At 47.3% G+C, this 107,576-nt stretch overlaps 6 protein-coding genes, 2 long non-coding RNA genes and 1 other non-coding gene across 20 annotated transcripts in view; 4 read left to right on the top strand and 5 right to left on the bottom strand.

The window, feature by feature from the left end:
- The first annotated feature begins 6,309 nt into the window (after positions 1–6,309).
- On the top strand, positions 6,310–7,253 carry LOC116279911 (olfactory receptor 2H1). Its single transcript, XM_031676533.2, has one exon. The coding sequence runs from the start codon at positions 6,310–6,312 to the stop codon at positions 7,246–7,248; it is 939 nt and encodes a 312-aa protein (XP_031532393.2). The 3' UTR covers positions 7,249–7,253.
- Positions 7,254–11,849: 4,596 nt separating this feature from the next.
- On the bottom strand, positions 11,850–39,437 carry GABBR1 (gamma-aminobutyric acid type B receptor subunit 1). 5 transcript variants are annotated; one of them, XM_072945467.1, is made up of 23 exons: positions 39,117–39,437; positions 38,585–38,675; positions 37,693–37,896; positions 36,815–36,936; positions 35,357–35,377; positions 33,783–33,943; positions 30,299–30,433; positions 29,747–29,917; positions 28,619–28,720; positions 28,118–28,183; positions 27,483–27,674; positions 22,084–22,326; positions 21,398–21,461; positions 20,064–20,141; positions 18,576–18,726; positions 17,951–18,083; positions 16,581–16,697; positions 16,373–16,480; positions 15,877–15,970; positions 15,011–15,138; positions 14,324–14,452; positions 13,966–14,109; positions 11,850–13,321 (listed from the first exon to the last, which is right to left on the bottom strand). In XM_072945467.1, the coding sequence occupies exons 6-23, from the start codon at positions 33,906–33,908 to the stop codon at positions 13,148–13,150; spliced, it is 2,355 nt and encodes a 784-aa protein (XP_072801568.1). In that variant the 5' UTR covers positions 33,909–33,943; positions 35,357–35,377; positions 36,815–36,936; positions 37,693–37,896; positions 38,585–38,675; positions 39,117–39,437; the 3' UTR covers positions 11,850–13,147. The 5 variants fall into 5 exon arrangements, with proteins under 5 accessions (XP_072801568.1, XP_072801566.1, XP_072801565.1 ...); XM_072945465.1 differs by having other exon boundaries at positions 36,751–36,936; positions 39,117–39,342; XM_072945464.1 differs by lacking the exon at positions 36,815–36,936.
- An 18,854-nt stretch (positions 39,438–58,291) lies between these two features.
- On the bottom strand, positions 58,292–58,398 carry LOC140687879 (U6 spliceosomal RNA). The gene has a single exon (XR_012062532.1). It is a non-coding gene; the product is annotated as a U6 spliceosomal RNA (small nuclear RNA).
- A 324-nt stretch (positions 58,399–58,722) lies between these two features.
- On the bottom strand, positions 58,723–70,435 carry ZFP57 (ZFP57 zinc finger protein). Of its 5 annotated transcripts, XM_072945462.1 has the most exons (7): positions 70,375–70,435; positions 67,627–68,111; positions 67,076–67,202; positions 66,526–66,603; positions 65,023–65,846; positions 59,073–59,129; positions 58,758–58,930 (listed from the first exon to the last, which is right to left on the bottom strand). In XM_072945462.1, the coding sequence occupies exons 2-6, from the start codon at positions 67,879–67,881 to the stop codon at positions 59,097–59,099; spliced, it is 1,317 nt and encodes a 438-aa protein (XP_072801563.1). In that variant the 5' UTR covers positions 67,882–68,111; positions 70,375–70,435; the 3' UTR covers positions 58,758–58,930; positions 59,073–59,096. The 5 variants fall into 5 exon arrangements, with proteins under 5 accessions (XP_072801559.1, XP_072801563.1, XP_072801558.1 ...); XM_072945458.1 differs by lacking the exon at positions 59,073–59,129 and having other exon boundaries at positions 58,723–58,930; XM_072945457.1 differs by lacking the exons at positions 58,758–58,930; positions 59,073–59,129 and having other exon boundaries at positions 64,566–65,846.
- Positions 70,436–77,702: 7,267 nt separating this feature from the next.
- On the bottom strand, positions 77,703–79,973 carry LOC140687611 (uncharacterized). The gene is made up of 3 exons (XR_012062007.1): positions 79,612–79,973; positions 78,880–78,955; positions 77,703–78,487 (listed from the first exon to the last, which is right to left on the bottom strand). It is a non-coding gene; the product is annotated as an uncharacterized lncRNA (long non-coding RNA).
- A 2,629-nt stretch (positions 79,974–82,602) lies between these two features.
- On the top strand, positions 82,603–85,840 carry POLR1H (RNA polymerase I subunit H). The gene is made up of 5 exons (XM_031688320.2): positions 82,603–82,760; positions 82,892–83,047; positions 83,292–83,392; positions 83,593–83,702; positions 85,622–85,840. The coding sequence occupies exons 2-5, from the start codon at positions 82,912–82,914 to the stop codon at positions 85,644–85,646; spliced, it is 372 nt and encodes a 123-aa protein (XP_031544180.1). The 5' UTR covers positions 82,603–82,760; positions 82,892–82,911; the 3' UTR covers positions 85,647–85,840.
- Positions 85,841–87,695: 1,855 nt separating this feature from the next.
- On the top strand, positions 87,696–90,889 carry PPP1R11 (protein phosphatase 1 regulatory inhibitor subunit 11). 3 transcript variants are annotated; one of them, XM_072945455.1, is made up of 4 exons: positions 87,733–87,969; positions 89,073–89,181; positions 89,610–89,701; positions 90,697–90,889. In XM_072945455.1, the coding sequence occupies exons 1-4, from the start codon at positions 87,901–87,903 to the stop codon at positions 90,826–90,828; spliced, it is 402 nt and encodes a 133-aa protein (XP_072801556.1). In that variant the 5' UTR covers positions 87,733–87,900; the 3' UTR covers positions 90,829–90,889. The 3 variants fall into 3 exon arrangements, with proteins under 3 accessions (XP_006215335.1, XP_072801556.1, XP_072801557.1); XM_006215273.3 differs by lacking the exon at positions 90,697–90,889 and having other exon boundaries at positions 87,696–87,969; positions 89,610–89,831; XM_072945456.1 differs by lacking the exon at positions 90,697–90,889 and having other exon boundaries at positions 87,733–87,978; positions 89,610–89,831.
- Positions 90,817–96,260, bottom strand: RNF39 (ring finger protein 39). Of its 2 annotated transcripts, XM_072945453.1 has the most exons (5): positions 95,686–96,201; positions 93,962–93,984; positions 93,658–93,749; positions 91,979–92,253; positions 90,817–91,762 (listed from the first exon to the last, which is right to left on the bottom strand). In XM_072945453.1, the coding sequence occupies exons 1-5, from the start codon at positions 96,049–96,051 to the stop codon at positions 91,673–91,675; spliced, it is 846 nt and encodes a 281-aa protein (XP_072801554.1). In that variant the 5' UTR covers positions 96,052–96,201; the 3' UTR covers positions 90,817–91,672. The 2 variants fall into 2 exon arrangements, with proteins under 2 accessions (XP_072801554.1, XP_072801555.1); XM_072945454.1 differs by having other exon boundaries at positions 90,817–92,253; positions 95,686–96,260.
- A 7,887-nt stretch (positions 96,261–104,147) lies between these two features.
- LOC140687754 (uncharacterized) overlaps positions 104,148–107,576 on the top strand; it is a 6,142-nt gene continuing 2,713 nt past the window's right edge. The window contains exon 1 of the long non-coding RNA XR_012062279.1: positions 104,148–104,439. This is a non-coding gene — a long non-coding RNA (uncharacterized lncRNA). The remainder of the gene's footprint in view (positions 104,440–107,576) is intronic.

Raw genomic sequence — 107,576 nt, 5'->3', positions numbered from 1 at the left:
CGCAGGCTCCCGCTGGACTTCCAGGGTCTCAACACTTGGGCAAAGCAAAGACTAAGCACCCGAGGTCTCCACTTCCAAGCAGAATATATCAACCATGTCTATTGTTTTCTGTAACCTAATGGTGATATCTGGGGTCTTGTGGACACTGGAGGAAGTCCCTCCAGGAATAGCTTATTCCTAGGGATAGTAAACAGTTCATCCTGAGCATATTTGTTTCAAACACAAACCAACCAATTCAGAGCTCATACCCCAAGAACCCCCTTTATCAAGCCCTCACACTCCAGGCCACCATCCACCTGCTCTAACCTCCCCAGGGCCAGGTACCAGACAACTAGAAACAGCCCCGATGTCTTGAGTCCACTGAAATGCTATAAACTAGCCAATTCTAAACCTGCTTACTCTGTCCTGCTCATTTCTTTCTGCAGAAACCATGTGAAAGGCTCTTGTCCACAGCGCCCCCTCCTCTCTCTGCCTGGGACCAACTTTGGTGCTTTCTCACATGGCCTTTCATGGTGTGGTGTGCCACTTCCTCTTGGGATCTATGAAAAATAAACTATCTTTTCAAAGGCCATCATTTTCTAAACTGTTGGTGTTCAATTTGTTTCCATTAACATACTGTATTTTAAAACACAGGGACTGAGAAGTTGGTCGGTTACCCCTTCTGGTCAGTTAAGGTAAGCCTCCCTTATAAGCCTCACTAACCAGGAATAGAAATCCTCACCCACAAACTCACTGAACATCACATTGTTCCTGACTGGCCAGACCCTGGGGTGGTGACAGAGAACCTGCCTACTGGAGCTGCAGATTTCTAGCACGCAGCTACTGCCGGAGGAAACCTGAAATCCCCTATCTCAGGGGATTTCCCGTTCATCGAGGACCTGAGTTCAGAGAAATGGTGCCCTTTCAAGAAATGTAAACACAAATCTGGACTCTGGTCATCTCTCTTTTTTCCTCCTCTTCCCACTTGAAACCACCTCCCTCCAAGAGGCAGAACAGATCCCGACTCCCTGGATACTTTCATTTCTGACCAAAAATGATTTTTTTCTTAGGAGTTTCACACATCCTTGCTTCTGAATGCAGTACCAGAATGGACACACTTGCTTTGTGTCATAAAAAATTCTCTTAGAGACAGAATATTCTCACCTTATTTATTCTCTAGCAATATCAAAAAGAAATCAGACAAGGAGAAGAATTAGGCTCTGGGAATTTTTGAAAGGTTAAGGAGATGGAGTAAATGTCACAGAAGCCCAGGGAGTTGTTGTTGAGTGAAAAAAAAAAAAATCAGCTCCCTAAAGACTACTTAAAGTATGATTTTTTTTGATAAATTGTAAAAATAATCAATATAATAGATAAACAAACAGAGACAGGGTACTTTCAAATTCAGGGTATGTTTGTTTTTGAGGTAGAAGAAAGCTATAGGTCAGTGGTAAAGCTCAATCTAAATGCTGAGATAATCACTTACAGAAAATTTTTCAATAGGGGATGAGGCCCTAAGGACCCCCCTGGTATTGTCTCATCAAGTCGTAACCAAAACCTAAAATTCAACTATAAGAACCTAAATGTTTATACAAAACAATTTATTGAAGGAAACTGAGTTCCACGACTCAATAATTCATTACCACAAATGCTGTAACTTTATTTCTTAGTAAAGATAAAATTTGGTGTACTATTACTCACCAGCAACACATTGATTATAAAGGATAGAAAAACACTGGATGGTATGTTTTTTAGATATATCTATAAATATGCAATAAAACTGTTAAAATAAAAACCAAGGAAATGATAAACTCAAGATTCAGGGTAGTGAGCACCTGCAGCAGGAGGCAGTTGAGCGGGATGGAGAGGAGGACACAGGAAGATGAAAGTTAGTGGTGATATTCTAGTTCTTGGATTAGGGGGTCGGTTAATGAGTGTTTATTGAATTACTAATGTTGTCATTTACATCTGTGTAACATTTATCCTTTTCATGTATCAAATTTTGTTCAAAATATAATTTTTAAAGTATTCGTGCACATACACTGACCCAGCAATTATACTTGTAGAATTTTATCTCAATATATACATGCAGGTATAAAATAATATGTGAACAAAGATATTTATTGCAATATTTTTTTAATACAAAATGATTGGAAATAAGATAAAATTAATGAGGGACTGGTTGAATAATTGAAGGTCTATACAGAAGAATAATATGTAGCCTTTAAAAAAGGCAACTATACATATACTCATATGGGATGACCTAGCAAATGAACAAAATGAGGTGTGCAATGTGTAAATAACAGGCTGGCATTATGGTTAAGAGTAAGGACATTACACGTTTATATTTATTTACATTTTTATATATGTGCCAGTTACGAATACATTGGCTCTCAGCTTCAAATTCAACTTCAATCATTGCTCTGCATTAACAGACTGAATTTCTGTAAAGATGTCTCCTTTACAGTGAGTAGGACATGAAGCTTTCTCAGTAGTGAAGCGGCACTTCTCTTGCTGGGTCCACGGAGCCCATGTGAGGACATTCAGTGGTGCTCTGCCCCCAGCTATGGGCCCTGAATACACAGTCCCTCAGCAATCTCACAGCCCCAACCCAGCCTGATGCTTGCCTTCTCCCAGCCCTTCCAACATGGGTACCCCATACTCCAGATCTCCCACCCACTCGCATATCTCCTACTCCGCAGACCAGAGAACAATTGTGGGAATTCTGCCAACCACCGAGTACGTGCATTGCAATTATATACTCGGTGACCGCAGTAATGACTACTGGGCGTGTCCATGGACCTAATACAGCCATTGTGATCCAGACCTGGACCAGGATGCTGTTTATTAGCTGACCCCATGTGCCCCTCCTCTAATGGGGTAGAGGCATGATAGTGTTTCTGCTACATCACAGGAAGGTTACACTAAATGCCTTAAGTGCTCTTCCAACCCTAGGGTTTCACAATTCTGTGTTACTGCAGTGTGTTTCCACTCAGACAGAAGAATTAAATGGAAAGGGAAGAAGTTGAAAACTTTAAAAAGTGGGGTCCTGAACTGATGAATCAGAGGCTTGAGAGGAGTATCTGGGAGCCAGGGGACTGTCTGGAGGTGCCGGAAAGGAGAGACCACTTTGTTCTTCCTATTGACAGAAAGAAGCAGTGGATGACCGTTTGACCTGCCACTCTGATGACTGTTGCTGGCACATTTTCTCTAGATACTCCCCCACCCTCTCTACCACGATTAGTGTCTAATTGTCTGTGGCCTGCGGAACCCCCAGGGTCTTAGCAGAATTAATGAGCTCGACCTCTCCATAGGATGGGAGTCCTGGGACCCCTCCCTCCACCACCACACCGTGTCAACCTTTCTACCTCCTGTGCCACTAAAACAAGCCGACTTCTCCTGCAGACTGAGCGGAAGTGTGGTTTGCAAAGAGTTCAGTAGCACGGCAGCACCTCTGACCTCCGCCGGCCTCATCTTCCCTGCGGAGATGCCATGGGCTGTGGATGGGGCACAGCCTCTGCTGCCAGTCTACTCGGTTTCAAACATCAGCTCTGGCACTTAATAGCCATATAGTCTCGGTAAAGTTATTTAAACTTTCCTGACTTCAAGTCTATTTATGGTAAAAGGAAGATAGACAGTACATAGAGCTATTGTGAGGGGCAATCAGAGGTGTGCTGGGAAGTGTTTAACAACCAGCTTGGCTGGGGGTGACAGAGAGCAACTTTGAAATGTTTGCCAGTTTCCATGGTGTAAACACTGCTCCCACGGCTGAGTTAAGCTACCAATAGTTTAATACGTGTCTCACAAAACTCCTGAAAAGTTAACAATCAAGAGCTGGTATGAGCCAGCTCTAGCACATTACGTGTGCACGTGCTCAGAAAAGCGCCTGGTGGGAAGTATCAGCAGTCTGTATTGGACCAGAGACTTGTTGGCCACTCAAGGATGCCCATTCTTCTTTGCATTTTCCTCTTGATGGAGGCTAGGCACCAGTTAAGAGTTTTGTCATCACTGGCAGCAGAAGAGATTTTTATTTGATTGAGGGTAAGTAGAAAGTTTATTCTTCTATAAGACATCCGTTTCCACATATCCTCAGCAGCCTGGAAGTTAAACAGGGTCTAGGATCCTGGCCCTGAAACTTACTGGCTGCATGACCTTAGCCAAGTTACTTAACCTCTCTGAGGCTGTTCACTTTGGTAAGATTGGGATAATAACATTGTTTTTGCAGGATTGCTGTGAGAACCAATTGTTCAGAGACGTGCTTGGCACCATGCTTGGTACATAGGAAACACTCAATAAATGTTATGACTAAGAGTAAGAGCAGATAATAATCACTGGATTATCTTAAACTCCTTTGAGTGGACCCCCCCAGTCCCTGACCTGGCTCCTAGCATGATGTTGGCACTCTTGGGGCTCAAGAACTGAATAAATGCATAAATTGCAGAATGAATGTGTCAGAGGGAAAGAGACCAGGAGAAAAATAATAAACAAAAGAAAAAGTGGAAAAGATGGAAATTAAAAGTGAGAGAAGAGGGAGACTCACTAAGGAAGATGTCATCTACAGAGATTCAGAAATAAGGCAGAGAAACGGAGTGAAATTCCAGGAGAATGAGAAAGTTAGAAGTTCAGAAAAATTGGTTAGGGTGACAGTTGGTGGATGAATTTTTTTAATTTAGCTATTTTGTAAGGTTACAAATATTGTATATTAAAGAAAACAAAGGAGGGGGCACTGCTCACCATGAGATTTCTTTTTTGGGTGATGAAATGGTGTGGAAGTGAAAATATTGGTTGCAAAATTTGTGAATATACTAAAACCCACAAAGTTATACACTTTAAAAGGGTGAATTTTATGATCTGTGAAATATGTCTTCAAAAAAGAAAACAAAGTGATCGTTTAAAATTCAGAATGGTGGTTTCATCTTCAGGGGTAGGAAACTGAGCAGTCAGGGAAGAGCACACAAGGAGCCTCTAAGATGCTTGAAATCTGGATTCCATTCCTTAACCTGGTTGGTGGGCATACCAGGGTTGGTTTTATTATTCACCAACTATAGAGATTTATTTTACTCACACTTTCGTTTGAATATATAACAGTATGAATTTTTTTAGTATATCCTATAGGGGAGAAAAGAACAATGGGAAAAAAAGAAAGAACAAACCAAGAAAGACACAAAGGCAGAAATTTCTGGCAAAAAGAAGATTCAATAGAACTTAAAGACAGATGGGGACCTTGTGATGGGAGACATTCGTGTCATCCTGTAAGTCGCAGGGCATTGTTGTCAGGTCTCCCACCATCTCGTCTGCCATCACCTGCCACCCCTGCCTCTGTCCAGTGGACTTCCAAAGGTCTTCCAAGACCTGAGAACCTGGAGTCCTTGTCCCTCAACTGCCAGAGTGGCTGCAGCCTCTCACCCCATCTCTGAGTTGAGCTTCTACTCCCCAGTACTTCCCTATTTATAAAAAAAAAAAAAAATTCCATCACCTCCTCTAGGACGCTTTCCCTGATATATCCACCCAAGTCGGTCCTTCAACTTTTGACCTTTTCCTCTCATTCACTCAGTATGTTGGTATTACTGGCCTTTATCTTGGAGTCTTTGACAATGTTCCCGTGAACTCTTCCGTGCTTTTAGTGAGCCTAGGACCACCCTCACCTCCTGCCTGTAATCTTCTCATGGCAGGGACTGAGCACGTGGACCAAGTCCCCACCCAGGACTGCCGGTTCAGTGACTCAGGCAAATGAACTGCTCCATCTGCGCACAGGGTCGCTAGACCTAAAGGAAAGGTCTCTCTCATGGATAAAATATTCCCTCTCTGATAAGCTCCCTTGAAAATAAAGAAGCATACAATATGTGGAATGCAATAAGTAGCTCTAAAAATGCATCAGACCAATAGAGAAATGATCAAACCTGCAGAGATCATTTATAATCAGAAAGTTTATTCAAAATATATTACCTTCCTAGCTCACCCAACAAATACATAAGGGACAATACAACACTTAGTGCTCTGAACACAGCAGCACTCAATAAATGTGTCCTAGGTTAATTAGTTAATCCACACTTTACATCAGCCTCCTTTAAACTCACCGGGTAGGTCTGAGGAACTGGTGTGAGGCTCCGTCTGTTTCTGCACATTCACAGTTTCCTGACTCCCCCTGGACAACATCTGACCTAGAGGAACAGGGGAAGAGAAGGGGCTGCTGGATGCTGATGTGCCTGGAAACAGAGGCTGAGTGAGTGAAGGCAGAAGAGAAACGTCCACCTGGTATGACCTGACTAGTACCCAGGGTGAGTTGTTGTCATACACTGTGGACACACTGCTGACACCTCATCCCTCTAGGTCATGGTCAACCAGAGCTCCCCAGCGGACTTCCTCCTTCTGGGCTTCTCTGAACACCCAGGACTTGAAAGAATCCTCTTCGTGCTCGTCTTAGCTTCCTACCTCATGACTCTGGTGGGCAACACGCTCATCATCCTGTTGTCCATGCTGGAGCCCAGGCTCTACTCCCCAATGTACTTTTTCCTCTCCAACCTCTCCTTCTTGGACCTCTGTTTCACCACAAGTTGTGTCCCCCAGATGCTGGTCAACCTCTGGGGCCCAAACAAGACCATCAGCTTCCTAGGCTGCTCAGTCCAGCTCTTCACCTTCCTGTTCCTAGGGACCACCGAATGTGTCCTCTTGACAGTGATGGCCTTTGACCGCTACGTGGCTGTCTGCCAGCCCCTCCACTACACCACCATCATCCACCCTCGCCTCTGCCGGCAGCTGGCGGCCGTGGCCTGGGTCATTGGGCTGGTGGAGTCTGTGGTCCAGACACCACCCACCCTCCGCCTGCCTTTCTGCTCCCACCGGCAGGTGGATGATTTTGTGTGTGAGGTCCCGGCTCTAATTCGACTTTCCTGTGGGGACACCAGCTACAATGAGATCCAGATGGCTGTCGCCAGTATCTTCATCTTGGTCGTGCCCCTCAGCCTCATCCTGATTTCCTACGGAGCCATTGCTCGGGCAGTGCTCAGGATTAACTCTGCCACAGCCTGGAGGAAGGCTCTGGGAACCTGCTCCTCCCATCTCACGGTGGTCACCCTCTTCTACAGCTCAGCCATGGCTGTCTACCTCCAGCCCAAAAATCCCTATGCCCAGAAGAGGGGCAAGTTCTTTGGTCTCTTCTATGCAGTAGGCACCCCTTCACTTAACCCTCTCATATACACCCTGAGGAATAAGGAGATAAAGAGGGCATTCAGGAGGTTGCTGGGGAAGGACATGGACTCCAGGGAGAGCTGAGGGAGAGCTGCCTGATGTGCTTTGAAAGTGAGAAGACCTTCATGGTTTTGTCAGGACGTGTGTATTCCTCACACCTCTGCCTTCCTCACACCCATCATGTCACAGAAATGGCTGACAGCCACATGTGTGTGCATGCATTTGAGTGTGGGTGTGAGTATGAGAGAGACAGAGACATAGGAACAGAGACTGAAAATGTGGTAAGGGGAGGCACATATTTCTATAGGAAAGATAGGAATCAAATTTAATATTTCCTCTATTTTTAATGGTCTTCACCCCCATGATGATGGCCCTAACTTTGTCATTTCCATTTCAATCTCATCTCTCACATCATTGTTATTTCTTCACCTCCATTTCTAATTTCTACCATAGTTTCTTTGCTTCTCCCTTGAGTTTTTTCCCTCTTCCTTAAGTGTCTGTTTGGCATTCTCGTTCTGTTTCATTCCCCCAGAATGACAGCAAGGACCCAGAAGCTGGAGCCCAAGTAAGTTCAGAAACTCATCCAAGAACATGCACTATTAGAAGCAAAAGCCAGGCCCCATGACTTGCAGTCAGGCAACTTCTCAAACAGATGCTGTTACTTTCATACTGTCATCAAATATTTCAGTACCCTTAGGCTGGAAACCGGAACAGGGCCTTAGAGAGAAACTTAACTTCTTCAGTCCTAGTGTTTCTTCTTTTATGGCACTCATAAATCACAAACATCTCAAGACAGAGATGGAGAAAGAAAGCTTAATGTTTAGGCTGCCAGGACGATTTTGGCAATGTGGAGTTGGTGCCATCTACTGGCAAAATGTGGTATTGCACCCGGCATTCCAGATTCCTGACCTAAATCCCTCTCTACCGCCATCAGCCCTGCACTCTTGCTCAGAAAGATAACGATTGCACTGCTATTATTAGCTATTTATATAGTGATTATGATATCCCAGGTACCATTTAAAGTAAGTTACACATATTGACTATTTAATCTCTCTTACTATGAAGCAGATAATATCATTATCCTCTTTCAGATGCAGAGTTTAAGTAGCAGCTTAACAAGGTCAGAAATCTGGACCCAGGAGGATTGGTTCAAGTCTCCATGCTCTTAACCCTGCCTTTTGATACGAATAGTGTCTCCCCAGCCCTGGTGAGGTCTCAACCTCTCAGCAAACTTTAAGGAAATCAACCCAGTCTAAAAATATGTCAAATTTGATCCCCCAACTGAAGGAGGTTTGCTTCCCTGGAATAAGAAAGAGTTCACTGGTTGTTGCAAAGCATCTCGTGGGAACAAGAAACAATAACTTGCCTGGAGGAAGTTTTGGTACAGCTCCTGACGTGTTCCTGGCCTACTTTCCCCATGAGATTTCAGACTCCTAGAACCAAGGCCCAGAATGTTGCAGAAAATTTGCCCCCAATTAGTTCTATAAATGAATGAATGAGTGAATGAATAAATATCTCCAAAGAATGTGTAAAGGGTTCTGGGGTACTAATCTCACAAATGCTGTCTCCCAGCTTTCCCATGAAAATGGCAACAATATCAAATCCTCTTGGGTACCTGCTGATGAACTAAGAAAAATGAAAATCCTAGTTTTGTTCTAGTTTCAACACAAAATGGCTTTGATTCAACATTTACTCTGGCATCAGCCCAGAACAGCAGCATTAACTCTATTTTACTCCAAATCTTCGTTTTAGCCATCCATGTACTAATCTTCCTGTCTCCTTAGCCTCCTTATTAGATCGTATCCTAATCTCAATGTTAGAGCCCCCGTTTTATATTTAATAATCCTAATCTTAGCCCTGCAAGTAATGCTAACCCTAACTCCACTTTTCAAATCACTTATATAATGTCTTTTTCTCATCACCACCTCTATTCTCTTTCTCTCACTGGGACCTGGAAACCTCTACTCTTCGTGTCTGTTTATCAGCTCCCTAATGTTCAAATACAGTAAGCACCTTTCTAGACAGACTCTAGGGGAATATAATGGAGAATTAAATGCATCAGTCCAAAGGACTTTGTTTTAATGAAAGCTGATTTGTTGAATAAATGGTTTCACAGAGAGGTTTAGGACTAACATCTTACTTCAAATTTATTCAGTCTGTGTGGACAGTTATCTACTGGATACTCCAGGAGAAAATCCAACAGGAGTTTGCTCATTCACAACCCTCGAAGTGTCCAAAGAAGATTGAGATGGTCAGAGACATAATTCCAACATAAGTAACCATCACACGACGGAGTCGGGTGCAAAAGGCACACAGAATGAAAGAATCAGATGCGCAAGTGCTTGGGTGGTGTGGGCATCAGAGAATTCTTCGGAGGTTTGAAACATGGTGGAAGCAACAAAATTAATATGAAATATTTGCTTACTTACTGTGTGGGAAAAGTTAAGGTATTTTGTGTGTTAAGAAGGGAAGATGTGGGGAAAGAGTTACACCAGGGAGACAAATGATTAAAAATGAAAAGATAGATTCTTTTAAAATATATATAGAGGCCACCGAGTTGGATACAAATGGAAAAGGGGATCCCTTGCAGATGACCTAAGACTATAAGATTTAGGCCCTATGAGTGTGGGCACTTAGCCATCCAACACAAAGCATGAGTTGGAAGCACTTAAGGGATATTATCCAAGAAGCTCAGGGTATAACCACCAGTTCCCTTCTGAAGGGCTCACTGAATCAGGAACAGGTCGGGGAGCACAGTGCCCAGCTCCTGTTGCATCCCTCCGGCCCCCACCGAGCCAGCCTTCCTGGTTTCCCGTCTGCAGAATTAATCACGCACACCTGATGGGAACCAGAATATGCTACCCCAAAATACGTCTCCTTGGCGTATGGATTATTTTAAGCTAAAGGCCACTGAGAACGAGCAGCTGCAGGAAAAGCTCTAAAATGGGGCACACGTTTTCTTTCTGTAAATTTACATGTATAGAGAAGACTCCTAACAAGTCTTCTCCAAGGAGAAGGCACTGGCTTAAATCTACGTGACAAACCTCACTATAAACAACCCTTGTTTACCACACTTTTCCTGATCACTTTCGCATAAATTGCCTCCACCACCCAGAAGCCCCAAATCTCTTTTCCTTTAGTTTAGCCTAAATAGTATCTAAGCCCCAGTTCTAACCACCCCTTTGGGTTCCTCATCACTGAGTATTCTCATGTGTAGGCACAATGCATGTGTTAATAAACTTGTTTTTCTCTTGTTAGTCTGTCTTTCATTTGTCTCTCCTGAGCTAAATAGAGAATCTAAGATGGGTAGAGGAAAAGGACTATTCCTCCTCTCTGCCACCCCCTGAGAACACTCTGTGTGCTCCTTCGTGTTACTTGTACACGTCCCTCACCCCACTGTGTCACGGTCTGGGGCACAGTGCCTGGTTGGAGGAACCCTCAACGCATTGCTCCGCAGCAGCCCCAGGTCTCATTTTCCATGATAGTCTCCAGTGTTTCCTTCCTTGTTCTAGGAGCCAGGTGAGTCGATGCCACATTGTTTAAGTAGTTTGAATATCACCCCAGTTTGCAGGGAAGCTGTCACCTGACATGAAGGCCAGGGCTGGGATATAGCTCTTGCTGCTGCTTCAGAAGCCAACTCTTCATTTTCCACACTGCAGGCTTATCTACTGCATAGACTGCTTCCCCTCTCGAGAACATTCCATTGTGGGAAGAGGGAAAACGCAAATTAAATCCTATTGGTCCAAAGTGGATATGCAATGGTTTTCAAGTATTGGTCTAAGATTTAACCTACCCACGCTGTTGGGGAACTTCAGAAGCTGGCTCCTCTGAGCAGGAGGCTGAAATGACAAGGCCCATTCAGTTCTTGCAGATCGTTTGCAAAAATGTGAAAATTATTTTTAAAAAAAAATCAGTGCCACAGAGAAAGAGAAAAACCGAGCTTCAAAAAAGCAGTGATCCAAGGGCACAAAAAGAATCACAGAAGTCCTAGATGAGGTTTGGTTTTGTTTTCCACTGGCCATTCAATACTGTCTTTCATGTGGAGGGCAAGTTCCTCCCAAGATGCTCAGAGTTCTTAGACAAAGACTTTTAAGGCTGGAAGTACTCAGGGGCCATCTCATCTACTACCTCCTTGCAGTCATAATTTTTTTTGTTCTTCTTAATTCCTAGGAAGAAGAGTCCTCACATCCGTTCAGCCACATGCCACAGGTGCCCAATACATGTCCATCACTGCCAGAGAACCCACGAAATAGTAGTGACAGTGGCTAGTGTTTCCCCAACATACTGTATGAGCCAAGAACCGTAGTAAGCACCAGTCCTTGCCTCCACTTTGTGGCATCTACACTGTGGATGAATGAGTGATGAAGATGGTGATGATGATGATGACTGTTACCTTCACAAATGAGGACATGGGGAATGGAGACTGAGAACCACTTTTCTGCATGTGGTGGGATGTGATACGCTGGCCATTTGACTCCAGTGCCCGCACTTTCAATCACTAGTGTCATCCCTCACTAATCCCAGCCCAATCATGTTCTGCACTGCCCTGCTAAGCCCCTGATGGGTCAATAAAACCCCTCTCTCCACCCCTCCACTTCAATGCCTTTTCATGAATGAGGAGGACTGTGAGCCTCCTTCCTTGGACGGAAGCCCACTCTGTTCACAGTAAGGGACGAGGCGCTGAGTCACTCTGTTCACTGGTTTATTGAGATTTGGGGAGCTCCTTCCCCAAGAAATACCACAGTGCAAAAGGGATGCCACCTCCCGCCCCATAGGACCATCTGTCCATCTCAACAGTCAGGGGTGCCTTCCTTCCAACAGGATTCTCACCAACCGTCCACTGGAAGAAGCTCCCCAAACCTGCCCCCGTTTCTTCTCCCTCTTGCCCCAGAAAAACACAAAACCAAAGGAAGCACTCTTGGGAGAGGATGATTGTGCATGGGGGCCAAGGGTGGTCCACGAGTGGGAAGGAGAAGGGGGAGAGTGAGCAGAAACCGGGTGTGACAAGGAGAGGATGTGGATGGCTCCACTAAGTGTGAACTGGGGAAAAGTGCGTAACAATGTGCAGAGTCGGTGCATAGGGCTCCGTTGTTAGGATACAAAGCTTTTAAGGTGCAAAGGGAAGAGGGTAGACAAGGCAGCACAAGGGCACACAGGGAAAACCACAGGTAACCCTGGATGTGTGCACTAGGGAAGACATGCTAGACAAACAGCCCGCGTCTACCCAAACACTCCCTCACAAGGGCACAACCGTGACCGGAGATGGGCAGCGCAGTCACAAGTGAAGGAAATACAACAGAGCAGGCAGGGCCACAGGAAGGGTGAAGAAAGCACAGGTGAAACGCGTGCACGCACGTGAGCCACTGGAATGAGCTGGGAGGGGAGGACACACGCGCGATGCTAAGTGTGAGCCCGTGGAGCGTAGGAGCCTGTGAGCCTTGGCAAGAAAGAGTGCCCTGGAGAGGCAGAATTGAAAAAGGACAAAGCTTGTGAAAGAGTGGAGGGGCAAGTAGGTTGGAAGGAGACCAGGATGGTGAGAGACATGAGGAGGCCCTGTTGGGGCAGAAAGAGCACTTGGGAGAGATCCCTGCTGGACCAGCAGAGCACAAAGGCCAGGGAGCTGCAGGGTTGGGGTTGCCGTGGCAACGAGACAGAGGGTGTCGGAAAAGAAAAGGGACCCGTGTACATAGTGAGGCGGAGGAGCCAGTGAGTGAGAAGCTTCAAGCCGGGTACAAACTGGAGTATGAAGTAGGGATATAAAATTATATGAACGAATGAGAGCGAACAGGGTCTGGTTCCTGGAGAACTGGAGACCCGGACGACCCCCGGGGACTCACAGCGGGGCAGGTATTTACAAGAGATGGGACTGAGTAGAGACTTCTTCCCACCCGGGAGAGGGACCCCCTGCTTCCTCCCAACCCCCACCCTTCTCCTTCTCCCTCTCCCTCCCCCTACTGGCCTGTCCTCCCTCACACCCCCTTCCTCATTTGTAAAGCAGGTGGACTCGACTCCCATCACAGCTCAGCCGGTCGGGGGGCTCAGGGGGCCCCCTAGGCAGGCCCCCCGAGGGGTCTGGAGGTGTCGGAGGGTGGCGCCGGGAGCGGAGCTGCTGCCGAGACTGGAGCTGATGGCGCAGTTCAGAGACGCGCTCCTCTTTCTGGAGGAAGAAACCGATTGGGCGAGTGGGAGAAGAGGAAGTCAGGAAGGGGTGGGAGGAGGGAAAGGGAGGAAGGCAGAGAAATTGTGGGGGAGACGGAGGGGCAGACAGACAAAAGAAAGTAAAATGAGGCATCAGCAGAAGAACAAGGAGAGCCAAAAGAACACAGTGGGGCACGGGCTGAAGGAAAGAGATCAGGGAAATAAAGTGGGGGGGGGGGGGGGCGGCTTGCCCAGAGCTTCCGGTAACTGGGCACCCAGCTGGAACACCCCGCAGTCTGCCACCGCTCTGGGGCGCAGTGGACACCGTGGGGGCCTGCCCAGCTTCCTCTCACTGGAGAGCACCCTCAAGCCCCGCACCGGCCACCCCAGCCCAGGGCCACCCCCTCGCCTCCAGCAGGTAACAGCGCAGTTCGCCCTCCAGAGCCCCCTCCGCCTGCTGAGGCAACATTACCGTTTACAAAAGCCCGGATCCTGGTGAGTCCAGATCCTGGTTCTACCGTTCCCCTTCCCTATCCTCCTCCCCTCACTCCCCGGCAGCGTCCCCCTGGGTAAATCACATGCACCTGAACCCCAGTCTCAGGCTTGGCTCTCCCTCCCCACATGGGCCTCCTGGGCCGCCAGCACCCTGCCTTCGCCACACACCTCGGCAATGATCTTCTCCAGTTCCCGGTTCTCCTTCTCCAGCAGCCGGGACTTCTCCTCCTCGTTGTTGTTGGTTGAGGACCCTGTCTTCATGGTGTCCTGTGCCTCCGACTGCCACTCCCCTCGGGTGATCAGCCTGCGCATCTGTGGGCAGGGGTTTGGGGCATAGATGGCTGAGCAGGGACTGTGTCAGCGATTGGCTGATGGTGGGTTGGAGTCGGAAGGAATGAAAGTAAGGGGGACAAGCTGGGCTGGACAAGGGGTGAAGTGGGAAGAGGGGGCCAGGGAGCAGGGTCCTGCGAAGAAGGGATGGAGAGGACATGGGCAGGAGAGGGTGGGAGAACACCCAGCACCGCACCTTGGGCACGAAGAGCACAACCAGGGTGATGTAGGAGGAGAAAACTATGGCCAGAGAGGCAAAGGCGAAGGCGGCGTCCTGCTGGCTGGACAGGATCATGGTGACGGGGGCGGTGATGAGGCACAGGACCTGGGAGCAGAGCAGATCTGTGGGCTCAGACAAGAGCCAGGGTCTTCTTCCCCAGGAAGGAATCTATGAGGACAGTTTCCTGGGGGACTTTCCATTTGCAAAAGACCCAGTGTTGGGATCATCCTCAACTCTAGGTTGAGAAGAATCCCAAACAGTCCCAAACCAGCACCAGCTCTAGGTCAGCCCCTCCCTCAAGGCAGGAACTCCCAGCATCTCTATAGGCACATCAGAGTCCTCGAGCATCAGTCAGTCTCTGGGCCTCCCTGGCAGGAAATCTCCATTCAATTCTAGCCAGTGAACCTCAGACAAGGAATTTAACCAGTTTTTGCTTCCTCATTTATCTAGTGAGGATGCTATATCCACTTCTTTGGGTGATTGTGTGAAGATTAATGTGTGCTTATAGACTGGAAAGTGCTTTACAAATCTGAAGCATTAAAAATCATTTTAAGACTTCCACCCAACTGATCCCAGATCTAGCCCCTGATTCTTCCCAGGCTGCCCCATCTGGGTGGCTGTGGTCAGTCCCCGGGGTCAATGCCAGGTGTCCAGGGAGCTCACCGCCACATTGTAGATGGCCATGCCCACAGCCCGGTGGTCGTTGATCTTCTCGGTGGACACACTCTTGGTCTCATAAGCCAGAAAGATACCCAGCAGCAGCAGCAGCCCCTTGTAACCATAGAAAATGCCTAGGATGGCAGGAAAGGGTCACCTGGACCACAAGACCTCCATGCTCCATTCATTCCCCTCCTCTCTGCCCTTTGCCTGCTGCTGCTCCTTCTGATAGGTCCACAATGAAAAGGGGGCCTTCTCTCCAATCCGCCCCCTCTGACTTAGCCCACCCCTCTCTGTCCACTGCCCCCAGTGTCCTCCCAACTCGCCCAGACCTCACTGCTTCCTCCTGGGACTAGGAGCCACGTCACACAGGAAGATGATGGTTGTGAGCAGCTGTCAGTCAACAAGGGCCTGGGCCACACACAGTGCCTTACCCCTTTACCCTCCAGGAGGGAAGATGGCTTTCCACGCTGAAGGTAGGTTTGCCATTTGTGGTCATAGATCAGAGCTATGTTAAAAAGGCCAAAGAGGGCTAAACCTCACAGCCCCAGGCTCACTCGAGGTTGCTAACCAGACAGAGATGGTGTCAGGTCTGGAGATGAAGAAGAAGCCATCTCCACTGGTCCCTCTGCAGAATACAAGCCCTGTCTCATTTCTGCTTTAGACCCTAAGCTCCTCACAGCAAAAGACCAGATATTCCCCATTCTCAGAAAAAATTATCACAGTGACAAAGAGGAGGACGTTCAAACTAGGTTGACAGAGCCCTCTGCCTCTTTTTCCAAAGACCATTCTCTCTCCAAATCTACTGTCCTGGCCCTATTCCCCCAGCCTTTGTGGCATCACGCCCCTCCTCTCTGCCGCATCCCACACACCAAGCCACGTATTCATCTTCTTGGAGCTGCAGTGCTCCAGCTGAGGCAGAATAGACACGTCAATATCTTCCTTCGGTTCCTCCTTGGCAAAAGTCTAAGGGAGAGACAGGGCCACAGGAAAGATGGTTGCCATCGTACCCCCAACACCCACCTCTGCTCAGTCCCCGACTCCCAACTCTGCCCCCACTTTCCTATGAGACCTTCAGTTATGATGCCAAACCCCACTCTAGGTCCGGGAGCACTTTCTGGAACACCTTGAAAGTGCTTGTTCCCTGATTTTTTTGTTGTCTGAAAGTGTACATCCTTCTCAGATCCCCACCACTTCCTTTCTTTTGATGAATCCAGAGCTTTGAGGTAGATCTGCTGAGATGCAGGAGGTTGGAGAGCACCCACCACGGGCGCCTCTCCTCCTCTGGACCACACGCAGCTCCAGAGGCTCTTCTACCAATGAGCCCCGCTCGACCGCCTCACCGCAGGGCCTCCCAGCAAGCGGTACCTCAATGGTCCGGTGCAAGGGGTCCACAATCTGCCAGATGGCGAGGGTGACGACATCCATGCCCACCAGCAAGCCCACCGTGGCGTACAGCTTCCAGGGCTCCAGGGTCTGGGTAAGCACACAGAGCACAGGTGGGCCGGGGGATGGGGGATGTCCTCCTCGCCTCGAGAGCCAAGGCACTGGGGACCAAGGATCAGAAGCAGCTCACCTTCCTCCACTCCTTCTTCTCCTCCTTTTTTGTGAAGACTGTGTGAACCCACCAGATCTTGGTGAACATGGAGCCATAGCCCAGACTAAAGCCCAGACCCAGGAGCCAGAGGCGGGCCTAAGGAAAGAGAGAGGGCCAGAGAGGGTCGCACGGGCAGCAGATGGGACTGCAGCCAGGACGGGTCAGGGCTGTAGGAGGGAACAGGTGCCAGGAGGCAGGACGCAGCCAGGAGGGGACAGGGGGCAAAGGGGAGGGAAAAGTCTCCCTACCTTTCACAAATTTCCCCCACCCATCTCCTTTGCCACTAGAATGATCTTGCTCAAAAAACTCCAGGTTTTAATGGCCAGTCACTTCTGACTGTTCCCAGTGCCTACAGGTTGCAGCCCACATACCTCTGCATGTGGCACGAGACACGGTCCCACCCACGTTCCCAGGCTCATCTCCCACCAGGCCCTCACCCACCCTACGCTACAGCCATGCTGAACTGCTCACTCACCCTTGATCTACTCTTTTCCGTGTCTTTGCTACCCACATGATGTTCCATCTGCTCCAGGGGTAACCATTCTTTATTCCTCCAGCTGACAAAACCCCCTGCACACTTCAGTATTCAAATGCCACCTTTTGTGAGGCCCACACAATGACTCTGACTGGGAGCCACTTTCTCTTTGCTTCCATACCTGATCCCCACTTCGATACCTCTTATAGGTCACTGCAGTTAATTGTCTGCCTCTCCCTCTGCATTTGGCCTCACTGGGGTCAGAGAGCCTCTGAGGAACTGTAGGTGCATGTGTGTGCAAATGCCATGTGCATGGATGCTTGATGAGGACAGGCACAGGGCAGAGGAGGAAGGACTGAGGATGGGCAGGGCAAAGGCTGGGGTTCTCACCAGCAAAACAGAACCACACAAATATCGCTGCTGAAGCCAGCCTTTTTCTGCAGCCCCAGAACCTTCCATGTACCAAGAGTCCCACAGGGCCTCCTCTCTGTGTAACAGCGGTCCCTTCCCCACAACTCTCCCTGCTGTTGGTTCAGATCCCCGCCTCCGTCCTTCCAAACCACAACGCAGGCTCCCACGGGAAGTCCACAGTTCTTGCTCTCAGCCCCCACACCACAGACAAGCCACCATTGTCCAAGGGTTCTCTGGGCAGACCCCCTTCTTTCCTTCGATACCTCCCTCCTCTTCTCTGCAAGGCGTGCCATGGCAACCTTGGAACTGACAAGGGAGCTACAGGATGAAAAAGTCTGAAGGCACAGAAAAAAGGGAGGGAGCCAGACAGAGACCAGAGGGGTGATATCAGGAGAAGGAACGGGGACAAGGGTCAGAAAAGACAAGAAGGGAAGTCAGGGGGCTGCCCAACCCCCCCCCTCACCTGGCAGACGAAGGGGAACTGGCTCCTCCCGATGTGGTAACCATCCAGCCCCAGGGGGAAGACGGCAGCTAATGCCAGGGAGCAGCCCACAGCAGTCAGATTATTCAGGTTGGGCTGTGAGTTCTGGATATAACTAGGGCAGAGGCGGGAAGGGTGGGAGAAAGAGAGAACAGAATTACCCCTCCTCTCCAGGGAGGCTCAGCTCCCCAAACGGCCTGACCCCAACCTCAGGGCCGGAGACCAAGGCAAGCAGTCTGGGAGCAGACAGCAGGGCCTTGAGAGACAAGGCCAGCTGGGTCATGGGCCAGCCAGGGGGCTGCAGAGGGCTCCACAGGGCACAGGACCCTGCCAGCACACACTCTATTTAGAGCCCGCACTGCCTCACTCAGCCCCAAAGCCTTTTTTCAATTTTCCCATTAGCTGCTTTGGAGCAGGGATGAGAGTTATATCTGGTGTCCCGTTTTTGTTCCCAGTGGTCACTGGGAAAGCAATGGGTCAGAGTGGAAACCTCAAGGGTGCACAGCCTCTGGACCTACACAGGTTTTCTCCTTTCTCCCTTCAAGCAACATGCTCATTATCTTGGCGAAGCAGACAGGACAGGGAAAACGTCAGAAGAGAAACTTACCGGACGTGGGAGTTGTAGATGTTAAAGGACAGACAGACAACAGCTAGGACAATGCCCAGGCTGGAGAGAACGGAGACGGAGATAAAGAGCTTCTGCGACAGGAAGCGGAACGTCTTGATGACCAGGGTCTGGTCGGCTGGCGGAGACCCTCCTGCATGGCACGGGGAAGGGAGAGAGGAGGGGGAAGAGAAGGGAAGGAGGGCAAAGGAAAAAAGGTGGGACAGGAGAAGGGGAGAAGGACAAGCTGCTGAAGGACACTTGGGTCTTAGCTCGGAGGACAGGGGGCCCGCACTGCCCTGAACAGGGGCTGCTGCGCGGGCAATTCTCATTGATGCTGGGGCTCTTGGGACGCAATCAGAAATGAGACGAGAAGATGGAGCTAGAGGCTGAACTGTATCACCAAAGTTATAGGGGCTTTTTTGTTGTTGTTACTGGTTGCTCTTTCTGTTTTTTCTCTTTCTTGCAGCAAAGGAAAATGGAAGGGAAAGAAGCGGATACTGAGAAATAAATTTTACGAGGTCTCTTACAACTCAAATCAAAAGCTGCACAAGACAATCAAAGAATCATAAAGCTAATGTGCCTCAAAGTAGCTATTGGTCTCCTAACCTTAGGAGGCATTGAACAAAAAAAACTAACCTGTGATTTTAACCCTGGCAGGATGATACTCCCAAAGGTGTTTTGCAGTAATTATTAAAGAAAAGCTCAAACTTGCCAAAGAGTTTACAAAAAGAAAGAAAAAAATAAGACTAATTTCAATTTGCTTAGCTTTAAAAAAAAAAAAAAGTGTAATTTAGGCCACGCAGCATTTATAGCAGTACAGAACACTGTCCTAAATTCAAATTAGAAAAAAAATTCAAAACTCCAGCAGTGCGAGAACCACTCGATTTCAGCTGGGCAGGGCGGACAGCAGCTGGCTTCCATGGCTTCGCCTCCCCTCCATCCTTCAGATGCCAAGCCTTTGATCAATAGAATCTGCCTTTTGCCCACCTTGAGTATCCTTCCCATGTCCTATTATTTAGCCCATCAGGCACACAAAGAATATAATTGCTTCCTTTTTCTCTTTAAAAAGCACATTTTAGCAGAAGACAATTAAATGAGGTTTTGCATCTTCTCCTACAGTTTAAGCAACCCTTTTCCTGACAAAGATGAAGAGGCAACTCTAGGCGTGAAGTAGCTGGTTCAGACACATCAAGGCACCAGAACATCTGGGAAATCCAAATGGAGTTTCCACTTCCCACCCTCTGCCTCTAATCCCCAGTTGCCCCAGCAATGTACTATTTTTAAGAGAGCATTGCTACCACCCCGCCTATTCCCTCTCCAGTTACACCAGTCTCCCCTACCCACGACTCAGAGGTGTTGTTCCCTTTCTCTTAACCCCAGTCCCTGGCCCATCTCCCTGGCACATTTCAACCTAATGGCACCTGCCCCTCATTCAAACACCTGACCATTTTTCTTTATTGTTCAGGAGGGGTTGAAGGATCCACTTACCAATCCACTTATCCGTTTTGGACCAGGAAAGATCATCCTTGGTGCTGTCATAATAGCCGATCTTCTTGTAACTGCCACCTGGACGGAGAAGCATAGGAGTGACCACAGGTAGGTGAAAAGCTCATTTCAGGCATCCTCAACTTCCCACTGCCCTAAAGTATTCCCCATGGTTGTGTCGAATTCTCCCTTCACCTGAGCCCCTGAAGGATGCTTGGAAGGACCTGGGGGTGGGGAGGTCGCCTGAATCAACAATCTGACTTAAAAGCACTGTAAGGTGGATGCCAAGGCGACGCAAATAAATCAGAATATCTTATATGTTTAAAGCCCTTCAGTGAAGAAATCTCCGCAGTATGTCTGCCACCCATTCCACAGGCTCACACCTCTCTCAGCAAGACGTCTCTCACTGTGATTCTGGCTTCTAAATCTTTAAACATGTTTCAGCTTATTCTCCCTCTCAAGATAGACAGAATCACAGGATCTATTTTCCCAGAGGCTTTCATTTTAATTTTAGAAATTTCTCTTCCGTTGACTTGGCTTCTCATTCCTTAGACAAGTTGCATCCGCCTCTTAAAAAGCCACAAAGTGAAATTCAGTCACTGCTAAGATTTCTAGAGCTGCCCCAGTTACCATAACTTTTCCTTCTAAAGCCATTTCACACCCTCTTTGACCCTGGCTGAAGTCCATTCCCTCTCGTCCTGGTTACAAAGAAGATCTGAGAGGACGTGGGAGGTGGGGGAGAAGCAAAGAAAGAAACTTTTCACAGGAGGCCAAGAAGTGGTTCTTTTGGCCATGCTGTGAGAGGCTGAGAGTGGGGTGGAGTTGAAAAACTAATTCAGAAGTTTTGCAAACCCCTCAGTGTGCTAAGTTATAAGAAAATACCATTTGGAAAATCCAAACTATACGTACTGCAGAAAAGTCAGGAATACTTGCTTCCATGTCAAGGAAATGCAGTGGATCCCCTTTATAAACAGCACGTTTCCTAGATTTGGCTTTTCTGGACAAGCCATGAACCACACAACTCAAGCCATCAGAGGGAAATTTCTCAAATTAAAAGGGGGACCACTAGGGGAAGAGGGTGGCTGTTTTCAATCTGCATGCCCCTTTCAAGGGCACAGCCACTGCAACTCAAAGAAACCCACTCACAGCTAAGCTTTTTATAATCATCATTATTATTTAAAAGCTTGATGAACACAATGAGAAGAGAGGGCAGCAGGTGGGGAGGCACCAGGACAATCTTTTGATGTCTCCTGACGTTCCGCTCCCGGGGGTGTCTCAGCCCGGCCCCAGCCTGTCCCCTCCTGGCCTCCCCTGACCCCTCAAGGCCCTGCGCTCACCCTGCAGCTGCTCGATGAGTGTCCATGCCATCCGAGAGCCGCTGGCATCAAACACCACATGGCCCTGAGGGGGAGAAATATGTGGAGGAAGGTGAAGGGGATAAAAGCATAAGAGAAAAGAGAACATCAGGGACTCTTTGAATCCTTATGGTTTTGATGTAATTGAGCCTCTGAATGAGTTCTATTTATGGCATTTGCCTGCATATAGGACACACCCCAGATGCCCATACCCTAGATTTTAGAAACATCAATCTTTTGAAAAGAAGCCTCACCCAGGAGATTTGAATGGGAAAACTCCCCAGAGAGAGCACCAGGGGGCCTGGCTTCTGGCTGTGGGACAAGAGCAAATCATCAAATCCCTCCGGACGCCAGTCTCCCCACTTTATAAGGAATAAGATGATCATTCAGACTGCTTCCTCTTTTAAAATCCTGTGATTTTCATCTGACTCATAAATACCTGGAGTGAAACGAACTGAGAGGAGAGGTTGAAAGAAATGGAATGTACCACTTCCTTCTAGTCTTTTGTGGGGTTTTCTGATTTGGGGGTTCCTGCTTCCCTGGTCTGAGACTGCTTATTGCACAGAAGCAACTGAGAGAGACAGAATGCATGTTTCCAGGAGAAGGCGCCTCCGAGAGGGCTCCCTGGGTGGGAGGACACGGGCGTGCAGGGAGGGGCTGTAACTCACGGAGACACCCTCGAAGGACGAGGAGTTCATTGCCCGGTAGATCTGGTCAGTTATGGTCTGGTTGTTGTAGTTGAAGTCTTCCAGGCGCACACCCGAACGGCCACCCCCTCCGGACGTCTTGTTCAGGGCCAGTGCCAAGGCCCAGATGGCATCGTAGGCCAGCGGTGCCTCCTGGAAGCCTCCCGTCTCCTCAGGGTGTCTTTTTAGCCGCTTGGTCAGTTTCTCCACAAACTCCTGGGACGTCTGGGGAGGAAGAACAGGAGGAAAGGATTGGCGGGGGTGGGCATCTGATTCTGGCTCTGAGACTTGGACTTGAATGGATGGTGTGTGTTCATGTCATCACACTGAGCGTATGAACATTCAGAATCTTCAGCTGTGCCTGTGCGCCTGTCTTAGATCAGAAGCTACTAGACTGGAGCCGGGGTTGGCTGGGTCCAGCGGCCTTCGTGTGTCCGGCTGCTGGCTCAGAGCTGCACACGGAGGAGTTTAATGAACAGACGCTCCGCATAACGAATGGCAAAGGCTAGAAAGCAGAGAGAGGGCGAAGCAAAGATGTGGCTTCTCCAGGGAAGAGCTGCAGCACTGACGTTCTCGCAGTCGTCAGACCTTCTCAGTAGAGCTGACGAAGGAGCTGACAGCTCCTCCAGTTCTGAGAGAGCCCAGAAAAGGTGGCACCGCAGCCTTCCTCATGCTGCTCATCACCCGGGCAGCCTTTTCTTCAGGGCGCTAACTTCCTGCCATCCGCGTGTGAGCTCAGCTCACCGTCTACTGCAGGGTTTTCAGAAGACCAAGGACTGCAGCAATACCCTCACCTGCTTGAAGTCCATCATTCAGTCCCCATCCACACCCCTCCCAGCCCTCCGTCTTCTCTTTCCAAGAAAGCTAAAAAGAATAATGGCTCCTTTAACGGTGTCGTGAAATGGATCAAGAAACCCAAATTTCTATACCTAGCAGTAACAGTGTTTGGCTAAATAACTGTAAGTAAATTGCTTGAGTTTGGGGAAATGTCTCTGCCAACATAGAGAAAGTCACATCTGCCCTTTCTCACCTCCCAGAAACCATTCGAGGAAAGGCTCAGTGGCCACCGGTTGGCAAGGCACAGGTCATACACAGGGCACCACCCGACTTTGTTCAGATTCGGTGTGTATTGACCTACACATACTGTAATGAAGGAATGAACAATAAATAAAAATCTTTGTTCCCTGTACCCTGCTCACTTTTCTTTCTATTCAACTTTCTGGAGACAAGGGGGAGTGGGAAACGTAAGGACAGGCCATGTGGTGGCTGGAAACAGCCTGGGCTTTGAAGAGCGGCAGGCCTGGGCTCTGCTCCTTGACGACAGGACCAGGGTCTATTTCGCTCTTAGTCCTCAGCATCCAGCACTGTGCCCCAGGGTGGACAAACAGTAAGTGTCCACTGTCTTAGAGCAGTGAAAATACTCTGTATGATACTCCAGTGGTGCATACAAGTCATTATACATTTGTCCAAACCCACAAAATGTACAACACCAAGAGCGAGCCCTCGCCTAAACTAGGGACTTTGAGTGTTACTGATACGTCAACATAGGTTCATCAACTGTAATAACCACTCTGGTAGGGAGCGCTGATAAAGGGGGAAGCTAGGAATGAGTAGGGCAGGCGTCATAATGGGGAAGCTCTGTATCTTCCTCTCAATTTTGCTGTAAACTTATACTGCTCAAAAAAAAAATTATAGTAAGTCTTTAAGAAAAATGTTCATTGGTTGGATAAATGGAGGAATGGATTCTAATTCTAACTAATCCACCTACCTACTGTATAATCTCAAATGAGTTATTAATCTGCACGAGTTAGTTATTCAGCTTTAAAATGGGAATGATACTAACTACCTTGAAGAGTTAGTATAAGGATAAAATAACAGCATGTATAATATGCTGGGTATAAAGTAAGTTACATTTTTCCTTTGTGAATTTCTCTCTCTCTCACCTCATCCTTGCTATTAATATTCAGATCTATAATTCCAGACCAATATTTCAAATCCTGTATCTCCATCTTAAGGCATTTGTAACTATATAGGCAATAATCTAAAATTAAAAATATCTAAGACTAAGCTCTATTTTTCTTCACTCCCAACACTCCCCAGGACATGAGACTGAAACCTTAGAATCACATTAGACTCTTTAAATCACAAAGTCCTCTTAATACTTTTGTTGAAGTGTTTCATTAGTATCAACCCTCCTTACACAGAAAAATGTTATAATAATTATGATAACAATAACAATATCTAACATTTATATTGTCCCTACTATGTATCTTTTCTAAGGTACGTATATCAACTTATTTAATTCTCAAAGTATCCAATGAGGTAAACACTATTATATGCCCACTTTAGAGATACTAAAACTGAGGCACAGGAAAATTTCACTTGCCTGAAGTTATACTGCTAGTACATGACAGAGCTGGGATTCAATCCCATTCCAGGTCCACACTCTTCCCAACTACTTACTCCACACTGCCTCTGCTGGCTGAAAGGCCTCTCTCGGCAGAGCACCAGCTTGGCAGACAGCAGCTAGGCTGAGACCTTCTGAGTAATCCTTCAGCCTCCAAGTCCATCCAACCTTCAGTTCAGAGTAAGCACTGCGTCCAAAAATCACCCAGATGGGAAGGGAATCGTGTGCTCTGCATGGTGCTGTCCCCTGCCCAGATTCTCATCCTCCCCGCTGCCTCCAGGTCACCACCACTACCACTTGGCCACTGGGGGCACCACTGCCCCAATCCAAGACTAAAGTTACAAAAAAATCTTCCCCCTTTAGGTCAATAAAGATGTTTGTAAATTTTCAAATGGAAATGTCACTAGGCAGCTTGAGGAAAACTGAACAACAACAAAAATTCCACAGCCCAGAGAAATTAGTGAATTAACCAAGTGCAGATTTATGATCTTAATTTTTTATCAGCTGTCTCTATATGTGAGACTAAATGCTCGACAGTGATCTAAAATGTGTATCCTGAGTAGCTTCGTATTTTATCTTGTACTCAGGTTTGGTGGGACCTGTATTCCAATCAGAATTTATCCACAATCTTATCCCCAGGCAAGCTACCTCATACCTGAGCTCTCTTACAGCTCTAATCCAGAGCTATATTTCTCCAAAACCATTCTAACCCACTCTCCCATATCTGGCTCCTAAAAACTCTGTCTAAACCAAGGTTCCCCAGTGCCGCACCACTGACGTTTTGAGCAGGATTATCCTTTGTTGCGGGAGACTATCCTGTGCATTGTTGAGAAGCATTCGTGACCTAGGTACCAGTTAGCTACCAGCTGTGGACAACCACAACTGCCTCTACACATTGCAATCTCTGATTAAAAACCACTGTTCCTATGAAAATGAATGTATGTCCATGTATGACTGAAGCACTGTGCTGTACACCAGAAATTGACACAACATTGTCAATTGACTATACTTCAATTATAAAAAAAAACACACACCACTGTTCTAATAATCCTCGAAGTGTGGTCCCCAGACCAGTAGTACCAACATCCCCAGGGAACTTGTTGAAATGTAAATTCCCAGTCCCTACCCCAGACCCACTGAATCACAACTTCCAAGGAAAGAGCCCAGTCGTCTGTGTACTAACCAACCTTCCAGGTGGTTCACAGAAGCTTGAGAACCACTGATCTAAATGTAAGGCCATCCTTTCAGTGTGGAGGCTCTGGGCCATAGGCTCAACTCTTGCTTCTGATCCATTTGTCTTGCTCCTATTTGATTCATCTATAACCTCTTCTCTAGTCAATTGTTAAGACTGCTTCTACCCTCTGAAAAATCTTGGCCTCTTCTTCGAGCATTTTAGGCTACCAAACAGGCCTAGCGACACCCCTAGGCCTCAAAGGCAGGCACCATCTTTCTCCAGAGACCAAGAGCCAGAAAGAGACCCGTCAACTCATCCAGCTCCAGAAGTCCAGATGCCCCCTTACACCCCCAGCCAAATCCCTGTTTCCTATCAGAGGTTCCTCTAGTTCTCTGCTACGGGGTAGAAGCCACATTTGGCAGGTCCTAGACTCAGGGCAGCAACAAGCCTTTCTGGCTTTAGTTACTGGCTCCTCTGCTTCTCTGGGTTCTCAAGGTCAACTCACCAGTCAGGTGCTCTACAGAGAAGTGACCTTGCAGAATTTTTCCACTGTATTTCTCAACCAAGATGCCTTAAACATAGAGTCCCTTGGAAATGTCCCAAGACAGTGTCCACAATCAGAGTACACACGGCAACTGACCCATCACCATCCACTGCCAGAATAAACCTTCTGAATCTCCTTTCCCCATTGCTCAAAAACTGCCATCTGCTAAACAGTGTTAGCTGATAAAGTACAAGCTTCTTAGTGAGGCTTCAAGGTTTTCCATGGGAGGTGATAGGGCAGAGCAGTTTGGAGCTGGTTTCAACTAGGATTCAATTCCAGCTTCACCACTCAGTAGCTGGTGACCTGGGATAAATCACTTAACCTCTCTGAGCCTCAATTTCCGGGTATATAAAATGGAAATGAAAAATCTACATCAGAGTGTAGCTATGAAAATCACTGAATTCAAGTATCTAAGCTCCTGGTTTACCACCTAAAAGCAATTATCACTATAGCTTTTTAAAAATAAGATAGTCAGATGGCTTTACAACCATTCACTCGCCCTTAGCATGCTCTGCAAAGCAAGAATTTCAGACTTGGGGCTACACTTGGTATAATAAGCAGACACAAGTTTGCCCTCTCAAGCTCAGCCAAGGTTCCTGTACTCTCTGTGATGTAGTGCTGAGCAAGAGGAGTCTTCCCATCGCACCACCCCCTACTCCCTGTGCCCCCCTCACCTGGAGGCTGAGTCCCACATCAGAGAATGTGTCTTTTAACTTCAGGTCTGTCACTAACCAGCTGTCTGGGGCTAACTGATTTCAAAAGTCCCTTCTACATCTAAAATTCTGAAAGAGAATCATTTCAAAAGCATCAAGGGCCAAGCTAATTGAGTATCAATCAGGAGTGAATATTCAGCAACTCTAAAGTGCTCTGGAGTCACCAAGAAAATAAAATGCTTTTGTTTTTTCCAGGAACAGCGCTCCTGTAAAGGTATGCTTGCAGATACAGCATCTACATTATCATTAACGCCTCTCCCTCATTTGACTTCTTACCAACTGCTCCTTGTTTCCATGGTAACAGCCCTGCAACTCATCAGGGCCCACTGAACATACCACTCTTATTACTCCCCCTTTCCTGCCCAGGGAAGTCACAGCAGAGCTGGAATCCACAGGAAACACAAAGCAAACAAATTCAGGGTGGACAGAGGCCCCTTGCTCCCTCTGTATCTCCAAACTCCACACCTGCTCCCCTGTCCTGAGAGGCCCCCTCAGTCCCCTCCACTGGCCCAGGTGCCAGCTTCTAAGCCCTCACGTGCTCACCATGTTGGAAATGCTGCGGGTGTTGGCAGGGTTCAGCATGACGATCTCAGTGGTGATGTGGCCCTCCACTGCCTCCGTCATCTCGTCCACTGTGCAGTTGATGGACGGGTCATAAATCTTGAACCAATTGTCAGCGTACCACCCAATGAGGAACCAGACATATTTCTTCCCAAAGAGCCGCTCCTTGTACACCTGAATGCAGACGAAGAGGAGGGCTAGGTCTTTGTTTCATTTCTCTGTCGTTATCTTACTTGACACTATTTAGCCTCTTAAGATTCAAAGAAGGGCAGAGAATTGAAAAGAGAGATCTACATGTTTTGGGGGAAGTAGGAAAGTCTCCTCCTCCTTCTAAGTCCCCTCAACCCCGCCTCTACTTCTAAGCGGTCTTTTCCAGTCAGACAGGAAAGATAGGATTCACAGGCTCCTCCAGAAACACAAAGCGATAGGAAAATGAGGCCTGGAGCAAGAGTTCCATGTGTGAGAAGCCAGGATGTGGAGTCAGAGCCAATAGACAGGGATCTCATATTAATCCTCACCTCCAATCATTTGTTCAGAGAGGCAGAGAGGAGATCCCAGGAGACACCCAGGGCAAAGAGCCCACCCAGTGCCCCTCCCTCCTCATATTCCAACTCCACCTCACAAAAAACTTTCCGGGCTTCAGTCTCATAGAAAAGTCCCACGATGATTCGGGCATCCTGGCGCTACAGAACAGAGAGAGAACAGAGCTCCTGAGGGACGCTGGAAACGCCAGAGGGACTAAGCCAAGCGCTTTCACAGCTTTGATTTCCCGTCCCAAAGTGCTTAGTGCAGGGTTCTCTCAATGGGTAGTGGATAAATGTCAACTGGAAGATGGAGCTCAACTCCCCCAAGAGATGTTACTGTCTTGCAGAATCAAAATTATGTGACGTGATGCTGGTACTAGCTAACGCTCCGCTGGTAAGCAAATTGCAGTATGTAAATGCACCAAATCAACACATTGTATACCTTAAACTTGCACAACATTATATGTCAATTATATCTCAACACCAGAAAAAGCAAGCTTTCCCTACCTGACTCTCCTTTCCAAACCACCACATTTTCCCTTTCCCCAGCCCGGTCCCTTCGCAGGCTACGCCCACCACTCCCGGCCATCCCACCTTTAGGTTTTTGACAGGCACAGCTGGATCGGAGAAGAAACTCTGACGGAAAGTAATCTCGATTCCAGCTTCCTTCACTCGTTCCTCCAGGTCGTCCAGAGTCTTGGATGGAGATGAGGAACAAGTAGAAAAGGCACAGGGTGCACAATGGGGTGAAGACTAGAGGTGTTACTGTACATTCAGAGCAAAGGAAGAGCAATTCTGAACCTTCCTTCAACAGCTCTGTCCCCGGTGGGAAGCGTTCAAAGAAAAGCATCTGGAGTCTTAAGATGTGGCTTCTGACTGGGAAGGTGCTTAGTGAGCAACCCCTGAGGGTCTGTGTCCAGGGAAGTCACCCATTGACCCACTCCTACTCAACAGCAAAAACGGGGGAAAGGAAATCAGAGGAACCAGGAAAAGTTGAAGCAGAGTCTGGTACAGCCAGGATGATGTCAACCTCAAGAGGCAAGTGGGCAGACAGACAGAAGGATCAGAGAGTGTCCTGAGTCACTGAGAGAAGGTTGGGGGAGGATTAAAGGGCCGCTGAACATGACAGTGAATAGAGGACTCAAAGAGTAGAATAACAGAGAGCAGGTGGGCTTCTTTAGGTACAGAGCCAGGTATCTCCTTTCTACCCCCTGAAATCCCCCTCCCTGCCCCTTTGTAGGTGCGCATCTTGCTGGCAGAGTCAGTTACCAGACCATGTATGTGCACTTGTCTGCCTCCCTCTCTCCCCTCTCTCTCCTTCTCTCCTCCCTCTCTGTACCCTCTGTTCCCATCACACACACATCGCCCCCGTGAGTGCCCCTGGAGTCTACCTCTGCCCTAGGTTCTTATCTCATAGTCTTTCCCTTATTTTGCCTCAACTTTGGAGTGAACCTACTTTAACAGAACTGGATTATTTGGGGTCTATCTGTCTCGGGAACAGAGCATCAAAGCAGGAAAAAAAATCCTGAAACCAAAAAGCTGGAAAGGGTCCTGGAAACTCAACTCTTTCACTCCACTGGCTACAGGAAGAACATGCACGTATCCCACTCGGAATGTCTCTTTTAATAAAGAATCAAGGCTTTTGCCCCCAGATGAATTCCATGTCCCATCTCTCTGCCCTGGGATTTGAGCAAAGGCCCCCTTCACCCTGTCCCTGCTCACCGAGGTGAAGACCTCAGTGGTCTGCTGAATGGTGGCGATCTTCTTCCAGCCCCACTTTTCGAAGAGTTTCACCCGCGTGGGATTGTGGAGTGTGGCTGACGGATGAGTTCGGAAGAAGGTAGGAAAGCGTTGCCGGTTTGACAGGGCTGGTGAGCTGGAGCCATAGGAAAGCTAAGAGAGTGGGGACAGGCAGAGGGTGGTCATCACAGCCTCGCTAAGGGCTCCTTCAACCCTTCCCCACCTCTGGGCTCCTCTCCCTCAGCCTCTCCAGCTGCCCTACTTCTCTGCCCAGGGAAGAGTGAGCCTCAGAAGCCCACACACCCCCCACCAACACGGTTCTCTTTCACTGATGCAACTTCCGTTCCTTCCGATGGGGACCAAGGTCAGCTGCAGCCCCACCAGGCCACTGGTGCTCGGAGCCCAACTAGCTCGGGTCTGCAAAGGACTCTGCATCTTGGAAGCGGTCCTCTTAAATACAAGCCCGCAGTACACGCTCTGTTTAGGACAGCCCACCAGGGGCCAGCCCCACCTTCTGACCCCACGCACACTCACCACAATGAGGTTCCACATCCTGGCAGCCTCAGCCACGAGCGTGGAGACGGAGCTGCAGCCGGGCATGAGGATGATCTTGATAGGGTCGTTGTAGAGCAGCTCGTACAGGTACTTGGTGGCTTGGCCTGGGTCACACTGAACGAGGACGAGGATGGAGGGGATGGGGGTAAGCTCTCCCAGGGCTCCTCCCCTCCCTGCATGTCTTACTCTTTTCTTTTTCTCCAGCCACCTGGTTACTTCCCCAACTATCCATCCCTCTGCTGAAACCTTTTGTCATGATCACCATGTCTTCTTCCTGAGTCTCCTTCTCCTCATTTTTGAAACACCCTTCTCTGTCTTGCACCTGGCGCCTTACCCACCCCCTCCCCTGCATCCCCTCCATCAGTATGAATGCAAACACTACCTTCCCTCCTCTCAGTGTATCCTCAGACATCCCCTAGCCCACCTTCCCTCCACCACCCCTCCCCCGACCCCATGTTTCTATGCTCCAAACATCTGTGAGTAGCAAAGAGTCTGCAGGAATATGAATACATTTTCCCCAAGTCCCCAGGCAGCTTCCTTAAAGCCAGATTACGAAGAGTTCTCCCTCACCTCTGCACACTCCCTCTCCTCACCTGCCTTTTCTTCCTCCCTCTTCTCTTTTCAGGGCTAGAGATAAATAAACAGGAGAGAATAGGGACAAGGCCGCCAGGGGGTCCTGGTTCAGTGATCCATGCCCTCCTGCTGTGCCCTGACATTTGACAGGTCCATTAGGAAAAAAGACACTGGGGGCAGGCGGAAGGGGTGGGGGAGAAACAAGATGAGAGGAGAGCTGGAGAGAATAAATAGAATGGGACGCTCAAGAAATCAGATGCTTTTAGGGGTGCCTGAAAGAGAGGGAAAGTAAACAATGCAGACAGCTTGAGAGTGGAAAGGCTTAATGGGAGGAGGGGAGTTGGGGGAGGAAGAGCCAGCCACGGGGCCTCCACTGCCTTTTCCCCTCCTGCTGAAACATGACATTTCAGAAGCTGCTGGAGCCCCAGAGGAAGTGGGGAAGAAATGGAAGCCAGTGGGGAGCCCGGGCAGAGGAGCCAGACAGGAGACACAGGGGATTGGGGAGGGTGATAGGGGGGCACAAATCGAAGGAAATAAAGAAGGCCCCCTAGAGTCTGCTCGCTTCCCACTGAGGCCTGACATTTGGGACACGGTGGGAAGTTGGAGAAGAGGGAGCCAGGGGAGGCTGGACCAAAGAACCAGCTCTCGGCTGCCCACCCATCCCAATCCCTGCTGAGGGCAATGCTCAGTGTCTGCTTAACTGCATGGTTTGAAGGTTCTGCATCTCTCCCACTTGGGCATCTTTGTGTATCTTTACCATTCTCACGTCCCACCCTCCCGCTCTCTCCCTGCATCTATCACTTCAGATCCTGCCCCCAGCCTCTCCCATGGACCCTCAGTGCCCTCTTCCTTTCTTGTCTGAAGATAAGATTAATTGGAACAATGAGGACATATAAGAACATGTAAGATATGGACTGACAATGTACGCCACCACAGTGTCTCTTCTGTTTCTTCCTTCCTTCCCTGACTTCTCTTACATCCTTTTCCCCCTTCCACATCCTACTCAACACTGCATGTTCCCTCTGCCACGTGATTCTCACCCCCTCCCCAATAGACTTCCTCTGTCCTCCCTCTCCTCTGCTCTGCAAGGATCCGGAAACGACACATTCCAGTTCGTCTGCTTTTCCATCTCCCCTTCGCTGTCTCTGCTATTTTCTCCTCCATCTCCCTTCTCTCAGGTCCCCATCTGCTCCCCAACACCTCCAGGGAATCACCTGTCATGGTGGATGAGTTTGAGCTCACATACAGGGCTCCCTGACTCCCTGCGATCCCCTGTCATAAAGCCTGCACCCCTCCCTCCCTGCCTTTCTCCCCGGACGCCCACCCCCATAGCCAATTATTTCTCTTGTTCTCCTAAGCTTGACTCCTCCATCAGAACTGACCCTCTTTCTCTTCCTGCCTCTCCTAACATCTAATTTTTTCCCTGTGCCCTGTTGCTCTTCTTCCCATAGGCATCCTGGGTTTAGTGAAACAGGACTTTAATTGGTAAAGATGCAGATACTTGGGACTCATCCCTGAGTTAGAATCTGTATGTATTTTTAACACACTTCTGGTGATTCTTAGGAACACTGAAGTTTGATAATCACTGTGAAAGGGTCAAAAGGGATTTGAAGGTCCCTCTCTGAGTTCCTCAGAGTCCTTGTGCCTTCTTTTCCCCAAGCACCCTAATTTCAACCCCACTTCTGCCCCTTCTTCTCTCACATTCCTATTTCCAAGTGTAGAATTTTTCCACTGTTCTAAAGAGTGAACATAAAGCCCCAGTCCACCTTGGGTGTAAGATCACCAAGTCCTTGCCTCTGTACTAAACCTTCATGCTCCCCAATCCCTCAAGTCTGTAGGGCCACCTGTCAGAAGATAAATTTGAGGCCCCAAATGTCCTTCCTTCCTGTGCCACATCCTCCCCTATACTCCCAGGCATTCATGTAGGGGATGGGGTGGGAAAGGAATCTTGTAAGACTATCCCCTACTACCTCTGGACCCAAATTTTCTTACCTTTCCCCCCTCCCCCTTCCTTGCCTCCCTAACCCCACTTCCCTTTCCCTTCTCACGTTTTAGAGGCCACAAAAAAAGCCAAGTACCACAGTATAACCCTGGATCTCTCACTGTCCCCACCACTCCTTCTAGTCTCCCTCCCCTACTGCCATTCTTTCCTATTCTGTCTTCCCTGTATCCAGACTCCTCTCCATCCACATGCTCTTGTGGGGGCTCCTCTGTGGCCCTCACATCACATTCATTTTCCTAGTGCCTCTGCCCATCTCTTGACCGTTAGCCTTCTCCATCCACAGTATGCCTTATAGTCCCACATTCCAGGAATCCTCCACAGGGTTGGGGGTGAAGGGATGAGGAGTCAGGGAGGGCTCACAGCTACCCTGCTGTTTGTTGTGATGAATAAACTAGAGCTCTCAAGTCTCTCAAAATTTTCCTCACTGGGTCCCTCTTCCTTCCAGCTCCAACCTGCTGCCAAGATTTACCTTGTTACCCTGGTAAATGTAAACCCCTGATCCAGCTGCCCGCCTGGTTCCCTCCATCCCCCAACCCACCCATCCCAGGGTTAGTTTACTCCCTGAAAGAACAGGATCGTCTGGTACCCTAAGCCCATTAACAATTTCTCCAAACTTCCACTCCAACACCGGTGGTTTCAAGGATCTCCGGGAGCAGAAGGGTCTGCCTTGCAGCGTGATTAACCACCTTGAACCTCTAGACCCTCATCTTGAACCTCCAGCCCCTGCGACTCTTCCCCAAGACCCCCGCACCTCCAGCCTGTCTCCCGCTAGCCACACATGGGAGGGGTCAGCCTGGCAATCCCAGAGCGACTCAGACTAAGGCACGTGCAGCTGGCCCCCTGACCCGCAAGCCCTCACCTCCCACCCACTCCCGAGTCCGGGGCTACCTTGCTGTCGTGGTGGATGAGCTTGAGCTCATAGTCCGGCAGGATGTCCCTGCGGCTATTCACGTCCTCCAGCGCCATCTCGACCGCGGGCTGGCAGGCCTGGCCCCCCGGCCAGCCCCCGCTCATGGGAAACAGCGCCCCGATGTACACTGCGCGCCGTTCTGAGGAGGGGTGCGGGGGGACCCGCGGGTGAGGCCGCGGGAGATGAGGGGAGTGGGAGGCCCACACCGGAGCCACCCCCGCCGCCATCACCACCAGGAGCAGCTGGGGCCACCCCACCCGGGGAGAGGGGGCTCCCGGACCCATGGCAGGGGCGGGGGTAGCTGCTTGGGGAGGAGGAGGAGCTCAGGGGGGACACTTTTTCTGCGGAGGGTTGCTGAGGGGATGTCGGAGAGGCGCCTCCATCCCTGGTTTTGTGCGGAGGAGGGGAATAGGGCCTCGGGGAAGCAGGGAAGCCTGGCTTCCTACGGCCCCCACGGCTTTCGCTCCCGCCACCGCCACCGCCACCGCCACCGCGGACTCTCCTCGCGGACTGACTGACCGACCGAGGGGAGGAGGAGGAGGGAGATGCAGGGCTGGGAGGGGGCTCTGACGTCACGGGCGGCGCGCGGCAGCGGGGGTGGGGGGCAGCGTTAGGGAGGGAGGAAGGGGGCGGGGATGAAGGCCAGCGCTTCTGTGGGAACTACCCTCCGAGGGGAGGGGAGGAGAGGGAGGATGCGACCCCTAGGGTGAAAGGGATGGACGAGAAAGGGAGGGGTCCCACCTAAGGGGAATCTAGGGGAGGAGGAAAGAGGGGAAGGGGCGTGCCAGGAGGGCGGGGTGGGCGGAGGAAGGCCGAAGCAGTGAGCAGAGAGTGATGAAGGGAAAGACGAGAGTGGGACGCAAGAGAAAAGGGCTGGAGCCTGAGTGTCTTAATGGGGGTGTGAATAGATGGGGTGAGGGACTGAGGGTGCTGACGGAAAGGGTGAGGGGAACAGTTTTGGAGAGAGAGTTGGGTGGAGAAGATGCAGGGCTGAGCCAAAGTGGGGTGATGGGGAGAGAGACGGAAACACGGGGCTGGGAGGACAGAGGCTGAGAAGGAACTGAGATAAAGAGAAGGGAAAGGGCGCAGGGAAGGAAAGGATGTGGGGAGGATCTGAAGGAGGGAGAGTGAGGCCTGAGCTGATGGAGTCGACAGGTGAAATCCTAGGGCGAGGGCAGGCAGGAAAAGGTTCCAGAGAAGGTCGGAAGGAACCCCACAGGGGAAGACGGGGTGGAAGCTCAGGGTCTCCCAGCATCCTGCCGCCCCCTGCTGGGGCTCTGCCATTTGGCAGAAGCAGAGTCTGGGAGGAGGCGGAGCCGAGGAGAGTGCAGCCAAGCAGGGAGATGGGAGGGACCGCAGCCTCGCAGAAAACCGAGACTGGAGGCTGGAAACAGGTAGGGAATGAAAGGGCTGGCCGCGTACTGGGGTGGGGGTGCGAGGGAAGGCGGGGAGGACGAGAACCCATAGCCTGGGGACAGAATCCCTGGGGGAGGAGGGTGAAGAGTGAGGGGAAGGGGCTTGCAGTGCACGCGAGAAGGGTTTCCGATCTCACCTGAGTGTGGCGTTCGATTCACTGGCAGCAGGAAAGACGGGGATCAGAGAAGAGTTACCAGTGGCGCCCAGCTTCCCAGGCCTGATCCCCAGCCCCCTCCCACACCTGTCCATGCCGAAGAAGACGAGGGGGAGCGGAAGCCTGCGTTTCTGAGGGGAGGGTGCCTGGGGATAAGAGCAAGGTGGGGCTGTTGGTCAGGACTTGTTGGTTTTCTTCTTTGATTTTTCATAGGACAACAGAATTTGAGACAGGAGGGCCAACAGCTAAGACATGGGCAGAAATTGCTCTCATTGAATCTGGATAGTATAAAATCGGGGGTCTCTCTTTAAGAGAAAAAAACTGCAAAAGCGTTGGTTTTAAGCTGTTGAAATATCTTACTTTTGCAATGTTTACAAAAACCTATGAACATGTGAACACATTATTAGAACCCTCTATGTTATTAAGCACAGGAAGAGGCCTCTGTAAACAAAGAACATTGGGGCTTAAATTTCATTAGCTTCATAGTGAATCCCTCCCCTCTCACCGTGGGACTTACACTTTCCAGAATGGAATGGTAAACTACAAGCAGAATAATTAAGTGAAGTGAGGAAAGCCAGGTCCAGGGATCTTGAAAGAGTTTACAAGGGTAGAGGAAGCAGGAGCTATGCCTGCATCCCAGGAGAGAAGGCTGCAGAGGGAGAATGTGGGTGCCCAGGGGGAAGTCTGCAGAACTAGATGGTCAAAAAAGGTGGTGGACACATGTCAGATTCCCTTGGGGAATGATGGAGGTTTTCTGGGAAGTCTAGAAAAGGACTGTCCTTTTCCCACCCTATCCCTGGACTGTCCTTAATACTCTGATAGTTCTGCCTCCACTTTCATATCTTTTTACTTTTTACCCTGGTAATTTTCCATCCCGGATATTCTTTCCAGTCTTACCAATTTTTCTAAATGTGACATGTGATTTATTTCTGAGTCTTTACAATAATTCAAGTATATGATGAGTGGAGAGGAATCAATTTTAGGAGAGGGTTATGCACAGAAAATTCTAAGTTTAGACAAAGGAACTCAGGCTGGGGGAAACTGGAATATTCAAACCTTAAGAAGGGTGATGGAGGGTGAGATTCGTAAAGGAAAAGAGAAAACATGAGACCCAAGAATTGGGAGCAGGGGGGAGGTGTTAAAAAGAGAAAGGTAAAGAAGCCCCCAACATAGGTAAAGTGGAAATGAGGGGTGGGGGGGCAGCAGGAGGACGTTTGAGGCAGGTGGATGGAGGAAAGAGTTGGGCATTCACCTCTGCCTCCCCAAAGCCCCCCATTTTGTATAGTATCCTGTTCCCCACCCCATCCATTCCCACCCCACTCCCATCCTCTCACAAGCGTCCTCATCAGCTGCATGCAGGCAGCTGTTCCCCTCACCCTGGCAGTGGGGCTTGGGGGTGCTCCACTGGCCCTGACTACAGATGCTCCGGGAGCTGCCCACCAGATGGAAGTCGGGGTCACACCGGAAATCCACCCGGGCTCCGTCCAGAGCTGGGAGGTCCCCACCCGTCAGGAAAACCTTCCCATTTTCCAGGGTCAAATAAGACTTGGAGCAGATTCGGACTGTGGAAACAGGAAAATAAAGAGAGAAGCGAGTTGGAGAAGCCTTCTGCCCCTTAGAGAGCAGGGAGGGGGCTCCGATTTGAGTTTGGGTCCACAAGCATCCTACTCTGCAGGAAATCAGATGTAAACATGATTCACTTCTCTAGATTCCACTCCCCCCTTAGCCCTGTAAGCATCCACACGGGGAAAAAAAAAGGAAAAAGGAAAAAGCATTTCCATCATCAGAACCCAAGATGGAGCTATAAGCACATAAAATGGGATCTCTTCAAAGTCAGCTACAGTGGGCGGTTCTCTGGCTTTGAGATGTGTGGCTGTATGTAACTTTAGATGCACAATCAGATTTGCCTTATTATAGTTGGCTTTTATACTCAGGATAAACTGGGTTTTATTTGGGGAGTGTATGTCTCTGCATTGGAGACAGGTATTCAGAAATGTGATGAAACCATTTTAGAATGTTTTTGCCTCATCTGCCACGAATAATCCTCAAAGAGATGAACTCACAAGATGAATAACCAAGTTATTTTCCCAAATGGTCAGTGGCCTCATGAAGGGAGGATGAAATGAAATGTGCAGGCTGCTAACCTTACTGCCTCCAACTGCACACAGCAAAGTCCCTCTTACATAGTAGTCGTTTAGTAAATGTACTTGTGAATTTGGTTACGCTGGGTTTAAAATGCTGACTTGCCAGCAACAATCCTAAGTTTGAGGCAGGAAGAATTGGCTTGAAGAGGGGAGAGGCTTTGTGAGGCTACTCACCACAGCGGCTGGGTGTGTCCATGTCTGTCCAGGAGCCGTTGGCCAGGCACTTTCGGACCTTGGGCCCTACCACCTCGCGCTCGCCCCGGCACACATACTCAATCTCATAGTCCACAGGAAGGAAGTTGATAGCCTTCACTTGGTCCCGAGTCAGGCCCCGGTACCTGATGCCCCCTTCCCAGGGCGGGTGTATGATCTGGCAACCTGAGGGGTGAGTCCAGGGAGAGGCGTAAAGAGAAGGATGGTGGGGGAAAATGAAAAGGCAGTCAGCAGCGGGAGACAGGGGAGCTCAGGGCGTGGTCAATGGGCAGGTAGAGGACAGAGGGGATGGGATGAGGTGTGAGAGGGTGGGAGTGGGGATGGGTACAGAACCCTGGGCTAAAGGACAGAGCATAGGGAGCCAGGGCTAGAGCTAATCAGAGAGTCCACAAGTGGAAAGGGAAGAGTGCTGGTTGGGGTAATGGAGAAAAGTAATTAAGAAAGTGTGAAAGGGTATGATACGCGGGTGAGTTTGGTAAGAGAGGACAAAGGAGAATCGGAGTTGAACTAGGATGAGAGGTGAAGGGGGGTCTTACAAGGCCACCTGGACAGCAATGTGGGACCAAGAAAACAGCAGAACAAAGGTAGCAATGTGGGGCCAGGAAAAAGGGGTGGGGTTGAGGAAATGATGCGGGGTCACAGAAGGGTGGCCTGGTGTAGTGATGGGGGCAGAGAAAAGGCGTGCTGGGTAATAATGTGGGGTGAGAGAAAGGAGGTCAGGAGTAGTAAAGTGGGGCTGAGCAGACGGGGTTGCCAGGCCGGGATGCTATGTCGGGCTGAAAGATAGGAGACGGGGTGCACGAAAAGGGAAGCGGGGTGGAGGGGTGCCCGAGGTCGCGGGAGAAGGGTGCACCTTCGGAGGTGGCGTTGGGGGTCTGCGCCCCGCCCGCGCCCGGGGGGCGGAGGAAGAGCGGCGCCAGCAGCGACAGCAACAGCAGCAGCATCTGAGTGAGAGGCGGCCGTGAGGACCGGACCGAGCCCGGCCGGCGCCGGCCCGGACCCAGGAGGCGGCCCGGCCTCCCTCCGGTGGCCTCCAAGGCTCCGACCCGGCTCAGCCCGGGGACCGGGAGAGCGCCCCGCGGAGGAGGCGGGGGCGGAGCCCGGAGCGGGGTGGGGGGAGAGGAGGAGAGAAAGCCAGTCCCCACCCTCCTCCTGCCTCCCTCGGCCCCTCCACCCTCCCGGGACTCCACCTCTCACCACCTCCTCTACCCCGGCCCCCACGCCTCGCCCGAGCCCGGCATCCCCACGCTCCCCGGATCGGCCGCCTCGCCGCTCCCGGGTGCCGTCCCCACCGCCCCACCTCTCCCCCAGCCCCGCGGTCCCCGCCTCGGCCCTCCCCGCGCGCCCCTCTCCGAGCCCCGCTCCCCCGGGGCCCTAGCTCTTACCTCGGCGCGCCGGCCCGGCTCCCCGGCTCTCCCGGGCCTCAAGGCCCCAGGCCCGGCCGCTCCTCCCCACTCCCCCCTCCTCTCTCCTCCACCTTTCCCCTCCTCCCGTCCCTCCTCCCGGCGAATCCGGGCTCCAGCCCGGCAAGGGTATCTCCCTCCTCTCTCGCTTCCCCTAAACCCCACCCCCGTCTCTCCTTCCCCGGGGCGGCGGTGGCCGCGGGAGCGGGGAGCCGGGAGGGAAGGAGGCGGCGCCGGGGACCGGGGAAAGCTCCTGGGCGGAGGGAAGGAGGAGGGTGCGGGAGGAGATGGGGCGGGGGCAAGCGGGAGGGGGGCCTGGGAGAGGGCACCTCCCACAACCCGAGCCCCGGGAGCCGCCCCGGATCCCGGCCCCGCCCTGGACCGCCCACAGCGCGGGGCGGGGGAGCTGGGGGGGCAGGCGGCCGAGGAGCTGGGCTCCGAGGTAGGAGCGAGGGCCACTGGTGCACAAGCACACACGCGCGGGGACTAGACCGCGGGGAGCTGGGGTGGGGGCGAGGGAGCCCCAGCTAAAGGCGGAGGAGCTGGCGCTGAGACCGGGAATCTGGGATGCAGGTGGAGAAAGACAGTGGCACAAAGAAGGCAGCTCTGGTTGGGGTGAGATGAGATAAGCCGAGGCCGAAGGCCGAGAGGAGAACGAGATGGGTGGGAGAGAAAGGAGAATCCAGGGTCAGACGGGGGAGGGGCGGGGAGGAGATGGGGTGAAGGCCAGGTGCCACCTCCGCGCGACCGCAGTTGGATGGGGAAGAGAGAGCTGGAGACCAGAGCGGCTCCGTGGGTCCAGGAGCACTGCTGCTTGCCTGCTTTGGGGAGAAAATGCTCAGAGATGGGGGGGTAGTAGCATCGAGGAGAGACACTGAAGTAGGAGTGGGGAAAAAAAGAAAGAAAAAAAGGCAAGAGAAAAATAGCGAGCCTCCAAGTGGGCAGGAGCCAGCATTCTCTTTTCTACTCCAGCAAGGCCTAGCAATCAGTACTTCTTGACTAGGGCAGAACTGGCAGCTCCAGAGACAGTGGTGGAAATGCAGGCCTTTGGGCAGTTCCTGAGCTGCGGCCTGCTGTCTGGTGATGGAAGGTGTACGAGTGTGTCTGTCTGTATCTGCGTGTGTGTTGTTCATGGGAGTGAGAAGATAGTGGGCGCCTTCTGGGGGAAGATTTAAGAAAAAAAAAAAAGCTTTCTGCCTTGTCCTGGGAAAGAAGTGGGGAAAAGCCAAATACTGTGAGATTGATAAGAACTGAGGTTCTCAGCCTTCAGGCCTTCAAACATCTTTTAGTGACTCCTTTACTGCGCTGAATTGAAACTCAGAGATGATCTAAAGTACCTACATATGTAACTTTGAAAAACAAAATCAACATGCTTCCCTGTCTGTAACATAAGAAAAAAGGTAATCTATAGTAAAATAGCATAACCGTATTTTACCGTGTGAGTGTTGAAGTCATAACGAAGTAGGCAGATGCTGACACTTCTCCAGAATCGCGGGGCTGGAACTGCTAAAATACAGGCTGATACAGGTGCTGAGTGGGTGACTCAACACCTTCCAGCATGTTGCCATCAATGAAATGACTTAAGGAAATGTTGAGCAACTCTGGGTAGCAAAGTCAATCTTCCCTAAATTTGCACAGAACTGTAATTGCCTTCCTAGAAAGCTCATTGTATAGTAAAACCATGGTTTTTTTTAAACTATTAAATTCTAGGCTCAGATAATTAAAAACAAGTTTTCACCTACATGAATGTCCTAGGGGACATTTGAGAATCTGGAGGAGAGACAATTCTTCACTATGCAGGCTATCCTTTGAAGAATATCTTATTCCCCTGCCCTGCCCATAAGTGCCCATAGTGCCCCCCTCCATTGTTATAATTAAAAAAGACAGCCCACTAATCTTCAAACTCTTCCCTAGGGAATGATTAATGAGCCAGAAAAATGGACAGAAGAGAAGAGAGTGGGGCAAGACTTCTAACCACTCAAAATAATAACCACCCCTCTTCTGAGTGGACTGTGTTTTTCATGCAGGGTAGAACCCAAAAATGTAGGTGCCAACTAAAATAAAGTTATTGACAGCAGGGGAAAAAAAGAAACACCATATGGATGAGAATTTTCTCAGACTGCTTTGGAAAGAGGAGTTTCCTGACTGTGCCCAGTTTATGGGCTAATTCAACTGTCTGGCCAGCGGGGTACCCTCCCTCCGTGCTCTTGGGTAGTCCTGGCAAGGTTGAGTGCCCAGAGGACACCCTTCCTAGACCCAACTGGGTCTTTCCACAGGGAGTATCTGAGGAGGCATTCTCCCCCAGGAGCCCACAGACAAGCTCTCAAGGTCCTCATCTAGCCTTTCATTCTGGAAACTGGTTCTGACTTCCCTGAAGCCCTGACTCCTTTACTCTGCTGAACTGAGAGAGTTGGAGGGATGGCATCCCCCCTGGAAAAGAGGAATCTATGATTCTATGAAATTGAAAATTCTTTTGGTGACATTCATTGCCACACTGCTGATGCTAAATCAGAAAGAGAAACAACCTTAATGTCCAAATCACAGAGTACTGATTCAATAGATTGGAATGTATCTGTTCAAAGGAGTAGTTATAAAAACATGCTTAAAAGAGTATCTAATGACATTCACTGAGAAAATATGAGTTTGAAAAAAAGCAGAATACAAAATGTGTTCATCACTCCTGTATGCTCTGCCTTTGGCGGCACCACCTCCTTTCGTAATTTTTTGACTATTTTTCATAGAGATGATGGAGTTCCCACTCAGATTACCTGAGAACGACCAATGTCCTCATTCACTTTATCTCCCATACTTCCACTTCCTTTCCTCTTTTCTGCCTTGTCTTCTGTCTTCCATCCAACCCTGAGAGCAAAGAGCCCAGAACTTAACACCTCATAAGCCCTAAAAACATAATAACCAAATCGCTTAATTTATTGATGATCTGCTAGATGCGAGGTGCTTTTAGGGGATATCTAATTTAATTCTCACAGAACAGTGCAAAGTAGATATCAATGTTCTAATTTTGGCACCAAGTAAACTGTGATTAGAGAAATTCAGAAGCACATCAAAGGACACCAGCTATACAATCAACGGTCAATATTTGAATTCAAGTCTTTTAGTTTGTTTCCAGATTCGTTCTAATGCATTCAGAGACTTTGTTTTGAGGTACTTCTCTCACCGAACTCCCACCCCAAGGCATCCTTTAACAAAGGTCAGAACTGTATGTCAGTTCTGTCTTCCCATCTGAAGCAGCAGTGGTCCACGTGGAGGGAGGATATTTGTGCTCTCTTACATCAGGGTGGAAGGTTCGGTTTTCAGTCCTACACAGCTCTTGCTATTCAGAAAAATGTATGAGACACAGATTTAAAATTCAAACATGATGTTATTTACATGCTGGACTTCACTCAGGCACATACAGGGGAGTTCGGTCTGGAGTTCACAAAACTTCAATGAAATTAAATAGCCACATTATATGGGAGATAGCATAGCTCAAATGGTAGAGGGCATGCCTAGCATGTACAAGTTCCTGGGTTCAATTCAATCCCCAGTACCTCCTATAATAATGAGGTACCCCCTATAATAATGAATGAACACAATGTAATGAAATGCTAGGTTAACCTAACAAAAAAAAAGTAACCTGAGTAACAAAAAAGAAAATGGTGAGATTGTCCTTCTAACTTGCATAAACAAACTTAGTATTTCTACTCCTGGAACACTACAAGACAATTGGATTCTGAAGAATTTAAAAATAAACAAGTATTGTGTTTAATTAAATATAACTAAGTATATACCAGATATGAATATCTATACATAATTATTCATACCAGTTCAAAAAACATACACATTATAATGCACGTAGGACATTGGTTGGGAGGATTTTTTTGCTTGTTCATTTTGCTGCAACAGATTGTCTTTCCCGATATGTCCAGTTCAGGTATCTCTAGTGATTCTCACTTGTTCTGAGCACGCTAGCACACTCTCCAAATAGTTACTCAGAGTAAACAGACACATCACCCACATTTTTCTATGAGAAACTGCGGAGTGCTGAGAGCTCCATTGTCTGATGTGTACATGCAGGCCTCGAGCCCACAGTAAGCACAGTGATATTTCTGCAGTGAAATGCATGACTGTTAACATTAGGTGGAGTAAATAAAGACTGTAACCAGCTCAGCTCTGGCTTTGCCACAAAGTGGCTGCAAGTCAGGCCAGGTTTTGCCACCAAATGGATTAGAAACAACATTTTTGGTTTTCAGAGCATTGTGGACTTCAGAATTTGAAAAGGATGGGTGGAATTGACCACAGAAGCATGAGAAAATATTTACAAATGGATGCTTTTTGGAGTCACATGAACAAATCTGTGGCAACCAACTAGAAATTTAAAAACGTCATTGAGGATCCTCATAAAGGCCCTGTATGGAAATCATGACCCTATTTCAGTGGGTCAGAGGGGTCCTGCCCTGGTCCAGAGAACCACATTACCACTCAGATCCTAGCAGAGGGGAAAGCCTCCAGCAGATGCAAAGCCAGCTCTGTTTTTAGGAATCTAGAGTAAACAAACACCTGCTGTGTTTTAACTCTTCCTTCCCTATTCTTCCAAGCTTCATTCTGAAATTCTAAAAGCCAACATGACTCACACACACCTTCAGATGCTTTCAGTATTTATTACACTTAGCTCAGCACAGACACATAATACCTTGCTGGTGCGTAATTTACGAAGAACTCACATTATCTCTAATCCTTTCGACTGCTTCAGTGTGGTAATATCTCCATTGGTGAGATGGGAAAACTGGCTCAGAAAGTTTAAGTGACCTGCCAAAGGTCACACAGACAATAAATAGCAGAGCTGAGCAACAAACCCAGGTCTCAGATCCTCCCCCTTTTCATCCACAGTGCTCCAGCACTGCTGGCCTGATTGCATTCTTTAAACTTGCTCAAATACTTTCAACTCAGGGACCAAGCACACCCAGCTCCCCTGCCTGGAGATGCCCTTCTCCACCTCCCCACCCACACTTCATTAACAGCTCAAATGTCACCTCCTCAGGGAAGCCTTCCCTGAATTCCTCAGACTAACAGAAACCCCAACCCCATTCTGCTAGGCACTCTCTTAGTGTATTGTATTCATCATTCAAAGCACTTATCTCATTAGTAATTAAATAATTATGTATTTAGTTTTTTTTTTGGAGGGATGGTAATTCAGTTTATTTATTTCTTTATTTTTAGAGAAGGTACTGGGGATTGAACCTAGGCCCTTCTGCACGCTAAACATGTAGTCTACCACTTGAGCTATAACCTCCCCCGCTAAAATAATTATGGAATCATTTATTTAATATCTGCCTTCCTGGCCAGATCTTAAGCCCCATGAGGGCAGGGAACCTGAATATGGTGCTCATTTTATCCTAATTACAATGTGCCCAGTGCCTTTTGCCAGTTTAGAAGCTTCATAAAAGATCAATTAACAAAAACATATTCTGGCTCAAAGATCAGTATTCACTCCACTGTGCAGAATTATCCCCCCACTCTCCAAGCCTATTAACCTCTTGGTGGTCTCTGTTGTTTGTCAAAGACCCTCTAGATATCAGTTAAAAGGGTTGGGTTCTTCCACCCTGTGAGTTCCAGGATCATAATAAGAGCATTTGTTTTAGTATAACCAGTTCGGAGCTGTGTGCTTTACTTAGATTATCTCACTTGCTCCTTATAACACTGACATAAATATCGTTATTTCCATTTTGTAAATGGGGATATTGAAACTCAAATGAACTTAATAAGTTGCCCAGTGTATCCCACGTGATAAGACAATAAGAAAACATTTGTTTGACTCCAATGACCCTGCTCAGCCACATCAGCTGACCAGCTGTGGGAAGCATCCCCCAGGCACCCAGGGTCTGTCTCCCTGGGAGTCCTCTGCACACCAGCATTGCTGTTGTGGATGAAACCACTGGCTAATCATTACATGGGTAAGATTTCCATTGAGAGTATATTCGTCCTGCTATGGAGCAGGGGGTAGGTGTGGACACAGGCAGGGTCCTTCTCCAGGAAAACTCCTCTAGTGTTTTTCTGGATGTTCCCCCTTAGTTTTACTTACTTGTCTTATTTGCAGATGCTCTTGTGTTGCTGTCCATGATGCTGGGATGCCCAGTACCCTCCCCTTACTGCCCAGTAGCCCTTACAGTTAGCCAACTGAAGCTTCCTCACCGGCATTAAGTCTGGTAGGACCTCTGTCCGTCTCCCACCACCCAAGAGTCCTCCAATGGCATTACAGGTATAATTTTGGGTGCACGCACAGGTTTTCCTCCACATGCCAGCATGGTGGCCCAAGTCAGACTACTAGCACAGCAAGGCGCTACCAGGAAGATGGGCTTGCTGCTTTTCTTGCTGCTCTTAAGAAAGTACCCTTCCAAAGATCAGCCTCCTCCTTGGTCTTACTGGAAGGTCCTGCTATGAAATAGGGACAAAGTTGGAGAATCTCCAACCGTAGCTGGGCAAACAGTCATTCTGTCTGGATAATGACAAACAAGTCAGGGGAAGGGGACAAATAAAAAGAAGAGGGAGACCAAGACACAATGGACCTTAGGAGAAGGAGTGGAAACCTTGCTTGTCCCTGGCTGCTGTCAAGCAGCTAGCAGGCAAGACAGGGTGTCTTCTTTCCTCTTCCTCCTGTGCTCACTGTCCTCAACCCTAGAAATGACGCCCTTTGAAGTCTCTCTCCCTAAGCCCAACCCAAGCACGGCCATTGTGGGGAAAACCTTAAATAGCAGGAAAAGTGTACCAAGCAAGTGTCCCTGAATTTGCTAGGTTCTTACCAGCTTCCAGGTCTAGGGGCCTATGATGGAAGAGGACAAAGCAAACTAGAGGTTAATGGTGGGGATGATGGATAAACTGGTCAAGGAGGTAGATGAAATGTTTCAAAACAGAGGCACAAAGAGGCCAGGCTAAACACCTCCAGCCATTTTTCTTAATTTCAACTCCTAAGTAATTTCCTCCTGTGGGCATTGAGGGGTCATGCAAGCTCCAAATTCTATCTGGGAGTAATTTCAGCCTTAGAGAAAACTAATAGTTGGGATTTTTTTTTTTTTAAGGAGGTTGCTTTGCTTTTATTTATGGGTAGTGGGGCGCAGGGTGGTGGATAGATATTTCTCCAGGTGAATTCAATAAAATATACATTAGAAATAGAATTGCTTTATTTTGAAAATATTTAGAATGGAATCAATTTAGACTTCATATGAATCTAACGAAATATGAAATGTTTGATTTATAAAAACACAGCTTGCAAGAACATTTTTATTCCATATTGTGAGGCACACCTATGTATTTTGTTTATTTACAAACTGTCTTTTTTACGTGTATTTTTGTGGTGAAGAACAAAGAGCAAATCAAGGGTTATGTTTCCTTGCTTGGAGGAGAGAGAGAGAAAGAAAGAGGTGGGGGGGAAAGACTTTAAATTAGGATGTTGTCATGTCTACTTTTCTCTGTTATGAGACAGCCTCATAGGGAATATAATTTAGGAAATTATTTTAGATGAAGGAGGGCAGCAAAGCATAGGTAAAAGAGAACAAGATTTGAAGTAAAAAAAAAAAAAAAAAACAGGGGAGGGTAATAGCTCAGTGGTAGAGTACATGTGTGAGGTCCTGGGTTCAATCCCCAGTACCTCCCCAGTATTTCCACTTAAATCAATAAAATAAAATTTAAAAAATAGATTTGATTAATAAAAAATTAATTGTACATGAATTTAATTCTGTTGTTAAAAATCACACCTCCAAACAGAATTTAGGTTGGGGCAAACAATAAAAAAGGGACAGAAAATAAAACAAAAGCTATAGAAATGGTAGAGAAAACTTAGAGAACCACTGGGTCACGGTATCCAATAAAATATCTAAATATAAAATCAAGCCTGTATATCTCCACCCCCATCTGCAGCAGAAACACCTGGGAAAAAAATGCCTAGAGTCCAGGGTTCTAGTCTCACCCTGACAATAGCCATCTGGCGGACTTTCGGCCCCTCACAACCTCTGGCCTCAATTTCATCATCTGCAAAAAGAAATAAAACTATTTTATCTGCTTATGTTGCATATTATTGAGAGGAACAAGTACAATCATAGAAAACGTTTTGAGGAAGTTAAAAACTCCACATGAATGAAAATTAGAATTTCTTCCATTGATTAGCATTCGATGTTGGCATGTTAGACACCACCAAGTCCCTAAATGTAAGTTCATCGATGGATCAATATTTCAGTAAATTTAAACTCTGTACAACTTTGACAAATGACTATGACATGTCGTCTCCACTCTACTCTCACAGGGGCAGATCCCGGTTGAACTTCCCCGGTGTCTTCCCTGCGTTTGCTTTGCGTCCAACCTCAGAGCAATAACTTAATTTGACCACTAGACGGCACTAGTTACAAGGCAAACTTAAGTCCTTCCAGAAATAGTTATTTTTCCCAACTAAGGAGCCTTTGCAGGTTTGTTTTGTAACTTTTTAAAAAAATCATTATTATAAAGGCCATATGCTCACCGTGAAGTTATATTAAACAGTATATGAAATAAAAAGGAGAGGGGAGGGTATAGCTCAGTGGTAGAATGTGTGCTTTGCCTGCACGAGGTCCTGGGTGCAGTCTGAAGTAGCCCCATTTAAAATATAACTACATAAAAATAAGTAAACCTAATTACCCTCCTCCCCCCAAAACCAAAAAGAAAGAAAAAGGAAATGCCTCGTTTCTGGCAGTTTCCTAGCCTTGATTTGAATACAATAGTGCGGAGCCCTGTTTAACCCCAGTTAGGCAGAAAGCCAAGCAGATCTAGTAGAAATCACCATGATATCTCAAGGCCACACCAGAAGTGTAACCATAACCAACACAAAACTCATGTACCCATGTCTACCCCACCCTACCCCTAGACACACGTCTCCACATCCAACACCCGATAAAGGAGGCATGTGTAATTTTAAGGCCCCAGTCCCCTTCATAGTTTACTGGCACCTTTCAAAATTCTTGTCCTCCCGTAAGGGAACAGCCTTAACAGACAAACTGAGCTGGTTAGATTTCTGTGACTGTTAGTAAGTCAGTTACTGAACCAATGATTTCAAAAAGTATATTAAACATCCTACAGTTAAATATATTAACATAATCATTTTTCCCCCTCCATAACATTTTTTTAAAAGATGGATCAATTTTTTAATGGTCTGTCTTCTTTTTATTTGTTCTGGAATAGGTTATAACATTTTATTTCTTTTATTTTGGGGAGGGGGAAGGTAATTAGGTTTATTTATTTATTTAATGGAAGTACTGGGGATTGAATCCAAGACCTTGTGTGTGCTAAGCATGCACTCTACCACTGAGCTATATCCTCCCCTCCGTGACATTTTTTTCTGAGACAAAACTATAACTACACATGCCTCCTTTATCAGGTGACTTGGCAGTACCAACCATTCAGAACGCTGCTGAGAACCAAGGGCAAGTGGGAACCAAATTGCTCCGGTTGGTCAAAATGGCTGTCATAAAGTTCACTCAACAAGGAAGTCCAAGTTTGAGTCAATTTGATCGGACTCAATTAAAAAAAAAATCTGGACCTCTGTCTTCTCATCTGACAGTTGGAGGATTCTTGAGCAGCTGGGGCCATAGTTCCAGAAGCATCAGCATCCCTGGGAATATACACAGAAAAGGGATTGCTTCCGATTCCTTTCCTAGAGCAGAAGGGAAGATGACACCAAGAGAAAGACTTGGGTCCTGGTCCTGTGAGCCTGACTTTCTACGCCCAGACACCCAAAGCCAGACACAAATCTAAGCACGTTAGGCACCCTGTCTCATTCAGTTCTCAGTTCAACTCCATGAGATGGGTGGTATAATCATCATTTTACAGTTAAAGCAACTGAGGTTTCTTTATCTGTTCAAGGTCACAGGTCTTATCTGTCCAAGCCCAGGGTACAGTCAACTGGAGTCTGACATGTTCATCAGTCAGCTGAGTGGAGCTGGAATCTGCATCTGAGCATCCAAGCTTCTATAAATCCTGTTATATGTGAAAATGCAGGGTCCTCCATACTCTGGAATAGGGATATAAGGAGTCCTGAAAGAATTCGAGACTACAGAATTCTCTCTTCATATAGTTTCCTCTGCTAAGAGTTGGGGGGAGAAGGGGAAAGGACTGTAATGGACAGGCTCCAAGATGATGGGCAAAATGACAGTCGCCCAGCTCCAAAATAGCTACCATCGTGTTTTCCTCGTGTCGGAGCAATCGCGTAGTGACCAAAGAGCCATCACAGGTGGATGTTTTCAGAGACTGGGCCAGGGGCCAGAAAAGCCACCTAGGTCTTCCCTCTCCTGCTATATTGGCCCCGCAACATTTTAACTCTCCTTCGTCCAGGCTGGACTAAAGCATTGGACCAAAGCAGACAGAGGAGGAAAGCAGGTAACCAAGGTCAGTGGTTCTGAAGCAAAAGGGCAAGAAAAGCTTTGCCTATTGGAACTAGATGTCACTGCGCCGCCGTTTGCAGGCGCCTGGCTTTTTCCTGAGGATGTGTAGTCGCCGCCTTATTCTCCGCCCACAAAGGCTCCTGGCAACCAATTCTCGGTGGGGAAGCCGTTACGTCAGCAGTTGCGAGGCAGACTTGGGAGGGTCTTCCAGACCTTCACCCGCAGGATACTGCAGAGATGCTGGCGAAAGATGAAGGCGTCAGGGAGATGGAAAAAAGACGAGGAGGAGTGAGAAAAAGATGGGAAAGGAAAATGTATACTCTTGTAAGATCCTACAGCTAGGAAAAGGCCTATGAAACTAAGGGGGTAAAAATTAGACATTTCATCGTCTATCAATCATTGAATCGCCATGGAATTTACAGACCAATTGAAACACACAAAAACTATGAAAATAGTGCCACAAAAGTAGAAAAGAAAATATCAATTTCCTCCTGATATTTATACCACTAGAGGGAGCTCTAGAAGAAAAATCCCTGCAAGTGAGGGCTAATGTGAGCACTTACAACTATTTACTGGGTAACATTCACAGTCCACATGGACTCATTCATGTGATTCTCTTGACTGCCTTAGTGAGGTAGATGTCAGTATCCCCCACTTACAGAGGAGAAAGCTGAGCTATCATGTACCCACCTGTGCAAAGTATACGACTCCACCAGTGTAGAAGGCAGTGAACTTCATGGGCCTCCCACCAAAGCAGTCACAGAGGGCCCCTTGCTTAGAAGGGGATACTGTGTTTGGGTGCTAATGCTCTGTGTCACTATCTTGAAATTTTTAATAGTTTTATCTATCAATTTGTGTGTTGTAAGTGAAGTTCGATGGGGTGATAGAACACGTGCTGAGGGCTTGGAGCCAATGTTCAAGCTTGGTTGTGCCTCTCAGCCTCTCCAAAACTGGTTTTCAGATACTTCCAACTCCCCGAGGGAACCACTGCCACCCTCTGTGCTTCTCTCTCTCCTAGTAGGGGCCTGGGCACAGGGGAGAGGAGACCCCTTCTTGACAAGTTGACAGGCAGGACCCCAGGCACTTGGGAAGGCCTGCATTCACTCCCCTAAATACCCTTGCACCTGAAAGAACAGGACATGAAATAGCAAAAACAAAAACAAAGCCGACATGACCACGATGTGAAACCAAGATAGGGGAGAGAGGAGGGTACAACTCAGTGGTAGAGCACATGCTTAGCATGCAGGAGGTCCTGGGTGCAATTCCCCAGTACCTCCATTTAAAAGATAGTAGAGAACATAGAAAATAAACTGTGGTTACCAAAAGGCAGGGAGGGATAAATTAGGGGATAAGGATAAACAGACACATATTACTATATATAAAATAGATAAACAACAAGGACCTACTGTACAGCACAGGGAACTATATTCAGTGTCTTATAACAACATATAATGGAAAAGAATCTGAAAAGAAAAAATGCATATATATTACTGAGTCACTTTGCTGTACACCTGAAAGTAACATTGTAAATCAACTATACTTCAATTAAAAAAAAATTTAAGTAAGTAAATAAATAAACCTAATTACCTCCCCTTCTTAAAAAAAAGAAAGAAACCACAGAAGAAAGGAAAGACTCTTTTTCTGCTATTTGAACAAGGGGCCACATAGTTTTATTCTGTGCCCGGCCTCTCAAATGATGTAGGTGTCCCTAATAGACTGATATTTATTGTCAAATTATATGTAAGAGCAAAAAGATTGAAAATAACTGCCTAATACGCATTGACTTGCGCCCTCGGGTAACATGTAACTAGAATATAGGCACAAATAACTGGAATATAACTTTCATGAAAGCAAGAAACTTGTTTCTGAAACTTTTATAATCAGAGGCTAATATAAAGCTTGACACATAACATTTTCTGTTATGTATTTATTAATTTAAATTGACTGAATGCATGTGTATTTAACCTAGTAAAATAGATATTTTAAAAATCTAAATGTCCTGGGAAACTAGTTAAATAAGTAGGACACATTCATGCCATAAAATACTGTGTAGCTGTATAAAATAACAAGGTTGTTCCTTATGTATTGACGTAGATTGTCTCCAAGATAAATTGTTGTTACCATTTATGTTAAAAAGGGAGGGAGAATGGATCAGTCCTCACATGCAGGGACTTTCTCCTGGGGCGCCCTCTAGCGGCACATATGAGGAAGGATTCAGAGAAAACAAGTTGGCTGAAAGATTTTTAAAGTATGTCATTTTATTCATTTTGGATTTGGAAACAGAAGCAAATGAACAACCAAATAAACAAATACATAAGAATCCAAGTTTAAAGTTTAAAAAAAAAGCTATATTTTGTATTAATGTGGAATTATGCATTAATAAGTAAACAACACAAGAAGCAGAACAGTGAATAATACATATTTATACATTATCCGGAAAAGCTTATGCATTTGGGTAACTGTTTAGGTAAGCTCCCATTTATTGAGAGCTTAATATTTCACATATGGATAGTGTGTTAATTAACATACACATTATCATTTTTCCATTATGTCAACTTTGAATACATGACTATGTACAGGGCCTGTTATCAGACAGGGCAAGAGATGTAGATTAAATGGAAATTACTGAGGAGCAAGAAACAACCTGAGAATATTTGCATTTGCTACACAAAGCTACTATAGAGCTTTTTTATTTTAATGGAGGTACAGGGGATTGAACCCAGGACCTCCTGTATCCTAAGCGTGCATTCTTCCACTGAGCTATTCCATGCCCCCTGTATAAAACTAAAGTAATATTTAAGTGTTGAAGGAAATGACCAGCCTGACCAACCACACAGGGCGGTCTAACCTCTTAGACACATCCACACCATGCTCCACGGCCAGCAAAACGCAGATGTTCCTACACCCGAATTTCTGTAAATGACACACCACTGGCTTCGTTTTTGCTGGTGGTCTCTGGCCCCTTCCCTTGTTTACTTCATCTTTGCCCAGAGACCATGTCATCCAAGGGTCAGCTTGCCCCAACTCCAGAAATCCATCCCTTTTCCAGAGATGTGAGGCAGTTGACAGCATGGAGGTACGTGAGGCAAGCTCTTCAGAGTGAGTAGTGTAGTCTCTGTGAGTACCAGTGCTGGGGCTACGATGCCCGGCTTCAAATCCCAGCTCTGCCACCCCCGGTCTGAGCTTGGGCAGGTGACAATTTCTTTTGTGCCTCAATTTCCTCATCTGTCAAATCAGAATGATAATAATTTAATGTTTGATTCGCTGTCAGAAGACTAAACGAGTTAATACGTGCAAATCACTTAGAACAGCGGCACCTAGAAGCTTTTAATAAGGTGGGGTGCTTTTGGTTTTGGTTTCTTTGTTTCAAATGCTGTAATTTCTCCAAAGTGGCTTTGGTTAGCTAGCCCCTCCCCATCTCTGCTCTCCCAACCCTCCACTCCATGTTAATCTCCCATCCAGCTGTTGACAACTGGATTAGTGCTGGACAATTTTGAGCACTCTACAACCCCAAACGCTGCCCAGGAAAGCATCTTGTGCATGGATCTCTTACCTGAACCTGAACTTGTATCACAGAGAAAGAACACCACAGGCTATTTTAGGTTCTGGAAGGAGAGAATCCCCACTGGAGAGGAAATCAGGCATGCACAGAGAGTCCTCTTCCCACCTAATTCATCCTCCAGACTTTGACTTTCACCCTCCAGAAGAGCCAGCCTTCTTGTGCCCAAACTCCGGCTGCCTTGCAGAGAAAAGTGAACACACAACTCCCAAACTCAGCTGACCAGAGTCCAGCCTTCTAGCCCCTCGTGCTCATCACAGACAAAAGCAGAAGATCTATGTCCCAGTCATGTTCCTAGCCCTTGAGCGGTGCCACCCGATATAATTTTTTTGATGATGGATATGGTCTGTATTTGTGCTGTTCAATGCAGTAACCACTAGCTTTATGTGTTACCGAGCATTTGAAACATGGCTTCTGTGCAATCAAGGAACAGAATTTTTAACTTTATTTAATTTGAATTTAAATGGTCACTTGTGACCAGTGATTGACCAGTATTGGACAACATGGCTTTAAATTGTCCATCCTCAAAATAAATAAATAAATAGTCTGTCCTGACTTTTTTTTTTTTGGATGCAACATCCTTATTTTACAACTGGCAAATATCTGTATTTCTATATTTTTCAAACTTGGTGCTGGTACTAGTCTCATCCTTCAGTGATTAGCTGAGTCTGGGGAAAAGGATGATAAGGGAGAAGGTCATATTTCCATCCCAGATCTTACTCCCCCTGAGACACTGAGGAAACCAGAGAGAGTGATGCCCGCATCCTGGTGCTGGTCCATCCTCGGTGCCTGAGTTGACTGACAGTTGCTGACTGTGCGGATCGTCCTTTCTTCATGTTTGTCCCTCTGAGCACAGGTGGCCATCGACTCCTGACATTCAATTCATGATTTTCCTAAATATATTCCTTGGGACCGAGAAGCTAAGCCCAAGCAACCCATGACACCTCTGAACACAAGAAGGGGCATTTGCACTTGCAGTGGGAGGTCAGACACCAAGAAGAATGACCTGGTGATGACAGTTATGAAACAGTTAGAAACAGGAAACCAAGTCTAAATGTTCCTTCTTTAAAAAAAAAAAAATCCAACAAAGTTCCCTCTCCCTTGGCTAATACCTAGAGAAGAGGGGTTGAAGGGTACAGATCACATGGGCAAGCCTCATCCTGAGGTCCAGTGAACGGTCCATCCCAGCAGGTCAGATCCTAGAAGCCCCTTTGAAGGCTGGGCCACCAGGAGGGAGCGGGGGAGGAAGGCGCAGTACCAGGCAGCCTCTGCTCCGCAGCTCTGAGGGGGTGGGGCAGGCAAGCCCTGGTCATCCCCTCGTCTGTAGCCCTTTTGTGTAAGTGCCTGGCAAGGATGACTCGGGGCTGTTCCTGGGAGCACAGCTGCAGCTCTGCGGGGAGGAGGCAGGGCCCCCGGGCAGCACTGCCCTCCCCATCCTCCCCTGGGGCTTTTTTCAGCGGTAGGGGACATGTGCCCTGAGGGCCTCTGCTTAGCCTGACCCTGATGCAGGGGCTCCCTGTCCCCACTGACAGCAGTGATGGCAAGTTTAATGAGCGCCTCTCTGCCCAGCTGCCTCCCATCCCTCCTCCTCCTCCTCCAGCTATCTTCCAGCTCCGCAGGTAAGATTTATCTTTATTCCTGCCCTGGGAGTTCCTGAAAATAGAAAGACTAGTTCTCTGGGCTCACCTCCTTCAACTCATCCTCAAATTGCTATACAAGTTGTCTTTCCGAAATGTAGATGTGCTGACAGGGTTCCCCTCAGACACCTGCAGGGGTTCCCTACAGCCTGCAGAAGGGACCCCAACTCCATCACAAGACCTTAACTGAAGGCTCTTCTTGAACTCTCTCTTACCTATCTTTCCAGCTTCGGTTTGTCACCTATCAGATGGGGACTATCATAATAACAGCCTCTGGGAGTTGCTGTCAGGGTTCAGTGAGATGAGGTCTATACTGTGCTTAGTCATGCCTGTCCCATGGTAAATCTCCATAAATGTTTGTTTTGAGTCGTAGTGTCTTGCCATGTTTGGAGTTCTGTTCTGCACAATCGCGCACTAGTAAGTTTTTATAGAGGAGCTCTGCTGTCAAAAGACGTATTTCCAACCTTAGGGAGCCACCTATCAGAGGAGGCCCAGGCCATGCATGGCCTTGGGAAATTGTTGCAGGTCTAGTGGAGAATACAGCCTCATCTTCTAGTAGCTCCAAATCTGATGAGGAGACATCCCACAGAGGAAAAAAAGACTGGGAGTATGTACAGGGCAGGGTCCAGGAGCTGAACCAGGGATGAAGATACAGAGGAAAAAAAGAAGGAAAGAGAGCCACCTTTAGGGTGGAAGATCTCAGAGGAGAATTTGAGGGCTGAGAAGTGATGGAGAGGGGGCGGCAGAGAAGTGACCAAAGCAAAACCTTTAAGGGGAGAATAAGGGTCAATTTGGCCATATCTGAAGAGGGAGGCTATATTCCAAGGTGGGACCTAAAGGCTGGGATGACCACGTGCTAGAATGTTCTATCCAGGGCACTCACAATATCTCTATAACCAGAGACCTTTAAGAAAAAAATGAACTCTTCTCTGGCTGTAGAATGCTATTTAAAACATGCATTCAGGGGGTGGAAATAGCTCAGTGGCAGAGCGCATGCTGAGCATGCATGAGGTCCTGGGTTCAATCCCCAGCACCTTCATTAAAAAGGTAATTCAATAAATAAAACTAATTACCTCTCCGCCCCCCCCCCCGAAATCCTGTTTAAAAATCAAGTGTCTTCTTCTTGCCCTGTTTTGATCAAGTGTCTTCTTTCCCTATTTGGAAGCAACCCTTCCCACGACATGCTTGTTTGTCAAGGTTTCCTCTGATGCCCAGTTTCTTTTCTTTGGCGTATTGGACAGGACAGTTCAGAGTAATCGGACCAGGGCATCCCATCCGAGCTCTGGTGGGGGATGAAGCGGAACTGCCCTGTCGCATATCTCCAGGAAAGAATGCTACAGGCATGGAGGTGGGGTGGTACCGGCCCCCCTTCTCCAGGGTGGTTCATCTCTACCGAAGTGGCAAGGACCAAGATGAAGAGCAGGCGCCTGAATACCGGGGCCGCACAGAGCTGCTGAAAGAGACCATCGGGGAGGGGAAGGTGACCCTCAGGATCCGAAAAGTCAGGTTCTCAGATGAAGGAGGTTTCACTTGCTTCTTCCGAGATCATTCTTACCAAGAGGAGGCAGCGATGGAATTGAAAGTGGAAGGTGAGTAGTGCGAATATTAGTAGGTATGATCTGTTGAGTGGCCAAGACCTCCCTTTGAGACTTCAATCATCCTCTCCACTGAAATGAGATCCTTCAATCCAAACACCTCACTCCTGGAAATCCACGCCATAGAGGTATGCACATCAGTACCTGGGAATTCAGACACACACAATGTCCGCTGCATCATTATTCAGCATGGGAAGGAAACCAGAATCAGAGTCCATGCCCACGAGTTGGGAAGTGACTGAATAAACAGTTATCCATACAGTGAATATCATGCAGCCATTAAAAGTTTGTTTTAGTGCCATACCACCGGCTTGGAGGTATCCCAAAGATATTGTTGAGTGATAAAAGCAAGCTACAGAATGCAGAGAACAAAGACAAAAGCTTATGTTTTATAGATCAGAGAAATATATAAAAAGATATCCATAAGAAAGCTAATTCACCATGGGGGAAAGGAGGGAGGATGGGGTGTGATCTAACCAAAAAAGAAAAAAGGCCATAATTTTATCCATATGATCATATGTATCCATTTATGTAAAAGTATGTATAATATGTACATTTGTGAGTACATACAGAGAATTTTTTTAAATTTTAAATAGAAAAAATGGTAAAGATAGGCAGCAAAATCCAAAGTAATCAATTTGGGATTATTTTGTGCTACTGGAGGGGAATATGAGTAATCTGAAAATTAATCAAAGTATCCAAGTGGACTTTTCCCCTTCTTGTTTTGCTTTAGACTGTCTTTTTGTTTATTTGTTACTCAACAAAAAAAGCCTTATTCCTAACGAGTCAAATTGATCAAATTCTAGTACAATGAATCCCTCAGTTGATGTATTTGTGGTGTTTTATTAGACAAGGAGTATTACTGAAGAACATATTCCTGTTCTTCTAAATACAGTCCAAGTGAAGTAAACAAGTGAAACAAATATCTGAATATAATCATAGAAAGAGATATTACCTATGGGTTTTATCTCCACTGCTTCCTTTCTCTAGAATTTCGTTTTCAGCAAGTCTTGTGCTATGGATGACTTGGGCATTTTTTTTGTTTTTTGTTTTACCCCGGAAGGGTTAAGATTTGGACAAGGGGAAGTGGGTGGAGCCGGAGCTTTGAAAGTTAATTGCTATTTGGAGGGGCTGGGTACAGCTCAGTGGTAGAGCGCATGCTTAGCATGCAGGGGGTCCTGGGTTCAATTCCTAGTACTTTCATTGAAAAGGAAGAAAGAAAAGAAAGTTAATTGCAAAACTAACTTAGTTGCAAAAACTCTTGGGAGGCCGGAACCTCAGGTCATTTTCCTTTCCCTTCACCTGACCTGTAGCTCAACATCAGACAATCGGTCACTTTAGTATCGCCAGGGCTCCAGTTGCAGTGCTGGGACCAGAAGATGGCATTGTATGCGGGATAACAAAGAACTATTTCTAGAGACGTATTTCAGGGACATGAAAATAGCTTTGTGTGTCACAGAATGTTCTCCACACAGCTGTTTTCTTTGGGGGATTATTTTTACCTGGCAAGATGTCTGATATTGAGGACCTCTCCAGTTTGCAGATTTTCCTCATTCCTGCTCAGCAACTTCCTACCTTAATAACTCCCTATCCCCACCATCAAACAAAGCAAAACAAAACAAAACAAAACAAAACAAAAAAAGCCCAAAAAACAAAAAAACAAACCTGCCTCAGGGAGTCTTTCTCAAACTTGTCCAAGTTTTCCTTTGGGTTGGTTTCCACATTCCAACCTTCCTCCTGTCATAATCTCCATGCCTAAGAGTCTTTTTAAAAAAGAGTGTTTTAGGAGTAAACAATGGACCACCCACCTAGCCTGGGGATTCAGGAAGCTGAGGCAAATTTAGGGCTGAAATGCAGTAACTATATGATTGCCAAGTTTCAGGTGTAATTATCTCCTTTCTTTCTCTAAAGAGTTTCTAATCTTTCTTTCCAACTTTCATATTTTTCTTGTGGTTTTTTTTTTTTTTTTTTTATGGAACGCTTCACGAATTTGCGTGTCATCCTTGCGCAGGGGCCATGCTAATCTTCTCTGTATCGTTCCAATTTTAGTATATGTGCTGCCGAAGCAAGCACTCATTTTTGTGGTTTTATTCCTAGTTGTCTGTAATCCTTTCTTTAAACTCTTCATTATGAACCTTAAAACATATACAGAAGTAGAGAGATTACTATAATGAGCCTCCAGGTTTCCATCACCTGACTGCAACAGTTATGACCCAAGGACCGGCAACCTGTCTCATTTGACTCCACTCATTACCATCCTCCCCAACTGAAACATTCAGGCAAATCCTAGGCAGCATTATCATTTCATTTCTAAATCCTCAAGAATGTACGCCTGAAATAGAAAAAGTCTAAAAACAAAACAAAACAAAACAAAACAAAACACCCCAAATACTATAATGACATCTTTAACAGACATTTACCAATACTCTGTCTGTGCTCACATTTTTCTGATTGTTTTATAAATGTATTTTTACAATTGGGTTTGCTTGAATCCGATCCAGACAAGATCCACGGGTTGGTTTTTGCCCTGTAGATTTTCCGATGGTTTAGATTTTGCTGATTTGATTCCCATGCTGTTTGGACGGTGTTTCAAACCCTGGATTTCCTGTAAACTCATAGATTAGAATACGCATAGTCAGATTCAGGTTTGATTTATTTTGTCAAGCTTGCTTAGTGTAATTTCAAAATGTTGAACTTAAGTGGTATTTTGAGATTTCTGCACCAATTCTGATGTGATATGAAAATACCTGATTTTTAGGAATGACGAATTCTCAAGTTCTGTTCACATTGTTGTGGGGGGTTGCCTACAAACACAATTGAAAGAAACACTAAATTTCAGTTTAAAAGTTACTGAAAATAAATGTTTTTTTTCCTGTTTAAGTTCACCGATGCCCTTGACTTCCTATACCTCCATCGCTGTCTTAGTTCAGGCTCGTGTTTTTTATTTTCACTATGACCATGGCCTCTTAACTGATCTCCGTCCCCCGCTCCCCAGTCCTGCAGTCGATAAATCAGATCTTGTCACTCCTCAGCATGGAGTCTTTCAAGGTACCCCCTGGCCTGGAGGATCAGATCTAAGTCCCTTCTGTGGGTCTTAAAACTCTCCAGGACCAGCCCAATACAGAGACTAGACTCCTATCATTCTAAGCCACTGGACTTTCCTGGAAACAACCACTTTTCCTTTAACTAAGCTCAGTCAGGTGACAGGTGACTTGAGATGTCAGCTCTAAGTCTTCATCTTTGAATCTTGGTGATACTGTTCCTTTCTTCAACCTGACTTAACGGAGCCCCAGGCATGGGGCTGGGAGTCGAGGGTACAGCGCGGGGCCATGCCGGTTCTGCCTTTCAGATCCCTTCTACTGGATCAACCCCGGAGTGCTGGTTCTCATCGCGGTTCTGCCTGTGCTCCTCCTGCAGATCACTGTGGGCCTTGTCTTCCTCTGCCTGCAGCGCAGACTGAGAGGTACGGGCTGGAGGCGGGGTGGCACCCTCCCCCGAAGTGACCTGGCCTCTTGGAGCTTGGTCAGCTAATGTTTACTCTTGAGTGACTTCTGGGTTCAGAACTCACTCTGTAATGACGAGTTTGGCATCTTACCAAATGTAAATATCACTTAGATAACAGGACCCCATTTTACAGAAGAGGCAACTGAGGCCTGGCGTGGTTCAGAGACTTACTCAAGCTGACTCAGCTTTTAAGTGGCAGAGCTCAGGTCTAATCTTCCATCTTCTGGGCCCTGTACCGGCCCTAGCAGCTCAAGCACCTGGGGGAGTGTGAGCTTCAGAATCAGGCAGGACCGTGCTATTAGGAGGTTTAAATAAAGATCCTGTGAGTAAAAGTCCCTACCATGGAGTAGGTGTTTGAAAGTTGTTTCCTCCTGCTTTTCCATTCGACACAGAGGACTCGGGTTCAGCTATCGAAGGAGCTCTCTTGTGCCCAGAGCTTCCATTCGGAGACTTCTCCCCCCACCAAGTGCTCTCAAAGCCAAAGCCAGCAGGACCTCCAATCCCCCACCCCCATTCCTAAGAGGGTAAAGCAGCCAGGAGGGCTTGGAGTACGTCAGGGGGGATGTTGGTGGGATCTTCTCCCCTTGACCTCATCCCAAGTATACTGTTACCTCTTCTCCCAAGTGAGAAAAGTCTTCAGCCCACTTGGCTGAGCAGAAAGAACCTGACTGGTGGGGTTAGGCAGCCTGGGTTAGAAGCCAGCTCGGACAGTGACTTGAACTCTCCAAGCGTCCATTGCCTTGTCTAGTGGAGACCACAGCCTCCCTCCTACATCATAAGGGTGGATTAAAGGGGAGAGTCTTACGGAAAGTCCCCAGCACTGAGCCAGCCACCAAGTAGCTGCTCAACGAAACATTTAGTTCCTTCCTCATTCAGGCGGGAAGTGGCTTTAGATTTACAAAGTGACAACTCAGCAGGGGGTGGAGTGGCTTTGTCAACTGTGCCACCAAGAAGAGGAGCAGAGAGCTGTGGGGGCGGTAATAAAACTTTAGGTTGATTTGGGGTATTGGTGGACAGTGTCTACCAGGGTTCTCAGCTCTCTTTACCGCAATATGGAACCCAGACAATAGCCAGGGAAAGCGCTGAACTCCTGGTTTCAAACTCAGTGCCCTTCTCACCCTCCTAAGGACACTCCCAGGCAGCTGAGAAACAGCCCATAGGAAGGCCCAGGGCACTGGGTGTGGAGGCGCCCCATCTAGTGCCTGAGCTGGAACTAAAAGTGTCACCTTTTTCTCTTTTAGGAAAACTTCGAGCAGAAATAGGTGAGTTCTAGGCACTGTCCCTCCCCAGCCCTCCTTCCTGGTCTTTTGGCATAACTGAAATGGTCATTTTCTCAGACCACTTCTGCCTCTGTCCCAATACCCTGTGTGACCTTCAGGCGGGAGTTTCACAATTGAAAATTCCTATAACCAGCGGAGAATTGTAGAAAAGTCTCATTCCTCTTCCCTGCCCTTCAGCCAGGGTAGAGTGAAATCCTACAGTCTCCTTTCCTCCATCGTGTGTCACAACTAGAAGTAACTGTAAGCGATTAAATAACAAAGGATCAGAGGAGACAGGATCATTTTGAGCGCCCCACTAAGTCCTTTCCATCTGTTCTTCTTTCAGAGAATCTCCACCGGACTTTTGGTAAGTCTTGGGGTACCCAGCTCCCCCAGGTCAGCTTGGCATTTCACTGGTTCCTGTCACCTGGGGAGATAAGACCCCTGGCTCCTGGATGGTTTCCTCCCTCTCTTGTTCTTTCTTTGAATGTCATCATTTGCGTCTAGGATTGGTTAAATAGCAAATACACTATAAATTACACTATAACTAACAGCTTCCCAAATGTTAACTCATTCTGTAGGAATTACAAGTTCTTTATGTGCCTTATTTCTTTTTTCAGGAATTACAAAGGGGAGATAAACAGATTCTTTGCACATACCATTGATGCCTAGTTGAGGAGGTGATCAATATACATAAATTAACAGAACAAAGTACATATATATCATCAAAGAAACTCACACGGAGGAATGAGCTTTCATGAGTACAGAATGAGGAGCTGTAACTACACATGACTACTCAGGGAAGGTTCTTGGGGAGAGTGAAGACACCAAACCCCACTAGAATGTTGGCCCAAGGATATGGAGTCTGTCCTTTTTGCTCACTGCAGAGCGTCCAGTGCCTAAGGGCAATGCCCACAACAGAAGGGCACCCAAATATCTGTCACATGGATGTTGCAGAAATTATAAGGTGGTCCCTGCTTGGAGAAGCCTTCCTGAACAGCCTCTCCTCCTGACTTTGTAGGTACCCCTGAGACCTAGCACAGGAGAGCTCCACCCTGGCATTTAATCGGGAGTGCAGAAGGCACAACATGCTCAGTCTGCAACTCAAAGAGGGAGGAATAGGATCTCTGCTTTGTAGGATTTGAATAACAAAAGGTCTTCACTCTTTTTGTATGGGATGTACCTCGTGGACCCCTCCCTTCCCAGGATGTTTTGAAATGTACGCATAAAATATAACATGCAGAATTACGAAGAAAACCATTGCATTGAAATATAAACAAATTTGTGACAAATGTCCCTTTAAATAACAAAAATACATTAATAATGCAGCAGCAGGTCTAGTAACTTGTCATTTCAAAATATTGATAAACAGTATTTTGAGACTTCTGCAACAACTCTGATAAGAATATGGTTTCCATTGATGATAAAGTCAAAAGGACTGCTGATAACAGATTACCTACATTTTTAGTGGAAGAAAATGCTAAATTCAGTTCAAAGTTAGCAAAAATTAAAACGTAGTGCTTTTCTCATCCAAGTTCATGGACTTCCTGGATTCTACCCAGACTCCTTTGGTGTTCTTGGAACCCAGGTTAAGAAATCCAATAGTAAATGGGGGAGGTGGGGGGGGGAGGTGGGACGGAAGGAGGAACACGTGTTAATCTTATTTGTTCTGTGGCAAACGCTTCAGATCCCCACTTTCTGAGGGTGCCCTGCTGGAAGATAACCCTGTTTGTAATCGTGCCCGTTCTCGGACCCGTGGTCGCCTTGATCATCTGCTACAACTGGCTACATCGCAGACTAGCAGGTGCAGTGGTGGGGCAGCAAATAGGACCACAGAGCAGTAGGGGACCAAGCCAGCCCTGGAGGGGAAACAAAAAGAGTGCATGGACACAGGGCCCGAGAGTCAGAGCTGGGACTTCCTTCCTGCTCTGTGCCCATGGCCAACCCCCGGCTCCCCAGAGAATCCATGAGGACCACTTTCTGAGTTCTGAGGGGTGTCTTAGTGGAAAGGGGGTAGGAGGTGCCCAACTGTGAATTCCACAGGGAGAATGTGGGGAGGGAGCTGGTCATCTTCCCCCCATCACCTATTTCTCTTTGCTTCCAGGGCAATTTCTTGAAGAGCTAAGTAAGTCTTCTTCTTTTTCTTATGAGAACAAAAAACCAGGACAGCAGCCAGGGGAAGAGGGGTTATTGAGGGATCAAAATCCCAGAGGAAAGGAGGGGTGGGCAAGCATGGGTGGAGGGAGGGAGGACTCCTCCTAGGAGGTGGAAGCTGGGGGCACGCCCACCTCCTGCCTGATTTGCCCACCTCCGTGCCCCTCTCCTGGAATCCCACTCCAGCTGGCCTCCTCTCCAATTCCTACAGCAGCTGCCCTGTGCCTTACCTCTGAGACCAATCACTGTGGCAGGCACAGATATCAGATGACTTCACGGGGCTTTTCTTCTACCTGGTTTAATGGTTTCATCATAGAAACTACCAACAGACTTTTCAAGTTATTTTCTCCCCCTTCTAGGAAACCCCTTCTGAATGATTTTGCATCTCGGCAGGGGTGGAGAAGAGCCTGGTTGGTCCAAGAATTGATCCTAGGGGATGTCACATTCATCAAGTTGCACACTCATTGGCCTCTTCGCTATGGGGACATTCCAACCTGCACTTCTGGGAATGCTCTGGATTCCAAATCGGATCAATTTCTTCTGTCATCTACCTTGTCTCTCCCTTCCCCCAGATTGTTACCCACATCTTTCTGCTCCTGTCTCCCATCTGGAACCCCTCTCTGGCCACAGCCAGGCTGGTGATTTTCTCTCCTTTAGAGGACACCTGTGCTGGGGAGTAACACAAAAGAGGGTCTCTGCCACAAACTGGAGACCAGGAACCTCCTTGCTGCAAACTCCAGCATGCCAGCTTTGCAAATGGTGGTTGTTTCTTCCAAGATCTCAGCCCTGAGGGGCGGAGCTGAGAGGTGTGCAGGGTTGAAGGGAAGGCGCAGGAAAAGTCCAAAACATCCAAGAGAGAGCCAAGTGACTCCTGCAGAGTGAGGACATGGGGAGCCCTAACCAAAACCAGGAGAAGGGGGAACCCACAGAAGGCTGGCCAGAGCTCCATCTTGCCCAGCAGCCTTCCAAGGAGCCAGGGGAGCCAGGCATGGGAACTGGGCAACATGCCTGCATTCAACTCTTTCTACAACCACATCTAGTCCAGACGGGTCCCTCAGACTCTCCCCCCACCTCATCCTTTTTCTCCCATCTTCATACCTATTGGAGTGTTCACTGTTTTATTCAACAATTACTACTTGATGGTCTATCAGACACAAAAGAAACAAGCTAGGTGCTAATTAATAACAATACAAGTTTCCATGTGCCACTCCTTGTCCCTTTTCCCTTCTAGATTTCCTTCATTACCCCCTTACCTGGGTTCCTCTACCTCCAGTCTCCTTACCCTGGAGGTTAGTCTTCAGGAAAACCAAACAGAGAAAGACCTGGACAGAAAGGCCACTTATTTCTGTTCCAAGACCTTTAGTTGCTTTCTTTCCTCTGCCTCCCTTCTCCCCTCCCCTCCTTCCCTCTTCCAGGGGTATGGATCCAGAAAAAAATCCATTTCCTTCCCTGATGTAGGGGGTGTATCATGAAAGAAGCCAAGCCACTGACCCAGGAGTGCCCAGCATTGATGGGGACTCCCCAGCCACAGCCCCTTGGCTTTGTAGCCCCCCCAGTGGCCCAAAAGGTCCTCCTTCTCCCCAAAGCAGACGTCGCAGATAGGGCAGCGGTAGACCTTCTGCTTCCAGTGAGTCTGCTGGTGCCTGACCAGCCCCGAGAATAAGGTGAAGGACTTGCCACAGTGGAAGCAGCGGTTGGACTGCTCTGTGAGGTGGGCCTTCTGGGGGCCTGGGAGACAGGCTCTCTTGCTGAAAGTCAAGGGACAGTGAGAGCCAGATACCTTGAATCTTGAAGGCTTTTCTGGGTGAGAGTTGGTCTTGGAATCCAGGAAGGTGGCTCTAGTGTTGGTCGCCTGGGTCCCTATCACAGGCTCTGGGGTTGTAAAGACGGGGGCCTGAGTTTTCACAGAGGTCACTTGGTTCTTGGCTACAGGTGCCTGGTTCCCATCTATAGATGGCTGGGCCCCAGCCTCAGGACCCTTGGTTTTAAATGCAGGTCCTTGGGTCCTGGCCACTGGTGCCTGGTTCCCAGCTGTGAGTCCCTGGAATCCAGCTGCGCTGTCTGGAATCCTCATAATATGCTTCTGGTTTCCAGTCCTCTGCTCCTGGCCTTGGTGTGTCTTCTGGTGGCGTTTGAGCTCGGATTGGTCCCGGAAGCACTTCCCACAGAAGGGGCACGAGTGGGGCCGGTAACCCAGATGGACGCGGCGGTGACGACTCAGTCCGGAAGCGTCACAGTAGGTCTTGTCGCAGAGCGAGCAGCGGAAGGGCCTCTCCCCCAGGTGCATGCGCCGGTGGCAGCTGAGGGCCTTGGGGTTCCGGAATGACTTCCCACACTGGCCGCAGGTGATGTTATGCCGCTTGGGACTGTGAACAAACTGGTGGCTGTGGAGGCCGGAGCGCTTGCTGAAACACCTGCCACAGATGTGGCAGGAAAAGGGTGGCCCCGCCCAGGATGCGGGCAACACTGACGTCCTGTCCAGGGACCCAGCTGGAGTGGAGGAGGGGCTCACCCTTCTGCCAGCAAGAGGGACCTTCTTGTCATCACTAGTCCCCTGATCTCTCTCACTTTGACTCTGTTCTTCAAGTTTCTCCTTCTTGCCTCCTGGGGGGAACAAGGAAGAATAACAAGCTCTCCATTCAGTTCAGTTTACTTCCCCCACTTCTGCCCTCCTTCTCCTGCCCAACATTCACTCTCACTCTTAGACCTCAGAGGCCAGAGATAAGAAAAAACTTCAGGGTTTTCGAAATAAAAGCAAATAAAAATTTAACTGGAATCTTCCAACAATATCAGAGATCAAAATTTCAACCTATAACCACATTTCTTGAAATCTGTTTCCTGTTGTTTTTCAATATTGTTCATACTCCCACCAGCACTCCACAGACACCTGCAGGTGACCATGTAAGTTGGGACACATGAGTGAAAGGAGATGGTATTAATAATCAGGCAACTGTGTGAAGCATAAACCAGGGCTGTCCTGGCAAACCAGGAGGTGTGGTCAGCTCAGACTTAAATTTCTTTCAAGTCCTTATTCAACTCTCAGAAGCAAGTCTCCACTAATCCAACTCAACATCAAGCTCACCTCCCTTCCCTTTCTTTCCTCTTAGGAAGGATTTTTTTCATCACAGGGGTATCACTGACATAAGCAGCCCACATGCAGTCTCTCAGTCCCTAGAAACTGAAGCTATTCACTTGTCCCAAATGGCTTCCATACTCATCTTTCCATCTTCCCAAGGCAAGTCCTGGGCCCTTTTCACCCTCCTCTCTCCTCTGCAATTCTTACCTGAATGAAGACCTCCATTTGAGGGACAGAGATCTGCTCTCCACTGTTTCTCTTCTTGTTCAAGCTTGGTGATCAGATCTGGATTAGACAGAAAGATTCTGGCTGGAGAGGGGGAAGGAGAGGAAGAGTTGAGGTCCCTCCCAGGCTCCGCCCCTTCACACCTGATGGGGACAGCAGGCTACCTTCTTCTGTACCCTTGGTTTAAGAACCATAATCTGGGACACTCAGGTACAGGGAGGGGACACTCAAAAGGCCAGCTCCTAAAAAGTGCCTGGTATGTAATAGGAGTGACTCAGTAAGTATTGGTTGGATGAATAGGCAAATTTGCAAATTTTGAGAACACTGTCATCATGTTACAAGTGTTATCTTTGCCTTCATGCAAGCTTTCATTTCTCCTTGTACCCTGAGCCTAGTGACCCAGATCTGTTACACCTGAAGGTATGGAACCAAGAGTCAGTAAAGCTAATTATGAACTCATCTACTGGCCCAGGGAAACCAGGTGTCCCAGAGTCCTGGACAGGGTGCTGGTGAGGGAACCCCAGCCTCTTACCCACAGACACCAGGTTTCTGAAGGTCTCTGACATAACGTCCTGGTAGAGGACCCTCTGACTGGCATTTAGACATTCCCACTCTTCCTGAGTGAAATTCACTGCCACATCCTCAAAGGAGACTGGCTTCTGGAAGAACAGGAGAGATTCAGGAAGTCTGTATGCATACAGACAGACATTCAGTCTCAAGGTTCAGAAAACTTAGAGAAAAAGGAAACTATGGAAGGAGGGGAGAAATATGAATAGACAGCAACTTCAGTGCGCAGAGAAGGAAGGATGGAGAGGAGGGAAGAAAAATGTTGGGGGAGAAAGGAGGGGTATAAAATGAATAGAAATAGAAAGGAAACAAAGGAAAAAGGCTGCCACTCTGATGAACTTCAGCAAGTACTTCATGAAGGATGCCAAGGGAGACTGAGAAGAGCCTTGAGCCTCTTTTCCTGGGTGTTGTTCAGCTTGAAATAGTCTGAGATTCCATCTGGTCTATAGACAGGAAAATAGAAGAAAGGGCTCCTGGGGTCCAGGACTGGTCCCTCCTTCTCTAGCTTGGTCTCACCTTCACCCACATCATCCACCAGCACTCTGTCTTCACGGCTTCCTGCAGAGCCTCTTCGTCCACCCCAGGGAGCAGCTTCTGTACAGGTTCAATTGTCTTCGGCTGGTCAAACACCTTCTCCTTCATACTGTCTTTGTCTAGTTCTATCCACTCCTGGCCTGGCCCCCAAGGCTGACTAGACTCCTTCCTGGAGCCATCTACCTCCCCACAACTGAGTAGACAGAGAGATTCTGCAAAAGTCCCAGAGTTTGACATGGATTCCCGTGGCAAATGTATCTGCTCCAGGGGGCGGTCTTCCTTTTAGGTTCTGCCGTCCAAATTCTTTTCTTTCATAGCCAAGAACACCTTTGGTCCCCTCCAAGCCTAGGCTATAGAGTTCAGGGACCCGGTCACCATTGTTCAGTAACTCCAGATTGGGACTCAGAAGATGTCTGCCTTCTGGTTCACCCTGCTTCCAGCCATTGGCTGGTGCTACCTCTAGGAACCTGAGATCAGAGAGAAACAAAACATATCAGCAAAAGGGGGAATGAGGAACAACAGCTTCCTTATTTGGTCAAGGGCCACCAAGAGTCACTGACCCCCTGCTTTGTACCTAAAACCTCTCAGCACTGGCCCATGGGATAGCAACTACTGACCCCTTTTTAAGGAACCTCAAGTACAGAGGTGCTAGGTAACGTGATCAAGGATACCCTTCGTCTACAGCAGAGTTAGTGTTCAAAGCCTCGACTCTGTATTGCTGAGGACATGATTTTTGCTGTCCCAAAGCCCTCTCTAGAGCAATAGTATGGTATTCTGGAAAGAAAGCACATGCCTGAGGTAACCAGCTCTGGATCTGTCACAAACCACCTTGTGCAAGTTTCTTCATTCTGGTTTCACTGGAAAATGAGATTAAAGGAGATCTCTAAGATCCCATCTAGGCCCCCAAAATATACAGTTATGTGGATTTTTAACAGGTACAGATTCTTGTAAAGAATGATATCGATGACAACTCAACAGCAAACACTCATTCAGGGCTCACAGGGCCCTCCAGGGAAGTTCCTGCTCAGAGGCAGACATGGCTGAACTCTCACCTCCTCCTGAGATGGAAGGAATAGAATAAAGATATTAAAACCTGTTGACTTTCTTCCTTTCGCTTTTTTGGATGGTGGTAGAATTGAAAACACCAGCAAGGAAAAGGGCATTTAACAATGTAATGGAGTTAATGGGATGGCTAAAAAGAAGGCTGATGCAAGAGAAAGATGCATTCCTGGGAGGTGAAGCTAGCTTCCGCCCCGCCCCTCCCTCCCTCCCTCTCCTACAAGACCATCCACAGTCATTCCAAATGAGGTGTGCAGGTCTGGGTTGTTCTACTCTCCAGCCAAAGATAATAAAAGTAATACTTTCAAACAGTTTCAATAATAGTATCCCCAAGGTCTGGCTTTCCTGTTCTCAGTACCATCTCTTGTCAGTAGCTGTCAAAAAGAGGCCCAGGGCCCAGATTCAAAGCTGGCTCTCTGGTTTGGGGAAGGAGCATGACTGTGGAGACTGAATTTCTGGCAGCTACTGCTTGCCCCTGGCACTATTGCCTCCCGGAGTACTTTCTACAGTCACAAGACCCACAGCTCCAACCGGCTGGCCCGAGAGTGGAGGGAGGCTGAGTATAACTCAACAAGACTTCCTGCGCAGGTCGGTCTATCTGTTCCCGGGCCCGTCTCCGCCCTCCCAGAAAGCAACTCCCTCGAGGGCGTGTGTCGCCATTTTCCAGCCTTCTGAGTCCATCCAATCTCCCTCTAACCCCCAAATCCGTCGATGTTTTCCCACAGCAGTTCTGAGAATGATTCAAATCCCCAACACATCTGCCAGGCTTCGTGGGGTCCGCTTTCGCGCCCCCTCGCCAGGTGCTCCAACCAGTAGAGTTTTCTGCCCTTCGGCCAAGCAAAACGACCCTCAAGCTTTCGCCCTTCTCACGCGGCCTTCCGGGCTCTGTGCTCTGTCCCTCAGGGGCCCTTCCCACTCCTGCCCAGCCAGGTCGCACGCCCAGCTCCCGCGGGCCGGGACGGAAAGTTCTGGTCACCATCGAGTGGCACCTCATCAGTACCCACTGAAATGGTCCCGTTGACTGGGACGGCACTGCCCGATGACGCCCGTCTGCCCCAAAACTTCATTGCTGGGATCCCATCTTTTTCAACACGTGCTAGGAGCCCCGTCTCTTGGCCAAATCCCCAACGTGGCAGGAGTGGTCGCCGCACCGGGCCACACCCTGACTCACGCAGGTTTCCCTAGGGGCCCCAGAGGTTGGAAGCTCCTCCAACATCTGCGGGCAATGCTCCCCTCCCTTGCAGAGGCCAAGGGCGGAGGAGCATGGGACAAAGACCCTTCATTAGCCTCCACCGCGGCGAGCTCAACTCCCGGCTGTCCCTACTCACCCGCCGCGTGCCGAGGCCTGGGACTTCGGGACGCAGGGTTTCCGGGGTGGGGGCCCGCGGCGAGCCCGCTCCGCCCCAGCGCACTTTTACCGGGCGCCCGCGGCCCCGCCCCGGCCCCGATCTCCCCGCTGGCTTCCGCAAGCCCACCGCGTACCCTGCCGGGATAAGCTGTGCGCCCGCCAAGGTCAAGAGTTCACAATTTAGGAAGCTTAAAAGGAAGAGGGCCCGCCCCGCCTCACTAGCCCATCCCTTCGACCAATTGCAACCACTGGTCCCACCTAGCGCTGGGATCTTTCCTTGTTCCCAGTCTTAATTTACTCTTGGGGAAAAAGGATTAAATTACCTCTGATTAAAACACACAACCATCAACCACCATCACCCAGAGCCCAAAGGGGAAAAATGAGACCTCCACTGGTCCCCAGAAAGAGACCTGGAAGCACACAGCACCTTAGGAAAGCAAAAGCACAGGGGGAGAGCACGCACTGTGACTTAAATAATGATAGCTGACAGAGGTGGGGGCAGAGAGCACCACGCCCAGGTAAAGGTCTACTTCCCATGGCCACGTAACCGAATCCAATTCAAACTTTCTCAGCAATGTCTTTGTTTTTTTTAATCAGCTCAACAAAAATCACTTATTTTCTTTCCACTTAATTAGCACTTAACCATACATACACCATTTTGTATTATGGTTTTTTATTTTTCACGTTGGCATGGGGTTTTACAATATACAAAAAACTTTTGTAAACATAGCCTCCATTAAATCTGCACAAACACCTTGTGAGGCAGGAATTGTTATTCTGTCTTAATAGGTGAGGAGACAGGCTGAGAGATGTTGAGCCTTGCTGAAGCTGCACTGGGACGGGAACCAGACCCTGTGCTTTCAGGTCTGCACACTAAGTCTCGGCTCCATGGTTAGTACTGGATGGCTGGCAGATGAGGTTTAAGTCTCTTAGCGTTCTCAAGGGACCTGACTCTGTGCTCTGCCCTTGCGGACGTACAATTCATGTCAGAGGCTGAGAGGCTCCTGTACAGTCAGATGGAGATAGTCTGCTGGAGGAGAACGCAGTGGGAAGAGCATGGGATTGAAGCAGCTGTGCTGATTACCATCATCTTTAGACCAACATGAAAACAGGCTGTGTAAGGGATAGCAATTATGCTTTCCATTTCCATAAAGGAACTAAATCATCCTTTCAATAGGATCTGACCCTACACCGGCATGAACCTACCTCACTTGTCTTACCCTTATCCTGACCCTGCTTCCACATAACTTTATTTACAAAACTAGGCAGCTAGCCCCTACACCATAGTTTGAGATTTGATTTGATCCTCAAATCTTTAGAATCAGCGAAGAGAAGTGGGATGAACAGGACACTAATTCATTCATTCACTAAGCATTAGACCACAGGTTTGGGTGGAGGGATTGGAATGGACCCAGTTTTATTCATCTCCGCAGCTGTCTCAGCAGCATTCAGTGCAATGCTTAGTTTGCAGTAGATGCTCAGCTGAGTAGAGGAGTTTCTAGCTAGACAGTAGAGCAGCACCATATGCATTATGATACAGTGCAAAGTCCTAAAATAGAGAAGAAACCAAGTAAGGAAAACTGATTCAACTCATGACAGCAACTGAGGAGCATTCTGAAATGTGGGGTAGGGGTAGAGGGACTACACTGAGGTGGAACAAGCTATAGGACAGATATTGAGGTCTGAGTGTGAAGAGAAGGAGGTGGAGGAAGAGTTGGAGGAGAGCCAGGTATTGTGGGAACCTCTATTTATGGAGCCGGGGTATAAAGACTCTATGGGCCTGAGTTTGATAGAATAGAGGGCTGTTAAGAAGGGGAAAAGGGAGAAGCCCTTCTGGTTCTGGTTCTAACTACCAGATTTATGATGAAGACTCCAGGATGAAGTTTACTAATAGCCACGGTACTATTTAGGCAGCTGTCTTTGAATCAACTTCCTGATTCTCAGTCTGTAACCATTGCCCCAGTTCTTTCTCATTAACAGACAATAAAATGGAAGACCTCACCCCACTGTAACAATCTAGCAAGCTGCGGCAAGATCTCTATTGTTGGAGCCCCACAAACCCTCTGAGCCACTGCTGGAGGAGATCATTGAGAAGATAAAACTGCCAGTGGACCTGAGAGCCGGACCCAGGCAATCCAAGGCTCCTCACTGCCTCCCCTGTCATTGGAATGTAAATTCCATCTGCCATTCTCACACAAAAAGCCGTTTCAAGGACACAGTCTTGAAAGAATGTGTTGTTGAGGCCATCTGGACTGAATATGTGATTGAACCCACTTAAGATTGAACCTCTTTTAAGATTCTGGTGGGGCAGTGCAGAGATCTACTCTTCTTGCAGCCACCAAAGACAAGCCTCATATGTAAGCTCCTGTGCTTATTAAAACAGCCACCAACCAATCTGGAGCAGCCTGCCTCTTTCTTTGCTCTTTCCTTGTCCTCACTGTATGGGGACCAGTTTCAGAGTTCACAAAGGAAATTCCCGACAGGTGAACCAACATCTGCAAGTCAATGTGATGGATGATTTTGCTGATTGGAGCCTCTGGCAAAGGGAGGCAGCTTGTGCTCTGTGGCACCCCTTAGGGTTTTGGACCTGCCACCTTCCTAACATGGTTACTGGGTGCACTCTTTTTGAAAAGCAGCATTAGTTTGCTATTGGGCTCCTATCAAAACTAAACACCTGACCCATGGAGGCCTTTGGACATTCTGGCTTAATATTCACATTTGAGGGTAGGTCAACTTGGACTTGACTTCTAACAAAGTGGGAAGAACCCAATAATCCTCACTTGGAAATGGTATATTTAAGGATGTAGCTGGCCTGGCCTCAACAACTCTACTTTACATGGAAAAATGGCAGATACTGCTCTGGAAAAAACTTTATCCCCTACTCTACCAGCTGAAGCAAAGCTGCTGGTTCATTGGGGCTCTCAGTCCACAGAGAGTCCCTAAATGCCTGTGACTGAGACTGTGGTTTGGCTAAGCTGAAACCCAATGCTGCCCCTGGCTGACACAGCCATGCAATCTCATTGCCAGTGATGCAGAATCAAAAAATGGAATGTCGTCGCTCCGCTTGGTGGGCAGAGCTCAAGGCCATTTCATAGTTCTCACCAATAACCCCTTTGATCAACTTTCCTATAATTTTACTGACTCTTGGGCTGTTGCCAATGGCTTACTTATTTGGTCTGCCATTTGAAAAACTAGACTGGCTAGATATCTCTCTTTGGAGCTGCAAACTGTGGAAATAAACCATAACTGCTTATCTGGGTTACTCAGGTGAATGCCCACAGAAGAGCCTGGTCTCTGATAAGATCGACCAGAATCAAGCTGCTGATGGAAACGTTTTGTGAGGATTATCCCCATTGCTGCCTGGGTCCATATCATACCAGACATGACAAGACATTCACCATCTCAGACTGGGCACAAAGTAAAGGAATCAGTTTCTGATTTGGACTTATGACTACTGCCAAAATTTGACTTGTTTTACAATGAGGGAGTCCACATAGAAAGAAGCACTGTCCACACCTTGCTCCTGGCAGATGGACTTTATTGGATCTCTAAGGGCTATCAGTGGTGCCTCTCCACTGTTGCCACTTTAGGGTGCAGTGTTGTTATTCTAGGTCACCTCCTCCATCCATACCATCATGCCCCTTGAAGCTAATCTGCGTCATGTTTTCAGCTTCCCAGAAAACATGACAATGGTGTGCCTTTTATTGCAAAGCCACTTGGCAATGGGATGATAGTTAAGGTATCAATGGACCTTTCATGTTTACTACTACCATTCAAAGACTGAAACAGCCTTCTCAAAAGCTGACTAAAAATGATATTTTACTTTCTTCCTCACCTCCTCTTGGCCCGCATACCTTAGTAAGACAGCTTGGTCATGAATCTGCTGTCCCCTTGAAAGTATCATCTCCTCTAGTAATGATCAAGATGAACGGGGTGGGAGGTCATATTTTGGAAATCCCTGGACATGAAGCTTCTTTCTTTTTTCTAAGATCCAAACAGCAACCCCAGGCTGCCCTAGCTGGTACATCCTCTGGGTGGCAGCCCAGCTAAAAGGGAAGTCTAAGAGATACAAACTTACCTCTGGCCCAGCTACTTGGATTCTTTTGTTGGGTTTATTGGTCCTAGATTATAAGGATACTGACCATTTGTTTCAGTTCACTCCTCATTAAGTCCCAAGTCCCACACAGACCAAAGTTGGGGACATAATCAACCTCTGTAAGTTTTATGAAAATGTTCTTGTCCCTCTTGTTGAAACAGGGAAGGATTATGATTGGGGCCATTCAAGTCACATGCCAACCCCTGTAGCCAATCACTGGCTACACTGATGTCAAGCGCTATAGCCAAGAGGATGGTATTATGATTGGCTGGGACTTGTGGTGGGGGTAAGCAGTTCCCTGAGGGTGGGATATTGTTTATGTGAAAAAGGGACACTGAAAACCCACACTTACAGACCACAACTTCACATATATAAATAAAGGAGTAACTAGATATATTACATGCACATCCCAGAAAAACTGAGAAATCCATTGGCTAAATTTCCTCTCAACTTAATTTTCTGTCAATATGGAAGACTTTAGATAGTTAATTCTCAACTAAGTCAGAAAGTGTTCATTTCCCTGGAATCAAGGTATGTTGATGATTAAATGAGAAAATAAATGATCTTTGACACATGGCAGACAAAAAGTTTTATTTTCTCCCGCCATTCCACTATTTCTCCTTTCTGCTATAGGGTTACTAATAAAAATATAAGTCATGATTGGTGAGAAACACTTTATTCACTGTTTGAATTGAAATAGTGTGAATTGAAACATGTGAATTTTAGAAAGCCTATGCTGAATGGCATTGCTGATCTGCTTACCATCCCCCATGAAGGATAAAAATACTCTTGTGTTCAGCCTTATTCTAATTTGTGGTTCTATTCCAATAAGAAACTTTATAATTAGTTCTATTTAAAATAACACACCAATCTTGTATACCTTATATCCTCAGGCTCAATTTTCAAGCCACTTCGACTTTCATGGTTAAAGATAATATCAGGCATGCTTTGATGAGTTCAAACTCTCATGTACCTGGGTATGAGGGTCATAGTAATTATCTGCTTTGTCTTCTTCCCCTGTGACCTGATAATCTCTATTTTGGACCTTCTTAACCTTCAACTATTGACTCAGCTCAGTCTAAGTCTCAGACTTGTCCCATCCTTAGAGGAGCCCAATTCAATAGTTCTATAGCCTGGATTTGTCAGTGCTTCTATTCCTAGTCTGGTATTTTATCCTGCTCACTTATCTTGTTCTTTGGTACTCCACACAAGTTCCTTAAATGGGTTTCATTGGCTCCCTGCCTGACCTTCAGTTCCTCAGGACTATTGCTCTTCTGTGGCCTCTTGTTTCCTATGTACTGCATTCCAACCCTTGAACTGCTGATCCCTCTTCCACACTGCTTTTGCTGCCAAATGCCTAGCAGGTCTTCTGCTTGTTGTTGGTACCTTCTTTTCACTCCACCTTTAACTCGTCATTGGATTTAACCACGTGGAGTTCTTTGATGACCCAGTAAAAAGGGATTTGGTGGATTGATGAGCACTGAAGCCAGAATGCAGGGAGCTGGTATAGACTTTCTAAGAGACTTGGCTTTGAAGGAGTGCAAGGAAGTAGCATAGTAGCTTATTTAGAGGAGGGATATTTGAGCACATTTATAGGTAAAAAGGAATGATCTAGTTTTTTATTCTTGGCCATATGATGCAGGAAATTGCCCTGAGACCATCAGTTGCTTTTATGCTAGATTTGGAGGGAAAAGAGCAGCTGAGACCAACTTGTGTGTCCAGCAGTGAGTATCTTTGTGGTAAACAATTATTGACAGGTTACTTTTCAGTCTCACTCAAAGGGTTTATCATTACCCTATCGATTTGAATTTCTAAGTCTTCTGCCTCTTGTATCTTGATAATCCACATCTTTACAAGGTATATAATCTAAAGCTGGGATGTGATGATGGGAGACCAGAGAACAGACAAGACAAAAAAGTCTGCATGAGGCAAATCAGGTAGGTAGGAATGAGAGTTTGGTATGTGTCCTAGTCATATTCCAGAATAAGCAAAGAGAGAGCCAGTTCCTGAACCCAATTTAAGCAACTTTAGCTTTACCTCATTCCACACAGTTGTCTACTGTGTTTTTTAAATCACTTCATGGGATTAGGGAACCTCTCAAATATAAAGGACACTAAACTTATACTAATGTAAGATAAGCACTGATCTATCATAGCTGCAAATATTTTCAAAGACAGACAACTAACTGTGGGACTGAAGCCTAGAACACGGGAGTTATGTTTATCTAGCGCCATGCTATACAATATGGCAGTCTCTTGCCATATGTAGCAATTTTAAATTAATTCAAATTAAATAAAATTAAAAGTTCAGTTCCTCATTTGCACTAATCACATTGCAAATGTCCAACAGCCACATGTGGGAAATGGCTACCATACTGAAAAGCAAAAATATAGAACAATTATATCATTGCAGAAAGTTCTATTGGACAGTGCTGATCTAGCAATATCCTGGGTAAAGGGTATCCTGCTAATTCAGAAGGGTGGGCATCTGATTATCATAACTAAAGTATAATATTTGTTAAGCTATCCAGTTTCCATTTCTCTGATTCTCTACTCACCAACTCTGAACCGCTACTTTCTCAAATTTCTGGTGTCTGGAAAGAAAATGAACTAACTGGAAAACAACAAATTTCATCTTGCTTGACAATCACAATTCCCATTAAATTCATAAATTTTCTTTCTGATTTAACAATGAGTGCTGGAGGATATCTATTTGAGAGAAGGTCAATTTGGTTACCCCTGAGTGAATCCAAACATTGGGAAGGTCTTGCTTGAGTGACAGAAAGTGACAAAATACAGAGCTGGAAGAGACATGAGAGACTACCACCCTCCATTCTCTGACCTCCTTCTCCTCACCCTGCTCACTTCGGCCAGGCTAGATGTCCCCACTCTGTCCACACCTGCACATACCTTTATCATAACCCTTACTATTTTATTATTTGTTTTTAAAGTGATCTATGCCATTAATTGTAAACCAGCTAAGGGCAGAGACTTCTCTTTATTCACCCCCAGTAACTAACAATGCCTGGCACACAGGAGGTTCTTAAAACTAAGCTTCTAATACAAATACATTGGATGGTGCAAGTTAGACTTTTAGGGCCCGGTTAGCAGTTCCCTGATAAAGGTACGAATGGAAAATAAAAGACCATATAGTGACCTACAGCAATCTCATCAAGCTAACTTTGGAGGTTGGGAGCAGGGGGAATGGAAGAGGCAGATTAGAACAATTCAGAATTCACCATCATTGCTCAACCCAGGGCTTCCCAGGTAGGAAATCTAACATTTATGAAACATCTAATATATGCTAACGTTTCACAAAAATGAAATCCTCCCATAAATGTTATGAACTATGATTTCCACTTTACAGATTAGAAATGAGCATCAGAAAGGATAAGCAACTTGAACAAACACAAGTCGACTAAAAATAGCCAAGCTAGTTTCAAAGTCCAGACCTATCTGACACTTCTGTATCAGACATAAATGGGAATAGTCACTAAATCTTGTGGAAGAAAACTAGCATTCAAAAAAAAAAAAGGGTTCATTTAAGAGACATGGCTTCATCATAAAAGCACGGAAACTCCACTAATCTTTTATTTTTCCTATTTGACTTCTCAAGAAGGGTGGCATAGTTAAGAATTTTCTTTGATATGGTTTGATATCTGTACTTTCTTTTTCTCTATTCTGAGGCTTTTCCATAAGAATATTCACTTTAATCTGACTGCTACTGCATGGCTGGAGAAGTGGATATGCAATAACGCTTTCAAACTCTTTTATCTCTTTCTTCCCTCTCTCATGCTTCTCACGTGTAGGCGGCTGGCTCTGGGCTTTTCTCAAGACTTTTTCCTGGAGTTTTTGCTCTACAAGTTCTCTGCCTCGAATCATGCGCTCCTGGTGATCTTTAATTTGCATCTGTTCCCTCTCATTTACCTGCCTTCTTCTCTGTGCGTTCTGGATGCCTTGGTTTTCTGGCACAATTTTGGGGAATTTTATTCCACTAGGGCGTGGTGGTAATGGCCTAAATTTTTTATTCTTAAACTCTCTGACCTGTCCTACTCGATGTATGTGCCTGTCTATGTGTTTCATTTCTCTCTCAGGTACCAAATAATACCATTTTTGTCTCTCTGCGCTTTGGGTTGTTTCCCCCTCTAATCTCTTCTTGATTTCGTTGCCTGCCTTTTGTTCTTCCATCATTTCCATTATTTTTTTATTATAGTAAGACTCCGCTTTGGCAAGCCAGTAGTCAGGACAAAGCGCTTGCTCTCTACAGAGTGCTTCCCGCTCCTCTTGACATTTTTGAAGTATCAGTTGTCTTGCTGCTGTTGTATGCATGCCACCTAAGTTCTGCCAAAGTGAGGGACAGGATTTTATGATGTGACTGCCTTTTTACTTTAAACACATTTAAATAGGAGCCTATCCTCATTATTGACACCAAGAAAGGACACATGATCTTTCATTTACTTTGGAGTAATAGTGATTTTGATTCCATCATTCCTAGGGGAGCCTGCGAGGCTCTGAAAGTAGGAGTACCCACCACCAAAATAACTAGTTTTTGAAAAACATAGTGTTGGGAGTTTTAAAAATAATACTTTGTTTTGCAAGTAAAGATTTAGCTAGATAACATCTGTCAGTGTGGACACACTACCAGAAGGTGTCACTTTGGCAAAAGGATTTTAAACCTAACTTTCCTTCTCCTAGTTGTCCCAAACTGTATGATGTGAAGATAATTTATTTACCAAGATTTTCTTCTCCAGTGGGGAAAGCTGACCTGCAGCAATCCTGGGATCTTTAGATACTTTAGCCCAAGCCAATCTGTAAGATTAAAAAGCAAAGGTAGATTAGAATGTGGGAGGTATCAGAACAAATTTGATTACAGACTGACTGAACCAAAACACCCAATTGTTTTGGCCAAGGCCAAGGGTATGTCCCTCAAAAACAGAAAACCTGACAATAGGTAGGACTACAGCAGGGCCAGTCCCAATGGGAAACCACTGCATTCTTATGGTGAAGAATAATAAATGCTCCTTTAATAAGAACATATAAATAAGAGCATATATAGTCATCCCTCAGTGTCTGCAGACTACCCCCCAACATCCCTTGGTTCCAGGATCACCCCCATATACCAAAAATCCATGCACTAGTCCCTTATATGAAATGACATAGTAATTGCATATAACCTGGGCACAGACTCCTGTATAACTGAAATTATCTCTCAATTAATTATAATACCTAACACAATGTAAATATTATGTAAATAGTTTGTAAATATAATGTAAATAGTTGTGAGTACAATGTGAATGCTATGTAAACAGTTGTCAGTGCATGGCAAATTCAAATTTTGCTTTTGGGAGACTTCTAGAATTTTGTTTTCCAAATATTTTCCACCCACAGTTGGTTGAATCTGTGGATGGAGAACCCTCAGATACAGAGGGCCAACTTCAAGCCTTTCATATAAACTAAAAGCATACTTCTCCTGTGGACTCAACGTGGACCATTCTGAGTCTTGTACCAGGGACTGAGAAAGTGAAGAGACAGGCTCCTTGGAGATGCATTGCCCAAGCATGTCTATGAGAGTACGCTGAGTCCCACAGCCTTCTTTGTCTCCTGAGATAATTCTTGACTTCAGTGTTATCAGTTCATCCCCTTTGTGCACTTTCTTGAGCCGGGCCCTCTCTGCCTCTAATAACACATATAGCATCTCTGTCCCATTATCTTTTGTTCTGAATTCTGTTCTTATTTGATCGCCCACCCCTCTGCTTGCCTGCCTTACTCTATCAATCATCCTTTACCCTAAATTCATTATGAGATCATTCCCCATTGATATCCTGGGGATCAGAATTTGTAGTTACCCTAGGTTTATTTATAGGACAGGCTGATGGCAACACAAGTGAAGACTATCAACTTTTTGTGTGTCATCCCTGATCTAAACTGAGTTTACTGTGAGGTCATAAATAAGCCACTAAGGATCCCTGGCATTTCATCTCTGTACTTTTGTTTATACTATTTATGGTTTGGAGCATGGGCTTTGAAACCTAACAGGGCTATGCTTGAATCCTAATACCACCACTTTCAAGGTGTGTGATTCAGGGCAAGTAACTTAATCTCTCTCTAAATGAGTTTCCTCAACTATAAAATGGAGATATAAGACAAAATTTCACTTCTTGGGGTTACAAAGAACAAATGAGATTACAGAGCCTGGCACAATGCTTGATAAAAGTTCTCAATAAATGTCAGTTGTCTATCCTCCACAGGTTATGCCCTTGCCCAGGAAGTCTTTCCAGTCTACTATATGTAACACTGATATCTGCCTTTCTATGAACAGATTTTCTACTTCTGCAGTTCATTTGAAAATCAGTCATAGTTTCCATTGTGATATCTGTATTCATATATCACCTTTTTCCTTTTTCCAGGGGGAGGTAATTAGGTTTATTAATTATTATTATTTTTAGAGAAGGTACTGGGGATTGAACCCAGGACCTCATGTATGCTAAGCATGCACTCTATCACTTGAACTATACCTGCCTCCACATATCAATTTTAACGTTTTGATGTTGAAATTCAGACTCATAAAAGAGTGGAGGCTATCATTTTTTCATCTACAAATACAATGGTCTATCTATAATATCAGAAAGGATCTGATACCAAATATTGGCTCTCACTGACCTCAGGCACATTCTTAATTGCCTATGTATACCTATTTTGAGATTTTAAAAAATGTAACCACCTAACTTTTATTTCTCCATATGTAGTATCTAGCACAGTACTTAACATTAGAGTCTGTAATTCCATGTTCTCAAAAGTAATTATTTATTGATTAATGATTAATTATCCTTATCATCTATCTGAGCATCTTTCCCTCTTACATTCCTCTATCATTTTATCAAAACATTTACCAGTCTTCCTTGAAGTATACAGGCATATTTGTTTTATATGCCTATCTTGCACACTCACATTTTGTCCTGTAAGTGTATACTTTCATTGCATTCCAATTAGTCACTTGTACTCCTTAATGTCAGAGAACACAGTTATCAGCTTTGCAGCTCCAACTTCAGCTCAGAGACTGGCACTGGTGCTTAATAAATACTAACTGAGCAGACTGTGAGCTTTTGTTGGGAAAGGGCCATGCCTTCTAATGCTGTGTTCCTTAACTACATTAGGACAATATTCAACTCTGGGTTGATCTGTATTGAATTTTGTCAAATTTTAAAGGGAAAGTTGGGGAGAAAAGATGGTAATTTCAATTTCCACTTTCAAAGGAGACAGACACAGAGAAGTGAGAACAAAAACTTGCCTACCATCGTGGGCTCAGCAAAAGACCTCCCTTTCTAAGACAGACAGCTTATTATGGGGCTTGTCACTCTCCAGCAGCTTGCTCAAGAGTTTTAACCCCCTCACTGTTTGTCTTTCCATTCTTGCAGAGAAGCAGATCAAAGCCTCTTTCAAGGATAGATCACAGGTTGTTTCCTTTAAAGGAGAAACTAGTGATGGCTCCAAAACTTTGTTATGTTAGTAGTTTAGCACAGCTATCTGGTTTAGTGGGGGTGGAAAGACTGGGAGAGAACTAGGAAACTCATCCAGAAGCTATCCCTTCAGGACAAGTTTCTATTTTAGATTGTAGGTTACAGATGAGTTAAAATAACAAGGTTTCTAAAAAAATACTTGTCCTCATGTTTTATAAAAGATAGGGAAATGTCACCTGTCCACCTAATGGATGACGATGATGATTTAGAGTTGGGCAGATGGGAGGCAGGGGACAAGGTGAATGGGGATCCGCAATTAAAATCCAAACTCTACAAGTCTTATTGAAAGCCTGCCTACCCAAGGCTGCTCCCTTGACTAATGCTAACCTCCCTCAACCCACAGGCATTTAAGGAGGAAGAAGTCCCAAACTCTTCTGTTCTGCCACTTCCAAAGTCCTGAGCCCCTTCCCAAGTGTCCTACATCATCCCTGTTTCCTTTCGTTCCTAGAGACTAAGCATTCCTCGTCAGCCTTCACCCTCACCACTTCCTGCCCCGTAAGAAGTCGACTCACGGCCCTTCCAAGGGCCCAGAACAGTCCCCACAGTACGCGAGCCAGGCCGGACTCTGCAGAGAGCCCCGCGAGGCCCAAGGAGCGCTAGAACTGTAAATTCCACAATGTTCCGCTTTGTTTTTAACCACTGTCCAGCCGCTAATAAATTAGTATTCGCTAGTTAGTACGATTTTTCAGGAGAAGCGCCCCCAGTGACTACGTCCCTGTAAAATCCGAGACCAATAAAATAAACATCCCAGGACTGAGTCCTGCGGGGAAACGTAACGGAAGACGTAGCTTCTATTACATTTTCTTATCAGACGTCACAGAGCCAGGCTGAAGGTGGCGTTACAAACTCCCTCCAAAGAGGTTCCTCTCCCTCTCTACGGACCACGTCTGCGATTAGTTATGACGTCACAGCCAATCGTGAGCCCGGACGCTTAGACGCTCTAGCCCGCCAGGCGCTCACTGCTCCATCGCCGCGCAGAACTGGCGCTCTAGGCCGCCGCGTTGGTTGGCCTCGTTCGCCTGCTCCAGAAAGGCCCCAACTTGTCGTATTCGAGGCGGGCTGGGAATTCCGGACCTTTGGGTTCCTTGGCGGCACAGGCAAAAAGCATGCTTGGGAGGATGGCTCCGGTTCTGTATGCTTAGGTCCAGGGACAGAATAGGAGTGACCCTTCAGTGAGGAGGGGGCTACTCTCTTTCTTTTGTTAATAAATTTCTTATCCCCTGCGTAGCCTTCGACCACCGGTCCGTCATGGAGCTCGCCGGCACCTGCTCCAGCTTTCAGTCAGACCTGGATTTCTGTCCGGATTGCGGCTCGGTCCTGCCTCTGCCCGGAGCTCAGGACACGGTTACCTGTACTCGCTGTGGCTTTTCCATCAACGTGCGAGGTGAGGCGCTTGTACGCAGCGGCCCCGGCCGAGGGCCCAGCATGGAAGGGCCAGAGGCTGGGGGACTTCACGATCGGTAGTACTGAAGCGGGGGACCCTAAAGCAGAGGATCAGGCACCTATACTTTTGGTCTTGGGACGACATCTGAAGGGAGCAATATAAAGCCTCCTGGTCTAATCCAGGGAGTCGTGGGTGCCAGACCCCCTCTGCTTGTCTCCGCAACCAATTCTTACTGCCTCCGCAGACTTTGAAGGGAAGATGGTGAAGACTTCATTTGTGTTCCGCAAACTGGGAACAGCCATGCCTGTGTCAATGGAGGAAGGACCTGAATTCCAAGGACCCGTGGTATGTGAATTACATCGAGGACTGGCCCCGTTAGAGGGTGGGAAAGAAATGGAGAGGCGATTGCTGAGATCTGAAGAGTTTTGTACTCAATTCCAAGGGGAGGAGTGGGGGTCTTTAAAACAGCAGAGTCTGAGGAGTGTAATAACCTGATTGATTATCTGTGAGAAGTAGGGGGAATTATTAACCCAGTTGCTTCCCAGGTTGACAGGCGCTGCGCTCGATGTGGTCATGAGGGAATGGCTTACTACACCAGACAGATGCGCTCAGCGGATGAAGGGCAGACTGTCTTCTACACCTGTACAAACTGCAAGTGTGTATCCTTTCCCTTCTCTCTGCCCTTTCTCAGTCTGTTTGCTACCTGAACAAATCCAGCGATTTACTTTTTGTACTGCATAAATCATTGTCTCCTTGGTCCCATCCCTCATTTCTGTACAGTTCAAGTAATAGGGAGATTTGTGGTCGTGGTTTTTGTTTGTTTGTTTCTTGTCCTTTTTTCCCCCAAAGTTACACTTTTCTCTTTTCATACCTAGTCGTCTAAATATTTTAGGATATTTAAAAGGAAATGAAAAAATACAGGAGGCAAGTGTTGTTCTTTGATCAGTATGTTACAGTGGAATCACCCACTACACTCAAGGTAGTTTTACTTGGATGAAAATTAGTCATGGATGATTTAAAGAACATGGATTCTCAGAATAGTTTTAAGGAATCCTCTATTTTTTGGTGTTCTGCAGTTTCACTACAATATATCAAGATGTGGCTTTCTTTTATTTATCCTGTTTGGGATTTGTTGGGCTTTCTGAAAGTGAGGATTGATTTTTTTTTTTCCTATCAACCTTGGAAAATTATCAACCATTATCTCATTGAATATTGCCTTTCCCCCATGTTCTCAATTCCCACATTCTGGAGCTTTCATTAATTAGTTGTTTATTAGATCTTATCTTCTACCCGCCATTTCTCTCACCCTTTCATATTCTCCATCTCCTTTCTCTTCATTGCTGCTTCTGGGTAAATTCTTCTGGTCTTTCTTTCAGGTCACTAATTCTGTCTTCATTTTACTTAAATTGTCATTACTTAAAATTTTTTTCTTGAGTTCTACTTGATTATATTTCAAATCCCCTCAGATTTTTTTTAATAATTTGTAATTCTTCAATGTTTTAAATTGTTCCTTTTATCCTTAAAATATGTATTATACTTAAATACATTAAACATGATATATTGTGTCCGATGATATATCTGATAATTCTCATACCCACAGGTTTTGTGGGTCTTATGCTGCTGTCTGTTATTTCTGTTGACTCTCGCATGGTCCTTTTTTTTGTTTTGTGATTTTTGACTATAAGCTCAGATTTTTTTAGAATTTGAAATATGAGACTTCTTTGAGGCCTGGGGTGAAAGCTATATTCTCAGCATTTGTGTTTCCTGTTCAGGTGCCTTGAGGCACTACCAAGCCAGAATCATGTTAAATGAATTCTCAGCTTCATGTATTTTGGAGAACGTAGGTAGTAAGAATTTGGGCTGCAAATCTAATGTAAAGGCCAGCTTTTGGTTAGAAATTCTCAGGATAGATTTTTTTTCTCCCACCATCTAGTGAGACAGTCAAATTCCTCTTCTGCAGAGTTGGATTTTTTTTTTCCTTGTTCACTTTTATATGGAGGGGTAGCCTCTTGGGGGTCTCAAACTCATGCAGAGTATCTCCTGTCAGACATTGTTGATTTGTCTCTGGTTCCTCCATGGGGCTGTCAAAACAGCAAGGGCACCGTGGTAGCAGGGGCTTCCGTTTTAATTTCCCTGTCTAGATTCCTGGTTTTACATCATTTCACCCAGTGTGAAGATGGCCTTTACTTCCTTGCCATCTCATCAATGGATTAAAACTATTTATAGTTATATCTTTTGAGAGTAGTTTTTCCCCATTTTGACCTATTTATTTTTACTTTTTTTTTTTTAATGAACAGCAGTTTTTAATTTTTATGAGGTCTGGCTTATCCTTTTTCTTTTATGCCTAGTGCTTTCTGCTTCCTAGGAAACCTTGGCATACTTCATAATTCACAAGATATATTTTTTAATCCTGCATCTTAAGGTTGTCTTGAATATGTGGAGGGTTGTTAAGGGGAGCTAGTCCTCCACCATCATAAATCAAAGTCCTTCTTGGTATTAAATTGAGTGCCTCATCTTACACTGCTAGAACCTCTTCCTTTGATCAAATATAACAAGTCTTTTCTTTCTTTATAGGTTCCAGGAGAAGGAAGACTCTTGATTTTTTTCCTGAGCAACTCAACAATCCCTCCTTCTCCTTGGAAGGTGAAGGATATTGGGTTCTTAGGTCTTTGACCACCTCCTGGTTGCACTGTTTTGCTCCTAGAGAAAAAGCATATCATCATGTGGTGATTACCATTGTCCTCAGAGTACTCCTACCCTGGTTGAATTTCCTTTTTAAAGTTTTATTTTTCTTTAGGAGCCAGACATATGTATGTTATTTATAACCTGTCTTATTCCAAATAAATTTAGTTTACAGAAATACATGTGTTCATTCAACAAATATATCATCTATAAAAAGATAATATAAATTAGTACATAAGAAAGAAAAAGAAAAATGAAGCCAGGATTGAGGCTAATATAAAAAGGCAATTAAAAGTATTCCCTCCCTATCTAAATCTATTTGGTTCCTGAGTTTAGGGAAGCAAAAAGTAGGAGTTTGGATAGGGAGAGATTCAACAGAAAACTTATCCAGATTCATTTGGTATGTAAGTTTGGACAAAAAAAAAAAAATCTGACACTAAGAGATACATGTGGACATTTTGGAAATTTTTTTTTATTGTTCTTGAGACAAATTTTATATATATATACATATATATATTCATTGTAATAGATTCATATATAGAAAGGTAGAAAGAAAAAAGTAAAAATTCAAAAGGGATCCCACTCCACAGAAATATGTAGATTTCTTTTTTAATGGGCTTTACTATATATACATGCTGAGTTGTATCTTGCTTTTTTCAGTTTGAACCAAAAGCTTAGAGGGGAAACAAATAAGTAATCCAGGCACAATAAACATATTCAGATTTCAGTCTGGGAATCAGTATTCCTGCATTCCTTGGTTTAAATGGTGATCAGAGGATGACAGTAATAATGATTATCTTGTAATTGTGTGGCCCTTTATATATTGAGAGCTCTCATACTATCTTGCTTGACCCCCACAGCAACTTGTAAGGATGAAGAGGGCAGTCTTTGCTGTACGTTTTAACACTTCTGGTAGTTGACTTTTCTGCCCGACTCGTGAAATCTTAATCAAATCTGTTCACGTTTTAAGCCATTCTCTGGCCTGTAACACCGACTGGATAAAGTCCCAGTTTCTTAGCAAAGCATAAAGGTACGCTTATATAACCACGCCTACCCGGCAATCCTCATCTGGCCCTTACATCCCAGCAGTACAAAATTGCATTTCTTTCAGTGCACACAACACGACTTTGTAACTGCTTTCTTTACCTAAAACAGCCATTTGTCTGTTTTCTGAGAAACTCTTTCGCTCCCTGAGAAACATGCACATATTTTTATTTTAGCATAAATTGGCCTGTATTGTAATTTATGACTATTTCTGTGCCTTACTCATCTCCACCACAGAGCGAGTTTAGGCAATATATAACTAAATTCAGTTTCACAGATGAGATTTACATCTATATTAATATCCCAGTATCATATTTTTGTTAGCATTTTTGCCAGTCTTCCTCACTAGACAGGGAGCAAAAACGCAGAATCTGAGTATTTTACGCACTTCCATCTTCAAGTTCTAGCGCAGTGAAAGGAAAAAATCCAATTTGAAGGTGCATTAAGTGCCCCGCTCAAACACCTACAGGCACAGGGCGAGGACTAGAACTCAGAATCAGTGTTTCCAACTGCTCCGAGGTCCCGATTCTCTAATTCCCAGATGAAACAATAAGGGGGAAAGATAGGCCATGGTAGGTTCACTACTACTGTCCCTTAGTTTCTCCGCCCTTCCACACATCCAAGGGATGGAGTCAGGGAAAGTGGGCTCAGCTACTGGATGCCTGAACCCAGTCCGCTGCCCCAAGCCCGTATCTACCCTTCCAGACCGCGGGTTACTGCTCTGTTGCGCAAGTGCCTGCTGCGCACGACTGCGCCTCTTCTGCTCCCACACCGCAGCGACGCCTCTTCCGCCGAATTTGTGTCCCCTCTTTGCGGCGTCTGCGCGCTGTCACATTACAGCGGAACTAATCTGACGACCCTGCGCTTTGACGCGTGTAGTGCGGGGAAAGGAAAAGTGGGACCACAGACTGCGTCATACCCGGAAGTGGAGAGCCGGAAGTGGGGTTGGACAGGTTATCCCCAGGGGTGGGGCAGCGGAGGCCCGGGAGGAGGGGGAAAAAAGAAGGTGGAGGATCCTGGCTACTAATCTGAACTGATACCGATTCTCTTAGACCTCAGAGACTCAGAAAAGAGAGAAGGGTGTCTCATCCCCCTTCCTCCCCTCCTCCCTCTCCTCAGCCTTAGCCATGGCGGAGGCAGGGGCCGGGCTGAGTGAGACCGTCACTGAGACAACGGTTACCGTGACAACCGAGCCCGTGAGAAAGGCGGGGGGAGGCGCTGTTTAGGGGTCGGGAGATACCGGGAGGGAAGGGATAGGGTTTTGGAGAGTTGCTGGAGGGGCTGGGCCTGGGGATATGGGAGGAGTGGGATTGGGAGAATCGCAAGGTATTGGGGATTTTCGGTGTGTCAGAGTTGGTGCAGAAGGCTGGTCCAGCGACGTGTAATAGAGTTAGAATGTAGGTGATGCTGCTTGGAATGGTGGTGTGTATAATTAACGGAAGAACAGGAACTTGGGGATTAAGGAGCCAGGAAGATGCTGGGGGAAAATGAAGGGCTGTGTAGCAAGAAAGCATGATTGGAGGCCAGCTATAGGGGAATTTGACTGGAAGCATATTTATCAATAAATATTTGTTAAAAGGATGAATATAAAAGGAAGGGGAGGAAATGAGGGAACAAGAAAATGGAAATGAAGATAGTATTTTGAGAAATCAGAGGTGATATAAATAGAGGGAAATGTAGCATTTTTGCAAAAACAGGCTAAATTGCTTTCAAAGGGAGAAGTTGTATTACTGGGTTTAGTAACCCCCCTGATTAAGGGAGTTTGGAGTAATAGTTACTAGAGCTGCCAGGATACCAGGGAATAGTTGGATAAGAGGTGAGAAGGGCTGGGCTTGAGGATGAGAGAGATGAGAATGGAATTCTTTCTTCAATGGGAAAAAGAATAGGGAGAGTCTGGAAAAAAAGAAAAGGAGATCAAAGATTAGGCATTGGCGACTGAGAAAACAATGTCCATGTATTAATACCACCAAGGATGATTTGGGGAGGAAGACGGAGAAACAGCGAGGATTATATTTTCCTTTGAAGATTTGCTGGGACCTTTCCTAGGTTAGGAATTGTGTCTTCTCTGTATACTAGTGGTTTACCAAGAACAGGAAATAATACTTTATGATTCCTCAAGGGAATCCCCGAGGTCAAAAACCTATTCTGTTTTATCTTCTCTCAGCACTCAGCTCCTCTGGCAACATGTCTATGATCCTGATTGAGCTGGGGAAGGGAAAAGAGGAGACCCCTGGGAGGCAGTGGGAAAGGTTAGTAGGAGGGGACTAGATGGGTATGCCCATCCTTCTTAACCTTCCAGGAGAACCGGAGCCTAACCATCAAACTTCGGAAACGGAAGCCAGAGAAAAAAGTGGAATGGACGAGTGACACTGTGGACAACGAACACATGGGGCGCCGCTCATCAAAATGTGAGTCATTGTTGGCCCCCAGTAACCCTGGAGTTCTGGCTCCCCTCTGCATATCTTCTGCTTCTCACAGCCACTGACCTTCCCAAAGCCCCCAGATGCTCATAATCCTGTCGCTGCCTTGGTGGTTCTCTGGCATCAGGGAGAGGAGGTTAAAGTTAGAGGGAAAGATGTAGGGAGGGGCTTGAATTGGGGTGTGCCAAGGCCTGAAGCCCAGAGGTATCGGAGGTGAAAGAAGTGGAGCTTGGGATTCCTGGCAGAAAAGGACAAAGGGGTTGGGTGCCTGAGTCCCAGGGCGTGGGCCTCGGGAAGCTGGATCCTGGAAGGTAGGAGAAAAGGCTGAAATTTTTACTGAGATCCAGTGGGAATGGAAGTGACACTGTATCTTAATTCTTCCTCCTTTTTAACTGGGCTCCTCCCTCCAAATCCAGGCTGCTGTATTTATGAGAAACCTCGGGCCTTTGGCGAGAGCTCCACGGAGAGTGATGAGGAGGAAGAGGAGGGCTGTGGTCATACACACTGTGTACGGGGCCACCGCAAGGGACGGCGTCATGCAACCCCGGGACCAAGCCCCACCACCCCTCCCCAGCCTCCTGACCCCTCCCAGCCCCCTCCAGGGCCAATGCAGCACTAAATTCCTCTCTCCCCCACCATTCCTGTGTTTGTCTGGTCCTGAATGTATTCGTGTGGCTCCCTGGGGACTAAACCCAGGGTTTGATACCTTCTCAAGCCCCCTCCTCCCCTCTCCTCTGCCTGATAGAAGGAAGAGGAAGAGAAGGGTGAACAGAGATCCTGGAATTCTGACTTGCTGCTATTCCAGAACCCAGACTTATGGGTTCCCCCAGCCCTCATTTCTCCTTGCAATACTCAGCATCCTCTCTCCAGGGATCCAGGCATCTTGGTCCCAGTCTCTCCCCTTTGTTCTCACTGCCAAACTGCCTGTCCTGGGATCCCGTTATCTTGCCCCCTTGCACTCTCTACTTGAGTCCCAAACACTTCAGTTGGGTTTCCAGCAGCCCCAGCTTTCACTGCCAGGGCCCTAGTCAGATTCCAGGCAATCTTGCCCCAGCTGTGCTTGTTAATCCTGGCTTAGCGCTCTTCCACTAATGTATTTATGTCACCCTAACTCATAGTCCTTGCCTGTGGGATGTGAGGTCTTACAGGAGACCTCAAGGCTCCTAGCCCTTTCCCTCCTCTTCTGCCTACTCCCCTTCTGCCCTTAAGAGGAGTTAGGAGAGAGAGAGGTCTTTGTCATTCTCACCTTTAATGGGAAATGGAAAAAGAAATAGTCATGTCCTCTCTCCTCACCCTTCTCATGTGATCTAGGGCTTCTGATGGAGCTGGCTTCAGGACTGGTCACTTAGAGCCAACTATCTCCTTAGCATTTGGTCTTCCAGCTTAGGAGACAGATCCAACATGGTCCCAGGGGCCTGGGTCCCTGGGAAAGGAAGGAAAGGGGAGGGAGCGAAGAGATGGGGGTAGGTCGTCTCCACTGCACTCTTACTCCTTCCTTCCTAGGCTTTGATGTCTCGCCAGCCCAGATGTCCAGCTCTCTGGCCCTCCCCTCCCCTTACTGGGATCTGGATGTCATTTTCCAGGCTTCTTGCCATGCAGAATTGCAGAGATCAGTCAAATCCATACCACCACTGAGATCTCATTTATTGCCACAGATGCACAAAATAAATAACCCAACATCACAAAACGTGTTAAATATGGGCCCATTTATACATACGGGGAAAGATGTGAGGCTATATACAAGGGTGAATTTGGGGTGTCTGGGCCATTCCCAGGTTGAGGAAAGTAAGGGTAGCACCATTGGTTCCTTGTATGTGCAGGGAGGAGTTTTAAGAAGGTTCTTAATGGGGAAAGGCTGTAAGCAGGGAAAGTCGTCCAGGTGTAATAGAACGGACCTGCCCCCACCTCCCAAAAAAGGGAGTCATAAGCTTCCTAGAGGACCTTAAGGCTGGGGCCAGTGTCCAGCCTCTTGGTTTTTGGGAGGAGGCTCTTGTTTCTCTTGAGGACAGGGCAGGGAAGCCCAAGCCTCAGAGCTGTGGAGAGGGCACTGGGCCCTTTGCCAAGAGGAGAGGCAGCAGTGGGAGGTAAATATTTGACCCGCAGGGCCTGTGTGTATTAAACATGGACCATTTACCAGTACTAACGGGGCAGGCCTGTTCCCCAATTCAGGCCTGGGATAGAGTATGGTAGAAGGGGAGGGATCCGTTGGGAAGGACTAGGGTAGCCGTGGGCGAGAAGCCTCTCGAGAGGGAGGGGGCAGGAATGGATTTGACTTTGGGCATGGATGTGGAAACTGGAGGCCAGTTGAGGTCCTAACTATTTGGGAGAAAGGAGACCATGTAGGTGGGTGGGGGGTGCTTATCAGTTCTGCCGCAGTGGGCATGTGGACATGATCCCGGGAATGAGTAAGGATTTTTGTGTCCCAGAGGAACCAGCCTCGCTTCGGGCCAAACCGGCGTAGGGGGTGTGGGCGAGCGTCTCAGCCTTCCGCGGGCACGATGCGGAGCGGGGCGCGGGGGTCGCAGGTGCACAGCAGCGGGAAGACGCGCTCCCCCAGGGGGCCGGGCGCCTGGAAGGCGAAGAGCAAGTCGAGGGAGCGGCCGTCGTAGAAGGCCACGCGGCCCCGCTCCCAGTCCAAGTCCACGCGAATGCGCCGCGGCGGGGGCCCGGCGCCGCCCAGCGGGGTGGGCTCCGGGGCCGTGAGCGCCCACAGGCGCCCGCCGCGGCCCTCCACGGCCCACACGGCCCCCGCGGGGCACAGCCCTACTCGGCCCTTGCGTCGCACCGACTCGCCGGCCGCGCCCACGGCATAGCGGCTCTCCCCGTCGTCCTCGTCCTCCCCGGAAGAGTCTCCGCAGGAGGCGGCGTCGGTGGTCTCCACCTCCCAGCAGTGGCGGCCCGCCCCGAAGCCCTGCGCGCCCAGCACCGCCGGGAGCTGATCGAAGCGCGCCGGGCTGTCAGGAGGAGCAGGCGTCCCTGGCGGGGCCAGTCGGACACCGCGGCGGTCCGCGGAGACGAGCAGGCGCCGGTGTGCGGTGCTAGGGTCCAGGGTGAGGTCGGCTGGAGAGGGGAAGGCAGGGGAAGACCGTGTGAGAGGCGGGACAGGATGGAGAGTACTCTGTGGAGGGCATGGAAGAAGCCTAGACAGCTCAAAAGGCGACTGTAGGACCAAAGACGGTGAAGGCATATGAAGAGCAGACCCAGGCAAGACCAAACCTGCGCTGATGGGCCACTTCCTTCTAGAGAATTGGACTTGAAGAAGGACCCTGCTGGCCCAGAGCAGGGAGCGCAGAGCAGAGATCAAAGGGCAGGGGGAGGGGGGGTTGCCTGGTTTGTAGGGATAGGGGAAGAGTGAGGCTGATCTGACTTCTGGGGAGGAGTGAGGACTGATACCTCAATCTGCAGCGTCTGGGGTGGGGCATGAGAGCTGTGTCAACTGGATAGGGAAGGTGGATGTAAAGAGGAAGACTGATACCAGATACCAGCACCCCAAGTAATAGAGGGAAGGGCCAGAGTAAGGAATCCAAAGCATCCTGAGAAACCAGCCCACCACCCACAGGAATAGGTGGGAGTAGACAGGCCTATTTCTATAGGGAGGGAGGAGCAAAGGAGGAGAGAGCAGACGGTGACAGCCAAAGGAACCAGAAAGAAATAACCATTGGCCTTGTCCGTAAGGGGTGCTTTGAGGAAAGATGTCTAGATTAGGGGTGCTAGAAGCAATCTGGGGTTAGTAGGATGGTGAGTGACCAAAAGGATGGAGCACCTTCTCTAGGCAGTTTAAAGAAGGGCAGAGGGCAATCTTGGGAGTGATTGAAGTCCCCAAAAGCTGCAGAGAAGGCCCAGAGCCCCAGGGGCAAGGAGATGCAGGAGTCCTGGGACGCTTCTGGAAAGGAGGATGAGAAGTGGTAGAAGCAGAGATTCCCCAGAAGCAGCCGCCCTCCAGGGGCCTGTTGTGTGACTGTATGAATAAAAAGGGAGAAAGTCTGAACTACGAAGTTTTAAGGACCTTAAGACCTTGTTGTGGGCTGAATTGTGTTCTCTCGCCAAAATATGAAATCCCCCAATACCTCAGAATTTGACTATTTAGAAATAGAATCTTTACAGAGTTAATCAGGTTTAAATGAGGTCATTAGACACGTGAAGTGAAGGAGAAGATGCAGGGAAAATGCAATCTCCAGGCCAAGGAATGCCTCAGCCTACCAGAAGCTAAGAGAGGGTCCTGGAACAGACTCTCCCTCTCAGCCCCTGGAAGGAACCAACACTGCCCACACCTTGACTTCTACCTCCTGATCTGTGAGACAATACATTTCTGTTGTTCAAGCCACTTTGTGTGTGATGCTTTGTTATGGCAGCCTTAGGAAACTAATGGAGACATCATAAAGGATGTGGTCATATTGAGAGAGAAAAGAGAACAAACAAACAAACCAGACTTTCATTCAGTTCCCTCCCTTCTGCCCTCCTTACCGGTCAGTCTATGAAGCATGTTTTTGACCACGGGATAATCTTCAGGGAGATCATCCTCTGAGTTAGATGACTTGGGCGTTGGGGCATCAAATCTGGAGAGAGGAGGGAGAAGGGGCAGGAAATTGGTAGACACCTGCCCCCTGATGCCCCCACCCCTACCCTACTCATATCTCTGGAGCAGAAAAGGGTGAAGCTACACCCTGAAAACGTGTCTTTGAGTGGGGATGGAGATGTGGGACCTGGGAGAAGGTGATGGATGTGGCAGCTGGTACTAGAAAAGAAGAAACAGTAAACATGGACTCACCTTCTCCACGTCTTCCTATTATCCTGCAGTGGGCAGAAGAAAACACGGAAGTGAGCTCTGGGCTTCAGACTGTGGGGAGCCCTCTCCCTCCACCCCCTCCTCAGGTAGCTGGGTCTGAGTTGGTGAGGTCCCTCCCCACCTCCGAGTGATCTCACCCTTTATCCCCTGTGGTCCCTTTTCCTTTCATTCTCCCCCTTTGCCTTTCCTGAGCCTTCCTTCCCTCCTTCACCACTTTCCCATCTGTCTAACTCCACCCCCTATCATCCTCCTCCCCTTCCTAATACCCCAAAGCCTCTCAGTTCCCCATCCCCCAGAGTCCTTACCTGTCTTTGCTTCCTGCCCTCCTTCCTTCTCTGTCCCTGTGTTTCCAATCCTATCCACCTTCCTGAGGGTGTATCCCGGATAAGCATCCCCCTCCCTCTCAATCACACAGACCAAACACATACCCAGAGCCCCTGAGCTAAGAGTTCACATATAAAAGCCTTATAATAACGCTGCTTCACCTCTTGCCATAAAAGCGCAGTGGCGTTTATTGGTCCCTTTGTTCTGTATCTCTCTTCCCTGACCAAGGAGGCCCCTGGACTTTGATGTGTCCCAGAGGGCCCAACAGATCTGCAGGGTACTACGGGAGCCAGGAGAGGGCGCTGGATACTCCCCCTCCAGATACTAGGATTCCCTCTTTCCCCTTCACTGTCCAGTGGGGATGGTAGGGGCAGACCAGTACCATGGTGAAGAAGAGGGGAAAGGCAATTCGCCTAATTATGCCAATTACACCTAGACTAATTAGGTATATGTAGACTTCAAAGAGTGGAAGCAAGACCCAAGACCGGCTCTGCTGCTGGGGAGAAGCCAGTCGGGAATCCGGGACGCCTGGGGGTCGGGCAAGGGAATGGGGTTGGTTGGTGGCCAAGGAGTCAGGGCCCAGGAGGGACGCTGGGGGATGGGTGAGTGGGTGATAAGGGTGGATGTAGAGAGGAGCCGGAGGTCCCCACGGCTGTTCTCCGGTGCCTTGCCTCCACTCATCGCTGCCTCTGCCTGGGGCCCTGGGAGGAGCGGAGGACAACGATAACAAACACAGAGCAAGGCTTAGGCCAGAGCCCCAGGGACCTACCCTACGACGCTACAGGGGCATTTGGATCTGCTCCCTCCTCCCTTCTCCCCTCCTTTTAACAGCCCCCTGCTTCTCTCCCCTCCACTCCAGCTTTTCCTCCGACCTCCTTCCTGTTCCTCCTTCCCTTGGCTAGTTCTGAACTCCCTTACCTCCCCAGCCCCCAGCTCGCTTCCGCCCCCGTCAGCTTCCTCCCTCCACTGCCCCCACCCCCGTCCCATCCCCACAGCCTGCTCCCTCCCCTCCGCCAGGTCTCCTCCTCCTAGGTGCCTAGCGGCGTCCCTCATCAGCCTCCCAGTTCCCGCGTTCTTCGCAAAGCCTCAGGGGTCTCCTCAAGTTCTTGTCTAGTGCCCCCAACGCCTTCTCTCCAGCCCCTCTGATGAGGCTCAGGCATCCGTCCAGCCGCCTTCCCTCTGGGCAAAGTGTCAACTCCGTCCCGTCGTTCTTCCTGGCACCTCTCACTTGACAGCTGCTGGTCGTTTGCTTTTCTCCATCTTTTGCCTAAACTTCCAGAAGGGCCTCGGCTCGGGAAGTACCATTCCCCGCTTCCCCAGGGAGCCACGGATCGCCCCGTACAGCGACAGCAGCGGACTCGCGAAGCGCAGCCCTGCCTCACCTCTCCGTGCGGGTCCAGGCAGCCCATGGTGGGGATGCGGCCCCCTCGGCGTTTGCCCGTGCGGGCCCCGGGCTCGGCCAGCTTCTCGCACAGCCCGCGGCTGATGCGCACCTCCACCGCCAGCCGCACGTTCGACCTCAGGCTGCGGCGGGGGCACGGCAGGCCGCAGCACGGGCAGGCGGTGGGGGACGCCTCGGGGCCGGTCGCCGGCGGGGTCCCCCAGCAGCGGGCCAGGCACGCGCGGCAGAAGCTGTGCTCACACGCCAGGAGCACTGGGTCCTCGAAGGGGCCCCCGCACAGCGGGCACGTCGCCAGCTGCTCCAGACGCTCCACCAGCCCCGGGCCCAGCAGCTCCGGCGCCTCCATGGGGAGCCAGCGTCTGGGCGCCGTCCCTTCCGCGACCACCGCGACCGCCTTCGGGTATGCAGATGGCTGAGCGCCTGTGCCGCTGGTTGCGTCGATGCCCCTCTCTCCGACTCCCGCATTAACTTTCCGACGCTCTTCTACCTTTCTGCTGGGATCGCCCCTCTCTTCAACCAGTCTGTCTCCGCCAATCTCCCCACTACGTCAGGCTTTATAGGGAGGAGGAGGCCCCTGCGGGAGGTAAACATCAGGCCTTGCGTAACACCCCATCTGGTTCTCCTGCTTCCCGGGTAAGGTTTGGGGGAGGAGGGTGGGAGGCAGGGACACCTAGGTCTCGAGCCGAGGAGGAGGTCGCTAGGGGACGCTATGGGGGCAAGGGAGCAATGTGTGCAGTGGCGGCCCCTGTAGCCCCCAGGAGGAGCCCGAATCTCACCTCCCCCTCGGCCTGTGGTGGACGGATGGGCAGAGTGCCCAGGCTCGCTTTTGGCATGTGTGCCCACATCGCCAGGGTATGAGTCATTCCAGGTGGCTGGCACACCTACATCTGGGGGCTTGGGGCCCCGGAAACGCAGATTCTGATTTGTGTGGCTTTGGCAGGCCTCTGAGCGTTGGTGTGTGGCTGTCATTCCCGGCCTCTCTTCGTTCCATCTTCCTGCCTTACCTATTAAGGGCTTAAGGACACTGAAGCTTTGGGATAAGGGGTGGGGAGCAGGCGCCCACACTCCCTCCTCAAGGAGTCAGGGTAGGGCTCTCTCAGCTCTACCCTGGGCTGGTGCCCAGGGCCTCTCTTGTTACTTTCTTCCTATGTCTCTCTATCTAGTTGTTTCTCTCTCTCCCTCTCTCTCTCTTTTCCTGTATATGTTTTGATTTCCACTCTTCTCTTTCTCTCCTTCTTTGGAATGTACCTAAAGGTTATCTGTTTTCACTCTTTCGGTCACCTGAGGCCCAGAGAGCTGGCATTGCCAAGGTCAGGCAGCAGAGAAATGACCTGAAGTGGAACCATACTCAGATCTGATTTATGTCCTTGCTGTGACTCCACTCTGCCTCTTTTTAATTTCCAATCCCTGAAACTCCCTTCTGCTTTCTGATTGTTCTCAGATCTTTCCTCATTCCCTCTTCCCTCACCTCTCCTCTTCCCTCTTCTCATCCCTTCCTCCCTGCTCCCTCCTCTTCCCAGTTCCTCCACCTTTCTCATGCCAGGCCTTTCTGTCTGGACACCCCTGGGGGGTTGTGAATCAGTAAACATTCAGATATCTACAACTATGATCACACACAATATTGTACAAACATACGTGTGCATCCCTCAATGTCCAAAAGCCCCAAAGTACACAGACTTATAGGCATGCAGACATCACAGATACCTGAATAGTCTCATATCTCTGGGACAGACACCCAGGATTATTTGGGGACAGATAGACATACTCAAAGAAAAACATGCAAAGAGACACTGTCATTAGTTTTATTGTCAACGAGAACAACAACACAACAGCAGTAAGTCTTTATGGGGCAACAGCACGTTATTAGGCACCCCCTGCAGGCATCCTTCTCCCCCTCTACAATCAGGGAGCCACTCAAATATGACACTCTGATAAACAAACTTCGCAAATAAATATGTGTACACTCTTCTTGGAGCAAACCTCCCAGCTCCACATTTATAAAACTCACAGCCACCCAAACAAGACTACAGATATGACCAAAATCTGTTTTGTAAAATGGACTTCCAAGTTATGGTTAAGTCAAATAATGGTCTCCCAGAGATGTCCATGTCCTAATTCCTGGAACCTGTGAATGTGTTACCTTACGTGGTAAAGGGGAATTAAGCTTGCAGATGGAATTAAGATGGTTAATCAGTTGAGTTTAAAGTAGGGAGGTTATTCTAGATTATCCAAGGGTCCTGAAATGTGGAGGACAGATGCAGAAGAGGACAACCAGAGAGAGAGAGAAGCAATGAGAAGCCCTCAGCCTGACATTGCTGGCTTTGAAGACTGAGGAAGAGGGGCCATGAGCAAAGGAGGTGGCAGTCTCTAGAAGCTGGAGAAGACAAGGAGATGGATTCAAGATGGAACCTAGCTCCACCGACACCTTGATTTTACCTTTGTAAGACCCAGTTCAGACTTCTGAACTGCAGAACTGTAAGATAATAAATGTGTGTTATTTCAAGCATTTCAAACAAAAGTTTGTGATAATCTGTTACAGCAGAAAATAAGAAACTAATATACATGCTTTCCCTTTCTCCTTGTCTCTGGCCTTTTGGGACTGTCTGCACTTTTCTGTTTTTGCTTCTTTCAGTTGGTAGCATTTTTTGGATTTCCCTGCCTCTTTAGGCCTTCTTGTCTGTCCTCTTCTATTTCTCTCTCTCTCTTCTTTTTTTTTTTTTTTTTTTGATTGCTTCATTTTCTCAGCTTCAAGGCCTCTTGGACATTGGACTCTTCCTGGATCTGAGCCCGGAATGTCAGAGAAATGCCTCTGAGTCTCTTCACCAACTATCACCAACCCAAGTGCCTTTCTGTAACTCTCAAGTTCTTGCTGGTGGTTCGCATCCTTGGTAGAACTTTAAAATCATCAGGGGGAACTTTTAAATTCCTAATGCCCAGGAGTCACCCCAGATCAACTAAACAGACTCTCTGGGGTTGGGTTCCAGGAATCAGGAATTTTAAAAGCTCTCCAGGTGATTCCAATGTTTAGCCAAGGGGGGACCCACTATCTTATATGATGAGGCTGTAGGTGGACCTGTCCCTCCCCGTTTCACTCCTTATGCTCCGCCTGGTACCTTGTATTTCCTATGCCTTGATCATGACAAAGTTGACCGCACTGCCAAACCTTTGCCCTCACTGTTCCTTCTGCTCAGCCCCTCCTTCTTCTAGAGATTTCCATGGCTGTCCCTACCTTCTCATTCAGGTCTCAATTCAGAGGCAACATATTCAGAGAGGACTTCTTTCACCATTGTATCTCAAGTAGTTTTCCTCAAAGGCACTATCTCTTTACTTAGATTTATTGACTCATGATATTTTGAACTATCTGAAATGATCTAATTATCTGGTTTGATCTGTTTCTATCCAATAGAAGGTAGCTTTGTAGGAACAGGAAGCTAGCCTTTGTGTTCACCACGGCTTCCCCTGAACCTGGAAGAGCATCTGGCACACAGAGGGTCTCAATAAATATATACCCAGTCATTGAATTGCCCATCAGCAAGAGGGAAAAGCAAAAGGGTCTTTTGACTGACTCTGCTTAGGTCTTCTAAATGCCGGACAAAGATATTATCTTTCTCAACAGTCATTCCTCACTGGCAGACGTCAGGCACAGCGCTGGGGGATGCTCATGTGATATGAGACATGGCGTTCAGTTTGGCTCAAGGAGCTCATGATCTAGTTATCACTTGCCTTCTGTAACCAGATGGTGAGGATTCCTGCTAACAATGCTTTAGCTCAGCTTTTAAGCTGTGGTTACCATGAGTTCACACTTAATGATTCTAGGACATACAGTGCAGGGAAAAGGCATTTGGAGACCAACACTGCCAGGAAGTGTCTCACTTCTCAAGACTTTTTCCCTCCATCTCCAGAATCCCTAACAACTCTACACTTGATCCTCTAATTCCCCCTTAGGTTTATTCTAGCTCCAGAGAGCCAGATGGGTGGAGGTGATTTTTGGTGTGTGTTGGCTTGGCTTGCTCCGGTTGACCATGACTGGACCCTGCCTCTCTGTTTGCACCGTATCTTCCCACTCCTTCCAACTCCATCCAGGATGTCTGCCTGCGATGTTGTGGAATGTCATAGCCAGATACCCATGCGTGACATTAGGGATGCTGGGTGGAAAGGCCTTACCCATCCCTTCATTTCTTTTGCTTCTCTTCCATTTTCCCCCCTCTCTTTTTGTTTATTCTTTAGTCTATCTCCCCTCCACATCAGTAACATCCCCATCCTTTTAGAGTCTGCAAGTCTTTAGGAGCCTTGGAGGGGGAGAGGTAGGTATGCAAATGTGTTTGGGAGACTGAAGACAAGACAGTCATGGTCTCTGCCCTTAGGAAGTATGATAAGGCAGGTCAAGTACATCCGTCATCAACCAAATCTGCCGTTACTGAATCAGGGAGTGTGATAAGGCAAATAAGGTATATCCATCATCAGCTGAGATCTGTCATTACCAAATTGTAAAAGTGCATTGAGGGAAGAAGAGTGAGTTGAAAATTATGTTTACAGAATGGAGGATGAGTGGAAATGATTTCAGGAAGGCTTCCTGGAGGAGGTGGCTTGTAAATGAAAGGTGGCTTGGGTTGAGTGGGAAAGAAATGAAAAAGCCTGAACAAAGAATATGAAGCATCTTTGGGGAAAAAACTGGAAGTGGGAAAAGGGGCCCAGGAGGTAAGAAGCACAGATGAAGGAGACCACAGTTCTATCTCAGTTCCCACCTACCATGCCACTTCCCAAAGATCTTCTTCAATCTTGATTGCTTCTATAAAGAGTTGTTTTTTAAAAAAGACTCTGCTGTTTATAATGTGCCTTAACATACCAGAATGTCCTATTAGAGCATGGCATCTTTCCTATTCCATGGCTCCAAGAACTCTGGGTAAAACATCCCCTGGTGTGCAGGGCAGCCTCAGGAAGTGTGAACTTGATGTTGAGATAGAGGACGAAGATTCAGTCAGATTAACCAAACAATCCTGAAGCTCCAAAAACGTGACCAAGGTTATAGGACTGTCACCCTCAGCCTGGTCTCTTGTTTAACCCTGTAACAGCTGTGGGGTTCAGAGTCCAGCCATTTTACAAGAGGACTCTGGGATTCCAGCATGGTAGGGAATTTGCCTGGGTTCAAATAACTGGTTAGAGGCAGAACTAGGGCTGAAATTCAGATCTACTGCCTCCAAATTCTGTGCTCTTTCCCTAAAACATTACTTCCTTTCTTCTGAGACTTTATTTTCTCTTCTATGTCCCTCCTGGAAGCCTCCTTTGCCCCTTCTTCCTTAAAATCCCTGCTTAAGGCTAATAGTTTCTCTGAGATGTTGCCCCTCCTTCAAGTTTATTCTGGATGCTCATTTATTCTTTTTCCTTCTGACAGCCCCCCATCAATGCCACTGACATTTCTTTATGCATCTTTTAAATTCCCCCTTAAACATTCACTAATCGTTCTTCTCTTCTCAGTGTTCCCTAGACCTTCTTGTTTCCCAGTCCTTTAGCAGTGTTCCACGCATTCATTCATCCATTCATTTAATCATTCAATGACTATTTCCTAAGCACCTACTATAGGCCAAACACTGTTCTAGAAATTGGGATATGTTGGTGAACAAGCCAGCCACAGTTGCTTATCCTCTGGCAACTTAGATTATATTGAGAAAGACTAACAGTAAGCAAGTAAACAAATAAATCAATAAGATAATTATAGATGTGATAAGTGCTTTGGAGAATACAAAGTGGGTAATCTAAGAGGAATTAACTGGAGGAGGTGCACACTTCTTTTAATAGGGGGTTAGAAAAAACTTGTCTGAGGAGGTGACATTTGAGCTGAGCCTGAACTGATGAGAGGGAGTCAGCCGTAAGAAGAGTTGGGGGAGAGCTTTCCAGGCAGCAGGAACAGTAGGTGCAAAGGCCTTGGAGTCGGGGAAGATCTTGATGAAAATCTCATGCTCTGAGCTGTGATGAGAATGGTTTAATGTGAGATTGGACAAGTACTAAGAGCCAGGCTGTGCAAGACCTTAAGGATCAGGATAAGAAATTGGGTTTTGTTCTAGGAAGGGCTTTGATTGGGGAATTTACATGGTTGAATTTATGTATTTAGGGACTTACTTTGTCTTAGTGGTCTTGTTTCTTCATTTCCTTTTCTTTTTTTGGCGGAGGTGGGGAGATAGGCAATTAGGGTTATTTATGTATGGAGGTACTGGCAGGACCTAGTGCATGCAAAGCACCCACTCTACCACTGAGCTATACCCTCCTGCCTTCATTTCCTTTTCTACCTCTCATCCTCCTTCTCATATTTATATTCAAGATGAGCATCTCATTCCCATGCCCACTTCCCCCTCAAAGGGAATGAGTCTTCCAAACAAACAACGTATTAACATATACAGTACAGCCATTGTAGCTAATTTGATTCTGGTTCCTACTTCTATTACAGAGTTCAAAGAATTAGAGATTTGTAGAACATTAGAGTTAAAAGGATCATTAACCTTTACATTACAGATAAGAAAATTAAGGCCCAGAAGGGTGTCTTAGCTTGTCCAGGATAACTGGTGTGCAAGTGATGAAGCCTTTGTGGTCCTCATAGTTCAAGAGTGCAAGAGCAGGGGGGAGGGTACAGCTCGGTGGTAGAGCACATGCTTAGCATGCCTGAGGTCCCGGGTTCAATCCCCAGTTCCTCTATTAAAAAAAAAGTAAAAAAAAAAAAAAGCAAGAGCACGTTGCTTCCTGTCTCTTAGACATTTATCTCAATTTAAAAGGTCTTAACTGACCACTCAGTCTGTGTTCAGAGTTGGGGCCCAAGCTTGACAAAGATTAGAAGGAGCAAATGACAAGGTCCATGCACAACCACACTGAGGTATGATAGTAAGTGTAACAACCACTGCCCGCAGGCAGCTTAGAGTCTGTAGGGGAGAGAGATACTGACCAATCTCATGGTGTCTACAAGCTGTGAAATGAAGGAAAGTTCAGGGTGATGGGAACTGTGTCAGGTAGGCCTCAGTACAGGAAGCAGAAATCACTCTAGGTATTTTAAGTAGCAAAGGATTTAATATGGGGAACTGGTTGACAAGAAAATCATTGAAAGGCTTGGAGAGTTCAAAGTCACGAGGTCCTAACTGGACTCTTGGCTTCAAAGTCAATCACCATAGGTCAAAGTGCCATAGCTACTGCTAGCGTAGCAGCCCCGCCCCAACTGGGCTTCTCATGTCTGTTGGAACTCGTCCACCCTGTCTGCTACAGGAAGATTCCATCTCACTTCTGCCTTTCACATTTCATACAAATGCATCTAATTGGCAGAATTTAATTCATGTCCAGAACTCTAGCTGCAAAAACTTCTGAGAAATAGCTTTTTCTTTCCAACCTCTCCAAATAGAAAGGGAATGTAGTCAATCCACATATCTAGAGTTGCCAGGTAAAATATAGGCAGTTTTGAACTTCAGATAAGCATTGAATTTTTAAAAATATAAGTATCTCCTAAATATGGTATGGGGCATACTTAGCTGAAAAATGATTCACTATTTATCTGAAATTCAAATTTCAAGTAGGTGTCTTGTATTTGTACTTGCTAAATCTGGCAAGTCTACAAAGATCCAGCACAGAGACTGATAGCAGGGAGCTCTAACTTAGAAGGGGGTTGAGGAATTCCTCTCTGAGGAGGTGACATTTAGGGAAGACCTGAGAGATGAAGAAGGGTCCATCAGGCACAGAGAGGAGGGAAGGGTGTTCTAGGCAGAGGGAACAGCTTTGCAAAGACTCTAAGGCAAGAACAATTTGCGCTAATTTAAACAAAGCTGGCATGTGGGGAGCCAAGGGTAAAGATAGTACAAGTTGGATGAAAACTTAGGCAGAGACCAGATATACAGAGTCTTAAGCTTTGAGTAGTGGATTAAGACAAGCGTGGAATGGGAGGGACCCAGAGCCACTACATGCTAGTGGCCTCCCCCAGAGTTGTGTGAGATGGTCATCCTGAAGAGAGAAAACTATTCCAGTAGTTTAGGTGAGAGATGGTAATGACTTAGGTAGGAGCCAGTGGAGCTGGAAAGGAGCAGGGCAATTTGAGATATATATTGTAGACAGAATTGAAAGAAGTGTTGAGTGGTCATTGGATGGTAAGGGAGAGGAAAATCAAGGGTGAGCTCTTAGTTCCTGGAATGGACAGCTGGATTGATGGAAGAGCTATTAGAGAAATGAGAAAAGCTCTTAAGGAGCTTTGGGTGTTGAGATGGGATCGTAAGAGAGGAGGAAGGGGCAAAGTGATGAGATACCTTGTTTCAGTCGGACAGCAGTGCACAGCTACTACCTTTCTCTGCAGAATGTTCTCTAACGTTCCCTTACCTGCCTGCTCCTTCTGACCTCCCTCCCTGCCTTTCCCTCCATCATTTTCTCTTCCTTATTCTCTCTCTCTCTTTTTTTTTTTTTTTTGGCTTTTAGTCATTCTATTTCCTGGACAGAATCAGAAGCTCAGCCTATGAGATGGATGGAGTGTGGGAAGCTAGACATGGAAAGATTTCTCATGATCCTGTGGTCCACAGCTTCCCAGCGGACCTGGTGAACCATTCATCGTCTCTTCCCTGGAACCAGAAAAGTGTGAGGCTGGGACGAGGAAGAAGAACTCAGACTGAAACGACTGAGGACACGTCATTCTCCAGCAGATGGGAAACAGACTAGTCTAAACCCCTTACTCTAGAACTGAGAAAACTGAGGCCTTTGCCCTTCCTGACTAAACCAGGTAAGAATCTGCAGAGTATGAAGGAACACACACCCTACTTGGGAACAGTGGAGTTTTCAAGATTTAACTCAACTCTTGTTATTTTTATGACTGTAAAGTGGAAATAATTATACTTATATCAAAGAATTGTTTTAAGGACCAAAGGAAATAATTTATATTCATTTATTCAACAAATGTTTATTAAGCACCTACTATGTGCCAGATACTATTGGGAAGTGGGGACTCAGTAGACAACAAGGCAGACAAGAATCTGCTTTCATTGGAATTATACTCTAATGGGGAAAACAAATAATTAACAAATAAATAAGTGAAATGTATGACAGGTATCAGAAAACAACATAAAGCGTGGAAGGAAGATAGAGGTACTGCATAGGGTGGGCAGGGTTATAATTTCAACAGGTAATATTTGAGCAAGGATTTGCAGCAGGTGAAAGAATTAGCCAATTCTTTATTTGGAGGAAAACTGGTCCAGACTGAAGGAAAGTCAGGGGCAAAGTGTGAGAAGCAGAAGCAACTGATGTGTGAGATTTAGCATGAAGGCCATGTGGCTGGAGCAGACGGAGCAGTGGGGAGAGTGGGAGGAAGTTAGAGAGGTGATGGGCTGACTGTGTGTGGTCTTGAAGCCATTGTGAGCACTTTCTTTGGCACTGAGTGAGGGGATGCAGGGAGGGGAACGAGGTGGTGAGAAGGGGCTGCTTCTGGATGTGAGTTGATGGAGAGCTGAAAGGGTTTGATGCTGAGTTGGATGTGGGATATGAGAGCAAAATAGGAGTCAGCAAATCTCAAAGAGATTTGGTTCAAGCATCTGGGAGGATGGTGCTGCCAGTGATTGAGGTGGGGAAAACTGTGGGGAGCCAGTGTGGGTGGGAAGTCAGGAGCTGAATGGTGGACATGTAAAGCTGAGCTGCCTGTCAGCTATCCAGCTGCTTCATGAACTGTGCAATGTCAGAGGAAATACTCAATAACCATTCTATAATAAGACTGGAAGAGAGTTTAATTCAACCAGACTGAGGACTGTAGCCTGGGAAACAGATTCCAGGAGCACTTGAATTGCATTCTGCCGGACTACAAAGTGAGGGAGGCTTACAAAGGCAAAAACCACAAAGTTACGCAAGTTGTTTGTCAAGAATTAGAATTGGAGCTGGCAAGAAGTAAGGGTGCCTGTTGAATAAGGATTGGTTGGGATTTGAAATGGTTGCATAGTTACAAGGAGAGACCTTGAGACCATAAGGTTGCAGCTGGCAGCTGCTAAGAGATACTGTTTTGAGAATGGCTGGTGGTGTTTGATACAGTTCAGAAAATTCAAGTTCTCAGTGGTGCAGGAACGCATCTGAAACAACAATCACAATGGCCACCCAACTCTACTTTGGATTCCTGAACCACAGTTACTCCATTTTAATTTTTTTTTTTTGTCCCCTGCCTCCTCTATCTTAATTTTTAAATGCATTTTTTGATTTTTAAATGCATTTTTTCTTTAATAGTCAGAGCAGATGTCTAATGCATGCTTGACAGGCCATAAGACAGGCTGTTCTAGTTAGCATAAAGTTCACACAAATCATGCGTAAACTTCCCCATACTTCACCATGTGAACATTTCTTCCATCAAGCCCAGGTAAGCATATGACGTTATGAGTAGTGGCAGAGCCAAAAAGAATAGTTTGTTTATATAGAAATTTATAATCTTCAAAGTGTCCCCTCCCCCTCTTTTTTGTTTTACTTTTTAAATTTTACTAACTACTCCAGGACAGTGCGTAACATCTAGTTACTGGGAAGAAACCAGGGTCCAGGTGTGCTTGTCCAGGGTCAAAGGCTGCAGAGGGCAGAGTCGACGCTGGGATTCAAGCGCTTCTCCCAACCCAGTGTTAGAACCCTGCCTCCTGACTCCCCGGGTCAGACACAACGAGAGTCAGAGACACAGACTATGAGTCAGAGAAACCAAGTCAGAAACATGAAAGGAAGCGTGAGGCAGAGCAGGGACACCCGTGAGGGAGACAGCAACACAGAAAGTGACCTAGAAAAGCCTAATGAGCTGGGGAGTAGTTGAGAGGAGCCCCACGTGCCTCTCAGGTCTTGGCCCACATGACAGACTCTCCCTCCCTCCCTTCCTCTTTCCAGGTGACCTGTCACCAAAACATCACTGGCACGCTGCTGGCATCCAGCCTGCCAATTAGTTCAGGAGCCCCTCCCTTTGACTTCCTCTGGAGCCTCAGGTGTACTCCCTCCCAACACACCCCTCCAGCCCCGTCCTGCCCTGCCTTGCCTCTCCGGAAGGAAAACTGGCCTGGGGACCCGCGGACTCTGCGGCTCCCCTCACCAAGCCCCGCCTTGCGCGGAGCGTGGCATCTCGCACCCTTTTATCTGCCACCTTTGAGCTTCTTGAAACCAAAGCTTGGTAGAGGCATCAATGGCCACTCCCGGCGCCCCCGCCCCATGGGTGGGGTATGGGGGGTGGGCAGGAAGGGCAGGGAGGGGCTTCAAGGAAGTGGAGGGAAAGGACCTCACCAAAGCTCGTGGGATGGCGTTGCGGAAGCTGTGAAGATTCATTTACACCTAAGAGGAGAAAGGCAAGACTCCTGAGGAGTCATGGGAGGAATTAGTGGAGAACAGTGCCCACCAAATTAGATAAAGAGGACTGGAGGGTGAAACAATAGCACCAGAAATGAATGGAGGGCAGAGATGGAGAGGCGAGAGATGATCTCACAGAGTGACTGGGCTTGGGGAAAAGATTTGTCAGAACTCAGTTAAGTTGGAAGTGATTTTGGAGAAAGGGTTATAACACTTGTTACTTTTTAGAGTGTTTTTAGATATTTTCATTTACTTTATCCTCATAAAATAGATATTTTTGCCCCCATTATACAGATCAAGAAACTGAGGCTCAGAGAAGTTAAGTGACTTGCCCCAAATCACACAGCTGGATTCTAAAAGCTCTCCTGTATCCTTGATACTAGAAGCGCAGCTGCTTCTGTAATTAGCATATTAAATAGAAGAGAGATTAGACTTTTAGGAAGTTGAAGATTTTCATCCAACAAACATTTATGGAGCCCTTTTTATGTGCCAGGCAATATGCTAAGCACCAAAGATGCTATGACAGTCTGTCTTCAAAAGGCTGAGCTTAACTAGGGAGGAATGTGAGTGGTA

This window comes from Vicugna pacos, chromosome 20 (genome assembly GCF_048564905.1).
Source record: "Vicugna pacos chromosome 20, VicPac4, whole genome shotgun sequence".
Lineage (NCBI taxonomy): Eukaryota > Metazoa > Chordata > Mammalia > Artiodactyla > Camelidae > Vicugna > Vicugna pacos.
Note: the sequence above shows the minus strand (reverse complement) of the source record. Positions and strands in the feature narration are given on the sequence as shown.

Coding starts and splice junctions, on each gene's coding strand:
- LOC116279911 (XM_031676533.2), top strand. CDS start 6,310: ATGGTCAACCAGAGCTCCCCAGCGGACTTCCTCCTTCTGGGCTTCTCT.
- GABBR1 (XM_072945465.1), bottom strand. CDS start 38,675: ATGCTGCTGCTGTTGCTGTCGCTGCTGGCGCCGCTCTTCCTCCGCCCC. Junction 22,327..27,482: donor CCCGCAGCATTTCCAACATG/GTGAGCACGTGA, acceptor CTTCCTCCCCAG/ACGTCCCAGGAGTTTGTGGA. Junction 13,322..13,965: donor TGGAGAAGATCATTGCCGAG/GTGTGTGGCGAA, acceptor TTCTTCCTCCAG/AAAGAGGAGCGCGTCTCTGA.
- ZFP57 (XM_072945457.1), bottom strand. CDS start 67,881: ATGTCAAACTCTGGGACTTTTGCAGAATCTCTCTGTCTACTCAGTTGT. Junction 67,203..67,626: donor GGTGGATGATGTGGGTGAAG/GTGAGACCAAGC, acceptor CTGTTCTTCCAG/AAGCCAGTCTCCTTTGAGGA. Junction 66,604..67,075: donor CAGAAACCTGGTGTCTGTGG/GTAAGAGGCTGG, acceptor TGTCTAATCCAG/ATCTGATCACCAAGCTTGAA.
- POLR1H (XM_031688320.2), top strand. CDS start 82,912: ATGGAGCTCGCCGGCACCTGCTCCAGCTTTCAGTCAGACCTGGATTTC. Junction 83,393..83,592: donor CTGAATTCCAAGGACCCGTG/GTATGTGAATTA, acceptor GTTGCTTCCCAG/GTTGACAGGCGCTGCGCTCG. Junction 83,703..85,621: donor TACACCTGTACAAACTGCAA/GTGTGTATCCTT, acceptor CTTTCTTTATAG/GTTCCAGGAGAAGGAAGACT.
- PPP1R11 (XM_072945455.1), top strand. CDS start 87,901: ATGGCGGAGGCAGGGGCCGGGCTGAGTGAGACCGTCACTGAGACAACG. Junction 89,182..89,609: donor GGGGCGCCGCTCATCAAAAT/GTGAGTCATTGT, acceptor CTCCAAATCCAG/GCTGCTGTATTTATGAGAAA. Junction 89,702..90,696: donor GCTGTGGTCATACACACTGT/GTACGGGGCCAC, acceptor CTTCCTTCCTAG/GCTTTGATGTCTCGCCAGCC.
- RNF39 (XM_072945454.1), bottom strand. CDS start 96,051: ATGGAGGCGCCGGAGCTGCTGGGCCCGGGGCTGGTGGAGCGTCTGGAG. Junction 93,750..93,961: donor AATAGGAAGACGTGGAGAAG/GTGAGTCCATGT, acceptor TCCTCTCTCCAG/ATTTGATGCCCCAACGCCCA. Junction 92,254..93,657: donor CATGCTTCATAGACTGACCG/GTAAGGAGGGCA, acceptor TCCCCTCTCCAG/CCGACCTCACCCTGGACCCT.